The sequence below is a fragment of the Elgaria multicarinata genome, chromosome 2 (assembly GCF_023053635.1).
Source record: "Elgaria multicarinata webbii isolate HBS135686 ecotype San Diego chromosome 2, rElgMul1.1.pri, whole genome shotgun sequence".
Classification (NCBI taxonomy): Eukaryota; Metazoa; Chordata; class Lepidosauria; order Squamata; family Anguidae; genus Elgaria; species Elgaria multicarinata.
In genome coordinates this window covers 83942006-84064930 of record NC_086172.1, presented here as the reverse complement: position 1 = coordinate 84064930, position 122925 = coordinate 83942006, and the positions used below count along the sequence as shown (strand labels likewise).

Sequence of the window (122925 nt, the reverse complement as noted above, 5' to 3'; positions counted from 1 at the left end):
TGAGAGTATGCAAAACTCGAAGTCTTTTCCCCCTCTGAACAGTACTAACAATATTCCCATATTCTCTGTATAATAATTTCTGTGATATCTTTTCTGAAGTTTGGTTCTCCTCCAGAACATAATGAATTATTGCTATTTCTCTAACAATTTGTAATGCTACAGTGTTTGGGAACCAGTGGTAAGCACTGTACCGGGAACGAGCTCTGAGAAGAAATGTAGTGATGCTTCTCCTGAATTTCTGAAGGAAATACAAGCTCCATTTATTCTTACAAGCAATTCATCGTTTAACTGGGTTAATAAAAATTGCTGTATCTTATGGGTGTCTTTTTTCTTTTTCTAGATATATAGTTCTTACAATTTTATTGGTAGGTTAGAAAGACTGCTAGCCATCTCAAATAGAAGGGGCAGGTTTAAATAATATTTTAAGTTGGAAATACAATAACAATCCCTCAATTCTGCTATTAAAAGAATCCCTAGTAAACGACAGTAAATTATAGAAGGTAAATATTTTAAAATGGAAAGGATTTGATTTCATACCCACATTCCAAGAACTGAGGTGCTCCTTAAAAAAAGAAGTTGGCTAAGAATTATAGCAAAATATGTCAAAGGGTGTTCTTTTCTGTCCTGGTTGTAATAGATCCAAGCATTTTGGCCTCTGTACCACCTGTTTTCCATTTTGAATTGAAGCCATTATACTGAGTGGCTGAGACCCTGGCATCAAGCAGTGCAACAGTGTATGTGGGATGAATGGAATGGAGGTTCATCCTCATCATATCCGGGTTAGTATGGCAACTCCTAGTAAAGGATTCATCCAATATAGACATAATTTTATTGGAGCACGTTCAGTAGAAGGAACATCCTGGCACCTGCATCTGAATTGCTGTGGAAAGACACTCATGACTTTGTGCCTCTTAATGTGCTTTATGCTACTGGTAGCGTACATGATAAAAAGTGGTTTATTTTAGAAGACAGAGCTTTTACTGTTGCCGTAAATTCTCCTCATACACAGGATTGGTTTGATGGGCTCATTACTGTAAGCTACAGTCATTTATTTATGCTGAGGAGTGTAGAGGCAGGAAAGTAAAATTACACACACCATTAATACTGATTCCAAGGCTTGTCTAATGTCTTCTATTACTTCCTTTCCTACTCTAATTCTGCTCAGTATTTTCTTTCTCACAGCAGCCAGTGCTGTACAGAGCACTAATAATACAGAAGCCACAATCAGCTAGGCTACCTTTCAGTCATTAGTGCTTTATGAGCTATCTTCTCCCCAAATACCATTAATTTGTAGATAGACCTCAGTCTTAATTTGCATAATATTTAAACATTTTGGATTCTTTAACACTCATCCTCACAATCTGCTACAGAACTATTTCTCACATCCTCTAATTCATTGAGCAGAAAATTCCAAGACAGCTTTCAAAGGTTACTTTCCTTTGGAAGAGAACGTATGGAAGGCGTGAATGGTGTTTTGTATAATAGTAGTCAAGCAGATGTTGCAAATTGAGTGAGCCAGTAAAGGGACAGGCAGTGCATCCTTTCCCTCCAAGGCAAGAGGCTCATCTTTGGAGATTCATACCATTAACAATCTATGCGTGCAATCCTATGCATGTTTAGAAAGGAAAAGAAGACCTCAGACTTCCACCATAGTCTGCCTGAACATGCTTAAGATTGCACCCTACATCCAATTTGTTCCTTTCCCCCAACCTCAACACTGTCCAAACATTCCCTTCTAGCTAGGGTTGCCAACTTTCTTTCTAGCAGGACTCTAATATACCAAGCATTAGTCCCAAAACTTTACCCAGCATGTGGACTATGTGATCGGAAACCCTTTCATTGGTGAATTTTTGCTTCTCACACAGATGTAAAGAGACACATGATCCCTACAGAAAGAACAGGCAGCCCAACTCTCCTTGAAAGACTAACTCTAATCTCCTCCTGGCAGGAAGCTGCCCATCAATGCCCTGTTGTTCACCATAAAATGCCAGCTAGCTCTACAAAAATCTAGAGGTGCAGGTCTCCAAAAGTCTTTAGGGATCCACATAAGGATGGGATACCGAGACCTAGGGTGCTTCCACAATCACTCTTCTTCATTCACAGAATTTTAAGAGGGGTGGTGTTGGTCCAGATTATGTCTTGTTTTCCCATAATTTCTTCAGTCCTTCCATTAAAGAAAAAAAAAGATGGAATAGCTGCGTGATGCCTTCTAACTGGTAGCACTAGGAGCCCTCTATCTGACGTGTCTTAGCGTCTAAGAGACTAAACTATGAATTAGAAACAAGTTCACCCAACTTGGCCTTGTCATGTTGGCTGGGGATGATGAGAATTGTAGTCTTGACACATCTGGAGGGCACCAGATTAGGAAAGTTTGATTATTCGACAGTTTCCAGACTTAATCTCACTCCTGCATTAAGTCATCAAGGGGTTATAAGACAAGCCACAGACCCCATAGTTGCAGAACAGTAATGCATACATTCCTACAGGACTCTTGTAGGAATTATAACATGGTAATGTCTGTGAAACTCTTTGCACGCTCATAAGAATAAATCAGTGAAGAACATCAACTTTGTTTCACGAAGTGTGAATTTATTTTAAGTGCTCAAGGGAGACGTTGAAGGAAAGCCTCATATACCAGGGCTATACATCTTCTTTGCCCCATAGTGGCTGTGAATCGGCGCTGCGTCTGTTATATGACATAGCCATCGATTCGCAGGCACTGCAGGGCTTTTTCCTGAAGTTGAGTGTTAGGAACGTTGGGGATTAACCTAATTTCCCCCTTCAAAGCAAGGTCATCATGGCCCTTCCGCTGTGTGACCTCACTTCAGCATTGAACCAGGGACTTTCCAGGGTGGATGGCGACCATGATTAGTCATTGGAAGCTGGGCAAAGGGCAGGCCTGGTGAGCCGAACAGACGCCAGAAAGCCTGTGCTACCTCCTGCAATTTAGGTTACCTGCCGCCACCCTACAGCAGCAAAACTGAAGGGCATAATGGCAAAGTGGTGGCAACACCACACCATAAAGGCAGGGCCCAACTCACCATACATCTATTGAAAGGAAAAGAAATTCAGAAGCTGTATCTAGTCTTATGCACGCCTACAAACACCACTCTTAACAGTACAGAATGTCTGATCCTGTCCTTGTCTCTTATTCCCCTGTGCAGACTGTTGACACAAGAAGTTGAGAATACCTGCATTTTACTTAAGTCTCTCTTTATGTCCACTTCTTGTTTCCTCTGCGATTTACATTGCCATCTAGCTCGATAGGTTTAATGAAAAGAAATAGCAAAGCACATAAATAATCCGGTACCAAACAGGTTATGAGATATATACACACCCACTGCTAAAGTAAGACATTTTGGGTGCAATCCTATGCATATTAAGACAGAAAAAGTCCTAAAATTCCAAGCATCCCGGATACTGGGAGTTGTAGGACTTTTTCTGTCTTAACATGCATAGGATTGCACCCTTCCTCTGCATGCATTCCTGGGATTCGAGTCTCGGCTAGCGCCTAGAGGTAGTCAAATCTGGTTCCTCACACATACTAGAGAAAGGAGGAAACAAGCTGACTCATCCAAATACAATCGTGTTAAGTGCACGCTCTAAACAACTCTTTCCAAGCCCACCTCCACTAAGTGGCTGAGTTCGGACGACACGCTAATCAATGGTTTTTTCCCATTCTGTTCCTATTACCCCCCTCCGCCGATTAGCGTGACGTCCGAACTCATTAAGTAAGGAGTAGTGCGAACCTACACACGTCTATTCAGAAGTAAATCCTATTGGCAAGTGCGTACAGGATTGCAGCCCAAATAAGCAGAACACGGAGCCTAGATTTGTTATTCATGCTACCAAACTATTCTCTTCTTCCTTCCGGCTGTGTTGCAGAGTGTAAACAAACTTTAAAAACTCACCTTATTCAGGTATGTGTGAGCTAAGGGCAATACAGCCGGACCGACGCATTGCTGGGAGATGTAGTCTTTTCTCGCAAAGGAACTCAGCTGCGAGGGAGCCGCTGCACAACACAACCCAGAATGCTCTGCGAAGAAAGGTGTGAGGAACCGCCCTTTGCCTACCTGAGCGCAGGCTAGGGGTTCCCATGGCAACAGGGAAGGAGGTTATGAAGACTCCTCCCTGTACCCTTAGTAACTGAAAGGGTTAGCTTCGGGCAGGAGGCTACTTCTGGGTAACTGGGGCATGGTTCTTGGATGAAGGTTGGTATTCTTTCCTGTTAATTGAAATACTGTGTATTATGCAGTTTGTTTGGCCCAGTAAATAAGGCACAATCAATTTTTTATTCAGGAAAAAAGGGGTAGGATGTTTTTAATTCACATAAGCTCCAGGGCTGGGGCCTAGATAATAAATAAAGAATTGGGAGCCTCACATTCCTTATAGTTTTCCTTTGAAGTTCCAAAGCAAGAGCTTGGCAATTGAGGTGATACTAGGATTGTTGCCTGTAACAAACGTCAATGTGTTCTCTTTTGCAACACAATTTTAGTGTTATTTTACAGAGTTTTCTCAGCTGGTAATCATTCTTGTACATATTGGAACAGAGCTCAAATCTGTAGTATGAGGATTGGTTAATAGTGTATGAATAATCTTATAATATTCTCCTCTGATGTAAAGTGTGGGAAATGGGTTTTATCCATCCATGTGTTGAGGCAATAATGTTTTCTGTTTAATCTGAGGGTGTTCTTGGGATTGCTAACCAAAGCATAGCCTTCTCTGTCTAAAAGACCTGGGGCCTTAAGTTATTCCTATGCATATTTACTTGGAAGTCATTCCCACCAAATTCATTGGGGCTTACTCCCAAGTAAGACAATGTAGGATTGTAGCCTTCGGTTTACGAAATGGAGCCTGCTTCTAAGTAAATGTGCAGAGCAATCCTATGTACATCGCCCACTGAGTTCAAATTAAGCTTAGGTTGGGTGGCATCTGGGGATTTACAAAGTCAAAAAGATTTAAGTGATGGTGCTTCTAGGTAAGGGTGTTTAGGATCATAGCCTTAAACTTAAGTTTTCTGATTGTAATTGAGAAAAATATAGGTACAATCTATCCAAAGTTTGACACTTTTAACAGCACAATCCTATATAATGTAAATTTCACTGAGCTCACTGGGGCTTACTTACTCCCTGCTAAGTGTTCATAGATTGCAGCCTAAGGCCGTTGAACTCAGTGGGATTTGCTTCTGAATATGCGTGTTTATAATTGTGACATGAACCTTTAATTTCTTGTTGGAATAAATGGGACTTAAAATGCATTGGCCTTTATATTTTGTCATTACTCTTCGTTAGACAATTGTACTACTGCTTCTGAGTTCTAAAGATTCTAAAAATAGAATGTCATTACTAGGCGATCATATTAGATATCTGACATTTTTCATTGAGGCTGTTCTTTAAAAACTGAATTCCAATTTATTAGCTACAAAGTGAAGAATTGGAATGAAGTGGACATGTTTGGAAGGTGATTGATCACTGGGGAAACTACTGGAATTGTGTGGCTTGGTTTCTAGGGCAACAGGTTTCTTTGTAGCTGTTTTTGATGAATGAAACCATGCATAAAAGGAGAAATCTGTTGGTAAGATTCTACCTTGATTTCTTGGGTGCTATGGATTGTCCTGGCAAATTAAAGCTATAAAAATTGAGCTAAAATTATAACGGTTAAGAAGCTATGCATATCTGATATTCCCTGAAATGTATCCCTTTGAGCTTCTCAGGGTGGGTGTGGGGGGGTGGGGTTTAAAAATGTTAATGGGTGCTTCTAGATGGAAGGGTGCTAGTGCTACCAACCAGAAAGCATTGTGCTGCTATTCTATTCTTTTTCCTTACTAGATTTCCTATGGTAAGAAAAAAGATGGAAAAAGTGGTGGGAAAACAAAAGAGATTATGAGAAGATGATGACTTTGTCTGGACCTTCTGTAAAAATTTGTAAATGAGGCAGGGTGATGGTGCAATAAAAGTCTCACACAGAAGCAAAAATTGCCTGTTGATTAGGTAGGCAACCTGCTGCCCTCTAGACGTATTGGACTATAACTCTCATAATCCCTGACTATTGGCTGTGCTGACTGGGATTGATGGTAGATGTACTCCAAAACGCACCAGCTTGCAAAGCCTTGATTGAGATGCTTTAGTGACAGAAAGATTTTTGTAACTTCTGAAAAAATCTGATATTTGTGAAGTCAGTATTCTTAGGTTACAAAGTATTTGGACTATAATCCATAAATCATGTAACACATTTGTATTATGCCCCACCCATACATCTTATTGTGGACTCTAGTTTAAAAATCATTCTAATAAAATATCCACTGAAATCAGACTTAACAAAAGTATATCCTACAACCTCAAATCTATTAAAATCATGACTGTGGCCACCAAAAGCCAACAATAGCAATAGGAATGAGAAAAACAGCTGTAAAGCTGGAGACCAAAAGCAAACAAGAGATAGCAGTACTGGTTGTTCCCAATGCGTTTCGACTTGAGTATTTATCAAGGGAACTGGAGAATATAAAATATTAAATACATGGTAAGTTATATATAAAATACACATCAAAACTCTCATTAATTAACTAATAAAAAGTTTTACTAAACTATCCTAATATTAAAATTCTCTATGAATATGTTCTATAATCAGATAAAAGTGTTCAAAACCTGAGAGATGACATGTACTTAAAAACATATCACATTTAGGATAGTTTAGTAAAAGTTTTTAAACAGTTAATTCATGACCGTTTGGAAATATGTGTATTAAATGTTTTGATGTATATTTTATATATAATTTACCACGTATTTAATATTTTATATTCTCTAGTTTCCTTGATAAAGACTCACATTGAAATATGTTGGGAACACCCAGTACAGCTGTCTCTTGTTTGTTTTTGGTCACCAAAGGCCAGCCATAAGTGATAAGGTCTTGATTTTTTTATTGATTGCAGAAGTTATTTATATATTTTATTTCCAGTATTTATAGGTTGCCCTATAACCAGGTTCTCAGCACAGTTTACAATAAAGTTAGTGCTGCAATCCTATATATACTTAACTTACAACAAGTCCCATTGAATGCAGTGGAGTTTAATTCTGAGTAATCATGCTTAGGATTGTACTATAAAACAGGTTAGAAATTCAAAAGTGGGCCCCCTGAAGCAAAACGTTGCAGTGTGAAGTGCTTCTGCTCAGGGTTTCAGCCGCTTCATTCCATTTCCCCACCACCTAATCAGTTAGTGTTTCTTGCCCATTGAGCATGCTTAATTATCATTGGCCTGTTTTCGGTCCCCCACTTCATTTTGGTGTTTTGGGGGAGCTGGAGTGGACATAGGTGCACCCAGTCCCAGCTACATTAAAATCTTTGGGTTCTCCATTAATTTGTATGTACAGCTCTTGCTTTCATATCTAGGGACAATTAAAAATAGCTTCTTTGTAAACCAAGAAGTGACCCATCCAAACAATGTTATGTTTCCTACACTCCCCTATTCTTTATATATCTGTGTCTCTGCTTCTCTTTAAGCCACTCCATTCTATTCCTTCTCCTGACTGGTTTTTAGTTTTTTCTCCCTTCCATCTCCCAGTTTTCCATGCCACTGAATGCTTATGGGACTGTTTCTGTGTTTCTTCACTTTAGGACATATAAAGCATCTGCAAGCCATGGGTCCTAGGGTTATCAGAAGGGTGTTTAACCCTCGTGTAACCCACATCACCTGGGTTTGCATGACATGACAAGCCACAGTGCACACATGCTGCCACTTGCATATACAAAATGGTGACCATGCACATCATGGTACCCTGCAGGTCATTTTAACCATGGTGGCTTACCGTGATGTTGAAACACCCATGGGCAGTTTTGGGGTTATGCGATGGTTACACCTTGAAGCTTAAAGAATGTATTATAGCACCTACAATAAATCCTGGTGCTAACTCTTTCCTAACATGTACTCAAGCAACGTCATGACTAACCCAACAGCATATTGCCAGCTGAATGTCGCTCTATAAACTCCCAGGCACAGGTGTGTTTCCCAGCCTCCTGCCTGAGATCCTGGAGGTGTTCAGGATTGAACTTGAGACCTCCTGCATTAAAGGCATATGCTCTACCACTGAGCTGTCTTATAGATGCTCTTACATATACTGAGTAACTCTTTTCTCATGACTCTATCAATTTCTCAAGGAGAAACATTATACTAAGAGATGTAGCCTGATCTTGTGGTCTGTTGTGCAAGACAAAAACCAGGTATGAAGCATGAGGAATGTTGTGCTGGTGAAACATTGAGTTTCATCAGTGTATCAAAATCCCCAGAGGACATTGCATGAGTATACCTACTAAGGGCAGGGCAGTTGCTCTGTGTGAGATCTTGCAAAAGTCAGATATGTGGAGGAGTGTGGCATCACTGTGCATTCCTCCTCATGGCAGAACATGGGAACTCCCACCTTGGCATTGTTTGAAGTATGATGACCACAAACTAGCATTATTATTAAATCTAAACGAGATAATTTTTATAAAGCACTTTGCATGTTGGAAGTGCTATATAAATGCTAAATAACTCATACAAAACAAATATTAGGTGCCAGGGCCAATAATTAAAACTGTCTTGCCAGAGCAGAGGTACAGATGCACAATACTTCGGCTCACAATTGGGCACTGCCCTGAGAAAGGAAATCAGAAAATGCAATAGCTGGAAACCCAACGGGGAGTGCATGATTTTTCAGTGTTGTCCCACTTGTAGCACAGTAACTCTGTGCAGGGTGAGGTGGCAGTGTTTGGGGTATCATTAAACTCAGTACCTAGCTACAGTTATCCATGCTCTGATAACCTCTCGTTTGGATTACTGCAATGCGTTATACGTGGGGCTGCCTTTGAAAACGGTCCGGAAGCTTCAGCTGGTACAAAACAGGGCAGCCTGTTTACCAACAGGGACTGGCCGGCGAGATCACATTATGCCAGTCCTTTTACAACTTCATTGGCTGCCAGTCCAGGTCCGGGCCCGATTCAAAGTGCTGGTATTGACATTTAAAGCCCTAAACAGTTTGGGGCCAGGTTATTTGAAGGAACGCCTCCTCCCATATGTACCTGCCCGGACCTTAAGATCATCTACAGGGGCCCTTCTCCGTGAGCCCCTGCCAAAGGAAGTGAGGCAGGTGGCTACTAGAAGGAGGGCTTTCTCCGCTGTGGCACCCCGGTTGTGGAATGAGCTCCCCAGAGAGGTCCGCCTGGCGCCTACACTGTACTGCTTTCGTTGCCAGCTGAAGACCTTTTTATTCTCTCAGTATTTTAACACTTAATTTTAACTTAAATTTAAATTTTACTGTTCTAACTCTGTATTTTAATCTTACATCAATTTAGCTGCGTGGTTTTATCCTGGTTGTGCTTTTTATACTGTATTTTGTAATTGTGCTTTTAACACGTTGATTGTTTTATTATGGTTTTAACTTTTGTGAACCGCCCAGAGAGCTTTGGCTATTGGGCGGTATAAAAATGTAATAAATAAATAATAAATAAATAAATACATTTCTAGGTATTTAGTTATTTTATTTTTACTACCGCGATCTTGCCATTTGTCTTTTCTGTCCCAGGCACCAAAATGTCTTGCCCTGGTTATGTGTGTGATTACTTAGAACAGAGCAGGTAGCTCTTAACACACAAAACACTTTCCTGCTGTTCATCAGTGTAGTTAAGGAACGCTGAATAATTTTCAGTGCATATTTATATGTGATGACAATTTTAATGAGCTAATTATTTTGAATTTAGGACAAGGGAGCCTAGTGATTATTCTAAATTAGTCATATTTAAGTCTCCGAAAGCCTCTCTGTAATCAGAGTTTTACCACAAGTGAGCGTTATCAGGATTGTATGAGTGTCTCACAGTGTGTGTGTATGTTTGTGTGTTATAGTATATGCAAAGCAAAAAAACCCAAACCCACGCATTTTAGAATTTGAATGAATGAAAGAATTCAGCCTGTAGTATTGCTGATAGATTAAGTAATACTAATTATTTCACGTGGTATAGCTGTGCAGGTTTGGTCTTGTCTTTTAGTCTCAGGTTTTTCTTCTATATGACAGCGGATCTCTCCTTGGGTTTGCTTTCTCTTTGGGGTATTTTGTTTTGTTTGGTTTATTGTAGCAGCTCTAGAGCAGCCTTTGCCAGAGTCCAGGATAGCTGGCTGGCTTAGTGCCACAGAGCGGCAGTCCTCACAGCTGCAGAGCTCTTGAGCAACCTGCCTCCCAGCTCTTCACTGAGCAAACTCTTAGCTGATTTTCCACTAACAGGTTGGGTGGGTTTTGTTTTTAAAAGTATCCAGGTTTCATTTTCCCGTCCGTATGCAGGTGGAAAGGTGGGAGGAGCAATGATAGCAGTTGGGAGGTTCTGGCTCTCTCTTGTGCAGGCCTGGAAGATTGTGATTGGGAGTGGGAAAGGGAACAAGTCATTAAAGGAGGACATGGAGTGAACAAAAAAAAAGTAAGGAGAGAAAGATAGTTAACTGGCAAAGCCAGTCTGTTGGACGGCCACGTGATTAATGAGACGTGATAAGGGAGTACACAACAAGGACACCACACACAATGTCTCAGGTTTTGAAGGTGTCTGCCTGAATTTGGAAGTCCAGAAAGGTAACGTTTTTCCCTGTGCTTTTCCAATTTGCAGGATGCTGTTCATGAATAAGCTAAAATGACTGTGAAATTGCTCTCTCTTCTGTCTGTGCCATCTGTGCTCTTGGCTTTCTGTCTTGTCACAGGGAGTGAGCTGGAAAGGACAGCAGCTTTGCAAGGTGAGACTCAAAGAAAAGTGGGTGTCGTAGTATTGGTGTGTGCGTTTATCAGTTGACACAGGCTTGTGGTGCTTAGCAATAAAAGCACACAGCCTGACCCAGTACTTTTCCTTTTCTGTGTCCTTGTTGCTTGACCTGATTTAGACCTCCTGCTTTTGCAGTCCCTGTTGCTCGACCCAGTGGCCTTTCCTCTATATAGTAATAATGGATAATCTCTTTTTAGAAGTTATGTCATTTATTCTGAAGTATCAGTATTTTGTGGGAATATTTGCAACTTTGATCTGGCAAGACTATTTCTGACAGATTGGCATAGTGGTCTTCCCAAGGCCTGCCTTCCTAATTTGAGAATATTTTTCTGTTACTGTGCTTTGGTCAGTGAGGTTTCATGGTGAATTTAATGTGTATCACCTGTTGCCTGATCATAGGAGCTGATCTGCATTGCTATTCCTCTTCACTTCTTCTAGAGACCTCATTTAATACTGTTTGCCACTGATAGACCTTGCCAGCTTGCTGCAGATGTCATAATAGTTCATTGATTCTTCTGGCTGATTTCTATCTTGCAAGGCCTTTCTGTCCTAAGAGTCCATATTTCTCTATCCATGAAGGCCATCTTGCCTCTTCCATAAAGTTTGCTCCAGCATTGCATGGAACTTTAGAAAGTGGGTAAAAGTGTATCAAGCATACTTCTTGCTCAAGTCCTACTCTGGGTTCTACCTGTGCCACCCCCACAGCCAGCTCCACAGCAAGCAGGATCTTTGTGACATAGGCCTAGGGCTGTCTTTTCTGGGTACACAGGATGCAGGAATGCTGTTACATGCTAAAGGTCCAGTTACACTCCCTGTTGGCTAACCAGATCTTAAATTTGTCTGCTAACGTTGTGTTTTTATCTAAGAATGTTGGTTGTTTTCTGTTATTCGTTAATCATATTGCTGTTGAATATCTCGGGCATCTTGTTATACATTTGGAAAAGGAGGAAATATAAATATTTTAAATAAATCAGATGGCCAGCTGTTTTTTCCTGCTCATCAAAATAGGCAGTTATGTCAGGCTAGTATGTATTCCACTATTGTCGTGAAGTACAGGTGGTTTTGCCTGTAGTCTACTGAGTTCAGGAGTAGGCTTCAGTGCAGTGCTGAAGAGGCAAGCAAGAGTGCACATTTCAGTCCGCCATAGATAGGCTATAGGTCCTCATCCTCCAGTCCAGTTGTGCCACACATGCTTGCTGCCTGTGCCACTGTGCCAGTTGTGTCACAGTTGGACACCCATGAACCAAATTCAGTATGTGGTGTGGATTGAAGTACCAGGTCATCTGAAGGTCAAACAAGTACATTCATTCCTATCTTTTTTAAAAAAATATCAAAATAGAATATATATTTTTATAAAATAGCTGTGGTACTTTAGGAGCCAAACAAAGCTACCCCATAGCTCTTATATATGTTTGTTTACAAGATTTTTACTTTGAGTGTTTATTTTCAGTGTGATTTACAATGTGCACGGGTGTGGTAAATGTAGTGACTCTTCGGTTCCTTCCAAAATTAACCTGCTTTCCCCCATGTTTGGGTCACAGAGCTTTGGTACAGGGATAGATTGTTGTTTCATAGCAAATCCCAATGCAGAGATAAGCATGCTAATATCCCATATCTGTACTATTGTGTGGAATTCACCCACTCAGCTGGACCTGATGATGCGGAGCTTTTGCCTATTGCCTTGCTCCGTTTCCCTTAAATGTCAAGATGGAGAGCAACCTGCAGCTCTTATTGAGTGAGTGTTGTGTGCTCTGTTAAACATTCCATATGGAAATAGAGGTCTCTAGACCAATAAAGCAGTTGCTGACATGACATCCTGGGCTTTAAAAATAATTGAACACTGGATTCCTGAATAGGAAGAAGAGTCAAAGACAGAACACAGGAAAGGACTCCAAATTCTCCTTGAGAAGTTGCCTTGCTGTTCTTTTTTTCAAGCTTCCTCTTTGTGCATTTTTGTGTGCTAAACTTGATCCATGAGAGGGCCACCAAATATCTTTCAGACTTTTGCCTGGAACCTAGTGGTAGAACTAGCATGTTTCTTCTCAGTTTAGTTATTAATCACAGCAGGATGATGTGTGGTAAGTGGTATGATACAGGTTGTACATGTAGATGGGGGTTGTTCTAAATTTGCCACAGAGAAGCTACAAAAGCAGTTGTCTGTAGCATCTGGCAAAATGGTGGGGCAAAGTTTACCATGTGTCATCCCCCCCCCCGTGTTATTATTCTTAAAATATCTAATGACAATAGTTTCTCACATTCTAATGTAGACAAAACAGCATAGACTTTAGAAGTATGGCTAAAGATGTTGTGTGTAGTTTATTACTTATATATTCCAATATACTTTTATAATAAAGTGTATATCATACTCATTATGAGGGATTTGAAGGGTGTGGATGAGTTCAAAAGCAAATGATTTGGAAATGTTTGGATGACAGAGCTTTTTGAAAAGGCCACACACTCCTTGCATTTCCTCATTCCAAGTCAGAACAGCAATATCTTATGCTAAATAGCTTGCTGTTGTGTGCATGATTATATAACTGATTATTTTGGGTTAGTGTAGACTTGGGTCCCAAGCCAAATAGAGTCACATGCTACAGTGCTTGCACAATTTATCACATATTTGGGGATTCATGTTTCCACTGGCATTGCACTGTGGATGGAAATGCATGCCCAACCTTAGGGCTGAATGCATGCAGGATTGCACATGTGCATTTAGATGGTCATTCTTATCCATTCTATGTACACAGGTTCCTGATCCAGCAAGAGAACCAGTGTGCATAAGCTGCTTCCAACTTCCTTGCTAGATCAGGGAATTAATGTTAATTTAAGTTTTACCCCACACCGATAAGATGCACATATGTGCACACACACACACACAGAGGCTTAAAATGAGATTTTTGAGAAGTATTTCGCAAGAGTCCTCCTGTCATTTGATGTCATCCCAAACACTTCTAAACCTGTTCTTAACGGGTGCAATTCAGAGAAAATTAAGCATGTTTAGTTGCAATCTGTGTTTGCTGCTATTGCTTTTAATGGGATTTAAGCAAACTTAACCTTCTTAAGCATGAGCAGAATATATTCATGTGCAAAGACTCTTATTTGCTGTGGTGATTGGGTGGAATAAGTACTATTCATAGAAAACTATAATGAATCATGACTCATCTGCTGAATGTACTGGTGAAAATTAATTTTGTTCGTATAAGCAATTGTTATATGACAAATTTCTGTAGTTCTGAAAGACTTTACATATATTTCCCTCTGAGTGAATATAATGTGTTTTATCTGAGTAAGCCTAATTGAAATTTCAACATAAAACAATGCAAAGTACTACATTAATTTTAAGGTTTTTTGGATCCCCACCCCAAAACAGCCTCTCTCTTAAATTACCTCTAGATATCCATGGTGAATAATGTGTACAGTTTTGTACCTGTTGTCCAAGAGAGTACAAGATGTTATGTTGCCTTGGTCTGACCTCTCGAAACAATGGCTCATTTCATTTTCTGTCTCATAGAAATGCGATGTGGCTTATCAAGGAGAATCTAATTTTCCATTCACTCTATTTGGAGATTTTTTAAAAAGTTGCTTTCAGCAATCACAGGCTACTTCTGAAAGGCCTAAACTATCAATACACCCAACCAACAGTGTCCAAAGCAACATATGCTGGGAATGTCAAAGTTATAGGTCAGTTGGAAGCTGAGATAAATCTTATTTCTATTCTGGCTGTGTTTTGTAGAGTATCAGGCAACTTTTGTTTTGTCATTCACTCATTGACAGAAGTGGTTTTTTTTTTAAAGGATATACTCAAATTTCATTTCTGTTTACAAATGCACATTTGAGCACATCCCCCACCCCATAAAATAATGGTCTGCAAGTCTATATGACTCAGAGAAAGCTGGTCCACTGCAGAATCCACAGGTCAGATTAATAGTTAATCCAAACTGACTTGAATCTGCTGCTGATTTTTCCAACATCTCGAACTCATGGGATAGTACCTGAATTGGATAAATGTCACATTGAGTAGCAGTAGCCCACTTATTGTACTACTACATCTGGAAAACTCCTGATTATGTGGCAAATATAGCCCAAGACTGGGTTTTTTCCTACTTTATGCTTGTACTCCCTTATTATACCTCTGCATACAACACATCGTGGTGTTTCCTTTTCTGTTAACCACAGCTGGTAATTTGTAATGCACACACATTCTCTTTAATAACAATGATTCTATTCTGTTAATCTGCTGGGAAGCACATATTGACATGTATCACATGAAGACTTAAATTACTCCAATTTTCACTTGTTTTATCAGAGCATTTATGTACATGCATCTTTCAGGTTACACTGTTGAGGTGGTTCCAGCATAGTACCAAACATTGGGTTAGCATTGCAGGAATAAGCCTTCAAGGAGGCTTGGTGTTCCCTGTGCCCTGTCATGCGGAGTAATTTATTCTCTCCTTAACTCATTTGAACAGTAAATCGTAGTTTACTGTTTGATTTGAACCAGCAATTCTATTGTTTCTTTTGCTCTCCACAGCAGTACTGGAAACCAGGCTCAAATTTTGTTCCCATGATGAAATGCAGGGAAGCACAAACCATAGTTTCCTGATTTGGGCAAAATGGTAAATTGTGGCTTGCCTTAAATGAATCAAGACGGAGGGAATAGCTCTGTGCAAGTTGCCCAAGGCTCATTCTTGTATAACCAGACTATGGTTTGGCATTGCTTCTGAACTAGCTCTAGGTGTGGAAACACAAAAAGAATATTCCTCAAGGCTACTTGTGCTGTGCTTTAATGTTGACTTCACCAGAATTCGTTACAGATTTAAAAGGAAACATTTTGCACAGCAATTACTAATTTCAGCTTATTGTGGCAATTAAATAATGGAGGAAATAATTGATTTTCCCTTCTAGGCTGTTTTGCCTTTTTATTATGTGGAGAAACCAGTTTATCATCTTGCAGTCTCACAAGAATACCCGCTCGCACCTGCAATATATTATTCTAAAGGTAGTAGGTTGATGTTTAGGGTCCAAAAAGTAAGGCTGACCTAAGAGATTTTGCTGTCTGAGATGGACAATATGACATGGGCCCCCACCTCATACAGAAACTGAACAGAGCGGCAATTAAATCTTACTTTGACACTGGTGAGTGTCATGTCTAGCCCTGCTTCCCCTGGGTTGGAAGAAGGTGCTTCAGGTGATCAATCAGAATCAGACTCTGAAGTAGAGGAATCGGTGCCGGAAACAGGCCAGCCTGTACCAGTGGGGGAGAAGGCTCTCATGGGCTCTTCACCAGCTGGGAGTGAACCCTCTCTAGAGCTTATCTCATCAAGGGCAAATAATACACAGTCAGTGGGAAGCCAACATTCTTCCAAGGGAGGTGGGCATTAGGCGATCCTAGAGTACGCTGCAGTCTAAAATGGGCGGAGCTAAAGGAAGGCAAGAGAAAGTCACCGACTCGCATCTCGTCAGAAGCTGCTTCAGAACTTGTCTCTCTGAAGTTAACATGTCTTGGGAAAAGGCTTTCCATTCTTCTTGAAAGGACAATTGTCTAGCTTAGTTTGCATAGTTTTGCCTTGGGGAAAGTTCCTAGAGATTAGACCCTCTTCAGGTGGGCAGAGAAGTTTATTGCTTGAATAAAGTTTTGTGGATTACTTAGCAGGCCTCTTTATTGTCTCCCAAGAAGGCAGGAGGTTTCTAGAAACATGAGGGGTCCAGCATCCTCCACTGCACCTGAGGGAGCAGGCTAGCTTATGGGGTACAGGACACAGCATGTGGCACAGACACTTCTGCCCTCTAACATCTTGCCACTGCTCACTCAACACTTGGTCTGGTGTCTGCTCTTTGTGCACTCTATCAAATGTAGCCATGCAGCAACGACACCAGCATGTGTGACATGAGCAGAGCAGCACTTGTGTTATATCCGTTGAAATGTATGGCTTGGGCTGGCTGCGTCTCTGCCTGCACAGTCAGTCAGGGTCCTTTCTAAATGACACTGCCTATGTTGTATTTCAAAAAGGTGATGAAGCAACATTACCTACCCAAGTCAGGCCAACAACAAGCAATCATTACTGCTGCAGGGATACTTGCTCAAGAGGAAGGGAATGGCCCGGGAAGCTCAGAGGGAACTGCAGCGTGGGACATATCAGTACCCTGCCCCCCCCCCCCCCCAAGCATTCACCACTTAAGGCAGACACCTCATTCTGAAAAACGATAGGGCCAGCCCTTTGAGAGGAAGGGATTTTTGTAGCTTTACTTGTCCTTAGAAGACATCACCCACTTTATTTTAGAATGCAAAGTCTATTCAAAAGCTGTGTTTTTATTGAATGATTTTAATAAATATGTAACTTTTAGAACTGCTAAATTTCTTGTGCTGGCTCTGCTCTTGCGCACAAAGGCCAAGGGGATGAGTAAATGTAACACACCAAAGTGAAACTGTATAGTGGCTGGTTGCTAAATACAATAAACTTGACTTGGACTGTCTCATAATGAAGCCTTATTCCTCCTCTTTTCCCCCTGTAACCTTTCAGTTAAGCTGTCTGAGTAATTAATTGCCTAGGACTTTGATCCTAAGCACAGTTTATTTAGAGGTATGTTTCATAAATCAATAGGATTTGCTTGAAAGTTAAATGGCAGTTTACTACAGCTCTAGCGAATCCCCAAAGTGTCATATATCAGTGGTGCTATGTTGCATTCTTCTGGACCTGGTGTTGAGAGCGTAGTGGCCAAAAGTGTGTTTTATCAGCTTCAGCTGGCCCACCAGCTGCAACCCTATCAGGAGAGGGCAGTTTTCCATGTACTGGTTATATGTCGACTAGACTACTGTAATGCTCTTCACATGGTAGTGAGCTTTAAAATGGCTCCGAAGTGACAATTGGATTAAAATGTAGCCTCTAGGCCACTGGCAGGGCTTGTCAGTTGCATTGTGCCAGCTGCGTTGGGTACCAAATTGTTCCGGGCCCAGGTAAAGCCCTAAACAATCGGGAACCAGTGTTTTTGAAGGACTGCCTATGCCCATATGACTCTAGCTACCATATGTTAAAGTCCATTTTGGAGGCTCTGTTCTCTATCCTGCCATTGCTCAAGGTGAGGTTGGCGGTTACTAGGAACGGGGTCTTCTTATCTATGAACCCACAGTTGTGGAATTCACTTTGTCAGGAGCCAAACCCCACTCTGCTGGTCTTTTAGATATGGGATGAAGCATTAAAAAAAAGTCCACAAGTCCTATTTAGATTGTTTTTAAGTTGGCTTAAAGTGCTGCATTTATTTATTTCATATTTTGTGATGTTTTAATGTGGATTTTTTTCTGGTATTTTTTTTTTTAAAAATACCACTTCCCATTTAAAAATTCTGAAGCAGGTTTTTTTTAACTGTTCTCAACTATCTTGCAAGGATTTTTATTCTGAAAGGTTAGCATATAAATAAATTTGCTTGAGGTTCTCTAGATCAAGGCCATTGTCTTTTCTGCAATGGCTAGGATGCAGTAGGCTTTCTACAGAGTAGAGTATGTGCTCATTAATTGTCTGGATAAGCTCTGTTACTCATCAGATGTGTGGGCTCTACTGTTCAATGTATACATATACTTGGAATTATCCCAACATCATTGGTGGTAAAAGAACAGCTATAATGAAATGTATGATCAAAATATATTGCTTTGGCCTACTGTGTAAAGGAACAGTAAATGTGAGAAAAAGAAATTAAATTATATTAATTAGGAAAGGCCAAAATATGAGCTTCAATGCACTTACCCGCGTGTTGGGCCAAAGTCTTTTTGAAATAAATCTGTATTGTATTGTCGCTAAGAACCTTAGTATACTTCATGACCGTAAAAGTAGTATGAATCTTGGGGTCTAGCTTCTTGCACAATCTGATGTACCCAATGTATATCTGAAAACCATTTACAACATAAAAGGGATAGGTTTCTAGGTATCATGCTTTCAGAAGATAGCAGGAACTAACAATATTTTTTTTATTTCAATACCCCAATCTGCTCTAGTCTGATCTTGGGATATGGAATAGTCAATGCCCTACATATGCATGTGCTTGGACTCTTTGTAGTCTCCTTTTTAAGGAATATATGTGCATGTTATTTGTGCAACATGAAGTGGATGCTTGTGTCATGAAGGCTGAAATATTCAAATCTCTAAAACAGATCCTTTCTCACAGTCCAAGCATGCCTGGATTGTGGTCTGATTCATGGTAATTTAGGCAAAGATAAAGGGAGATCCCTAATTCTAACCTCATTCTACAACTTTATACCTCTTGTCGAACATGTCTTGCAGGTTTTTTTAGTCAATACAAAAACCTGTTTGCCTGAGGTGAAAATGGGATACATACACAAATACATACCAGTAGTGATCTTTCAAACCACTTTCTACTCTTCACAGTTAATTCCATCCTTTTCTTGCAGCTACACCTGTCTCCCTCTCCCCTGGGCTTTTTATAAACCCAGTGAACATTGCAGAAAGTCTAAAATGCAGGGAAAAGGGGATATGTAGCATGTGGTCATGTTCTGAAGGAGGAAGGAGATACTATGGCTCGGGTCCAGGTTATTTGAAAGACCGCATTCTCCCTTATGAGCCTGCCCGTGCTTTGAGATCTTCCGGAGAAGCCCTTCTTTCAGTCCCACCATCTTCACAGGCGCGCTTGGTGGGAACATGGGAGAGGGCCTTCTCGGTGGCTGCTCCAGTGCTCTGGAACTCTCTTCCCGGGGAAGCTAGGCTGGCTCACTCCTTGATGGGCTTTCGGAAGCAGGCTAAAACTTTTTTGTTCCAGCAGGCCTTTGGAGGATAATCTGGCCCTCCATCTACGTTAATGTCTTATAATTTTGTTGTGTATTTTAAACGTTTATGGTTTTATTTATTTATTACATTTTTATACCGCCCAATAGCCGAAGCTCTATTTTGTTCCCCTCCCCCCCATGTATGTTTTAAACTTTGTAAGGCCGCCTTGAGGCCCAGCATTGGGCAAAAGGCGGGATACAAATAATAATAATAATAATAATAATAATAATAATAATAATAATAATCCAGCCACGAAGTGCCCATCCCTCAAGTGATGTAATCCAGTACATTCCATTTAGAAAAGTTCTAAGTCCCTAAATGAATAGAAAACATGCTGAATTTTCCCCTCAGGCAACAGTACAAGAATTTGAGTGATTATCCCAAAAGTACTAACCAAAAACAAAATAACTGATTGAAGGGGGAGTGGCCTGATTGAGCCAATTGTAAATTGACATTTGCTTTGCAATGTGAAATATTTGAGAAAGGATTTTGTGACAAATACCCTGGGTTGTATCTCAGTGTTGCAGTTTGACCTGGGATCCATCTCTCTGTCATCAAGTCTGCGGTTTGCCCTCATCTCTCCTCCCCACCACCCCAAGGTTGGGTGTACGCTCAACAACTCCTTTATGTAAGCAAAAGGAGCAGCACTTCCTCCTGCAACCTCTCCCTGATCAGGTACTGGAGTGTTTGGCCAGCAAAGGTCACATATTTACATACTAGGAGTGGCCCAGCTCAGTCATAGTAATGGCCATGAAATTTGCTTCGTTGGATCTGTGATGGGGTTTGATTGTTTTGCTGCTGTTTTGCTTGTTTTCATTCATTGTTTATGAACAGAAGGATTGGGGGTGGAGTGATGAAATTTAGTTCTGTGTATCAGTTAGGACTATTTTATCGGTGGGTAGAATAATTCAGGCCCTAACTGTGCTGTCAAGAGCAACAAAAGATGCCTAGGAATGGGCTACATTCAGGATTACCTGGATGCAAATCCCAATGAGTTCAGTGGGGCTTACTGTTCCCTAGCAAGTATGTATAGGATTGCAGACTCGGGTACCGTTTTGGTTTATGGGAATTAGCTGGTGCTCCATTATAATCAGCCTTCCTTTCTGTTTGCCTCCGCTGGATATCATAAACATGACTTTAATAACAGCTGTTGGTAAAGCAATTATGCTTTATTTGGAGTATTTTCCTGACAAAGCGTCGCAGTAGTTAGTGGTACTTTAGCTGTGATTAATGTATTAAAGCCAATACCACTGCTGGTAGAACATCAGTCATAATGAGCTCCTGTTCCCTGTGTATATGGCACCAGTACAGAGCACATTTAATCATGGATTATGGCATTAACTTTGGCAGAGTAACATATTTATGCCCGCTGTTATTCAAGTAGAGGTGGTCAAAATTGGTGTGCATCTGTCAAGAAAGCTTCCAGGTGTCTAAATGAACAACGAATGCAAAATATCACTAACGTATATATTACACTAGTGGTGTTTGGTTGCCTATTTGAGGTTTGTTCCTCTTCTCTATTTCTATAGTGCTTGCTTAAGCTCATCTCTTGTGGCAATTTTGTGGCGTCTGTGTATTTGCAGGCATAATAGCAGAAGACCACAGAGTTAATGACATCACTGTGACTTAGATGACCAAATCATGGCTTTATTTAAGGACTATCTGTGGAATAGCCAATTAACCTCTTACTATTTGTCCCTACGGTTGAAGTTAGAATCACACTTTTTACTGGCCCTGTCTATCTGGATGATAAATCTTTGTGTCTCTTCTTTATAACACATCCATTGAAAACTGTCGTACCGTTGGATGGCTCCTGTGGCAATGGAATTGTGTGACTGCTGTTGGAGTTGCTTGTGCTCTGCTTGCTGAAGAAATGTGGTTGAGTTATGGACCATAGGAGTAGTTGCAGTTTAACTGGTGCATTTTATTTCTAACTTATTTTTGTTCATTTCATCAGCCCCTAATTTATCCTGTGTGGATCCGGATCGCTTCTATAATCACACCATTTGGACCCTCCAAGAGTCTGTTAATCATTTGTTCTGCCCTTTGGATTATCAGACCCTCCAGCTCCTTCAGTCCACATCTGACTTTAACATCCAGTGGAGCAAAGACTGTAACCTGCTTAACCTCACCACTTCAGGCCACCTGCATAGCACACTGCAGAACACAACTGCGTACCTCACCTTTGAACACCCAAATGCCAACGATGCAGGCAACTACACTTGCACACTCTACTTGAATGGTCAAAGAAACGCTTCCTTCACTGTTCAGCTGGACATGGCAGGTAAGTGAAAGAAGTAGGGAAACCTTAACACTGAGATTTCCTGTTGGTCTGATCTCAGGAGGCGGAGCACTGATAGTGTTAAAGACATGTCACTTGCATATCTAATTCTGGGTTCATCAGCACAGAACAACTGAAATATCTAACATGAAAGGGCAGAGTTTATTTCCCCCTTTCTCCACATCAGCAAATACTAGTCTCTCACTGAGCACTAGATAGATTTTGGGGATCTAAGACAGTCTAGGTGCTGCATTTTTATCATGCAGTCAGTTGATGTCTGTGATTGGAACTATTATGTTACAGCCCATGTGTGGCTTCTGAAAGTTGATGTCCTGTATTGACACTTCCTAGCTCTTGTGCAAGGTTTTGTAAGGCAAAATGTGTGATGTGATGTCATTGTGTTGAAGATTTCCCTGTCTTACTCCATTGTTTTGGCTGCTGTTGCAAAGGTGGGGGAACTTGGAACATGACGATATTATGCCATGTGGTTTTTTCATACTAAAACTTAACAGAGGAAAGAGAAGGAGGAGATGCAGTATGGCTGTTTTTGGCAGCAAGCATGCATTGGCCACAGCATTTAGTTCTAGCCTATCTGTATGCTGAAGTGTGGGAATTACAGAAGTGGATATCTTTCTGTCTGTGAGAAAATGGCACATACTTACATGGTTGTTTGAGTCCTTTTATTGATTTTATATTGTACCTTGGATGACATATAGAACTGTAAGAACAGATTGCAGTCTAATTGCTGCAATTCAATGCTAATGAAAAACACCCTGAAGAACACTTCACTATTGCAGATTCAACTTAGGAGGTGGGGAAAGACTTTAGATTTTTCTGTAATAATGAGCGATGGAACTTGAAATGTGGACTGAGGTTACTGAAGCTGCTGAGAAGAGTGCCAAGACAAACCTCCTCCATTTTACTCTTGCTTCATGAGAATGAATTATTAAGAATATTTATGCTTGATATCTTATGTGCTTATTGTTTTAAGTTCTCCCCACCCCATGTGTCAGTCACTCTTGCTTCAGAATTACTTTCAGATCAAGTTAGAAAGAAATAGCTGCATTGTTAGAAAAGTTTGTGGGAAAAGGCAGAGTTTATTATTATTTTTGTTTATGAAAGACATAAATAATTGGGAGACATAAACGTGACATCATTTCCACATTATTTTCTGTAGCACATTTAAATTAGAATGAACTGCCTTTATGGAGCACTTCATTATGGTGTAAGAAATATGGATCCACCTGAAATGGCCTGAGGAAGGACAGGCACCATTTTGGCTACAATCTTAGTAAACACCCATACCTGGGAGTATGCCCCATTGAACACAGTGTGTCTTACTTCTGAGGAGACATGCATAAGGTTTTTAAAGCATTTTTTATTTATTAAGATGAGGATGGTTGGTTTCCTTTAAGAAATTGGAAAGGTATCTTGATTTGCCTGGGGATATAGACATTTAAAATAAAAGCAATGATTGGATATGGGTTTATACAGCATTACTGGCTGAAGTGGCAACCCTGACCATTGTACATGTGCTGCAGTGTTCCTCTTACCACTAAGCATGGATTGTTTGAGCCTTCACAGTTTTGTAAGACATTGCCAATGCTTTCCACCTGACCTGAAGTACTTATGGACTGCCTTGACTTCTCAGCAAACACAAGATCTTCACATTTTTAAAAAATGATTACCAGGTTCTCCTTTTAAGAACTTGAGGGCATAGGTGAGGCTTTAAAGGAACCTGGAGAGAGGAAAATTAGAAAACTATCTAAGGCGTATTCCATTGTTTAATGCAGTATGGCCTATCTGCTTCTACAACATACTTCTGGACTTCTGATATTTTTCACAATGGGAAACAAATTCTTTTACATAAAAAGAATCCTGGAAGTGTGCAGAAGCCCCAAATAAATTTAATGTGGATGGATTAGCCTGTGTCAGCATGAAAAATAGATGGGAAAGAGCGCTCTGCTGGACTCTGAACAGGCATTGAGAATAATTAAGGTACGCCCAATAGGACAGTACTTTAAAGTTAATAATTAATGCCAGATCTCATATTTAGCACTGCTACATATAGATGTGCACTCTGACGCACACACACACACACACACACACACACACATATCCTGGATACTTCTTTATTGTGGTGAATTTAATGCTTTCAAGAGAATCTGGACATTGTGTTTTTTTCACTATAATCCCTTTTGAATTTTGCCTTATTTTTTCGAGTCAAACCAAAACTGCAGAATCAGCCTTGTAAGGTGGGGGAATTATACACAAGAATATCCACAGTGAATTCTGTTAATTTCCAATCAGTGGGGAATGGAGGCAGGGCTCATCAGCTAAACCACTGTGCCAAGATAAAGGGGTGGGGGTGGGGGGGTTGTGCTTGAATTCAGCATAACAGAGTCAAGAGTAGCTTGACTTCTGTTGTCTTAGCCAGGTATGAACAATTGGCATAGGATTTGCAGAATGCAAGCTGGAAGTTCAGTGCTCTCATTAAAAATCTCTCTTTTGCCCTTCCAACAGATCTTTGCCGTGTGCTTCCCCAGTTCCTCTCCCCCTCCAGCAATCTTACTTTGGAGCAAGCTTTGGGAAGCCAGTTAACACTGAACTGCACAGTGCAGCTGCCCTACAGTAGGAACTGTGATCTTGACATGCACTGGATGAAAGATGACCAGTGGTTAGACAATGAGACCCATGCTTCTCTTACTCAGTGGTAAGAAGGCTTTTATGTAAAATTGAGATGAAAGCTAAATTGGCTATATTAACAAGAGACAACAGGGAGAAAAATAGACTAAAAATGTCTCTGAATCTCTAAAGATCTTGTGAAAATAATGGCAGACTTTCTAGACAATTAGTCTTTAAGAGGGCTTTGGGAGGCTTTGAATGTCTCTTTCTGAGAGGCAACAAGAGTGGACTTTTGGGGGGAGGGTTGTCTGCATTTGTGTGTGCAGTCTCTCTCGCATACGTATACTCAGAGAAAAAACTCTGAGACAGAGCAGCAAAGCTCCCAACATTTTGTGATTAGCTGCATGCCTGATGGCAACTATTTTGTGGTCACATCCAAAACAGAAAATCCATATGTACCCACTGCTGCCCCTGCCCAAAGGGTTGGCGGTTTTTATTTTAAAAGCAATAGGACATTGCTACTATAATTCCTCAGTAGAAGCACTTTCAAGATATGAGGATTTCCCATGATAACCAATCAACTACAGTTCACTACTTAAAAAGTAGACAAAAGATGATTTGGCAAGGCCCCAAATTTCTACTAGTGTGTGTAAAATCACTTTTGTGGAAGAAAAGGCTACCAAAACTGACATGCTCAAACAGTAATGGTATTGCCAGACCAAAGAATCTTATGAGAGTTTAGATACTGAAATGGGATAGTTTGTTACCCATTCACAGCCTTTCCCTTGTACTTAGCGTTTTGTAAAACCCAAAAGAGACATAGGGCGAAACCCCTTTTAAGTTTCTTCTCAGTCCAGCTGTAATTGATATTCCCAGTCTTTGCTTTTCTTCTAAAATAATAAAATATGGAAGTAAGCTAACCTCAATTTTTCTTGTTCCTCAGGTTCACTGATAATAGAACAGAGATTTTTGTCTCCAGCACATTGGAGGTGAATGTGACTACTGATGAAAACTATGGAGTGTTTGCTTGCTTAGTTAGAAACAGCAGAGCAGTTTTCACACTGCAAAAATCAGGTAATGTGTATGTTGGAGCGGGTTGGCATCCTTTTAAAAGGATAGTCTCTTTAAAAGTCTTCAGATATATTTTTCCAGTCACTGAATGCATTCTACATGGATGAAAATTCCAGTAATATTTCTGAAACAATGGTTGAAGATTGACATAACACTTCTTTAGAGCACTCAGTCTGCTCTGGAAGCACCCACATGGCATTCACTCCAAACATCACTTTCTTTTCCAGAGCTGGACAGAAGTTCCCCATCACTGGCATGAATACATATACTGTTGTCAAGATGCCCCTATTTCAGGCACTATTATATTTCTTTAGTATATAGGCATTCTAAGCTCAGGCCAAACCTGTCCACCAGAGAGTCAAACTAGAAGCAATGCTACATGCTTAGCTGCCACCAAAAATAGTTACATGTCTACTTTCCACATCTTGCTCTGTTACAACTATTTATTTTATTTATTTATTTATTTATTACATTTTTATACCGCCCAATAGCCGAAGCTCTCTGGGCGGTTCACAAAAATAGAACTAATAGAACGTGACATAGATCTCTATATATCCTGACATCATGACATTCTGCCGCCAATGATATGGAGGAAGGGTGAGGAGAAACAGAACATCATGGCATCAGGATATAGGTAAGTTCTGCTAGTTGTTACGGGAGAGAGGGGAGGAGACCCGTGGTTGCCATTTTTGATGGCAGCTCTGTGTTTAAGCATCTCATCTAACTTAGCTCTGGTGAGAAAGATTTCAATAGAGAAGAGATGGTAATTTCACTAGAGTATGAGCCTTCCAAATAGCTGGAGGAAACCTGGTGAGATCCTCTTTGACTCCCCAGAGATGATTAAAATGGGTGAGCAGAAGGTAGATCCCCAGATGTTTTGGACTACAACTCCCAGAAGTCCCTTGCCAACATGGCCAATGGTCAGGAATACTGGGAGTTGGTCCAAAACATCTGGTGATCTACTTTTTGCCTACCCCTGAATAAGAATATTCTTACATGGAACCATCTCATTACCTTGCTTCCTCTGCGAGCAGAAGTAGACAATGTGGAGAACTTCTGGATGTTGCCCAAAAGAGCAGGTCCTTGTCACCTCCTCATGTAATACGACATCATGGTGTTGAATCTCCCCAACCCACTCTGCTACACACTGGCCCAATTTGGACAATAAACAACCCACACTTAAACCAATCATGGGTTTTTCAGGAGTGAGCAAGCATGCCGGCTCCTGCTGTGATAAATAACCCAGTAACATTGCTTCCCTGAGTTATTTAACAGCATGAGTGAACCTGAAATTGTAGGTTATTGGAGGAGGAGCATCCCAGGCTTGTAACTCATGGTTAAACGCACAGTATACCTCATTCCAGCTCATTCACAATAACTCATGGTTTGTTTGGGTTGTTGCAACTTCTGAACCAGGTCATTTTCTTTTATTAGTCATTATCAGGGGAGAGGGGAGGAGGTGATGTGAAGATGCTGCTTTTTCAGCAGCAGCCATGCACTCTGTATCACTAATTCTCTCGTTTGTTCAGATGTTTCCTAGAATGGCACAGGTGAGCATGTGCATGTAAAGGAAACAACTTTCTTAAAGCCAATGTACATGCAAACCCAATGCATTTGATCTGTTGAGGTTGTGAGTTGCGTGGAGTTGCCCAGAGTTTGACCCATAGTGAGTTGATGGGATGACAGCTTCGCTCTTCTCTCAGCTCCTAACTCAGCCTACATTTAGCTATTCATAATATCAAAAGTGTACTGAATAGTGGAAGCTTTGCAATGGCAAAGTCTTCTTTTGGGAAGAATACAGCTTGGAACTTGTATGACTTCAAAATGCAGAAGTGTTGCATGACCCTCTAAAAGGTTTAGGAGCTGGGTATCTCAGCCAGACTTTCCTTCTCTCAGGGGGAAGCAAGACTTAAACTGTTCTCTGAAGAAATCAGACTGTTTTCGCTTTGTTACTCAAGATAACATGCCTAGCCCATGTATGACTGACTGACAATCTATAATTTAACTGCAGAGATTGCTTTAATGCTCTAGCTCTGTCGGTTCTTCCTTTTTAAATTAAGCTACCATGTTTTGTCTTGAAATTCAAGAGACTTCATTGAGCCTGCCTGACCTGGTTGTATTTATCCATAAAAGATGCCTATGATCTAATTGAAGTAAGGCGACTAAAGGCTCTGAGTTAGATTTACCTGGTTTATGGCCATGTAGCAGGAAAGTGAAACTCAGGCCTGACAAGTGAGACGGTGCTGGCTTTAAAGGCTGTTTGCAAAAGCAATCTTGTGATGGCAAAAAATTACCACATGATGGCACCAGTAGACAGTGGAAAATTTCCTGAGCTCTTGTATTAGTCACAGGCTCAAACTATTCTACTCCAAATTAAATGAGTGCTTGGCTCCATCTAGGCGGTGTTTTTTTCTGCTGCCTTTTGATATGCCAAACAGTGAAAATCCTCCATTACTCTGGAAGCTCCTTAGGTTGATGGAGCAATCTAGAGATCGGAACCTCGGTTTACTTAAAAAAACAAAGACAAAATTCTGCAAATGGCCCAATTAAATAGCATCTTCCCAGACCGTTGTGCAAAAAAAAACCCAAAACCAAACCCTACATGAAGGTGCCCATGTGCACACCTGAAGAGACTGCAAAACTGAAGTATGTGAATAATTTTGTTCATGTGCATCTTTAGGCCCAAGGTCTTTGATTTATTTCTGCCTCTGTATCTTACGAATGGGGAGTTTTACGAAGTAGAACAATTTTGTCTCTTAGCTTTTTAGCTTCTGCTCATCCCCTCATCACCATAGTTGCTTGTTATGATAGATACGTTAAGCTCCTGATTACTGCTCTTTGTTCACTAATGACATAAATGCACATTGTTGATGATGATGATAATAGTAATAATAATAATGGTATTGTTTTGAGGTCAAAGAACCCAACTCCTCTTCCTCTTTTCTGTACTCCTGTATTACATACATGATTGTGTTTCATTAATGCTATTTTAAATGCCTTTTCCCATTACAGCCGAGACTGCTGGCCACTTGGGTGCCGTGATAGCTGCACTTGTCATTGTGGCCCTGGTGCTATTAATCGCTGTGATGTATGTGAAGTGCCGTCTGAATGTGCTGCTCTGGTACCGGAACCATTATGGAGAACCTGAGATCAATGGTACAGCTTGGGGTGGAGCGTTGGCTGTCTCTCCTCCTATTGATTCAGTGTTTTAACATTTTGAGAACATGTTGAAGGGAGCAGGGTTGCATGGTAGAATCCTGGCCCTCTAGCCAAGCTGATGGTCTTCTGTAGCTTCCCCAAAGCAGCAAGTGGTCAGGGACTAGCCTTGAAGTGGCATTCTGCCTCTTCTTGATAGAGAAAGGAGATGTGTGTGCAGTTTATTTTATTTCTGTGTTTTTGCATTTTTGTAGTGCAAAAAAAAAAAAGTAGTTTAATTTTATCCACCATTTCATCTGTTTTCATGGGATCTACCTTCACAGTTATTCCAAGCTAAAATCTCAAGGTCAGTCCCACCCCAACTGTGAAATTCTACAAGAAGTAGGCCCTCTTATTCTAGCTGCTCAGCCCTGTTTTTTGTTTTATTTTTAAAAACAGCTAATATATTATTCTAAATTTCTCTTCTTGATACTTTTTCAACAGATGGAAAACTCTATGATGCCTATGTGTCCTATGCTAACTCAACTGATGACAGGAAATTTGCAAACTTCATAGTGAAGCCGCAGCTGGAGAATCGTCATGGATACAAGCTCTTCTTAGATGATAAAGATATTCTGCCCAACTCAGGTAAAGAATTGATCTAACACCTCTCTTAATATTTACCTAGACAGTCAGACTTGCTATTGAATTCAGGCTATGGATTAATAATCAGAAATTAATTACTTGGCTGACTAAGAGGAATCATTGGTTTAACTTGCCCATTCAGCAGTATGTCTGTAATAGGGTAACTTCATTGAATATCAGAGTGACATTTGGTACCCACTTTCAGGATGCTACATTTTATTTTAGAATTCCAGCTCAACCTTTGCACCTATTTTCAAATGGGATGTTGTAAATACAAAACACAAAGCTTCCATTAAAAATCGAATCTACAAGATGAAAGTTGATCTACACCTTCAGGACAGCATTCTGCGTTCCAGGGATGAGCTTACCAGCTCAACACCTGAACCCTTTTTCAAGGCTTCCAGGAAATATATAACATACAACACCATGCTATCTCTCATTGATAACAGAATGCAAGTTGGTGTGCCCATTCAGGTCACAATTGTGCATCTCAACAATGTACCCCAGTTAAACATGTGCACTGATTTTCAAATGCTGTAAACATGCGGTGGGATATCTGAAATGAGGCAGTAGAAAGGTGTCTGCAAAATTTTTCTTAAAATACCTCGTATTGTAAACAGCAGTAACATTAAGGCTGTGTGAAGTAGAAACGGAGTGTTTTAGACAGGCTTTCTGTGTCACAACAAACAATGGATTCCACTTTATCACCAGGGGACTTGGGGGTGCCATCTGCTTACTGACCTTAATGTTTCCACAATCTGTTTTTTCTCATGAATACTCTATCTGCAAGTATTCAAAGTGTGCTGCCTGATATACCACTTGCCTTGCATGACCTCACAGATATGCCTTTTGCAGAAAAGGCGCAAATGAATTGTTCTTTTTGCTGATTTCCTGCCTTTCCCTGTGACTCCCAAGTTATCACACTCTTATTTCTTAGGCTTGGTGATTTATTTATTTTTTACAAACAATTTGTTTGTTCTTACTCCAAAATGCTCAGGGTGTCCCAGACACTCTGCCAACTTATAGGAGAAACCCTGTTTTGGGCTAGCAGTACATCTGGGTTAGAAGTCTTTACACTCTTTGGGGGTTCTATTTTTCAACTGCATTTGCTTAAAAGTCTTTTGCGGGGCGTATGCAGTGCTGGTATACATGGAAATGCAAACAGCTGTGTACAAAATGCAGTTCTTCCATATCAATCTGATTGACACTCTGCTTCCTGTGCATTCTTACATGGGCATACACACAGCAGACTGTACCAGAAGTAGACTGTGGCAATCTGAAAGCATGAACTGATCATGGCAGGAGTGAGAGGGAGAAAGTTCTGCAAATGAGGAGGTACAACCGTGGTTATATGAACAATAGACAGTGCTAGTTAAACAAGAGGACTCCACAGTGCAGTGCAAAATTGGCATTTCTCCGTAATTGTATGGTCTTTTTGAGAGTATACTGAGTAGTGCTATGGAAATGGGATGAACCTAGTAAGCCAGCCACCAGCTGAGATAAATTATATGTATACTTTGCTATATACAGTATATTCAGTAATCAAAACCCCAGTGTATGAATGTACTCTTAATCATAATGTTAAAGTATTCTGACATTTGGTGCCTTGTGGAAGCCACCGGCACCCATTTCATTCAAAGCAAATAGCATCATCTGAGGGATGGTGAAACCCTAAAGAGGCTGGGCTACTGTTACTTCGGTTACTCATGGGCCTGAAATAATGGGATGGTGCTGGGCCTCCTCAAAAAAGAGTCTGTATTTTCCTTCTCTTTTTCAGAACCTTCTGCAGATCTGATTATGAATGTCAGCCGGTGCCGACGCCTCATTGTGGTTCTCTCTAATGCATACTTGGAACAAGATTGGTGCAGCAGTAATTTTAGGTAACTAGGGGTCCAGCAAGCAAGAGAGGCAAGTTCTCTGATTCTCCAAACCATGATCTGTAGGATCTGGAATGGTCTCTGTACGCACCCCCTCTCCCTTCTCCCATTGCCTACATTGCTTAATAGAATACTTTCTCGTTTGTCAAACCACGTTTTCCTGTGACAACTGAAGTAGCAAACTGTGGTCTGAGTGATCTTCCCAATCCCAGATTCAAAAGCATAGATTGATCTTGATTTGCAATCTGGGTTTGGAGGGATTGCTCAAAACAGTATTCTGGTTTCGATCTCATGGAAAACTATGGTTTGTCAAACCTTAAGCGTTATATTAAACTGTGTATGCTGTGTATGCTTATGGAACATTCTTGATCCTCCAAACTATGTAACACCTGGGCTTAATCTACACCAAGCAGGATATTGCATTATAAGCTGTATAAAAGCAGTATATAAAAGGCAGGAGCCACACTACTGCTTTATAGCGGTATTGAACTGCGCTGACAACTCTTGGGGCCCATTGACACATACCATATACCGCTTTCATACCCTTTTCGTAGTGCTATATCCTGCTTGGTGTAGATTAGGCCCTGAATGCTGTGGCTTTTGGGCAGAGCTACTGTACCTCTTATCCAGAGCATCCAAAATCACTCTCATGTATCTCAAAGTGAATCTGAAGTCTGTACGCTTCAAACCAGTTTCTGAAATGTTTGGACATTGCTAAAACCAGTGGAGCTTTAAATTAATACTTTGGATGACCGGATCAGGTGCATGGTCTTTCTTACACTTTGGTTGGGCCATGAAGAAGTGTTCTGTAGAGAAACAAGGTTTGCTTATGGCTCTAAACCAGTTGTCTTGGTTTTGCAGGGAAGGTCTTTGGCGGCTGCTGGAACTGTCCCGGATGCCAATCTTCATTGCCTTTGAGAGCCAGTACCGGGAAATAACACATCCGGCCATTAATTTGCTGAAGCAGCACAAGAGTGCTGTGACCCTGCTGATATGGCGTGCTGGTTCCATGGTAAATTGTGGGATGACAGGCTCGTCGCTTTGGTTCCTTTTCTCAATAGCAAGTACTTAAAGGTTTGCATGAAGCACAGATTTGTAGAGTCGCTTCTCTTCAGAAACGGGCTAAGACCCGTCCCTTTAATTACTTGATCTAGCAACAGCATGTACCAAAGTTCTTCTGCTGGTCCTTGGGGCCAGCGATAAGATGTCCCAGTTCAGACGACAGGCTAAGCCATGGCGCTTCAGCATTTTGAGCTAAACATTATGAATTAGCGTGTTGTGTGAACCATGATTTAGCTTGTCGTGTGAATCATTCCTAACCATGCTGGCTACATAACCATGGTTTAAACACGCTCACTAACCACTTGCTGCAAAAGGGTTAATGGCCTAACTATGGCTTAGCGTGTTGTCTGAACAGGCCCGATATCTCTGGCATGCAAATAGGTTGTAGAAATTTCCCAGTCAATCTGCTCTTCTACCATCTCATGGCCTCCTATTGGTTATTATTTCTTTTACTTACCTATCGGCTAGGGAATCTGGTCAGCTCCAGAGATTTGCCAGTATGTATCTATAATATGGAAATGGTACCTTCATATCAGGAACATATATATTCTGCATGATTGGGGGCTTAGGAGGCCTGGCCACACGCCCAGACATGATGGGCTTGGGTTTGCCCTTGACTTCATCTGGTCCCTGGGCGAAGTGCCAGATGGGAATGGCTTCACTGCACATGGGCTTTTCCCCAGCTGAGCGACAGCTTGCACGCAGCAAAGCTGCACTGACCAAAGCAGCGTGACCGTGCCACATTCTCCCCAGTGGGCGAAGGCACTTAACACGCTGCGTCCCTTCCCAATTGGGAGGATGTATGGCATGCTAAGTAAGGGAAATCTCTCTGGAATCAATGATCAGAGGTAACCGGGGTGAGTGGGTGGGTTCCCCTCCCCAGGAGCTGGGCTTGGGAAAGGATTGGTTGGAGCCCAGAGAGGGAGCCAAAGACTCCACAGAGTGGGTGGGGAACCTTTGCAATTTGGAGGTTCATTGTCCCTGCTTTAGAGGAACATGTCCTGAAAGTAAGCAACCCTGTGTACTCCCAAAACTCTTGCGTGGAGGCCATGAGCAAATGTGAACTGGCCCTAAGCATTGCAGAAAATGTAGATGAGAAAGTAGAGTTCTGTTGTAACAGTTTGGCTTTCAAGAAGCTATTGGAAAGCCACAGGGAGGCACCAGAACGTGAGAAATGAGAATTGGTAGTATAGCCTTCGCTTCACCCAGAGAGAATTTTTAATGCAAGGACTGGACAAAGGGAGGAGGAAGTTATAAACTGGAGAAGATGAAAAAACTTCCCCTAAAGTGGGAATTTACAGGGGAGCATTCTAGCAGTTTAGAGACTTCTGATTTAGAGTTATTTCTGTTTTCAAGTGGGTGATAAAATGGACAGTAACCTGCTTTTGACTCATACTTGCACATTAGGACTACTTTAGCTGTTGCTCTCAAAGTGGGATCCAGACCTCTCTTGGGATGTGCATGCAAGTTCTAGGGAAAGTATTAACACGTTTGCTGCCTCCAGTACAGGCTGAAGTTCTTCAAACCATCTGTATTCATTAGGCAAAAACATGTCTGCTTTTCCCCCCCTCCGTCAGCAATAAGAGGTCTCCTAGCTCAGGAAGGAAAGTGTCTGTATAATGCTTCCTGTGTAGTAATCTTTGATTTGTCTCAGCACCAGATTGTATGATGGGCTGGGTTACAATCCAAGAGGGTCGGGCATTTTTTTTCTTGATGTAAGGATATTAAGTTTGGTAAAGTCTGAACTTGTACTAGTTTCTTCTTCTTCTTGTAACTACACTAGGACTCCATTCTTCCAAATTCGTAATGCTCTTTCCAACATCACTGAGATGTTAGTTTACTGGGAAGTAGCATTATTTCCCCCCACAAAATTGGTGCAAATGAAATGTTGGAGAGCACGTTATTTGAGTTTTGGTTCTCCCATACTTGATCTTTTACCATTGGCCATGCTGGCTGGGACTAATGAGAGTTGTAGTCCAAAATATCTGGAAGGCACCAGGTTGGGCAAGCCTTCATTAGGCAACCTGCATTGTAAATGTCTCTTTAATTTTCCTATGCATGGCCTTTGTATAAAAACTGGCCATTCAGATCTCTCTCTTATGGCCAGGGAGACTGATTACTCTCCTTTGTCTTTCTGATTTATGCAACTGAGGCCACAGGCCCCCCCCCCCACACACTTTGATTTCAAATCCCACAACTGAATTTATCAGGAGGTCAGGTCTTGTGTCCTGTGCAGATGACAGAACCAATCAGCTTTGGGGGTGGTGCAATTTCTGCTTCCTTCAAGCCTACCTACACAAGCAAGAGGAGTCAGGGACAGAGACTGAAAACAGCATAGCTTTATATTCTGGGGCAGGTCATACCTTCCAGAGCAAACTGGGGTGGGGGATGTAGAAAAGTAATTGCAATCAGTCACACCACACTGTGTGATGACTGGGAATTTCAATTAGAATTGGTGGGAGAAGAAACAGTCACAGAACACTGAATAAGAGCAGGGATAGGCCATGAATGCATAACAGGCTCTGCCATTTCAGTATCTAACCTCTCATAAGATTCCACGCTCTGGAAGTGAGATTCAAAAAGCCCATGTAGAATGTTTTAAAATCAGCATGGCACTGCTTGCAGAAAAAGCATTGCCCCCCTCCCCTGCACACACATGTCAAGAGTGTCACAAGATTCTACAGCAGTGGTTCTCAACCTGGGGCACTCCAGATGTGTTGGACTGCATCTCTGCTGGCTGGGGCATTCTGGGAGTTGTAGTCCAACACATCTGGAGCGCCCCAGGTTGAGAAAGGCTGTTCTACACTGTAAAAACAACAACAAAAGGAAGCACTTCTTGATGACTGAACTGGCTTTTCACAGGTATAACAAGTGCTATGAGAATTTAGAGGAACACGGGTCACCCCATTGTAAAAAGTGGATGTGGGAAAAGACATCAGACTGTTTTGCCAAAGAACCATGACAACTTTTAGAACTTTTGTAAACTGCCCAGAGAGCTTCAGCTATTAGGTGGTATAGAAATGAAATAAATAAATAATAAACCTTTAAAACAACAAAACTTACATTAAAAAAGTAAGTAATTATAAGTTGCCTTTTTAGGGCATAGTCCTCACAAGGCTCTTTACATTGACAATCATAAAATATAAGACACATCAAAATAGTCAAACAATTTTAATACATTACTGTTGAAAATGTTCTTTGTGTAAATTTTATAGCTCCCCGCCCCACCACATTGTTTGCCCCCCAGGCATATCTATTGCAGGTAAATTGTAACACTAATGGCATTGTTTAGTGTTCATTCATGTATTCATTTGAAAACAAAATCCAAATTATGTATTCAAATTATTTAGTCCTTGCCTCTTTCATAAACCTACTTGATTTGTGTAACTGATCTCTCTCTCTCTCTCTCTCTCTCTCTCTCTCTCTCTCTCTCTCTCTCTCTCTCTCTCTCTCACACACACACACACACACACACACACACTGATTATCTTGTCAAAGACAACAAGGAAGAAGGGGAAGCATCAGCAGTGCAACAGGGTATAGGAGCCATAGGAAAAGAAAGAAACCATTAAAAGTCACAATAATTATTACATCTTGATCTCTGGTATCCTACAATTGCTTTTGGGATTATAAACCTTCAGAAGACACCAGTTGCACCCCCCTCAATCTTTTTCTGCAGTCATAAAGATTTGGGAGGGGTTTGTGCCCTTAAATAAATAAATTAAATAAGAATGGAAACCGGTGCTGCAATCCTGTATACACTTTCCTGGAAGTTAGTCTACTACTGGGTAGACAGGCATAGAACTGCAGTTCTAGATTCTTAAATTCTGTGCCGTATTGTGAACCCATATAGGGGGCTGCTATATAGGAGAACCCGTGACATTGTTGTGGCTCTCCTATTATGGATTTGCACTGCTGCATCCACAAATTCATGTAATATAATTAGTTGACGTTGGAGAAATGAGTGTATGTTTGAAAAATCGAGCCTCCACTTACTCTGGCAGGCTCTAGTTTTTTCGACAGCTATTTTAGCTCTTCAAAACCCTAAACCTCTTGTTCTGATTTTTCCCTCCCTCTCACCTTTACCTTGGCCAGATGTCATTTCTTTCAACTTAGACCAAAGCTTTTTGCTGGTAATAAGCTTCAAAAGGTAACTGAGAAAGAAGGGTTTTCACAGCAAGAATCCTGCACAACATTATCAAAGGTGGCTTGGAAAGTAAAAACAGATCCCCTTCAGATGAAGTGCTAAAGGGTTTACGTAGTCTTCTCCTCACCCCACCCCCAAAAGAGCATAAAAGAAAGTACGATGGGTAAAAACAGCTTTGACAATGCCTTCTAGAAATAAGTAAATCAAAACCATATGTGCACTAATGTTTCATTTATCCAAATCTCTAAAACAAAAAGGGAGGAACGGAAAACCCGTCACGGCAGCAAACACAACTGTCGTTGCGTTAGAGGTAGCTTATGCTATTGCTACGTCAGTTGTGTAAGCCCAACAGCAGTGGTGGTTATGCCCATTAAGTTTTTAATGAGACTGTTGCTGTTCATATAGAACCATATCAGTCCTGAGCTCTATGTGATCCTTGACTACTTGTTTCTTATTCAGAGATTAAAAATCTGCTGCAACAGCTCTCTCCAGAATAAGTCACTAGAAGAGGAGTTTATACCAAGAGCACTATTTAAGTAATATCCAGTGGAGGATTTCTGTCAGTGCTAAATTCTTTGATTCAATAAATATTACAGGCTGTATTCCGTCGGGATAGAATCTGAGCACAATGTTCCCAGTTTTCAAGAAAGGGGACTTGCAAATTATAGATCGATCAATCTGATGGATATCATAGAAAATTACATGTGAAATACCTCCTGTTTAAGTGTGAAGAATGGGCTATATTGCATGAGATTGTTGGAGAACAAGCTGGCTTTTAAAGCGGGCTGTTCAATACTAGACAGCGATTTTTTTGCTTGGCCATTTAAGTCACGTATGTTAACAGAAATAAGAAGCTGTTTGCAGTTTTGGTTGACTTTAAAATTGCCTGTGCTTCCATCTGTTGAAGCACACATGGGAGAAACTTTATAACACTAACATTGACTGCCGTTTGTTCATTTTTGTATTTATTTATTAATTATATTTTCAAGATGCCCAATAACAGACATTCTCTGGGCAGATTACAAGCAGTTAGAAGTCAGTGGTAAGAAATGTTATACTCAAATTCAAAAGCTAAATCTTCTTTTTCTGGATACCTAACTGTGTTCCTATGTCCACCACTTTTAAGCAGGATTGTATATTGGTTCCTTTCCATTTCAACTTCTTCATAAATAATGGAAACTCTAAATTAAAAGAGAACCACTACTTTCCAGTTATGATCGCCAGGAGAAAGCTATCCAGGGTTTCTGCACTAAGAATACGATCTCATTCCCAGAGAAGAGTAAACAGCTTGTTAGCATCTTTGAGTATGTTTTGCTGTAAGAGCTTCTTAAGTATAAACTTAAATCATTGCCTTCGGCCATAGACCAAGCCACCTCAAATTGTATATTGACAATCAGCCTCTTGAACTTGTGAAAAACGTATTGCTACATTAAATTGTTATTTCCAATTCTATATATTCCAGCTCTACTTAAATTCTGTTTAAATAAAAGAGCAACTAATTGAAATTCTTGGCATGTATATGGAGGTATGTAAGTGTTGCTAATTATAAAACTGTTAAATTTTAATTTCATTCTGCCATTGCTCTTTGGATCTGAGATCAGGGTGGTGGTCTTTCTCCCATTTGGAATGCCATCAGAAGAGCTATTAAGGCATTATTGGAACTCCATCAAATACACTAACCGCATTTCTCAGAACAGAAATGGGAGTTTCAATCCTTAAAGCAAAAGTGCATACTTGTCTGCTTATGTACTGGATTAAACTCTAATAGCTCCCTGAGTCAGGATAACCCAAAATCGGTCATCTTAAAAAGTCAAGGGACAGTTTGTTCAGTTCAAATACTTCATCACAAAAGTTATATATAATATACATACATACACACATGGTTTTTCAGCTGAATATTTTTCTAATAAGAATTGAAACTGATGCAAAATGTGACTTAAAGAAAAGTTTTTGTGACTTCTTTATACAGAATGACTTTTGTTTTTGGTTTCCAGCCCTGAAATTAGTCCATAGCATGTTAATTTTAAGTATAAACATATTAAATCATATCTAGTGGATCATCTAATTTCACTAGTAGGAAGGCTTTCATGTTGCTCAGAATACAGTGTATGCAATTTGTTATTATTGATGGGTGATGCAAAAATAATGTCCCTTTTGCTTCCCATTCTGTTTTATTTGGCGAACGTTCTATGGAAGATGCAATCCATTGTTAAAATGTTCAATATCTGAGGAAACTTGTTCTAAGTTTCCCCATCAGTTTCTGGAAGGATGTTCTCATGGTCAGGCTTTGAAGCAATTGATTACTTGTTAGCAAATTGTATTAACTAGGCCAAAAGCAACCACATATTTTTGGATGCTTCTGCATTTGGACTACAGATTGTGTGATGACGTGATGACTTAATTTCCTGCTGAAGTTTTTATTAATTATGTTTCAATTTTATGAACTCCTGCTGTTTTTATTTAAAGTGTTAATGCTGTATACTTATACAATTGTATTTCTTATAGTCTATGGCCAATACAAAATTGTATGTAGGTAGATCTGTCAAACTTGCTGTTTTCAAGGGAAGCCACACTGTCAGTCATTTAGGCTGGAGTGAAGTAACAACAAAAACAAAGAATGGATCACATACCGGAAGGAATATTGTGCTTCTCTGTATCTAAAATGTTAGTAAAGCATTGCAAGAACTGTCATCTATGCCCCTTTATCTCAAGAGTGCAGGCAGTTCCCTGTACGTATCTCAAAACTACATTTTAATGGCTTTTATATGTCACTTTCTCCTACAGAGGTATATGCTCTGAATATTATTATTACAAATATTTCCCTATAATTTTATGGAATGACTTCCTGTGTGTAACCTATTCAATTTCCCAGGTTTTCACAGAACTTAGGTTTTTTGGGCAATGACCTGGGTTGCAAAGGAATAATATAATCAAGAGGATTGTGTGAGGCTGGGCTTGCATCACAATAAGGTCAGATGGTCAGGAAATAGCAGGCCTGGGAAAGGAATCTGTGGAGGCCCTGCCTAGTCTCCTTCCAGTTTTTGAGCTTCGACTGGATATACTGCCCACATGTTCTCCTTTTTCACCACAGCGATAAAGGCAAAAGCCTTGCTTTAAGGAAACAGTCCAAATTTACAACTGCACTGAAATCCTAGGTTAAAAGAAAGGCAAATGCTGTTGCTTTATTTAGTCACGAAAGCCTTCTATCAGGAGTAATGCCATTTAATACCTCTTAGATTTTGCAGTGTGTTTTATCTCGTAGATGAATCAAAGCTGAATGGCAATACTACTGGTTGAAGTCTGGGTCCCTCTGCAGTAACAGACACTTTATCTCCCCCTGTTCAATCCTTTGGGAGCCAGACATGGTGTCTGCACTCCAGAGGCTGCCTGTGAAAATGCTTTCCCTAAGTCAGAGCTGTTGGGGCCTGCCCACTGATGTATTGCAGAAGGGATTAGCTATGAGCGGCAAGCACGTGACAGAGGGTTGCTCCTTTCTCTTTGTTGCTTCTAGATGCCTTCGTCTGATTTCTGGAAGGAACTGTGCCTCGCCCTTCCACGGAAAGTGTCCTATCCAGGCCTCAGGGGAGACCCCCAAACCCATCTCCAGGAGGACAAGGACCCCATGCTGATCCTCCACAGCAACTACCTGGATTTCCGAGGGGACTCCCACCCTGAAGGAGATGCTGGTAATGACCCCATTTAATTTTAGCTCTGGTGCCGTTTCTTGGAGAAATCTCTGAAGTAAGTCTGGCTGCATAGTCTTCTTCCAACAATAGCATGTCAGTATGGCCCAGGCTGTTGCTGCTTACCCTACTGATACTGCTTTGAGGTTTTAGTTATTTGTTTAAAAGTCATCCCATAGCCAGCCAGAAAGATTCTCAACTAACAAGTTAAAAAAAATCCAAAGAATTCACTTGAAAGAAACATTTTAAAATTGCTAGAATATCAAAAGTATTCCACAGCAGCAGCATTGAATGCTCACCTTTCTAGACATGATGGCTTTCAGCAGTGTTCTAAACCAACTCAGCCAGCTGGACATATGAACTTTTCTGAGCAGAGAGGTCCACAAAAAAGGAACCACCATATGAAAGGCCCTGCTCCTCACCACTATTCCATTCTCCAAAGGTAGTGGTACGGTTTCCTGCCTATGTGTCCAAATGAAATAACACATCTTGGCTGGTGTGTTACAGCTTACTAATTTACCACAGGTTAGCCAGAGCTTAGGTGAGCTTTTCTACAAGATGTAAAAGTGTCCTTGCCTCTACCACTGTCTTCCTGTTTCTACACACTACTGTGAACTCCTACCTGCCTGTATTTGCATAGCTATTTCTCTATTTTTGACTGACTTGGGCTGCAATCCTACACATTCTTAGTTTAGAGTAAGTTCCACTGAACTCGGTGGGACTGACTTTTGAGTAAACATGCATAGGATGAGATCTGACGTTTGATTAAGAGATCTAAGGTTAGTCAGACAATAGTTTTCTGAGAGATGGTTTGAAAGCAGTCACAGCTCATGCTGTGTACACTCATCCTGGTTTCGCCTCTAGTAAATGTGTTTCCTCATTATTTCAAAAAATGTCAAAACTTGTTCAACCAGAGTTGACAGTAGGGGCAAACGAATTAAGTGTGTATACCATGGGCAGTGAAGCCTCCCTAACCACTTTCAACTTTATTAAAAAAATATTGTCTGTCTTCAGCCTAAGCCTTTGTAGCATGGTCAATTCGCAACAATGATTATTATCATTTATTTATTTATTTATTTTATTTACAATTTTTCTATACCGCTCAATATCTAAAAAAAGATTCCAGATCAGGGAACAAAGAAAGAAGATTTAAAAAGTAAATTAAAATTGTTCAATTTAAAATAAAGGACCAGGGGGAAAAAGTGGCTGGTCAGTTGGGGAAGGCTTCTCAAAATACAGTGGTTTTTCAGGAGGTGCCGGAAGCAGCCTAATGTTGGCGCCTGCCTAACCGCCAGGGGCAGGGAGTTCCACAGAGAAGGGGCCACTACACTAAAGGCTCTTCTCCTGGTGGATTCCATTTGGGCCATAGGTCCATGTGGAATCACCAGGAGCATGCCCTCCGATGACGTCAGTGATTGGGCAGGTTGGTAGGGCGTTTCTATGCCACCTTTCACAATATTTATGCCAAGACACCTTTACCTTTCCTTACACAGCAGTGTGCTACGTACCTGGCAGCATCTGGCTGCTCTAGTTGACCACCAGTGTTGGTCTAGCCCCACGCTTACATGCTGCGCCTTCGGTGGCTCCCAAATGGCATAACAGATCCTCATCTTTGGCCAATCTAGGGTGCCACCTGCTTAACTGATCCACCATCAGATGAGCCCCCTTGGGTCCCAATCCAGATGAAACTATCATTGCTATCATGGGAGCGACCAGCACACACACATTGTGTCGCCATGTTTTGAAGCATAATCCAGAAACTTTTACCCATTCGCTCCAAATGTAGAATCGAGAGTAAGGCAATAGTTTTCATGTAGAACAAGCTGCTGCAGCCATGATTTGATTTGTGCATGTGTATGTGCAGCGAGATGATAATTATTTTGTAATTATTGTGGTATGCTTACTGGCAACTAGCGATACTACAGGCTGGCCTATGAATCTTTTAAATAAATTACCAGCTTCCTCTACTATTTATGTGCCGACATACCAAGAGCTCAGCAAAGGAAGGAGTTTTATATGCCAAAGGGCAGTTTTCAATCCTTGAAGCGTGAGACTGGAGCGAGCGCGGTTACTTCTTGCTCTTTCTTCTTGGGCCTATGGGACTGCGGCTGTACGCTGGATCAATGGAAGGGAAGTGCACTTATGGGCATCGGTCCCAGAGGTTTTGAAGCACAAGTCCTGGCAATGGGGATTTGTTAACACAGGCTGCGTTTGCAGAGCAATACATTTTAATTTTAGTAACAGGAGCAAAATAAGTTCAGTGGTCATAAAAGATTTACGAGCAACTGGCAACTGAAAACCCAGCTTGCTTGTACTCTGTGATTTCATTGTCAAGAGAAGAACAGAGAAAATAATGGGTTTGGCTGGGCTTTTCTTTTAGTTGAGACAGCAGCGTTGCCTTGTTTTGCTGAGGGCATGCGTTCAGTGTCATTAATAGGCATTGTTCTTGCCATGCACCTTGTGGGAAGCTTTCCTCATTAGTCTGGCCGCTCTGTACAGTCGCATGCCGGCATGCTCGGAGCTTCTCATTCTCTAAAGGGAATAGTCGCTTAGAAGACATGCCGTTCTCACGAAGAGTACCTAATTTTTTTGATGTTCCCATTCTGGAGGAAGTAATACAGATTAAAAGCGTTTCACCCAATTTGCAAGGGTGTGTTCGGTTTCTCTCCCCACTTTCCCTCCTGAGGTCTTTAAAATGTTGCCTGTTACAGGCATATTTCAGAATCGCTATGCTGTGTATGGAGAAGCCTCTGGCTTCTGTAGCCAGATTTCCTTTTCCTTCTCCCAGCTTTCAAAAGCTGAGCTGTTATGGACAAACTCCCCTCGACATGGTTCAGAATCAGCCAGGAATTTACTAGCTTTGACAGCAAGTATTCAGATATGTTTGTTTCAGTATATTTTGAGTTTTCTGCTACCTGTAATATTCCTGCTTTGTTGGTCCCTGGCTGACAGTTGGCTGGCCACTGTATGAACAGAGTGCTGGACTAGATGGACCCTTGGTCTGATCCAGCATGGCTCTTATGTTCTTTGGTGTATACGCAGGGGTCATGTTGTTGTTGCGTTTCTCTCTGGGAATTTCAGTTTGGCTTCACATCTACCCTTAGCAGCAGCCTTGGTGAAGAACTACCTGGAAATCCAAAACCCACCCCTCAAAATAAACACATCTGGGAACAAGAGAGGGTTTTAGGTCTTGGTGGAGGACAGCCCTACATTTAAAAACTTGCACGAAACAATTCACCAAACAAAAGACTGCTTGGTTGGCTGGTCTGGGTACATACTTCACAGCAATTGTTTCATGCAACAAAATTTTAATAAGAGTGGGATTAATATTATAGAGCTATGTGCCTACTAAGCAGTTGGCTTTTCGTGCCAGGCCTGCGGAATGCTGACTGCGGCAGCTCAGAATTTCATTTATCCCTGCTGAATAAGAACGTCTTGGGGGCTGGGGCGGATGGGAGTGTTTGATTCATAATACTGCCAAGCATTATGAACTGGACATACTTGTATACCAAATGACAATTATGAATAGTAGAAACGTCATTATGTATTTATGCTTCTCAGGTACTGGTTATAAAGAAGCTGGTGCCTCTCAAGAAAGAGATCTTAGGGTTTGCTGAAAATATCTGTGTTGCAGTGGTTTAGGGCCTAGTGTTGGAAAAGAAAGTAAGACATAGGAAAATGATCAGTGGTGAACCTGCAACTTTAATACTGTATGATATTCAAGCCTGCTTGCATTTGCTTTTTTCTTGCAAAACCTGGAAAAAGTTATAAAGATGAGCAACATATAGAACGGAAATATAAAATAGTTTCTGTGGAAGGGGAGGATAAGCAATTAGAGGGTTTGAGCACAATAAGAAAGAGGAATGAGGGGAGATGGCAAAGAGAAATCCAGATAGCCCTTTCCCCCATTAAATGACATGGCGCACCATCCAATGGGAAGCTCTTCTGCACGGGTCCCACTTTAATGAATGAACCAGAGCTATGAATAAGTACGTCAGTGGAGCTTGCACAAGAGAGCTTCCCACGCCTTGCAACTCACGTCTTGCCTCCCAGTCCGTTGTCCTTAATGGTACCCAGCATCCACTACCTAAGTAGGATTACACAGAAATCAGCAGCTGAAATTCTTCATGGCATGGTCAATCGGGATGCCACTGCTTGAGGGCTCCCTGTAAGCATCTGGTTGGCTACAGTCAGAACAAAATGCTGTACTAGATTGGCCAGGGATAGGGAATCTTTGTTGGACTACAACTCTCATCATCCTTATCCATTGCACGAGCTAGCTTGGACTGATGGGAGTTAAGAGTCCAATAAAAGCTGGAGGGCCATGGGTTCCCCAGCCCTGGGATGGGCCTTTGGTCTCATCGAGCACAATTCTTCTTATGGAGAGAAACATAATCATCTGCTATTGTCTGCGTGTAAGGCTGCTGTTCAAAGTATAACTGCAGGGTCCAGTTTTTGTCAACTCTCGGCGAGGAAAAGACAGCAACTGAATTCCCAGTTCCAGGTTTGACTCAGCAGTTCCTTTTAACTTTGAACCCTCCTCCAACATCCTTGGTGTTGAAATACTCAGCCCCCTTACTCTTGTCTACAGCCTGTCAAGGCATGCTGTAATCTAAAACATCCAAACGAAGTTTAAAGCCACCAGCCGAGGACCAAACTACATGAGATGCAGGAGGTCTGTAATTGGTTCTCCTGACATTTCTATTTTTAGTTAAAAGCAGCCATGGGGGCTCTGGCTTTGATTGGAGCAGTGACCCTGAGGGAGGGTTTTTAACCCTTTCGCCCATGCCATTTCCTGAATCTAAATTGTCCCCAGTTGCAGATCTACGGCATCTCATGTAGTTTGCTCATTACATTGGCTTAATAGCTTTCCCTCTCCCCAGGGAAGCCTGGAAACTATAGTGCTGTGAGGAAGGCTAGGGGTCTTTAACAGAATTATTAGCATCCTGGGCAAAGTACAATTTGCAGGATGGTTTGTGGAAAGCTGTGATACTGAAACTAGTATTAAACAAGTTTTAATTATAGATATGTCCCTATTGTAAATATTTTGCAGGGGTTACAATGCTCTCAGTCAATTTAAAACACTGCAACTAGTCTGTGAATGTTCCTTCATTGTTCCCTGCCCCCCCCCCAACTAACTGTTCTCTTCTCCTTCCCATCCTACAGCTACTCGGGGTCCCATTTTCAAAGGCCCACCACCACTTCATATGCTTGGACCTGACGGCCCACCACTTGGTGCAATGGAAGAAGTACAGCTTGGAGAAAACCAAAGAAGTGAGATAGACATCTCTGATTTGGGATCACGTAACTATGGAGCAAGGACAGACTTCTACTGCCTGGTTACAGAAGATGACATATAAGCGATGCTGCAAAACTGACCATTTTTATTCGTATGATATTGCTTGACAAGGATAATCTGTTTGCCTAGTTTCTTCAATCCAAAATAACCAGGTGGGGTGCCACAGGGCTCTCTTCTGGGCTTGGTACTCTCCCAGGTGTTTATCCATGATTTAGATGAAGGGTGGAGGGAATTTTTCCCAAAAATTTGCAGATGATACAACGCTGAGAGGGATTGCTAACACCTCAGGAATAAAATTCAAAATGGCCTTGTAAAAATTTGAAATGCACGAGTATAGGAAGGGGGATAATTGGCTTGACAGTGGTAAGTCTGAGAAGGATCTTAGGGTTGCAGGTGATCACAAGCTGAACGTTAGTAAGTAGTGTGAAGCAAATGCGGAAAAAAAGGCTAATGCAACATTAAGCTCCATTAATAGAAGAATAGTTTCCAAGTCACAAGAAGTCGTAGCTACACTTTATTCCACACTAGTCATACCTTACCCAGAGTACTGTGTCTGGTCTGGGTGCTGCCCTTTAAAAAGATGTAGACAAATTGGAATGGCTCCAGAGGAGGGCACCTAAAATGATCAGGGATATTTGGAAAATATGCTATGAAGAAAGGTTGAAGGAACTGGGTGTCTAGCTTGGAGAAGAGGAGCCTATTGATGGACATGATAGCAATCTTCAGATACCTCAAGGGCTATTAAATAAAAGAGGGTGAAGACTTGTTATCTGCCCCAAAGGCAGAACTAGATTTAATGGGTTTAATTTATAGGTGGCTAGATTATGGTTCAGCCTTAGAAGAAGCTTCATTGTGGAAAGAACTGTTTGACAATGAAACCAATTATCTAGAGTGGTTTGGCTCCCTCACTGGAAGTCTTCAAGCAGAGACTAGACAACCACCTGTTAGGGATGTTGTAGCTCTGGATTTCCTGCACCAACCAGGGAGTTGGACTAGAAGTCCTATGAGGCCCTGGCCAACTCTGGTTCTGTAATCCTTCCTCACTGTGATTGTTACAGGGAATTTCCTCTAATGCTGAGGAATACTTGACTCTATTACAGACTATAGTGCCTTACAGCAATATTTATGTGAATGTTTAGTTTTAAAAACTTCTCAGAATGAAAGGATGTTTTGAGGAAAGATGATGACCTCAAATTAAAGTATGGCAGGGTTCTTAGTTGTTCTTGCACTTGACTGCCATGATGGGACTTATCCCAGCAGTAGATTTGTTGGGCTTCTCAGTTACTGCCCTGCAGTTTCATAAATGAGCATCAATAAGGGGTCGGCACAGAGGTAACCAGAACTACAAAGAAAATAGCAACAATTCTGGGACCCTGTTCTTGGTGTAAAAATGACATGAAGCAGCACCAGTTCAATGGAGGTAACATCAGAATTCAGATGGAAGGGCAATATAATATCCAAATGAAAATGAACATCAATAGACTGTTCCCTTGAGGAATCATTGTTTTCTGAATACACAGTTTAGCTTTGCAGCCTGCTCCTAACCACATTTCTGTGGATGTAAATCTCAGGGTACACACTTGGACATGCAGTGATGTAAATAAGTCCGGGAGTGCAGGCTTAGTATTCACTGTTGCCACTGGGTGCTGAGCTTGGGATGAGCTGAGGGTTTGGGATGTTGATGGAATAGCTAACTAACCCTCAAGAACACCATGGCAACAGAGAGGCTTCGTGATGCAATGACATTGAATGGCTAGGATGGTAGTGCCCGGTCAAATGTTACTTTATGGTCCAGTTAGTATAATAGCAAATGTAACCCCCGTAAACTTATTAGAAAATGTTGGTGCACAAAGGCTTTATTTCAATAGTAGCAGTTCAATAGGCCTTTCATAAGCTGTGTTTAAATGTTGATGTTGTTTGCTGCCTGAGCAAACAACATTTTCCTGCTTGGGGGAAAATGCCATTTTAAGCCAACTGTGCCTATTTCCCTGTCTATTGCCACCAGTTCTGTGGTGTAAGCTGATGATAGTTTACGGGCCATCAGACTTTAGGCCCGAAGAACTGATGCCCTCATGTTAATGACCTATAAGAGGGGAAAACAAGCTTCTGCATCCCAGGGCTGAGTTGTGTCCCAGGCCAGGGCTAGGAGGGAGCTGCAAAGTACCTTGGGAGATGTGTTAAAAATAGCAAGGTTACAATTGACAGTCAAAACTGAGAGCCTCACAATCTTCACACATTTCAAGAGTTCACATATCAATTCATGAATACTTGGTCCATGAAGAAACAACATTTGGCAATGGCGAAAGCAGATGGTGGGCAGGAAGAACCCCAGCTCCTTTCAAAATAATGGTGGGTGGGTGTGCATGTGTTGATCTGGGGTGCTGATCTTGTCAGGATAAGCCAAAGTGAGACAAAAATCGCAAGTGGATCAGTTTATAGTAAATAGATGAGGAAATAAAGCAGACTTTTGATTGGGGCCCAGATAGATGTGTGGCTGTGGCGGAAGTCACCAGCTTCCGTCAGCACAAAGGACGTGTCCTCTCCCCCCTTTTAATTTTTTTTAATTATCTGCATCTCCGCAGCTGTGCAGATACAGATAATAAAAGTAAAAAGAAATGGGAGGAACGGGCAGCCAGAGGGAGGACATGAGGAGAGGGGGCAGGGACTCGGGGCAAACCTCCTCTCCTCCCTCTGGCTGCTCGTTCCTCCCCACATTTCTTTTTACTTTTATTATTTGTATCTGCACAAGCCAACAACTGGTTAAAATATGAAGCAGAGTGCAGGAATAAATGGGACACTTTCATGATGGAGAGCACTACTGAGACCAATACTATTCAACTCATTGAGAAATGACCTGGAGTTGGGGTAAGCAGTAACATGGCCATGCATGGCAATGATACCAACTAATTCTGAATGGTAAAAAATGGTGCAGAGCTGCAAAGAGCTCCTAAGCTATCTTGCCAAGCTGGATGAGTAAGCAATAAAACTGTAAGTTGATTGGCAGTAGATTCAAGACAGACTTCTTCACAGAACACCCATTTAACTTATGGAAAGAGCCTCCCACAAATCCAGTTAGTCATGATTACTTCCAGTTCCATGGATGTCAATGAGTCCACTCTAGGTGGGACTAAATCTGGCTCCAACCTCCTTGGGTTAACAGTAAAGTCTTATCCAAAGCGCAATTTTGTCTATGCTGTTATTGTAATTTAGTATTTACATGCAAAATAATATCTTCTGTTAGCACATGGTTCAACTTGTGGTGATGAGAATATACTTGTTGAACTGCTGCAGTATTTATTTCTACAAAAAAAAAAAAAAAAAAAAAATGACACGCAAGATGGGTGGGCTAGGCCTGGCCTTGTATCAAAATACTTCCTATGTACTATCAAGTCATTTGTAACACCACTACAAGCAATTTAGGTAAAGGTTCTGGCAATGTATTATGATGAACATCTAAGAAGGCATTTGGTTTGCAAAGGACAGAAAAAGAGACAAACACTACCCACCCCAAGCATTGATGGGGCAAGTTGCTGAATGAGAACTTGGTGTTAGTTGGCAGGCAGCAACCCAACATGTATAACCAGAGGACTACAGTAATAAGTAACATACATGTAAGTAGTATTTCCCCTCCCCCAGCAGTAGTTTGGGCATGTCTTGATTTTTGGAGGTGATAATTTTTAAACCAGTTTTTAAGTATATAGTGTAGCTATGCCATTGACACATCTAGAGCAGTACAAAAGAAAAAATAATAGCCATCAATAGAGCCTTTATTTAGTAACACAAAATAGTCTGCTCAGAATTAGAAAATATGCATTGAGTTAAGTACAAAGTTGAGCATGCCTAAACTGGGCAACAGATTCTGCTTTCTAATTATATTTGTTCTTACTCTCTTTGGAGGTGGCGGGGAAGTCATACTTTGTTGACAATCTGAACAAGATCTACTTGGGTAATGCCATGAAGTTAGCATATATAAAGCAAGACAAGGGTCCTCTACTTTTAATAGTTGTATAGAAGAAGACAGAATTTTAGCAGGTGCAACTTGTCATGCAGACATGAGAAAAGGCTGCACATTTTACATCCAATGTGTTCATTTGATGGGGAACAGCGCCAGGCCTCTTAAGAGACAGAGCAGGCTGGCAAATTAGCAGTAGTTTTATCTAAAGTTTGCAATAATCACCAGAGTTGATCTCTAGCTTTTTTCTTTTGCCTTCAAGGAACTGGTGGGAGAGGGAAGGGGTTAACAACTCCATTTCTGGGCACGGATCTCAAGTATACTATGTGTACTGAGTGCACATATACCAGAGCTAGGTCTACATGTTCATCCATTTTAACCATGAAAGTGGAGGAGATGTTTTCCCAATTTTATATATATACATAAACACCTATGAAAACAAGATGATGGTCAGGTGTTTGGGGAATCCAGGGTGATGACATCAAACAGCATCTTGATGCACCATGCAAAGGAAGCCAATATTTTACAAATGCAAGATGCCACCTGATTAAAAATCACCTTCCTTTCTTAAGGCAAGTTCTGCTTTTCAGTTGCATAGTTCTGATTTCCAAGGAAGTATGTAGGTAGCTGAGGCATCAGAACCTCAGAAATAGCGAGCTGTGAGAAGCCATTTTTCAAAAGGGAAAAACATGCATGTACACACAACCTATCTTCAACAGAGCTGGGGCAAAATAAAACAAAAAGCATTCTATATACAGTATATACAGGAGAACCCACCCACCCTTTAGTTGCTGCCCCATGAGACTATATTGCCTTCCCGCTATGTTTGGCCTCGTATCTATGCTGGATCCAAATTTTTAACAATTGCAGTAAGAACATTAGAGAAAAGGGCACAGAGAAGTATTAGTCCCAGCATCCCACTACTGTAGTCAAAGGCCAGTCTAGCAGGGACCTGACCCAAGGCACATTATTAGCATGCCCCCCTTTGATCTGGACAGCTGCCAAGAACTGCTGATTTATGTGAAAGGCAGCATAGATAAGAGATCTATTGGAGTAAGAAATTTTTATCAATGGCTTTTAGCTAGGCAGGGGAAAAGGCTGTTGGGCTGATGTAGCTAAGGCACACATGTTTTCTATAAGTCACAGTGCATATGGTCTATAGTGGGACTAGCAGCAGATCCTGCAGCCCCCAGTTTCTTCATTGGCATAAAAAGATGGCCCAAAGACACCCGCTGTAGCAGTTTTCCTTTGAAATTTAAACAGAATAGTCCACATACATCAAACTTCAAACAAAAGCCCCAAAACACATTTCAACCATACAGGTCTTCTATCAGTGGGAAAAGGATATGTGGATTTAAAAAAAAAATCAAATATTAAAAACAACTTTTTATGCCCCAGATATAGGGAGTTTCTATCAGACCTGAAAAGCAGAACAAAGAAAAATAATTGCCAAATGCCTATTGGTGCTCTACCCCCATTCTTTTGAGCCCAAGGTTTTACTCTAATAATGATTATTTACCCAAAGTTGGCTCTTGTGAATCTTCAAGCTTGTAAGTAAATCGCTATTAATACAGTGCAGGAAGGATTCACACCTGATTGAAAGATAGTTGAACTCTAGGTTAGTTAGTAAATAACTTTCCTCATGTAGAATATCGGCACACAGTAAAGCTTCAGTTTGATAAAAACAACAACCCGTCGCCAAGCATCCTCCTCCTCGTTTGATCGTGCTCTGTGCTTAATACAATATAGCCCACACATTGTGGACTAGTTTGATGGTAGTACTAGCTGTAGGGGATCTTCGTATAGTCAAACCTTCCTGGTGGTGTTCAGGTCTTTCTCAACCAATGGGATGTGCCTGTTCTAATAATCATCCCAAGACTCCGCCTCATACAGCTAGTCTGACTTCCCACCTCACATTTTTGTGCTTCACATAAATACCTGGATACTCTTCCCACCGAAGGACAGGGAGACCCTAAATACAAAAATGATGGTACACTCTTAAGATTCCAGTCACAGGATCACACTAGGTGCTTTCCAGAAGCACCTACATACATGATTTTGAAACCTATGGAGAGCACTCCAGATGAGAGTGGTTGCCAGCTTGATCACTCACTAGACATGGGCTTGCCCAAACAAAGCTGCACATTCAACTGGGATGCACACAGGAGAGTGGTGCATTGCATGTATATTGCCCAGCAGATGACTTGTACTATAGGAACTGACAGCACTTATCAGCCAAGTTGCTGGGCATTTAAAGGCTCCCCTCATCTAACAGGGTGAGCATTGATGCTGTTGATGCCGATAATCTGGCAGAGGAGACAGTCTGGAGTGCAACGGTGAGTCTGTTGGCTGGTACTGCATGCCAGGTATTTTGGACTGAGGCCTCTGTCCTTCCTCTGTAGTCGGATACAGTTCCGTGGGTCAGTCCCAGGCACTTTACATTCATCAAGGCAAACCTCAAATAGACACAAAAGTAAAATTCTGTACCAACCACAGCAAGGTCAGTCAAAGGCCAGGTTCAGAATCTGCCAGTGCTCTTTCCCCATAATTCCTCCCTCCCCTTTAGAGGCTCTGTATCAGCCAAACAGAAAAGGAACCAATCACATCAGGCAGTCCCAAACATTCTGTCTTCAGGATGCCCATTGCTTCTTATGAACTAACAAAACAGAAGAACCTACCACACAACTCCACCGCAGATCTATACTTCAAAGCACTCGGGCCTATCTTTTCATCACTGCAGTGTTAAACACTGTTGGATCCAGATTAAGAATTCATAGATTTGGTTAAATCTATTCTGTCTGTGTTTCATGGATTGTCAAGGATCTTTCATGACATCATCTGCTCATTGATGGGGTTGGATTTTTATTTTATTTTTTACTGATTTGCATTCTACTTGCACTATTTCACTATAGCACTAATGCACATTAGCATTAGCGCTAACACACATTAGTACAAATTCCCTCCAAAAGTGAAAAACCAGTCAACAATTCCACAGAATCTGCATGATATGGAAAGAGACAATCTGATTCAGAATACACAGGTCGGATTCATGGAAATCCGAACTCCTTTGAATCCATTGTAGATTTCTTCAACACCCCTAATCCAGATGTAGTTATAGAGTGGACCCATGGAAATCAATGACACTTAATCATGACTAACTTAAGTCCCATTGGTTTCAATGGGTCTATTCTTAAGCATGCATAAACCTGGCTCTAACACACTGCATTCAACAAATGGATCCAGTACCTTGAGAACCAAGTGGACCTTTTCCTAGTGCCTTATGTGGAGGGTTATATTTACCATGAAAATCTATTTATGCCTCAAAATAAGATATCCTAGTTCTTTTGAAGTTAAAAGCAAACAAATTATTTCTGGGATTCATAGGGGGTGGGAAAGCATGAGCAATAGGAAGGGAGAGAGAAAGAGAAGCATAAAAGCAGCTGGAAGTACCCATGAATGGTACAAGGGCCCTCCTAAGCATTCCTCCAGTATCCTTTACCAGGTCTGGAAGTCATGCTGTGACATCAGTGTCCATGAATTCCAAAGAATCACCGGAGGGGATCCGTGGGCATCCAAGTACACACTGTGAATAAGGAGGAGAGTTTTGTGCTGACTGGAGGAGTCCTGAGAATTTGCCTGAACGCTGACTCACATCTTTTCAGTTAAGATGTTTTTATAAGATAAGATGGCCAGCAGAGGAAGACGACCTTTTAGCAGGCTTGAAAAAGAAACTATAATAAATGCAAAAATAAGGCACATCAGCCAAAGTGGCCGGACATCTATAAAAAGAGAGAGCTGCAAGGAGGGAGTTTCATGAAGAAGAGCTGCAGTCCATAATAGAGCTTCACAAACAAATTTCATGGACAAGAGGTGCGGCTGGACAGTCCATTTTCTGCACGCCCTTTTCTTTACAGGCCAACAAAATCCTCTCTCCGATAGCCCTTCTGTAAAAACAAAGAAAAGAAGGTTTGTCACAGGGACACATGATACCACAGGTGAGCCACTAGTATCCACATAGCTAAGGCCCCATAGCACAGATTCTCAAAAGAGCCAGTGTAGATGCCAAACCCCAGAGGACCATGATCCACAGCAGGGGGCGCACTTCCCCATAACTGAGGTTCCCTGACTATGGACAAGCCCATGTCTAGTGAGTGAAATGTCCCCATGTCTGGTCTAAAATAAAGGCCATGTGTTATGTTCTAATAAGACACTTAAGCATTTCAAATGAGAGGCCCTCAAAATAAGGGGTGTTCATCAGGCCCACTAGAGGTACACATTCTAGGCCAAACATTGCAGGTTATTCATCTATTTGGGTCAGTAGGGTCTCCTTTCCATCCCTGGGCATGGCCAAAATGGTGGCTCCTTTTGTTACTGTGAACAAACACTGGGCACATATGTGTTAGTCCTGAACTGCTAAGCCAGAAACAGCAGATCCCCAGTAAGCATCTCTTGGTAAAGTTGGTACTAGGTTGACCAGATGCAAAAGAGTGTTGGGCTAACAACGATTTGCAAAAGAGGGCCTTTGAACAGGTGCATGTTTTCTTACCCGTGCATGACAGTTGAAATTTCCCTCTTCCAGAAAACTAAGGATTATAGAGATACCCTCCTCTGTAATTGATCATCCTAGGGGAAAAAATACTTCTCCCTATTCTAGGATCAGAAATGCAAATTTCACCTCAGGCATCCCCATAAAGCTGATTGCCTTCCTGGGACGTGGACTTTCAGGAGAACTGGAATAGTGCAAAGATGTGCTGTAGGGTTTTGAAGGGCAATAATGCTTCCTCCTCTGCACTGAGCAGGACATCAATTCTTCACCTACAAACTCACCGAGGAGCAGAGGGAAAAGGGAAGAAGGAACGTACTGTTTTATAATCCCGATGAAGCTTGCTGTACTGCCACATGTTGGCCAGGAGGCTGGAAGCAGCTCTGGAGGACTTCTCACTGTCTGAGCTAGAGAAGGAAAGACAGATATAATAACACATGGCAAGTGTGCAATGGGGCACAAGCACACCCACTCTTGCGTGTGAATTACTAGTGGATTTTATGCCAGGCTATGTCATGTCCACCAATGGCCATCAGAGACCGAGTCTGAAATCCTCTACACATTTTCCTGGGAGTAAATCTCATTGAACTCAATGGGGCTTGCTTCTGAGTAGGCCTGCTGGAATAGATCAGTCTTTATTGCTTTTTTAAATGCTAAAAGACTGTCAAGTTGACTAATATCCTCTGGCAGGCCATTCCACAGTCTGGGAGCAGCAGAAGAGAAGGTCAACAACCTGTCAGCCTAGTTTTGGCTGACTGAAGTAGATTTTTCCCAGAGGACCTGAGTGTGCGGGGCGGATTGTACGGGAGAAGGCGATCCCGCAGGTAGCCTGGACCCAAACCATGTAGGGCTTTAAAGGTAATAACCAACACTTTATACTTAGCCCAGAAACTATAAACTTGTGATGGCAGAAGCAGGAATGCCACCCCACTGCTCTCCCAGAAGGCATGGTGGCCTTCTCAAGGGAGAACAGCATGGTCTGTGATATTGAGAGCCCTTTGAGACCGTGTTTCTCCCAATGTGCGTGAGCGCCAGGCCTTTGGGGAGAGCCTGAGGAATAAGAGGCAGGGGCTCAGCTTCGTTGCCACCACCCAGCTTGAGCCACGGAAGGAAATGATGGGGCTCACCATCCAGACTACCAAAGAAACGTCTTGAAAGTTTGAAAGAAAGCTTTTAGATGAGCTGTGTCCCACATGGAAAGTCTGCAGGTCAGGCTTGCTTTCTTGTCTGAGCATGATGAGGAATCTGCTCCTGCCTCCTCTCCCTACTTTGCCAATGGAACTTGGCCATCAGATTTGCCAGGAACGGATCCAATGATCAGGTTGAGGGGAGGCTACTGTGGGTGGTCAAGGGGCCGTTTCTCCCCCTGGAACTACACACACAAACACACACACACCCTGGCAGGCCACAACCCAGTCCATATCTTATTTAAAACATTTTTCCCTTGGCTCCTAAACTTTGGTGGCAACCCGCTCAGAATGCTACAAGCTGAATTTAACCCTTTTGGTGCCCAGTACCCACTGTGGAGCAACAAAAGGGCCAAATTTGGAAGAGCCTGTGTGGTGTAGTTAAGAGTGTTGCACTGGGACTGGGGAGATCCGTGTTCTAGTCCCCACTCAGCCAAGCAGCTCACTGGGTGACTTTGGGCCAGTCACAGACTCTCAGCCCAGTCTACCTCACAGGGTTGTTGTGAGGATAAAATGGACAGGAGGAGGAACACATGATCCACCTTGGTTCCTTGCAAGAGGAAAAAAGGTGGCATATAAATGTAATAATAAAGGATAAATAAATTCAGCTTGCTAATAAGCTAGGTTTTGTTCTTCTGGCATTCCTCAGCTGCTACAGGCGCCATTTTTTGTTCATTAATTTTTGTTGTTTTAATTTTGGGGGAGGGGTAGCAGCAGGAGCCACTTGCGGCCTGCAGGCCATGTGTTGCCCAGGCCTGGATTAAGTAGTTCTAACAAACTTCACGATCAACCGGTGAGACTGTAGAAATTGTGGGAGGGGGTTGGGAGTGTTTGTGAAGCTTCAGGAGGGACTGGAGGTCAAGCGGCCTAAAACGTGGCTCTCCGTGTGGCATTCTGGGAGTGCAGCTGATGGGTCCTGCAGACGAGGCTGGGAAGGGAAATTCCTGGCTGTTCGCACCTGTCCCTTTTCTTCTTGATGTAGAACAGCTTGCGTAGGCCGTCAAAGTAGACGATGTCACGGGCAGCGATGGGGCTTTCCACCACCAAGTTGTTCAGCACCGCGATAATGTTGACCACCACGTCTGCTGGGGGCCACTTGTCTCCAGGGCTCCCTGGGAGCTTCTCAATCAAATGGCTCACCACCTTGGTCGCTGTCAATCAAAACCAAAACCAGTCAGCAATACAGGTCCCCAAAGGCCAAGCCACAAGCAAAGGGCGTCTCCCCAGCATCTCAGCGTGGAAGAAGTAAGATATTCATTCCATGTGGAGGGCAGCTCCCCCCCACCCCCGCTTTATGCCAAGCCCTGGGTTGGTGGCCTTGGCTGTGCTGGAATAGCACTCACACATCTCATCCTTGTTGCGTGCATTGCGGGACAGGTTGCGGATCAGTCCCGTCAGCGAGCGAAGCTGGTGGTGGTCTGCTGTGCGGACTCTGTCCAGCACCGGGTTCAGGATTCTCTCTTGCTCCAAAGCCACTCTGCTGAGGACACCAGCCCACTGCAAAGGATGGAGAGGAGGAGGAGGAGTCAACAAGAAGATGAGTCAGCAGCCAAGTCAATATAATGTCTGGGGATTCCCGCACTTCCTCTAGTTATTGCTATACACTTGTGTTTGCCAGAAGCCTTGCTGTATGGCAGCTTTCCATATTGATTTATTGCTACAGCACAGCAAGCACAAGATAATTCTTCGGTCAGACAAGAAAAGTGGGTGTGGGGGGAAAGAAGCTTTGGGAACTTGGTCATGGCAGAGTGCAAAACTGGAACTGATATCTGGCTGATCTTTCTCCCATAAAATGCACTTCTAAATCATTTTAAAACTTCCATATGCATATGTTCTCCTATTCTCTACCAATGAGCCCCATAAACTTGTCATCCTCTGCAACAGGAAGTGTAAGCTCTCACTGCACACACTGTTCAATCCCATGCCAGACAAAGCAGGTTGAGTCATGAAAGGAATGTTCCTTTATGAACACCTCCTCTCCACATGATTTTAGAAATGTCTAGGACATGGCAGCAAACTCAATTTGGGGAAATCCTCAGAGCGTCAGTGTACAAGTGAGAAACAGGAAAAGGCCCCCGGTAGCCCCAGGATCGGTGGACCTTCATTGTTTGAGCAGGTCTATGCAATTCCCCTACAATACACCATCAAGGGATAAAAGGGGCTACCAGTGTTGAGAGGTGAGCTCATACCACCAGGTCTAATTCTAGTTTCTTGTTAATCTTCAGAATCTGCTATCTTAAAAAAAACTAAATGGTGGACTGAGGACATCTGTCTTGAGCTTTCCCCACCCTCCAGAACACACCTTAGTTTACACCCCAGGGCAGGTCGGTTGTTTCACGCAGTTCGCCTTACCCTCCGGTCTCCTGCGGTGATGTTCTGAAGCGCCCCAGAGGCTGCCTCTGTGGTGTGCTTGTTTAGCTCACATCTCTGCAGCAGCTTGTTGTAGACTCCTATAATCTGAGGGTTCCAGAGCCACTCCATCCCCTTGGGATCCTTAGAGACCTCTGTGAAAGTCACAATATCTGAGTTCATGTGGAGCTGAGGGGGGGAAAAGAGAGACTATTCAGTGGCCATTCTGGGAGCCTCTGGGGAATCTTGTTCTACCTACCATCACCTCCTTCACAACTCACCCAGACCTCAGTTTAATCATGGCGTCATCATGGCTACAATCCTGTCCAATGGAGCCTGTACCCCAATCGTACATCTACTTCTGGATGGGGTTGCACTCCCCCTGAAGAGCAGGTCCATAGCTTGGGGGTTCTCCTGAAGCCATCTTTGTCACTTGAGGCTCAGTTGGCCTCAGTGACATGGAGTGCCTTCTAACAACTTCAGTTGGTGGCCCAACTATGTCGTATCTGGATAGGGATCACCTGGCTTCAGTTGTGTATGCTCTGGTAACCTCCAAGTTAGATTACTACAATGCATTCTATGTGGGACTGCCTTTGAAGACAATTCAGAAGCTGCAGCTTGTGCAAAATGCAGTGGCCAGAGCAATAACAGGGACTAAAAGCTCTGAACATGTTAGATCAACTCTGGCTCACTTGCACTGGCTGCCTATATGCTTCCAAGCTTGATTCAGGGGGCTGGTTTTTACCTATAAAGCCCTACACGGATTGGGACCACAATACTTAAAAGAGTGCCTCTCCCGAAATGAACCCACCCATAACCTACACTCAGCATCTCAGGCCCTCTTCTGGGTGCCTCCTTTGAAAGAGGCTCGGAAGGTGGCAACAAGAAAGAGGGCTTTCCCAGCGGTGCCCCCCCTCCCCACCACTGTGAAATGATTTCCTCGACGAGGCCCTCCGGGCGCCAACGTTATTGCCTTTTCAGCGCCAGGTTAAGACCGCTTTCCTCAAGCATTTCTGGCAGTATGTGATGACTTCTTAATCAGTCCTGGATATTTTTTTTACGGCTAATTACTCAATGTTTTTTTTAGATATATGTTGTCCTTGTGAATACTGTTTGTTTGCGGGTTTTATGAAAACGGTTTTTAAAGTTTTTTTTATTGTAATTTAATGTTTATGTTTTTAATCTTTATAAACTATTCAGAGAGCCTTGGCTATGAGGCAATATGTAATAACAAATAATAATAATAATAATAATAATAATAATAATAATAATAATAATACCAAAATACATCCACACCAACATCCAGAACGTAGTCACACTTAAAGCATGTTCAATAGTCAGGAAAGTCCTGAATCAGTAAAAGATAGCATGACTTGGCAAAGCCTGTTATGTCCATCTAGAAAAACTGACACGAGCAAGAAAAGAGATCTTATTCACCTCATAATTGCTTAATGTGCCTCCTCTCCCATGTCATTAATTTTCACCAATCAAAGTAGAAACACTGGGATTTGTAACTCCCTAACCAGTGTCTCACACCTTGAAAACCAACTTCCATTCCAGTGCTTTAAACCCTATGAAAAGAGGTGCTGGAGCTTAATTCGTCTGGAAACAACGGTTGCCCCTCCCACTAATCCCTGATGTTGGGGATTCACGCTATGTACTAAGTGCTGGGGGAAATGTACTTTGCACATGCTCAGAGATACAATAACAAACACCTACTGTACATATATATGGGAGCTGAGCCCCAGCATTGAAAACAGGTGCGGTGGCTGAGCCAAGGGAAGCCCTGGGATGCATTAAGCCCTGCAGTCTTCTCAGTCCACCTGCAGACACCCCATGGGCGCAGTTTGCCTTCTCCTCTCAGTGGTTGCCCATCCTAAGAAGCCAGCTCTGCCATGGCCTGCTTTCCATTCCCTCCCATTGTGGCCATTCTTCGCGCCCTCACCTCACGGGCCCTCCTACTCTGAGGGCTGAAGCAGCCCACCAGCTCTCAGTGATTGCCCATTCTAAGAAGCCGCTCTGCCATGGCCTGCTTTCCATTCCCTCCCATTGCGGCCATTCTTCGCGCCCTCACCTCACGGGCCCTCCTACTCTGAGGGCTGAAGCAGCCCACCAGCTCGCTCGTCATGGTCACCCCATCGCTCCTCTTCTGGCCTTCCAGCCGCTGGAGTGAGGAAGGAGGCATCTCATCGTAGAGGCGGTAGGAGAGGTTGCGCAACACACAGACGGCATTCTCTACACTCTGTAGGGACAACATCGCCGGTAGTTTTTAAAAGCAACAATTTACAATGCTTTTTTCCACTGTAAAACATTTCTTTTTCTTTCTTTAGGCAAGCCCTTCAGGACATTTGGGGGGTAATTTTTAGTGAATAACCTGAGTTGTAGTCTAAGATGATGTGCTATATATAGGTTTTAGTAGTGGTTTTTTATGTATTTTGATTTGTATTTGATTCTCCTTGCAGGCTGCTTGAGGCAAAAATTTGGAAGTCTCAAATATAATGTAGAAAAAAATATTTTCCTTTAAAATAAATTTATGTATTTAATTATGCATACTTTATCCTTTCCCAAATTTTTTTTTGCCAAAGGCAGCTTACAGCAAGAATCCACATCGGCTTTTGGATTCAAGATAGACGATATGGGTTGCTTCAATAACTGGAGACATCCACACTGCATTTCTGGCCAAGGACAAGAAAGGATGTAGAAGGAGATTATCAGGAGCTCTCTACTGAGTGGCAACCTAGTATGTCAGGCTGCAATAATGGGACTTACTTGGGAGTAAGTCCCATTAAAGTCAATGAGGTTCTGAATAGACACATCTCAGATTGTGTAAAGAATTATCTGGCAATGTTGCTTTATGTCATTATATTTTTTCTGAGGCTGCTGTAAGTTCTTTTCAACATGGTTTTACCATGAAAAAATTGGCATACAAATAAACTGATGATAATGCATCTTCTCTGGATAAATGATACATGTTTTGCCCTTTCTATAGTATATTAATATTTAAATTAATATGTCTTAAGAAGCAGGTGCTTTTTGTACCATCACCATAAGCACGACAATTGGCACTGAGAATTTCCAGAAAGAGTTAATCTGGGCCAAAATAGGCATTATTTTAAAGAAGTAGTAGCAGCTACATCTTGCTTTTATTTTTAGTCTAGAGTAGGTGTAGTGGCCTGATTCTGTTAGCTACGTCTTTAAAATTTGTTTTGGCCTATGATTAGAACACTGGCCAGAGCCTAGAAACAGCTTCCTCTTTGCCATCACCTGACGAGGACAGATCTAGGAACCGAGGAAGCTGGCTTATATGGAGTCAGACCATGGGTCCATCTAGCCCAATACTGTTAACAATGACTGGCAATAACTCTCTACAGGCAGGATGCTTTCCTAGCCCTACCTGGAGAAACTGGGGATTGAACCTGGGACGTTCTGCATTCAAAGCAGGTGCTTTATCATTGTAGAGGCAAGAAATAAAAGCCGCATCCAGCAATTATGCTTGGGTCTATAATCATAACCACTGGATGCAATCAAAGACTTTGCCTTTGGAGATAGTGGGCAGTACCCAATGGACACAACCACTAATGCAAATTACATTGCTCTAGTCTAGTGTAAGCTACACTAATGCACCATCAAGAGTGTTAGCCCCATTGGATATTGCCCAGTAACCCCCACCCAGCTCAATGTTAGTATCAAGGAGAAAGCTCACCTTGTCCTCTGACTTCCCCACTTCTAGTGAACTGTTAATGTAATTGACCATGGAGTCCACCAACCCGTGGCACTCGCGCATCTTCTGCCGGGTTTGCTGGCTGGCAGAGCTGAGATTCCTACAGGAGAGGAACAAAGGCCTATCATTATACAGGACAGTCTTCTTTACCTGACACCTGCCATCACACCTTGGCCAAGCCCATTGCGATGCCCTCTCAAATGCCAAAAAAGAAAGAAAGCATAATCTCTCAGTGGGAAACAGCATTTCTCAGGCAAATGTTTCTCCCTGACCTGGAAGCTTGTTCTGGACAGGAGAACATCACCTTGCCAGAGTCTCTCTGTAAAGTGGCAGCCAAATTGGATCCATGCAAAGAGAAAGGAATCCTTTCACAACCGGAACTGGACTGTCAGTCAAAATGACCCACTTTGCAATCCAACACAAAGCCCCAGGAGTGTTATTCCCTACTTTCTATCTAAAGTGCTGATTCAATGTGGACAGGAGTGGATTGTGCTGATTAATAGGCTCCTTCTACTCCTTTATTCTGACCTAGATGTGCACCACTTGAGTAGTGCTGACTAAGACAGCATGAATGATGCACTAAAGAAAGGGCTGTGCGTCAATGACTCTTCCAGAACTTTGGTGCCAGTTGACAATATAGGCTACTTTGATGTGCCAGGGAAGCTTTTAAAACACATTGATACCCATATTTCTCCAATATTGCTACACCCAAGAGTCTTCTTCTATGTGTAGCTTTCTTAGATATGTCTCATAAAGAGCCAGTGGCCATGAAACATGCATTTCCCTCAGTTAGCAGACTACCTGAGGAGGCCAGTGGCGTTGTAGAAGATCTCTGCCTCAGAGGCATTTTGCTGGATAATAGCAGCGCTGCCTGAACCAGACAGAGGGGTCAAGATCAGATCCGTGAGCTGCTCCAGGGTGTCACGGGCCAAGCGGTCCTTGAGGTTATCACTGGAAGACAGATTCCAGAGGATGCCTGCAAAACAACGAGACAGGGGAAGTAAGATAACATCAGTGCAAAATTCACTGCTCAACAAGATGGGAAGGGCTCCCTCATGGTGGAACTCACACCATCTATAGGAAGTTTTAAATAATAGGTTTGTCACAATTTAACCCCTAGGTGGCTCCTCTTTCCTATTAAATCACCATCACCACCATCATCATATGTTTTTAACTTTTGTAAACCGCCCAGAGAGCTTCAGCTATGGGGCGGTATATAAATGTAATAATAATAATAATAATAATAATAATAATAATAATAATAATAATAATATGATTGTTGTTGGGTTGGTTTTTTTTAATTAATTTTATTGTATGAAGGGCTTCAAAGTCCTCTCCTCCAACCTCACAATAAACCTGTGGGAGGGGTCACTCACAGTTCAGCTTTACAGACAGGTAACTGATCAGTTCACAGTAACATTTTGACATGTGGCGAAGCCTTGTGCCAGGAAAATGGCGGGGCTGTATGGACCAGTCCTTTGAATGCCCTGACATATCTTGAGATTGTGATTAACCGCATTCTGGATCAAACCACACTTAAAAAGTTATTTTGGAGCACTCACGGGAACAGCTACCACGCAGAAAAGGGGAAATGTGTCATAGTGGCTTTCCCATGACACCAGGCCAACATGGGATGGTTTTCCCAAGACCCCTTAAGTGAGCCTATGGCTGAGCAGGACTGTGAACAAAAGCAGCCCTAATCCCAGAATGACATTTTCTTCCTTGAATTTCTGAATATCATAAGGCCTGTTATTTCCTGATTTCACTGGGACTCCTGTGGTGTCATAAAGGTTACCTTTTCATTTGATTTGTGTATCTATGTGCATGCAGGGCATTTCCCTGAAGCGATCTGCATCATCTCCACAGAGCCATGTCTTTAACCACTGCACTAGCAAGCAAGCAACATTCCACATTTTGCTGTTTAAAGTACAGCTCAAGTGAATTGGAAAATCAGTGTACAGAAGCCAATATAAATCAACCACTTCCCAAACCTCCTTGCAAACCCTGCTCTGCAATTAACCAGTTCCAAAGGGATAACGAGTCCAGTCTGCAAGTGTTCAAATCAGATTTTGAACTATACAAGTACTCGTTCCAATCTGCATTCACAGCTCAAATCCAAAATTGCAGCAATTCCAAAACAAAAAAATACAATGCACTCCCATTCCATGAGGTAGGCATCAGAGGTGGGCCCTTGCTGGGTCAAACTGAGACCTCCTTGTGGTAGTTACACCTCCCTCTAGTCACGTATTCATAAGATTCCCAAGTGCGTAGATAACTACTGGGGGTGGGGGTGGGGGTGGGGGGATAGACTGCCATTTCCTTGTAATGACATTTGAAGATTCCATCTCAGGCCCAGATTACAACCTTAGAAGATTGTGGTAGTGTGCTGTATCCAATATTAGTCCCAGTTCAATTAGATCCATTGAAATGAGTGGGATTTACGTTAGACTAACGTTGGATTCAATCCAGCATATCCAAACCTAAAGTGGATCAACAATAGAGACTTTACATGACCATTCACTATGAGCCAAGTGCAACACAGGCTATAAAGAAGAAGAGTGTTACGATGCATAAGGCACCTTTTACAAACTGGCCTGTATTTGCAGGGACCCTGCTAATTTCAGTGGGGCCTCCAAAGAAGCAAATGAACAGCGTGCTGGGCTGTTGTTATTAACCATCTGAATCAGCCTGACTGAGTAATCGGGCGAGAAGCAGCAGCAGCCCTAGCAGCTCCCTGAGAAACATCTAATCCTGACAGCAGGAAAGACGCAGAGAGACATCAGTTGTGTCAAGGCCATGTAGAAACTTGTATGAATCCAAACCCTGTAAAACCTTGAGCATTACTTGAATGTTTTGCTGCAAAGAATGGAGAGGCTGAATCACATGAACTTGTTGGAGCAAGAGAACCCCGCAGGCTCTGGTATGTGTCAAACTCTTGTCTTCCAGGAACTCATCTGTGCAGGTTTTTAGGCTGAGGGGAGGCACTGCCACTGCAGGGCTGACAAGTTAATGTCTGGTTCTAAGCTTGCTTCGCTTTCACCAGACCAATTTGCTCTCTTCTCTTTTCCTTTATAATCTGTTGTAATCCTTTCCTTTGTAATCCGCCCAGACGATGTTATTCAGTGGATTAGAAATGTAATAAATAAATAAATAAATAAATAAAGATGTTCCTTAGTGACAAATATTTCCAGCTTTTTTGGAGGGGGGAGGAGCTCAACAGATTGCCCTCATTGGCCAACTGGGGGACCCAGTGTGCCCCCCCCCTGCCCACTTCACTAGTGGTGGCAACGCTGCTGCAGCTGCCAACTTCCTCCTCCTCCCCGCTTCGGCTTACTGGGCGCAGACACTAGGTAAGACTACCCAGTAGCCTCCCCTTCACGTTCACGAGCAGCCTTACTCCATGGTGGTAGATTAGGTGCAATAATGGGCAGGAGCTAAGCACTATTCGTTTCCATGCTTCCTACAGCATCACAGCTGTTGTTGCTGCAGTTCCCAGGTAAGCCTCTAAGTAAGTGAGCGGGGGAGGTGGGGGGAAAGGCAGGTGGCAGTGGAAGCGTTGCAGCCATACCACTCAAGTGGCAGTACAGGACTGGCATCGGCCTTACCAGGGGGCGTGGGCCACCCTAAATGCCCCCAGAATCCTGTGAGCTTATGCTGGGCTAGAATTATTCTTGTCAAGTGGCTCAAATTATTTCCCCCCCTTGTGGCATCTGGCAGAAACAACATACACGTTTTCAAAACAGCAGCAAAACATCCATCCCTGCATTTGATATTAAAACTCTGAAGAGCAGGCTGCACCATTTAGGGTACAATCCTATGTATGTTTTAGACAGGAAAAAGTACTACAACTTCCAGAATTCCCCAGCCACACCATGCTATATTAAGACAACTTCTGGCACTGACTATTTCACTCTCGTAGCCCAGAAGCATAGAGTAAGGGCTTCTTTAAATGAGTGGTTTATAGCACACTCATGACTGGCCTCTTACAGAAGTCGTGAGCCTACTGCATGTCTCCTGCTCCTGGAAAACCCGATTCTTCTGAAATGCTTCGGGATTCCTGCCCTGTGCAATTGAAGTTGTGCTACAAAACACCAACTACAGGGTGCTGTCCCCATTCAACTATATGAGCTGGGAAGTTTTAACTTACAGAACACATGGTCCCTGCTCTCCTCCCGTGTAATTCAGCTCATTTCAAATGCAGAAGAGCAGCAGGAAGCAAAGCAACAGGAAGCAAACATGATTTCCCTTTAATCAATTTTTCTAACTTTGCAGAATGTGAAAAATTTGTAACATTTGTTTTATCTGATCTTTCATCAATGTATGTCTTTTGCATGCTTGCTGGAACCATTGGCTGAAACAATAAAAGCTTTATTTTATTGCTGCATTGTAGACCTTCTTTCTGACTAAAAATGCATAAGATTATTCCCTTAGAGAAACAGAATAAGACAGCACGTAACACAAGACACCAACATTCAACTAGGGGAGTTTCTGTCTAAAACTGCAGACAATCCCATTAGGAGAAATGATAGCTTGGTTCTTCTCACAGAGTTGGAGCTACTGGGTCACCCAGTAGATGCAGATTAGGAATCAAGGGGGTCAAGGAACAAGAATTCAGGCTGTGCTTCCAACAGCCAATATTCACTTGCTCATCAAGCAAAACTATCTGCACACACTACATGTGAGGGGTGGTTGCACTAAAACATACATGAGAAAAGGCTATTATGATTCTGGAGGAAGGAAGCTTTTGTGTATACACAGCTCCTAGTATAAAAGGGACTGGACAAATAAAGGGTTGAGAGAAAAGAAATGAAGTGTGTGTGTGTGTGTGTAAGGAAATAGAAAATCCTCTAAGAGGAAGGAAGGGGACATGAGATACAAAGGTTTGGCCTGGATCAGCTGACAGACCCACAGGTGAAAATGCAGGGAGGGGCATAGATTTGGCTATGGGGTGGGGAGTATCCATTTTAAGATGACACATTGGTGGAGAAGATTTTGGTTTATAGGGGAGGAAGGGAAGGGAGCTATTGGATGAGAACTACAGGAGGATTGTCTGATTTAGAAAGAGGGACTTTCAGAAGACTATGAGATACCCCATGTTACAGGGATAAGTGGTATAATAAATCAGTAAACATACCAATGCAATGTTTGTTAGGGATGTCGTCAGCTTACTAATTTGCACATTAAGTGGCTCAGTAGAATATCTTGTACACAGGAGAGGTGAGGAAATAGGCCCATAAAACATTTTACATTTTTGCCAAAGGTGGGAGAAATGGAAAATCATCCTTCCTCCCCGTCCCCGTCCCCATCTACACACACACACACACACACACACACACACACACTCACTCAGCTGCAGGTGAATTGAAAGCTGGCCTGCCTCCTTCCCCCTCCACATGTAGCACCAGCAACTGGTGCCCAGAATGCGTTGTGCCTGGGGGCTGCAATATCTGGGGATTACTTTCTCCATCCTCCAATTGTATTCCGCTAAAACCACTTTCACAGACTCCATCACGCTTGTAATAAGCATTAAAGCTCATTGCATCATAACTCCTGGGCTTCACTTTCCCATTAGCCCTGGAATTAGATTAGAAAATCAGAGCCTGTTGGGCAGGATTAGGAAGGCCCCTTTGTAATAGAAGCTAATGTAATCTCTCCTGTTTCCTGGATCTGTCTATTCAGGGCCCAAGCTCCCTCTATGCAAAGGCAGTTGCAAGCTGCCTAGAGCCATGTCACCCACACCCCCCACAGCTCTTCCCCACCAACTCTATTTCTCTCAGCCCAAGAACTGTGTCTATGGGAACTGGCATCCCCTTCCCCAGCTCACATACATCTCCAAAATCTACCTCCTATTATGCTTTTCTCTACTAAGATTTGCTGGGGCTTCTCTAAGTTCTCTTTTGTTATTGGGCCAGCATTCCAACCTCCGCTTAGGAGAGCATTCAAGGAAGCTGGGAGTGTTGGGGAGTTGCTGGTATTTCATTGATTTTGTCCATTCAGAGGCTAGTAAAAATAAGCCAGTATTTGGAAAATAACACAATGGCTAGTTTGGAAGGAGACCTGGAGGAAAGGAAGGGGGCAGCACAGAGTAAAACTATGGATGAGAATGTGTCTAGTGAGCGGTGCAAAAGCATGCATAGATGCAGGCAATGTGGTCTATGGACCAAAGTAGATGTGAGATGTTTTAGATTTCAACTCCCATTAGGCCCAACCAGCACAGCCAATGATCGGGATTCCTGGCATTTTAGTCCAAAATATCTGGAGCTGGAGAGCACCAGGTTAGGGATGGCTGTTCTTGGCTCGTGTGTGCGTGTGTGTGGTTTGGGGAGGAGGAGGGGCAAGAATGCTATTTCCACATTGGTTAGAATAGCGAGGAGATCTTAGTTCCATCATTCCACCCAAGCTCCCATTTTCTTTCCTTATTTTCTAGGTAGGATAGAGCCTGCTGCCCTCACCCCAAACCCTCTGCCCCACAACCTACCCTATGCAAAGTTCTCTCACCTGTAACATTCTTGCGCAATTCATCATCTTGCTGGCGGACCGTGCGCATCAGCTCAAAGATCCCATTTTCCTCCACCAGCGCCAGCTTGTTGTCAGCATTGTCGTAGATGAGGTTGCGCATGGCCCCAGTGGCATGGCGCTGCACCTCTTGGTTGGGGTTGTTGAAGAGCTTCACTAACTTGGGCACGGCCTGGAGGCTGCGAGCCTGTTGCAAGATGAAGAGCAGGGCACTTGTCAGAGAGAGAGAGAGAGAGAGAGAGAGAGAGAGAGAGAGAGAGCCCTGTGTGGCACTTATGTCGCCCACCTAAGGCAATGTGCCTTTTTCTCAGTCCAGATAACCTCCCCATCTCCAGGTGCAAGAGCCCAGCTCACCAGAAGTGTCAGCATTGATTGATGCCACAATTCTTCAATGAGACACAGCAGTGACTAAATTTGCAAACAAGGTTGGTTCCCCTGAGAGACAGGTTCAGACCCTAGGGCAGGTACATTCCCTGTGCTCATCCCCTTCCACCTCACCTGTTTCTTGGCATCACCGTCACTGTAGCACTTGTGCTGGATGTAAGCAGCTCCAAGCACCTGTAAGTTGGGGTCATTGGCCATCAGGTATTTCACTGCAGAGGGCAGGTCAATGTCATCAAACCTGAAAACCAAGGCCAAGTTAGAAGGCAATATGCAATTTCCTGTCTTCCCTCATTTATACAGAGCTCTACTAAAGACCTGCTGAATTCTGGGCTCAAAAGAAATAATGATCCAAATATATATTAATCAAACGCATTTTGCATAGGTTATCCCGTTGGCAGATTTGAGGTATATAAAGAGGCTTTTTTTTGGGGGGGGAGGTTGTAGTCAATAAATTGTGCACACCCACACCCACACCCACATACATACAAAGCAAAACAAAAAGCGGGAAGGGAGAATTAGAGGAAGAGAAGTTAGGATTTGGCGGGTGGGGACCGAAGACAGCAGATTTGCAAGAAGTGTAGGCGGTCCTGCACAGTAGTAAAGCCCACGACTGCAAATCTTGTTCAGCCTTAATCTGACACCTGAAGTGTTGCTGTTCAATGCTTCCTTTTCTATGCTTTTCTTCCTTGACCATGAGGGCTAGAAACATGATTCATTTTTCAAAACTATGAGACTGGAGTATCTCAGAATGCAAAACTCTGGAATGGACTCTAGGTACTGTGCATCCACAGTGGATGTACAAAATACAAAGAACCAGCACCCAGGGAAACACTTAAAGGAAAAAGAAAGATTACAGACACATATAATTGGTCATCAAAGCCGTACAATCAACACTGACAGAGGCTACCGCCTGAGGTCACTCTGACCTCAGGCGGTAACATACATTCATAGCATCCAAACATGAAGCTTGGGAAACCACAGGACATATAGAGTAGAAGGCCTATTGGCTCCCTTAGAGCACAACCAGCTGTGCTAGGTTGCTTTCTCCCTTCTTTGGTGCTACAGCAAAGCCAGGATTCAGACAGTGAAAACATTTCCCTGCCACACTGAGCAGAATTGAGCAACACAGTATGCTAAAAAGACTGGTGCTCCGCATCCCTAAAGCAGCCTTTCCCAATCTAGAGTCCTCAGTTGTTGTTGGGACTGTATCTCCCACCACCTCCAACCAGCATGGTTAATGGCTGGGATGATGGGAGCTGTAGTCCAACAACCAGGGGATCCCAGTTTGGGAAATGGCATAGGGCTGCTTCTTCCTCTTTCCTCAGGCCAGCTCAGCGGGTAAGAGATCATCCCGCAAGTTCCTCGCAGCACACTCACCCGCCGGAGAAGGACTGCTGATTCATCAGTGTGTTGTGGCCATCGTACATGTCGATGGCACGCAGGTCTTGCAAGTGGTGGTTGGAGTCCACCAAGCTGCGCACAGAGGGGGCGCGAGAACTGCGTTCCATCATTCCTGCATAGGAGTTTCCAACCCCTCCTTGAGAGGCCTGGGTGCCACTGAAGGAGCCGGCGCTAAAGCGGGAGCGGTTGTTGCTCTGGAAGCGCTGCAAGGTGCGCATGGCTGGGGCACGGATGACAGTCCTGTTCTGGGGGGCCTCCAAACCATCCATCCAGTCGACGGGCCCTCTGGGGCAAGCGTTAGAGCCAGCACTCATCTGCCTTTCAAAAGCGTAGGATCTGCTGAAGGCGCCTCCTCCTCCTCCTCCTCCTACACCTCCTCGGGTTTTGTAGAGAGCTGCCTGGGCCAGTGGGTCCAACTGCTCAGAGACGATGCTGTAGTGGTCGTCTGCACCTCCAGGACTGGCTGGCCCGTCCGCCAGGCGCAAGGAGTGCAGGGACATGGTGTCATAGTTCTGACGGGGCCGGTAGTTCCGCTCATGAAATGACCTGGGGCGGGAAGCGGAGCTGGCAGCTTGAGAGAAGGCGTAACTTGTGCCATATGCTGGGCCCTTTGGCCCTGTGCCATTGCTGATGGCGGCCACTCTCTTGTTAGGTCTGAGGTCCACTGCTGAGCGGGAGGACCAGTTCATAGACTTCACGGTGCTGTAACCTTTCTTTTCGATTGGCTGGTACAGCTGTGGGGTCGGGCGGGCAGCAGGAAAGAAAGGAGGCTAGAGTGAAGGCTATTTTCAAAAGTGGATTGTCTATTTTCAAAAGCAGATTGACTTTCCTATCAAATTATTATTATTATTATTATCATCATCATCATCATCATCCCGCCTTTTGCCCAACACTGGGCCTCATTTCCCAAATGACACATTATATCTCTTTCCATGAAACTTTAATTTCATTTTGAAATAAAGTTTTGAAAAATAAAGGCAACAACAAGAAGTACATACATAATATAACAAGATCACTAAAGTCTATCACCAATACGCTTGTGGAACATCTACAGTAAAACAGCCTAAGTAGGAGCTCAATATCTAATGAAAGAATGAAACTACAAGTTATACAGCATATAAAAGCCGCCTATGTTATTTTAGGTATATGAGGCAGAAAAAACATGTCACTGCCCCAACAACACCTATAAGATCAGCTAAGGTCTTTTTGCACCACCTATTTTGCAGTCATTGATGAGCACCATCCACAGGTCACATTCTGCTCTTCATAAATCTGTGCTCCACTGTGCCAAACCTTTAGAACGGACATCACTGGCCCTGGTGCCTTCCCTGGGATAAACCAGGATGTCTTATGTTATTGACATGATCACTTCAAGACTGCATCATACTATGGGGGCCAGTTTGATGATTGCAGGGAGAACATAAAAGGAAGTCAAATTTCCTTATCACTGGTAATGAACAACCACACTAACCACAATATCAACATGTAACCCAGTTTCAGTAGCAACCAACAGGTGGCAGAGACAGGCAGCGATGTTTCCGTACTTACAGGGCCTTTGTGATCTGTGCCATTGGTTTGGGATCTGGAGCTGAACGATGGCTGCAAAGTGCTGTATTGGCCATTGGAGGAGCTTCCACCTGGAGCAGGAAATGGAGAGACAGGACCATGAATGTACTTCATTAGGAATGTGACGTTGGGCAAACAACTCAACCGTTGCGGTAGCAGGGCAGCAACTAGCTGAACGAAGCTGATTAAACTTGGGGCTCATCTACACCAAGCAGGATATTCCACTACGAAAGTGGTATGAAAGAGGTATATAAAAGGCAGGAGTCACACTACTGCTTTATAGTTGTATTGAAGTGCACTGCAGGATCTACATTACTGCTTTATAGTGGTACGGAAGTGCACTGACAACTGTTGGGGCCCATGACACATCTACACCAAGCAGGATATAACACTATGAAAGTGGTGTGAAAGCGGTATATGGTAAGTGTCATGGGCCCCAACAGTTGACAGTGCACTTCAGTATTGCTTATAAAGCAGTAGTGTGGCTCCTGCCTTTTATATACCACTTTCATAGTGGAATATCCTGCTTGGTATAGATGATTCCTTGGAAGGAGAAGTAGCATTTGCATGAGAACATTAGACTTCACCCCTCAAATGCCAGGGAAAGAGGCCATGGGTACTGTAGCTGTGACCGGCTTCAGTCTCCACCTTAATCATAGCAAAAGTCTTGACTTTAATTATCCTGATGCTATGGTTCTAAAATGGCATCCAGTTTATATTGCCACGTTCTTGGTTGATGTAGCCCAGCATTGTCTCCTAAGGCTGGTAACAGCTCTCCACCCTAGGCCTGCAAGGTCAGACCTTGTCATTGCAGATGTCAGGGACTGAGCCCAGGGCATAAAACATGTGTAACCATTAGTAAGGAATCTGGATGAGACACCAGGACTTAAGTCAAACATGGAAGCCCTTCTTTTGACAAAACTTAAGAATTTATTAGTAACAACTTAACCATTAACACCCTGTGAGTCCCTGAGTTATCTCAACTCCTAAACAGCTGTTTAACTGTTCCCGTAAGGTCCTGCGCGTTGCCCGGGTAAACTTCTTATGCCGCTCCTGAAATGTTGTTCACTGTGGCAGGTTGCCCAATTCCCTGCTCCTTACAGCCATTCTGTCCAATGTTGCCTTCTCTTTCTTATCTTCCCCAAATCCCCCCCCCAAACCTTCCTCCTTTCCTTTTTCTTCCTCCTCCTTTTCCCTCCCCTTCTCTCTCTCCCCGCTCCTCTTTCCAACCACTCCCAACTGCCGCTCCTTCCGTCACCATGACAATCCATGTCACACATGTAACTCCTACCTTTCAACACAGAGGCTGGGTCCCTTGAAATTAAAGTGGTGCTCTGGGGGTGAGGCTATAAAAGAATTGCCTTGCTTGATAATCTCACCAGAGATCCATCTTGTCCAGCAATGTTTTTCTACTCATAGCCAGACAGATGCCACTGGAAACTTGTAAGCAGGACATAAAGCAATGGCCAAGCTGCTTGTACACCACCACCTCTTATCCATCAGGGTATAGTGCCTCTGTATGTGGGAGTTTCATTTAGCTATTGTGACTACCCATGAGATGCAATTTAGACCAAGCAGAATAGATCCCATGACCTGTATGCTGAAAGGCTGCATCTGCTGTCTGGGAAGGTAGAATGTAGACCTGCAGTCACAGTCATGAACCTCGCAGCTGCCCAAGGAATCCAGAGAAGCAAAAGCCACAGCACCTCTGATCCTATGAGTCCTACACCAGATAGGGACTAGGCTTACTCAGGGTTTTATCTGTCTTCAGAACTTCCTAAGTGATGACACATCTTTAATCCTAGACATTTTGGCTGGGAAAATGGCTGCTTATGTCTCTGGATTGCCTTAACTTTCTTTCTCACCTACCTAGACCTTTGCAAAGGGATGTTACATTTACCTGTTTGTTCTCTTGACTGCCTTTTGGACTGTGTCCATAATTCACTTAACCACTCTCCCTGGGCACCACCTTCAAAGACCTTTCACCTATGGATCTTAGTCCGACATCCCTTCGTCCTAATTCCTGGTGTGGGCGACATTCTAGTAGCTGTTCAGAAATGGGGAAAAGGCCCTGTGCACTTGCTCAGGGGCACTTTGGCCTGTAATTACTCCATACTGTTTCAGGGTTGAGCCCAGGCACTGAAAACGGATCCCAGCGATGAGCCCTGACAGAAATTACATCCTAGCACCACTTCAGCTATAAGTTTTAAGAACTGCTGAGTTGCACAGTCCTGTTTATTGCTTAACAGGTTCCTGGATATGCACATTCCTGTTAATTCCATCTAAAATTACACTGGCCTCCTTTTCACTCCACTGCATGACACTGTTAACTCAGTTTGCTATCCATTATAGCCCTTAAATGCTTGTTGGTATTGTTACTGCTGTGTCAATTATCCTATAGCTATCGGGGGTCTCTGACCTGGACCTAATTTTTAAAGCTATCCCTCATTGCCCTTGCAATGTCCTAATTTCCACCATATGTTACTAGTCATTTGGATTTGCCTGCAACCATGCCTTATGGCTCCTAGAGGCCATTGTGGCACCTGCCAAAACAATAGCAAAAAGCTTGCAAGCATTTCAAAGTACCCTATCCTTTTTGGAGAGTAAATTATCACTGTAGAATGTCCTTTGTTTTAAAGCATACTTGCTTCCCTCAAAGTGACTGCCTAGCTTGCACTCTTTAAACACTCCTCCTCAACACTTTTGAACTTGTCAGTCCTTCCAAAGGCACCTTCATCCCGCACAAAGACTCAAAGCTTTCTGTAAGGAACGAGAAAGCATAATAACTGCTTTGCTGGCTCAGATCAAAGGGTTGTCTAGTTGAGTCTGACATTCTGCCTCCAAGATGGGCCAACCGGCGGTGTCTGACAAACCCATGGGACGAAAACACCTGGAGATAATCTGTTGTTGTTTGTTCCCAATGCCTACCACTCCCATAGATATATACTGCCCTCTCTCCAAAAACCCACAGATGCTTAATTTTGCTGTCATGGGTAACAGCAGCTAACAAAAATGATCTAGGTTTGGGCTCATCACATCTCATGGTAATGATTAATTCCAGAATTTAGTTAAACATTGAGTGAAGTACTTCTCCCCACTCCTGAACGAACTATGAATCCATTTCACTGGGCCACTTACAGTATAATTCTATGCATGCTTACTCAGAATTAAATCCTACTGTGTTCACTAGGACTTACTCCTAAGTAAAAGTAGATAGGATTGCAATCTAACAGTGTAATCCTATGCATGTTTAGACAGAAAAAAGTCATACAACTCCCAGCATCCTTCAGTCAGATGGCTGGGGAATGCTGAGTGTTGTGGGACTCCCCGCCCCCCACGTCTAAACATGTATAGGACTGCATCATCAATGTCCTATTATTTTGGGAGAGGGCGGAAAAATTCTCGCTGTACTTTCTTCACTTGTTCATGATTTTATAGACCTTTAGCTTTTCTCGCCTTAGTTGTCTTCCCCTCCACCACTAAACTATGTATTACTTCATTTAATTTTGGGGGGATTCTTGATTTCCCCACTTGTATCTCTCACGTAACAATGCTTTCTCTTTGCTTGACCCTCATTTAGAGGCTCTGTCCTCCATTTTAAATTCATAAGGTTGAGAAGTATGAATTATCCTCCATTCTATACTAGCGCATTTGGCTCTTCCTTTTACCCTCATCCATTTATTTATGATGGTTTTTCGATGCTCTTTTAATCAGATTGTAATATCCTGGCAGTTCACATTCCACCTACGCATGAATTCCTGGATAATGTCCCAGAACACACTGTGTTAGGATCTGGCATGGTGCCTTGTGGGTAATGGCACCTCCATTTGCTTTTTGAGAAAACACTGGAAATGGCTACATATTCTAAAAAGATTATCTATTCCTCCATCATGTTTAAAAGTTATAATTGTGATAATTATTAAAGGTGCCCTTGTTCAGATGTGGAAAAATGACGCAGGAAAAGTGATTCTATTATATTTGCTCTTGATAGAATGTGGAGGCAGAATATCAATCGCCTTCCCAACCCACTGTCCTCTAGATATTTTGAACTACAACTTCCATCAGCCCCAGCCTCTGTTTAAAAATGCTGGGAAATGTAGTCCAAAACATTTGGAGGGTAGTTTGGAGAAGTCTGCTCCAGATGAACATCACAATTACTTTATGGAGGTGGAATATGCATGATTCCTGGGAACCATCATCCATTTTGCAAATCAGGCTTTCTATCCTTCACAGACTGTTCAGATGATATGTTGAGCCATGGTGGTTAAGCATTTTGAGCTAAACATTATGGCTTAGCATGCCATGTGAACCATTCCTAATCATGGTAGTTACATAACCACGGTTTAAACATGCTTACTAACCATTTGCTGCAAAAGGGTCAGCAGCCTACCCATGGCTTAGCGTGTTGTCTGAACTGGTCTGCTGTCAATTCCAATTCTTTCAGCTGCTTCACAGACAATTTCCTACACAGGGAGATTGCTTTTGTGCGTGTACAATGAAATGAACATCAGTTGCCTGACATGATTGTGTACATATGTACACATGACTTTCCTCCACAGAAACTGTGCCTCTGTGTGGAAATTGTTTTTGTGTGAGAAGTGGTCTCTTGTTCTCCATACACAAGATTTGGGTTTGTGCTGGATGTTCTCCCAGCTACTGCAATACTCCTGTACTGTGGTGCCTGTATGGTGCTTACACACAGACCCTGCTCACAATCTATACTAAGGGTGTGAGAAATAGGAAGACCAGCATATTAGCAGTATTGACTGGGTCATTTGCATGGCTAGACTGGCTCCCTTCTTGATGGGCTTTTTGATGGGAACATGTTTGTTCCAGCAGGCCTTTGGCAAGTAATTTGGTCTCCATCTATGTTAATGACTTATAATTTTGTTGTGTATTTTAAACCTTTTTTTTCCATTTCTTTTCCTTGGTTTTACAATGTATGTTTTAAACTTTGTAAGACCGCCTTGAGGCCCAGTATTGGGCAAAAGGCGTGATACAAATAAATATAATAATAATAATAATAATAATAATAATAATAATAATAATTCTGCAACGCTGTTGCAAGAAACCTCCAAAGCAAAGAAACTTGCATGCTCCCCCCACCCCTACCCAGAGGCATCCCACACTCGTAGTCCACAACTTAAGCGCCAAAGTGTGGTGGGAAGCTGTTGTAGAGCTGTCCTCCCACTTTCCTATCTGGAAGATGCTTGGTTTTTTTCCCTGCTAGTTGCACAGATTATGACAAATGCACATACGAGAAAATCTCACAGATGGACTTACTACGGAAAGTGAATAGGCGTCAGCTCCTGTGCTGCCTCCCCATTAACCTTCTCCATTCCTTCTTTCCCAGGCATCCTTTCCCTTTGTACAAATATTGGAATACTTTTAAAATGGTTTCTTAACAAAGGCCCTATTTAGAGAGCTGTAACCTGGCACAATTCCTAGAGAACTGAAGGGAGGAGACCGGCTATCAGTGCAGCCAGGACGCTACTGAGTGATTGCATTTCAGAAGCTGCAGCGTCATCGGTGGGGACTGGAGCCAAAAACCTAGCAAAGCAAGCCGAACGTCTTGGTGGGCTCAGATGTATTCCAGGTATTTATGTGTTATCCCAGTTCCACGCAACTGCTTTTGTGACTGTGGGGAGCTAGGTGCCATGGATTCCCATTTGTGAGTCTGTAGAAGAAACCATTTCATTTAGAAGCAGTGTAAAACAAGCTCTACTGCTTAACCTGAATGAACAAAACATTCTGCTGACTGATGTTTGAACTAGACCAAGACACAAATCTTAGTCCTTGTGCTTGAGTTTACACTGGCAGTTTACTGAGTGATGCTGTAATATGTGGAAACTGCTATGAGAGGTGGCTCTAACACTGAAGACTTTAACATCCACAGAGACAGCATCTTTCGTTCTTTTCTTTTCTTTTTAAAAAGAAGCATCATATTGGAAAACAGCTGGATCCTAAGACATGTTGCACCAGTACTTTTAAGTGCATGGCATAGCATAGCACATGCCTACTAGCTAGGCATACTAATGCAGTCTCATAAGATATCATGCTACACTGGCACTGCAGATAGATATGCTAGTGCACAAGCTTAGCAGTTAAATATCACTTAATGCTTAAAAATCCCACCATGGTAGCTTCAAACGCCCAGGAAGAACCTATACAAATGGTCATTGTATACAGCTCCAGAACAAGGAGTAACTACTCTCATTATCACTACCAAGAATCATAATTTACCTTTGGGTTAACCCTTTTGTCCTCTTCCCGAGTGTATGTAACTTTATCATCTTCCATTTATCTCTTTGTACACTTTCTTCATTTCCTCCCTGCCCCTTTTAGAATTTCAGCTATAAGATCCTTGGGATAGGAATCTCACATTTTCTTCATGTTACTCTGCAAAGTGTTATGTAGACTGATAGCTTATATTATATACGTAGATACATACATCTACATAAATACATATATGTTTGACTTGTCAAGGCAAAAATAATCTTGATATAGATTACAATACTATCCATGCTTTCTGGAAAATCAGAGGGTCATACTTCTGTGCATATGTGCTTTGGATCTTGCTGCATACGTTTCTCATATGGAGTAGCACATCTACAAAATTCAAGGGAACAGAAAGTGAGGGAACAATATTGTGGAGGGAATACAGTCAATGAGTTTGAAACAAAAATTATGCAAGAGCAAATATGGGTTGGATTCAATGCCATCCACCAGTAGAACAGAAGCTGGTGGTGGAATGGATGTCCCGTCTTCCCTGCGGCCCTCTGCATGTGCCTCAAATCGGCTCAAGGAGTTGGGGGATTCCCCAGAGAAGATTTGGGTGATGCATTCGGGGGGGGGGGGGGGGCTGCAGGAGGGAGGAGAAGAAGGGAAAGTCCCACTGTGTGAACGGAGTCTGCTTGCGTTACACTGGATTTAGCCCAATGTAAAAAATCAATTTAGAGCCATACTTGTACAAATCACGATAAATTATAGCATGCAGATGAAACCAAAGCAAAGCAGTTGCCACAGGAGTAAAAAGCCAACAGATTGCGCAGACTAACCTGATGTGTCCATGTTACGCCTATGAAACCACTGCTTAGAAACCTATGACCTCAGCACTAAAAGTATGTGTGAACTTTCCTAAGGGGACACTGCAATAAAGTTGAGGCAATCACATGCCAGAGCTAGAGTAAAATGCAAGTATGGTGAGCTACAAACCTGGTGCTACAGTAAAATGCAAGTGTGGGGAGCACATAACTCTCCTCGTACCAGAAGATTAGGAAACCGGTTCTGTTTTAAATGCTTTCAATACAATAAACTAAACAAGATAAGCTTTATAGAGGATGTTTGGAGAACAGAGTAAAAATTCCCCCCATTATACTGGACAGCTACATGTGCTGTTATCAAATATGACCCGAAATGAAAAGAACAAACATTTAGGTGCTGTTTGCTAAATATATCTAGTGGCAGATGAAATTTATTTTCCAACAAAAGAGGAGATACAAACCAGGCTCAAAACTGCAAATGAAACTGCAGATCTCTCTGAATCTCTCATTAATATCTCCAGATGGAGATATGGATTTCCTTTCTGTGACTGTGTTTGTTCCCCACTTACTTATGAATCCAAGTGAATTGTTTGGAGGCCATTTCAATAGGCCAGCTTCAATGGTCTTCTACTAAAAATCACTCCCAAAAAAGTTGGATCCAGACTTAGCCATATATTGACTAATTTAAGTCCGATTGATTTCAATTGTCTACTCTGAAGTATGTCTGAGTCCGGATTCAACCCACATGTTACAACGCTGTCAATTATTAAAGCCAGACCACCCATTCGGTCAGAGTATGATGTCACATAACCCAGACATTGCTTCTTTTCGCTATTGTGTGGATGCAAAATGTTCTACTAGATGTTGCCTTTAATCTCCAAACTAATGCTTGGAACATCCATGATTGGAAAAATAACACAATGTGGGCCAGATTGCACAATCAAGTAGCCCATGGTGGGATGTGGTGCAGGCAGGCAGGCTTGTTGTGTCCTCTGAACTTGGTGAGGGTGGGTTGTTGGTGTGGTAAACAAACCATCCACAATCCTAAAAGTGCCCACAGGCTCTGGGTAGTTTAACCAAACCAACAACTCACCCTCACTGGGTTCACCTGACACAACAGCTGCAGTGATCGTGCAAACCCACTCATTGAATCAACCCCCTTTACATTAATCCTAGTTTGTTATTCTTGCATCTCACTCTTCCTTCAAGCAACTCTGGGAAGCATACTTGGAGGTCATCGATCCTGGCATCAATACTGTGGGATAGGTTAAAAAGATCATGATTTGTTCAAGGCCATTCATAATGGCTGAGCAGAATCTGGGCCCAAGTCAAACTCTGCCACACTGATATCTGCCCTCCCCTCGCTTTGTGAGCATGTGCAGAGGGTGGGAAAATAAGTTATGTAAGCAAATATTCCACCTACATGCTCTTGCGCAATTCACTTTATGGTCAGTTAGGGCAGGCTGAGTGTCATTTCAATATGTTAAGGATTGTGCCACCAAGAATTTATCATGAAAGGGAAGCATCAGGTATTCCAAGACTCTTTCATGGGTCCATTCTGTAAAACTTTAACCTGGTAAGTAAGAAGCAACATGAGATGACAGTAGATAAACACTGCCCTATGGAATACAATTTCCTAGATAATCCTGTGGGATAGCTGGAAGAGGAAAGGGTGTTGCACATGTCATTGGATTCACTGATGTGCAAGGATGAAGAAGTAGGGGCTGTTTGTGTGGATCCCACAGGATGTGATGAAGAAGAATCTACCAGACATTCCACTCCATCAGTTTCCAGTAGATTTCTTGTATCTTCTGGAATCAGATGTTATCTTCAGGCTTCTGGACTTCACATTATGGAATCATGTCCTAGGCAGAATAGCACAGCTTTCCCCAAACCAGCGCCCTCCAGATGGGTTGGACTACAATTCCCATCATCCTCAACCAACACTGCAATCAGTCATGCTGGCTGGGCATAGTGGGAGTTGCAGTCCAACCCATCTGAAGGGCGCCAGGTTGGGGAAGGCTGGTATAGCAGCTGCTTTCACAACCTTTATCTCCAAATATGCAATTTTCTTAGGGCATTAATAGTACATATGAATTACAACAACAATCTTAGAATATTCTGTCACTGCCATATATGAGCCTTTACTGTGGGGAACGTCAGTCATTCTTCCCTGTTTCTATTGTGGTAAGCAAGCTGAGTTCTATGAAGGGCTGATATGGAGGTGCTGGAGATACCTTCTGCATTGTTGTGATGGAATTCATGTAGCCATAACAGGTGGAAAGCCTGCTTATCAGTAAGTACACGTTGTCATGTAAATGATAACATCAGGGGCAAAGTATCATTTACAAAGCCCTCAGAGTGAGTTTTGCACTTCACCTCATTCTTGCTAGTACTAAGTGGTGCATCTAGCTGCCCACATACACCAAGAGAGCATATCCCAACATAAGAACTGCTCTGCTGGATGAGACCAAGGGTCCATCTAGTCCAGCATTCTGTTCACACAGTGGCTGACCAGTTTCCCACAGGAAACCCACAATTAGGACTGGAGTGCAACAGAACCTTCCCACCCATGTTCCCCAGCAACTGGTGTACATAGGCTTACTGCATCTACTACTGGAGGTAGCATATAGCCTTCAGGACTAATAGCCATCGATAGCCTTTCCTTCATGAATTTGTCCAATTCTTTTATTTATTTATTTATTTATTTATTGCACTTATATACCGCTCCCATAGCCAGGGCTCTCTGGGCGGTTTACAGAAATTCTAAAATTAAGATTAAAACGAGTATACAAAATTTAAAATTCTAAAACACAGAACATACACATATAAAGCATTAAAAACCGTTAAAAAAACACCAAAAAAAACAAAAACAAACGAACAAAAAGAGAGCTTCAGCTATTGGGCAGTATAAAAATGTAATAAATAAAATAAATAAATAAATAAAAAAGCCATCCAAAGTAGTGGCCATCATTACATCTTATGGAAGTGTGTTCCATACTTTCACTATGTGCTGTGTGAAGAAGTACTTCCTTTCATTTCTCTCGAATGTCTCAGCAATCAACTTCATGGGATGACCCTGGATTCCAGTAAAAGAGAGGGAGAAAAATGTCTCCCTATCCACCTCCATTAGGTATCCCCTTACTAGCCTTTTTCCTAAGCTAAACAGTCCCAGATATTGTAACCTTTCCTCATAGACCAGGCCAATGTGGAATGTATATTCCCCTCAGAGCCAGTTCATAGAGGTCTCCTGCTCATTTTTAGAACTCAAGTGAGTAGCAACTAGGTGTGTGTGGATGGGACTCCCAGCTATAATCTAGTAAAGCAGGGCTGGGGAATCGGTGGCCCTCCAGATGTTGCACTGCAACACCCATCATCCCTCACCACTGGTTATACTGGCTGGTGCTGATTAGTCCAATGACATCTGAAGGACCACACATTCTCCACCTGTGTAGTAAACCATACAGAAGAGCAGATCTCATCCAAACAAGCATCTCGCAGCCACTGAAGTCTCCCCGACCTGTGAGCTTACGGCATCCATTGGATGACAGCTACCAACTGTAGCTTTTCTATGGCTTTCACATACCATGAATAGAAAGAGGGTGCTAAGTTTTGAATGTAATGCAATGGAAGCATTATATTGGAGTAGTAAATCCTTTACAGATCATTGAGCATATTTGCAATTCTGTTTATTACACCATACAAATAACGTGAATAGTTCTGGGTCAGATCTGATATTCCCCCTGAGGATTCTGGAACTGTTTGCGTATTCCTTCTTTATTCTTTCTTTCCCACCCACATCCACCCCACCAACGCATCAGTGTTCACTGCGAGCTAAGTACTGCCAAGGAATACCTCTGTGGTGCAGAGCATGCAGACTCAGAAGCTGAAAGGAGGTGGGGACTCTGTCCTCTCCGGCTCAAAGATCACCCCCACAATATCAACTTAGAAAAAAGCAGTACTCTTTTGTTGGTAGGATCCAGCAGGATATAAGGAATTCCATGGGGAAATTATAAACTCCATCCATAACCCTTCAGGCTTGTTGGGGCCAAGTCCCGTGACATTTGATTCAAACTCAAGTAGACTAGGGAAGGCATTGCAAAAATTTCTGCAAAATCCCAGTTCTGACCCCAAATCAGCTCACACAAAGACCACACACTAAAGTGAAGACAGGAGGAGCACTTTTTGAGCAGGGGAGCCAATTTGGAAACACCCTTCCTGCATTCAGTCCAAAATTACCTCTCTTATCAAGGGTCACACTGCCAAACAAGCTGCTCGTGATGCTATCAGTGATGTCGCCAAAACCGAAATAAGCTTCAGTTCCCCATAGCAGCATTGCACTGTTTGTCTTTTTAAAAAAAGATCCTTTCTTTTTAAATTAATACATGGAAGAATTAATGGATAAATGTACACGTGGCACTTTCATTTTTTTGTAAGGGTAGACAGTCTACCTAAGACTGGGAGAACAGAGACAAAGACTGACAGCCAAGAGGCAAAGTGCCCACCAGACCTTTCAGTTGCAAAGCCAGGAGGAAGTTGGCCTCAAACTGCAGCTGAGCAAAGTTATCTTGTAGCCTGCACAGGATATTCAACAGCTCATTTGGCTAGTGGCTCTGATGTCAGTGGGGTGGTGCATCTGCTCTGGGTTTCGGTCAGAACCAGTCAGAACTCTAGAGGACTACTCCATTGTAGTGGAGTAAAAATCAATCATTCTGGGTAAAGTATTCCTGATTTAACAAAGATAAATAAATGCCGTTAGAGTGGCCATTGCAGAGCAAAGAAACTTCAAAGGGAGGAAAAGTGCAAGAGACTGCTGAGTTAGAATAGAACCTGTTGATTAAGTCTATCACTAGAGGCTTGAATTGGGATAAAGGATTTTTTATCACACTACCTATGTTAATTGGCTTATCTATTGCCAGGATATTTGTGTTATCAGCTGTAACTGTTTTGTGAATTGCTACTGTTAGTTCCTTCTCCCTCATCATTTACCATTCTCCCACCATGTGTACAATATATAAACACTCCATGCATCTCATGTGAGCTATAGTTCAAGAAAGCTTATGCCAGAATAAATGTGTTCATCTTTAAGGTACCACAAGACTGTTATTTTTGCTGCAATATACTAACACTGCCACTCCTTTGGAAAACACTTACTTCTCAGTAATGCTTTGGATTGGGATGCAAAAGTGCAACATAATTAATACGTTAATAGCATTAGCAAATCATAGCACTACTAAGAAGTACAAGTTAGCCAAGGCCATTTTCCTTGTCACCAGGGAGTCACTCATAGGGAGGCCCAGTATTGGGTAAAAGGCAGGATACAAATAATAAAATAATAATAAGAAGAAGACGAGGAAGAGGAAGAAGTAGTCATCAGTCCTGGGTTAATCTCATGATCTAAACCATACTTCATGGAAGATCTGAACCAGCACATCACTGATCTTGTTCTGATTACAGTTGTTAAATCAGAAAGCAGGTTGAAAAGTTAACAGAGGCTGCTATGGCCACTTTCTCTGGCCATAATGCACATTAAATTACTGTGCAAACTGAAATGTCAGATGTTAGGAAGAGGCATATAAGTGATCTCAAAGTATTTTAAGATTGCAGGGATAGGTGGGTGGAATCATGGTAGCAGAGATTGCAAAATGACCAACACATTTACCACCATACTCGGGCTCATTTCGAGGTGAATTTTAACACACAAGTAGACTCATCAGTTTTCACGAATCTGACACTAAATTCTGGACACACTGGGGAGCCAAACCTAAGAAAAAAGACAAATCTGACCAGCTCTTCACCTCTATCCAAACCCTGATCTGTGCATTCAAATAATAAAGCCAGGGAAGTTTAAATAAACAGAGCTAAAACCTGATATGCAAGGTAAAGTGTAAGCTTGAAAGCCAAAATAAAACAAAAATTAAGCTTGGGGCAGAAAAACTTAGGTTTGTGTGGGAGGAAACGAATGCGCTAATATGGTGCCTTTGCTGTTACAGAGCCCTGCAATAAACCAAGCTCTGAGTATGACACAGCTACTGTAACAACTGCTCCAACCATATGCTGTTTCCACTCTCTGCTACCCACACAAAAGTTCCAGAGAGGAACAGGTTGCCATTGCTATGCTGGCTGCTCCACACAGCCTTCTCACTGCAAGGATGTTGCGTACACACATATAAAGGAACTTGCCTAGAAGACTCTGACCTGATTCATGAATGAATGGGAAATGCAGAATGTCACAGTGTGCTAAGTGTTTTGCGAGCTGCCCATGTCTTTGTGGGTGATCCAAATTTGCAATAGAACCACACGCACAAGGAATATATGTGCAGCATTTACTAACAACACACCAGAGTTTTCAAGATTGAACAGAAATAAGCATGAATAAAACTGAAGGATTTTTCCAAGCCTAACCTCCAACATCAGAGGGTTCAGAGCTTTGTCATACTTGGACTCTGGTTTATTACAGAATTTTATAACAGGAATTGTGCACTGCTCTTGGAGGATCAGGGTCGAACCATGATGACATTGGCAACTCAGGTATGAAGTTGAAGGTACCCCACTTAATGATATCACCCCATATTCACCACAGTGGCTTCTTCTTCCTTTGGATTGCCTGCTGGTAGTGCTCTCCATGACATTTGGTCTCTCTCTCTCTCTCTCTCTCTCTCTCTCTCTCTCTCTCTCTCTCTGTGTGTGTGTGTGTCTATAATAATACTTCATGTTTGTAAAGCACTTTCAATGTTCAAAACGCTTCACATATATTATTTAGTTGTAGTCCTTCCAACAACCCTGTAAGGTAAGTCACTATTATTATGCCCATCCAATTTTGCAGATGAGGCATTCAAGGCTGAAAGCATGTGGCTTGCCTAATGCCACCTAGGTGAATTCATAGTAGTGATGCTATCTGGACTGAAGACTTCCTGCTTTATAGCTCAGTCTCTTAGCCATTTTGTTATACCAGCTTTTGTGTGTGTGCGCATGCGCAAGAACTGGGCTCCATTCCAGGTGTTCTCTGGAATTTGGGAATATATGCAGCCACAGCCAGGTAAACAGTTTTAAGTTTTAGTTCAGTCCTCATTCTCCTGTCTTACTGGTCTTACAGATACTACACCTTGTAGCTTACCTGCTTAGTCTAACAGCCCAAGGCAGTGCTGAGATGCAGTGACAGAAGTCAGGGGAAACCTACAACCTCGTACAACTTCCTGAACACAGAACGTAGACTGTTAGGAGAACTGAGATATACACAGAGGAAATATAAATCATGCTATACCTGCCTCTAGCTACTCCAGACAGACATAGTTATTTCTATAAGCATTCTGGCACCTACAATGGTGTATAGCTCCACTTATCTCTCTTCCTTCTCCTCCTGCTTCTTTTTTATCATGTATGGAGAAGGGAGCACCAGACTACAAAGGAAGAATGAATTACACACGGTTGCTGTTGCACCTCCGTCTTGGCCTGGAATACATCCAAGCAATGCTCCTCCTAGTTTCTCCACTTTAAAGAATGCTCTCATCATGTGGCTGACTTTCCTAGTAAACAGCATTTTGGCATTCACCTGATGTACCCTCTTACCAACTGCAATGTCTTGCCACTGGAGTCCAGCAGGATTGTAGTTTAACTCCTCAACCCGTGAGAAGCTCAAGCCAGAAAAGACCCTCATGGGTGGAAAGAACAACACAACAGTAATGTAGGTGGGTCACTGCCACTTGCTTTCACCTATACAGATCACAATCACAGATAGGCACTATTTTCCCCACCCCATCCCTAGTTTAAATCAGTAACATTTGGTGAATTATATTATAGCCTGTTCCAAAACTACCAATAGAAAGATGATTGCTACTATGAGGAAAGTGGGGGTGTCATTTGTTCAGGTTATGAAATGGGCCATTCATATATTATTTCCCAGAATGCAACGGAGGGAAGCAACAGCAGATTACAGGAACGTCTGTAGGAACAAGAGGAAAGGAAAAACTCTAGTGATTTACCAGAGAAGGAACAATTGCAAGAGAAGAAGGATCAACCTCAAGATTGAATGGCAAAATATTTTGGTGCCTGAAGCAAAAAATCCACACACCCCTTCTGAGATATCATTTTATAAGATTTACTCCATATCCAGTGTTGTATGAGTGCAATTGTTGATGTAGCTGAAACAGTACCACACACACACACGAGAGAGTTTATCCGTAAGCCTAGGAAGTTTTGCTGAACTACCCCACCCCCACCCAAAAATTAAGAAAAAAAAAACACCCCTAAGCATGCAGTCTTCTGTATGTTTAGACAGAACAGGCCCTGTAAGTCCCTGGGGGAGGGGGGAAATGCTGGAAGTTGTAGGACTTTTTTCTATCTAAACATGCAGAGGATTGCACCCTAAGGGGGGGGGAACCCCAAAAAACTCAATGAGGACCAACCATGCTCAGCAGCCACAGAATGCTAACTGACTGTTGGAGGAAAAAAACAGAAACCAAATGGGAGTGGGGGAATGGAGCATTGCTGAGAGGACATGGCTGACTGAAATATTTCATACTGCAATGTTTTGTTGCAGTTCTCACTTGCCATATACAAAAATGATGCCACATTTTTGCCATTTAATGGAGCCCAGTACCTGAGGCGCTGCTTCATTCTGCCAGCCGTAGAATGAAAGGCTGGTAAGACCAGCCTTGGTAAGGCTAGCTTAGAAGGAAAGAAATCAAAGAGCTCGGAGTACTTGATGTTGTTGCAGAGAAAGCAGTAAGGGAAAGACAGGCAATATATTCTGCGTGGAGAGCCTTAGATGTAACGCCCAGAGCTTTAGCCAAGTGAATATGGAAGGCAAGCGGGAGTCAGCCAGTGCATGGGCTTAGGGCCTTTCTGCATGACCCCTGGGAGCGTGCCACAGGCGCAGCTTAGCCACTGCACCAGACTCCTGTAAGTGACTTCAATGACAATAGCGTGGTATTTGATCCATGCGTAACAGGATATTTGCTATTTGTATAGCACCCTCAACATACAAAGCACTTTACAGAGTAAAATAAGCAAAAAAAGAAAAAGAAAAAAGACAGCACATTTCCCAGGTAATTTTTAAACTAAATGTCAACAGAAGGCAGGGGATAGACAGGGAGATCAGGAAGTTATTGTGTAGGGGACAGTTGTCAGGTGCCATGCAGAAGACGGAGCAGGCTTGTTCTCTGTTGCTCCAGAGGGCAGAACTGGAAATGCCAAGGAAGCAGTTTACAGCTAAACAGTAGGAGAACCCTCTTAACAGTAACAGCTGTTGGACAGTGCAACCGTGGAACAGGCTGCCTTGGGAAGAGGTGGGCTCTCCGTCGCTGGAAGAATTTAACAAAAGCTGGATGAACAATCCATCAGGGGTGCTGCAGCTGGAGCTTGCATTGTGGACACTGTATTAATCAGAAGGGTGGAGATGACTTCCAGTTTCCCTCCCCATTCTAAATTCCATCATCCTAACTTTTGAACTAGCCCCTCTAGCAGGGCGTTAGAATAGCCATTTGATCTGCGATTGTGCTTAACTTCACATCAAAAAGCTTGGTCCCATTATCAAGCTGCTCTTAATTTCTTTATTAGTATTGCACTTATATCCTGCCACTTTTTGCTCTCGCAAGGAACCCAAAGCAGCTTACATGGCCCTCCTCCTCCTCCTCTCCATTTTATCCTCACAACAACCCTGTGAGGTAGATTAGGCTGCAAGTCAGGGACTGGCCCAAAGTGAGTTTCATGGCCAAGTGGGGTCTAGAACCCAGATCTCCCAGTCCAACATTGGGAGAATTCTGTGCTCCTGTTTGTCCCATTTTGTAACTAACCAAAGATAAGTACTTTCAGATGCCATTGATTTCAATGAGAGAATTAAGCACATAATTCAGTCTTGCCCCTTGAAATCCACCAGATTTCAAATTGGCTGGAATGTTCCCTTAAAAACAAAAGAAAAGTCTGGCTATATGTGGACTTCTGTAGAATAACTGACCTCCCCACAAGCATTTTATTTACAAACCCAATAATAAAGCTAATACTAAAGCAAAAGCTTCATAAAAAGGAATGGCTTTAATGTGAAAAAAATAATGCTTGCCATGCATCAGAGGCATTCCTCTGAGTGCTTCCTCAGAGGGAAGCTTGGAAGGTAGCGACAAGGGAGAGGGCCTTCTCAGTGGCAGCCCCCTGATTATGCAATGCTTTCCCTACTGAGGTCTGCCTGGTGTCAACACTGTCATCTTTTCAGCACCAAATCAAGACTGTCCTCTACTCCCAGGCATTTGATGGCCTATGATGTCAGTTGTTTTTATCAGGTCCGGAATCATATTGTAAGTGTTTTAGGGTGCAGGCCTATTGTTTACATACTCGATGCTCCTAAACTTCTGAACCCAGCGGTTTACGAGATCTAGTGCAGAACAGGAGGAGTGACTCTACGTTTTTGCTCTGCATTTTTGCTTTTTTACCATCTACCTGGGGCACTTCAGAGGGGGAGAGAAGAAGGTTGGAGAGCTTGTATCCTGGCATAACCCCCTCTCTGAGATTGAGTTCCTGACCTCAGAGAGGTACTTTCTGCACTGGTTGGGGGGGTGGGGGTGGAGTGCAGATTCCCTCCTCTGAAGTCAGAGCACATGGATCTGGGAATCCAAAGTACCCTATGCCCTCCCAGACGCTGTCTAGGGGACATAGGATTGCTTTCTTAGTTTTTTAAGTCCTTCTAAATGTTGTATGTTAGAGATTTTATTATATGTTTTTATGATATTGTATTGCGGTGTCTCTTTTTGTGAACTATCCACAGAGCTTTGGCTATTGGGCAGTATAGAAATGAAATGAAATAAATAAATGTAATAACATTAAAAAAAAATCTGGCTAGGTGTGTCCACTTCCTTTGCACAAGGTGTGCATGCACACCACTCCGGCACACTAACCACTATACCACACTGGCACTTTGAGGCTGGTACAAGTGCTAATAGAAATGTGAGCTGTACAGTTGTTTCAAACTCACACACACACACACACAAGCCTCTTTCTCCACATGTCTATGACTATGTACTGCCCAGTATTCTGTATTGCAGAATTTTGGATTTATGAGTCTGAGCTTTTAATTGTTGAAGGTTTATATATCTTGTCATGATGCTCTTTCTTTTAACGTATGGCTTGGATTCTTATTTTTTAAAATTTTAAGCTTTGAGTTATTCTTAGATATAGTAAGTTAGTCTACATGGTATATAAACTAATTAAATAAACAAATAACAAAAAGAAAAACCCCAAAGTTGTTGATCCTTGGAGTGCTACCAAATTCTCCTTGCAACCATTTCCTCATTCCAATCCCATTCTCTACAATGTTTGAATCATTATCCAACCTTCCCTTCCTAGCAGATTCTGATATCAAAGAGGCGAGAGTCTCAGAGATTTCTACCTCACAATATCTGACCTGGGCCGGATCTACACTACTGCTTTAAAACGCTTTATAACAGTTTTATAGCGCTTCAAAGCAGTTAAAGCGCTTTATAACTGTTATAAAGCGCTTTAAAGCAGTAGTGTAGATCCTGCCCAGGAGAAAGAATTGGTTACAGACTCTGGAGTCATATAGTCATAAAAAGGAGAAAACGAGTTTTTCCTTTCTTTTCCAGGATTTGATTGAAAAACACTGCAAAAAGAAAAAGGCTGATCAGACAAGAGGCAATCTTCTTTCTTTCTTTTTTGAAAAGAAAAGTGCCTTAGAATAAGGATCCCTCTGACCAGGGCGAGGCTCGGCTGTCGGAGGAAAGGAAGCATGAGGCTAAGCGAGCAGGCAAGGAAAAGGATCATGGCAGGAGACCAAGCACAATCTCTCCTCAAAGCAATTTTTTAAACCGGCTTTCAAGTTTACAATGGCATGACGATCTGAAGATTCCTGAAAAAAGGGCGAGGTGGCAAAAATGCAAGGGTTCCTTAATAACATTTACATGTTCTACAGCTCCAGAATTGTGCTCGGTTATGAGCAGCCACAGGCATATGTGACTAATACCACTGTGAATAACAAGGCTGCCATGTTTGATACTAGTGCAAGGTCAGGAAAGTACCATTCCCATGCCCGTATGCTCCTCCTGGGCCTATTTTGCTCATTATTATTTACTAGGTTGTTGCCTGTGAAATTTCGCAGGCATGGCTGGGGATAGTGGGGCAGCAGGAAGCTCATTATTGTCATCCTCTCATTACTGTCATTCTTGGGCCTACCCCACCCACATCCCCTGCAGCAGCTTCTCCCCCACTTCTCCCCACGGCCTCCTCCCCTGGCTCCATCACGGCTGCCGCCACTGACACCATCTGGTTGGTATTCTCTTAGGTAAGTTCAATGTGGCCCCCCCCTAAAGGGATTAAACTGGCTCTGCGGGCTGCCGCCGCCACCACCATCATGAAGACTTTCCAAGACTGACAGTAGAGGAGATGGGGAGGGGGAAGGCGGAATTCCTTAACCCTGGCTCCAATTTCTCTGCGTTACGACACCCCAACTCCATCACTGCTGGGAAGAAGGAACAAAAGCAAAACACTTCATTCTTTCCCTTCCCCACCCCCAACAGGAATTCAATTCAAGAATTCTCTTGAATTGAGGGACTGGGAAACTTTGCATCTTTGACACACTGCCTATACCACCCACCAGCGGGGTAGTGGTAAATTCTGAAGTGCAGGAACTCACAATGGCAGTCCCCAGAACCATGCCCCCAAGGAGAGTCCAAAAATGCATGCAGCTGTGTGGATCCATCTCTCTCTATGGGTCAATTCTCACCATCTCAGCAAGGGAAATAACCCACAGCAGCTTATTTCCCCCACCATGCATGCCGGTCACATGCTGGCCAGAGTTCGCTCCTTTCCATAATTACCCTCACTGGCCCAGGCTTGCCATGTTTGTCTGAACCCAGGAGGCATGGCTTGTTTGGGAAGAGCAACAACCCTCAAATGACCCAACAACAGCCCCTGGCAAGCTGTGCCAGCGAGGGTAATTAGGGAAAACTGGCCAGCACACGACTGGCACATGCAGCAGGGTTAACAAGCCACAATGGCTTGTTAACCACATCACGATCGTGCAGATTGCTCACGAGGGAAGCAGTGGCTGATGATCTCAGCTAAAAACCTTTCTCTTTCCTAAAGCTTTTAAAACTTGATGTTGTTTGGACTTTATACTGTTAGTTTTACCCTACCCTGTGCCTGTTTGCATTTTCTTCCCCTCCTTATTGTTTTACCATGATTTAATTAGAATGTAAGCCTAAGCGGCAGGGTCTTGCTATTTACTGTTTTACTGTTTTACTCTGTACAGCACCATGTACATTGATGGTGCTATATAAATAAATAAATAAATAAATAAATAAATAAATAATAATAATTGTCCATGCCCATTAAAAACGTATGCCTCTTCAGCCTTGTGAGAGCCCTGGCTCCACTCTGCCACTGATCCTCCAATCCCCAGTCAGTTCCCAGCACTTGATACACCCTGAATCCAATCACCTGTCCATCCCTTGAGGCCACTGCCTCAGGCTGAGAAAGGGGTGGGATGAGATGCAATCAGACCTACTTTTACAAATCCGGACCTGCACCTTGTTTTCCCAAGCGGTTGTTGTCGTTATAAATTAATTAATATTATCATTAATTATTATCATGCAATGCTTCAGAATTCCAGTCTGCAAAATTACCTACGTCTCATTCAGCTTCATGGGATCCATGTAACTGGGTAGACACCTGCAGTCTTGCAGCATATGCCTAATCATGTTTAGTCAGAATGGGACTTACTTCCAAGTAAGCAAGCTTATAATGACAGCCTGCTTCTCTTTGCTATACGAAGTAAAACACTGTTAAGAGTCATCCAAGCAACGAAAGGTGAGCCTTTGTTCTGAGAAGCTTCAGCATAATCCATAAGTACTATGAAATATTATTGTTGGCCTGAACTGACTCTCTACCTCTGATGACAACTGAAGACACACTGGTTTGCCCAGGCGTTTCCTTAACTGCTTGCATTGTCAGCTACCTCTGGTGATTTTAATGGGACTTACTGTTTTAATGATTGCTTTTGCAGTATATTATCATGATTTTATCTTGTAAACCACTTTAGGATTATTATTTTTAATAAAATGAAAAGTGGTTTACAAATCCTCTGAAATAAATAAATAAATAAATAAAAGAAAGCTGACCCTACTGAATTTCTGTGCTTTCCTGCATCTGATAAAAACGCAGAGCTCCCTGTCATTTCCAGAGCATAGTCTAAAGGCACATGATGCAGCAGCAGCCTTGTTGAAGTTAACCCAAGTTCAACCCAGGAGAAGCAACTCATGCCTGGGAATACTATGAATGCCACATTAAGTTCCGTCTAAAAGAGAGAGGATGTAAATGTAATAACATGAACACCTATTTAAGTCCAGATAAAGCTGATATAGGAAGGGGATGAGGTAGATTATTCAGGAGGGCCTTAGCAGAATAACACGTTGGCTCCAAATTAAAGTGCCTTGTCTGCTCTACGAATTCATGGATGATCAAAATTTCAACCCAGTTTAAGCTCAAAATGCAGTTTAAGGGTTTGCATGGAGACATGCACTTGGATGGGATTGTGAGCAGGAACAGGGGCCTCCTAGTCCCAGCATTCTCTTGTCAAGACGACAGACCATGGGACAGGACAGACATACCAGGCCAGGGTGTGCGATTAGACTCTATAATTAGAATCAGGCTGATAGATTAAAGGGAGGATGTAGCCACAAAGAAAGTGAGCTCCAGGTGTGCCCAAGAGCTCCCTACCCTCTGGTGATGAACCATTAATCTCAGTGCAGTTCAAAGGATATATACAGAAACACAATCCAGTGCTGTGGATCCGACCACCCATCTGAGAGACATTAATCACATTAGCTGTCATTGGGCCTCTGATTCCAGGAATATTATTATTCCCACTCTGCAAGCTGAGAAATAACCCTGTTCAGACAACATGCTAAGCCATAGTTAGGCCGCTAGCCCTTTTGTAGCAAATGGTTAGTGTATGTGTTTAAACCCTGGCTATGTAGCTACTATGGTTAGGAATGGTTCACACAACACACTAAGCCATATTGTTTAGCTCAAAATGCTTAACCACCACCATGGCTTAGCATGTTATCTAAACAGGGTCAATAAGAAATAAGAGACTTGAACTAGGTCATGCTGGGGAAGCCATGGGGACAGCACAAAGGCAAACCAAGGTCTTAATAATTGAACACTTCCCCTGTAAAAGAATAATAAAGGTTAAAGATCAATGAATGGCTTCATTGACTTAAACTATTGGATCCATCATGTGGATGTGCTTTGATTTTACTCCCATCAGCCCTAATCAGCACAACCAACAGTGAGGGATGATAGGAGTTGCAGTCCAACAACATTTGGAAGGCCACATGTTTCCCATCCCTGGTCTAGGCAGATGCATTATATACTAAGAAAATAATAATAATAATAATAATAATAATAATAATAATAATAATAATATGATTATTGATTAATGAAGAATCCTTTCCATATATTTAAACCCATAGGTGCAAATGAGGCAGTATATCGAGGATTTTCAGGAAGAGGCACCTAAACTAGGGACCAGGTTCTCAAGAGAATTCCTGTCATTATTGTGCAGCCAGTACCCTGAGGAGGAAATAGCCAGACTCCCTAAGCCGGTATTTGTACAGTACTGGAACTCTGCCCTGGCTTTGGTGACAAGGGCGTATCCATGATTGGAATACTTTTAATCTGATAGGTGGCTATAAATTACAAGCCACCTCTCCTAATCTCTGAATGACATAGGTCTCCAAATATAGAGGTGAAAAACATGCAGTAGGAATGCAACCAAGATACACCTGACTTACATGTTAAAAAAGAACCCACTTGTTTCCTCTGGAACAGATAACTTTTTCAGGTGTGACGGAGCAGAACCTAGTAATTAGCTGCAGCATAATTGTGACTGGCGCTATCTAGAAAACTGAGAGCGTTTCAAGACTATAATTCTGCTGAAGAAAATTGCCATCTTTTATTCTCCCTGCAGAGGCTCTGTCTTTTATGGATGTCTGATTGTCAGCCATTAAACAGATGCAACTCTCCTCAGAGCAGTGGTGCTGTGTTGGTGAATACTGCACCTGTTGAATTTTTGCCTGCCAGTTGACTGTGAAAGTCACAAAGTCTCAAAGTCTCAGTCAGCAAAGGAAAAGTGCCAATATTACTGTTGAAGGATGTTTGCTACATTAATGAGAAGGAAGCTCTCTCTTCCAATTAACTGACCTGGTTTGTACATCATGGCTAATTCCTGGGTTGTTTAATAATTGGTTGTGTGGGAGTGAGTGCACTGTTTGCATTGTTTCATGAAAAAGCATTTCAATTGTCCAAAAAACCAAGGCTCCCTCATCCTAAAGCTGGGACATGATTGTCCAAGCTAGGACTATCATGATAGTCCAAGCTAGATAGTCCACTGCTGCTGCCTGGAGCAATGGCGCACTGTCAGGGGCAGCAGAGCAGCCGGAGGACTGTTCCCACTGCGTCTGGATCCCTACTCAATGGCCCCCTCAATTCAGCGCTTCTGCTTAAGACATTAGGGTGTCCCTGGGCACACCCCTTGTGAACGCCTATGCATTTAGCCATCATCCTCAGTACTGACTGGATTAGATCTTTTTAGTCTCTGGCACCAAAGTAAACCTTCAAAAAGGTCTGAGCCACCTTTCCAAAGAGAAAAGTGTCCTGGTGTGTTTCTATATGGAAGGATCCCATGACCACCAATCAAAAGTCATCATGCAGCTATGTTGTATTTCCCTCCTTAATGGATTTTCTATAGTAAGAACAAGAAAAATGATGAACAAAGCAGTGGGAAAATGGAGAGGCTACAAATGGAAAATGACAACTGTCTCAACCTCCTGTAAAATTCTGTGAATGAGGCAGGGAGGTTGCACAATAAAAGCCTCGTCTGGAAGAGGCCTCAGTAACAGAGGCTTGTTATTGCCCCCAAAACTGTTGGCAACAGCTTCACTTTCTGTCTGGGACACACCACCATAGTTGGAGTACACCCATAACACTTACAGTGCAATCATCCAATAGATGCCTACACAGAAGTAACTCCCATTGAGTTCAATGATGTTCATTTCCAGATAAGTAGGAATAGGAGAGGTGCCAAGTCAGCCACCTCCGGCATCGCATATTCCTGGAAGCAGTATTTGAATCAGCATAGCTGAGCTAACTCCTCCACAGTCACCTTCTCTCTCTGTGCCACATTAAACAGTCCATTTGAGTAGGAGACAAAAGTTAGGAGACTTCAAGAACTGGGTGTAGTGTAGAGCTGATGTGTGTGATTTCCGAGCTAGGAGGCCTCACAGTTTACATCTCACCTCACCCATGAACTCACTGTGTGGCCTTTGGCAAGCCATTGGTGTCCCCCCACCCTCCCCAGCCAAATGGGGAAAGGAATACCAATTTACCTTACAAGGGTGCTGAAAAGCAGCCTTCCCCAACCTGATCCTCTTCAGATGTTTTGGAGGACAACCCCCAGAATTGCTGACCCTTCATTGGCCCTACTGGCTGAGGGGAGTTGAAGACCCAAACATCTGGAGGACACCAGTCTGGAGAAGGCTGTTGTAACGTTTTATCAGATGGTGGGGGGACTGTTAACTACTATTATTGTTAACAATACTCATACACGCAATAATCCAAGGACCTCTTTCCAAGGTTCTCTGTCCCTGTGCAATTCCACCTGTGCCACAGGGGCATTGCTGGACTCGTCGAAGTAAATGCCCCCTTTTACACCCTTTGTCCTGGAAGGCAGCCACGGTCCCTCCACGCACTTCCTCAATACACACGCGCGCACACACACTTGCCTACCTTTCAGCTCTGCGCAGTCAAACATCGCCGCTCCGTTGGTCCTGGGGCCCGAGTGGCTCTTCTGCAGCATCCTCATGCGGACTTGCTCCTGCACCCGGGCACTCTTGAGCAGCTCGCTCTCCTGCGATTCCCTGTTCTTCCTGTCCAGCTGGTGGTCCGAAGGCAGCGCCAAGGAGCACACCCCATCCTCCGGCTGCAGAGCCGACAAGAAGAAGTTATTTTCCTGCATGGTAGCGGCAGCTGGGCAAGGTTCAAGGGTACATTCACACAGCCTGGTGGCTCTTCCTCGGGTTGGCCCTGCCACGCACGGAGGAGGCCTCGTCTGGACCAGGGCGCAATTAAGTTCCTCGGGGGCTTCTCTCAGCCGCCCCTTCAGCTCCTCCAGCGCCCTCTTTTCTGAGGCCAAATGGCGCGTGCTTCTGCACAGGTGAGTCCAGGTGCGGGCCTGCTGGGCCTTCCCTCTGCCTCAGTTAGTCAAACAGAGTTTCCCCATTCAGGGTGCGCACACCCAGACGCCCTCCTCCTAACCCACGCCATCCTCCAAGCGTCGCTTGGTTTCCTGGACAGGACTCTCCCTCCCTCGCACCACTAGTAACACTCACTACACCTACGTGGTTACACCCCTCTCTCCTTAGCAACTGACATCAGCACGGAGGCAGGCGTTAAGGCCCAACAGCTAGTTCCACCTTAAGCAGGTGAGGCGTTTTGCAAGCAGTGACTTTTAAGGTAGCATTCCAAAGATGCATACGAGCAAAGGACCGGCCTGGCCCTGCCCTGCCCTGCCCTGCCCTTCGTCAGCTGCTGCGTAAACTAGCCAAAGCGGTTATGGGTGCGGCGCAGCCTCCAGGGCTAGAAGAGGCTGCGTGCGGTGCCATTCCCCCTTCCGACTCTTCCCCTGTTTGTAAGCAGAGCTGAATTGTGCAGAAATTCTGCTCTCTCGCATCGTCCGGCTAGCTGAGCGGCTGCCCTGACTTTCTATCCCGTGCTGAGCTCCGCGTAAACAAAGAGCTGGAGGGAATAGAAGATAGCGAGAAGACGCGAGCAGCACCCTCAGCCCAACCCAGCTTTGTTCCCTCCCAGCTTGGGAAAGACCAACAGTGCAGAGTATACATTCCAACTACTACGCGGTCATGGACGCCGAAGCAAGCAGGGCTGGCGCTCGACCAGGCGCAGGGCAAAGTCCACGAGGTCTCGCTCCCTTCTCCTCGCCCAGAGGCCCAGCAGAAGGAGGCGCCTCAGAGGGCCGTACTAACAAAATAGTAGTCAGGCACAGTAGAAGGGCTCGTGGCAAACGGAAAGGCTGAGGTTGGAGAGGAGGGTGGCCCTGACAGCCTGTTGTCCTTTCATTAGCGGCAGCCATTTTCTTCTCCAAATATGTATCTGATGGGTGAGGTTAAAAATGCATACACGACCGGCTGGCGGCCGCGGCGGCTCTGCCAGAAGGACTTTTGTTAAAGGGCTTCCTCTCGCACCGGATCTACACTACTGCTTTAAAGCGCTTTATAACAGTTTTGACAACTGTATATGGAGTGTGTCCTGAGCCCCAACAGTTGTCAAAACTGTTATAAAGCGCTTTAAAGCAGTAGTGTAGATCCTGCTGTCACGTAGATCACAGTGTCACAGTTGCCCACCAAAACATAGAATGGAAGATTGATAAAGGGCGAAGTGCTCTTTTGGCTGGTGCACCACACTTTGAAAAGTGTAGTGTCCACTAATAGTTATTTATTGCATTATTTCTATATCACCTTTCTGGAACCAACCAACGTGGTTTAAGAAACAAAAATATGCGGCACTTGCTCAGTCTCGGAAGAACGTTGGGAGAAGCAGGTGGAGGGAGAGAGAGATTAACTCCTCCATCTGGCCTTCCATTAACTGCATCCTGGGCAGAATCTTAAAACTGTACAGTGTACATACACTGCTCTCCTTACTCTTCTATTGTCACACCATTTGCCAAATTTCAATAGCGCCTTAACACTAACTCATTACGCCCTCTTCCATCACCACTAGCACCCAGCCAATTATAGTCCCATGATGGGGTCTTGAGTTGCTGCTACTTATCCATATATTCCCAAGCTGATTAGACTCTGTGCTTACACTGTCCTGCTGTAACTTGATGGGATTCTTTGGCTACTACTGGACCTGGGTGTGTGTATGTGTGTGAGTTTGTAAACATTCGTATAGCATAAGACTCTTCATGTTCGCCCCCCTGGTGGTTTAATGGAATGACTATTAAAATGCCTACAGACCATAACCATGCTCACAAGGGAACTTCCCATCCGTTCGACAAAACTGCTGCACCCTAAAATAGAAAATAAAAAGGCTTCTCTATACAGTCTCCTAGATTCACTACATTCACTTGGCAGTAAACAGCATGTGCCAGTTAAGAACAAATGGGCCTAAGAAGAGCCCATACATTTGCTCTATAAATGTATGTCTGCCATCCCTTCAAAGTTGTTGCTCTCTTTTTGATTACATTATACACAGTCACTTGCACATATTTGCATAGCTAGGAACAGTCAAAAGATCTTCCCTGACCCAAGATATGTCAACAAAAGCTTTTGAATAACTGAACTTGCTGTATTACTAAACTAGGCTTGGTTTTTCCAGCCTTTAAAGTATATGGTAGAGGTGGAGAACCTCGTTCAGCCTGAGGGCAAAATGTCAATTTTGGGGAAGCCCTCGGGGGCACATTCCAGTGGAGGGAGGCTGAAGGCAAAAGGGGGAGGGGGCAAAGGTTAAAGCAGTGAGGCCAAAAATACAACCCCTTTTGCGGCAAATGCCAGCATATTGTATATGAATGCTCTTACTGCTGGTAACTAAGCTTTAGGAGAGGCATTTAGAATGAGGGGAAACTGCACAAAAGCCGGGCAACAATCTGTGGTTTAGGGGAAAGGGGGCACAGGCATCTGGAAAACCCCAGAGGGCTGGATCTGGGCTGTAGGCCTGAGATTCCCCACACCTTGGGTATGGCCTAGAAGATGCACCACTCAGCAATGTGTCTACAGTTTTGTACATGAATGTTTGGACATGATGCTAATACAAATGCTAACAATAAAATCTGACTAGCAGTTAATAGAACCAAACCCTCCACTCTCCTTTCGCACAGTACTAAGACGGCTTATTCATCTTTAAGGGAAGCAGCATATTCTTCTTGTAAATATACCTGCCTGAGGCTTGCAAAGGACAATAATCAAGACACACGACGTTCTATAAGACGTTTTTCCCTTGGGTGGTCTCCTGTAGCCAAATAATAATTAACTAGAGTTTGCGAAGCACTGTCAGATGTCCAGATGAAAGACTCTCTGGATGTGCGCAGCGTTAATCATACTAATAGCCAGGCCCAGCCCTGCTTAGCTTTTTAAATTCTGCACAGTGCAGCACAGCACAATGCTGAGCATCCAATTATTAAACCCTCTGTGACTAAATATGAGTAATACTCCTGGTTGAAGGAAGCACTCCTAAATTAAGGAGACCTCATTAAGAAAGGTGTCCCTCTGCTAACTAGTAGGAAACTGAGGCATGCAACACAGAAGCAGGGCAAAGCTTACTACTCAGCATTTCCCAGTGCTGTGCTCAAGCCGAATTGGCCCTTGGCCCTCCTGTATGCCTACACAATTACAGTAGTTGTGTAGGCATACAAGAGTCCCTCATTCATTTTAATCAATAACAATGCCCTAAATAGGAGAACAGGGGCAGAGGCAAGAATGGATATTTTTATTCTTCCTTAAATTGTTTTATCAGGAAAATTATTCATGCTATAAATTTGAAATTCCTGGCAGATGCTGGATTATTTGGGAAGTAGTGTTCAACATAACATACTGCATTCTATCCTGTAACATCTAGAGGCCAAATGTCCCCACCCCCCACGACAGAAGATGTGTTTGCTGACTAAGGATAAGAGATTCCCAGGAGGTCATTTGCTCATGATTCATCTTTGGTGGGGATTGGTGGTGTGGGAGGTAGCTTCTGATAAGAGGTCGTCCAGTGGTGACCATGCACAAGCATGCCTTGCAATAATGGATTCAGCTCAGACTCTAGCCTTTGGGACAACGTCTCTGATTCATCGTAGGTTCATTCCAGACAAAGTTTGCTTTGGGTGTTGTGTGTGCTGATTCAGTGTTTCTTACATATATGAGCCACACAAGATTGCGACAACCTCATTCCTTAGCTGAAATGGAAGAGCAGGTTCTTGCAGGGTCAGTGCAGGTGGCACTATCCAAAAGAGAGACCTTTCCTTGTTTCACTTTTCTTCACCCTTCCAGCTTAAGGGTGAAGAAATGTAATAAATAAATAAATAAATAAATAAATGCTACAGCAATAAAGAAGCCACCAGGAAAGCTGCTATCATGACAATATCCCCACACTACCTTCTGTTTACTTTAGGTGGTGAGGAGAACTGCCCCAAATTCAGGCAGCAAATTTCAGGCAGAAAAAGGCAGAAAATCCTTTTTTCTATTCCCCTGCCACCACCTACACTGATGTCTCCTTGTTCTTTTGTCCAGCAGGAAGCATGCTGTGGGGAGGGGGAGTAGGCAAGGGAAGATAGTCATAGAGGTGAGACTGGCGTTTTCCTTCCCGCATTAATATGCTGTCAGCAGCCTTGGAAGGGATGTCCCTGCAAGGTGGCCTATAAATAATGAAATGAATAAAAAGAAAATGTAACAATAACATGGTTCACATGACACAGTGGGTTATTGTGGGTGCACGTTGGGCATGTGCAGCTGCCATTTTGAAAATGCAGCCCCCAATCAGGGGTTCACTGTGGGTTATTCAAGGATTGTTTTTAAAAAAACCACACACCCTCAATTACTAGTAGGATTATGCGAGTGTTGTTTAACCCTTGAATAACCCATGATGGCCCGGCTTTGAGACTAAGGGTGTGTGGAGGCAATCCGTACTCAGTACCCTGGACACAGAGGAAATACAAGGGTAACATTGTGCAAATAATTTTGTGTGCAAAGTCTTTATTTGTATGTCCTTATTTTTATATATTGAACCCCTTGACATTAGAGAAAGTGAGCTTGCCAGACTTCCAATACAACATAAAACCAATCAGAGTATGCCTATGCAGGTTGTTTTCTTGTAATCTATCACTGAACAGTGCACAAGAAGCCAATGTGGTCTGTAGCCTGCTGCTGCCCACTTCTTGATTGCAGTGCCAAACCAGAAGTGGCAGAAAACATGCCTCTCTCCTGTAATAACTATGGTGAGGGCATAGAGGAAGAGCAACTGATTTGGTTTGTGCCACCTGCGTGCCACTGATCTTGTTAGTCCATTTGGATTAGCAGTATGCAGCATGCAGATAAGCACAGGCCCTTTGTTGGTTATGGGACCGTCACATCTAAAACTCACAAACCCCTTCATTTGAGGGTGCCCTTAGAACCTCATCAGCAAGAGACAATCTTCCCACAATTAATCTGCACAAATGCTTCACAGATATTTTTCTTCCTGAAGAGATAGTAGTAAAGACGACCAGATAAATTCATGTAGTGCAGTGTTTCTCAGATGTATTTTGTTCAATCTTGGAGTTTCCTCCACTCATGTATCAGTTCAGCATTAGCCACCTCATTAATTTCTTCTGCAAATGGTAGTTTCTGACTTGGTGTTACCATGGCTACTCCACAGCCCCATCACAACTGTCCCCCCACTTTTTCCTTTGGCAAAACACAGCCAAAGTTACTTGTGTTCATGGAAGCTTCATGTGTTGTATTGCATGACAGAGCTTTATTTTAGAAAAAGATAAAAGGTCTGAGCCCACAATCCCAAGAACAGGTAGCAGGTATATATGGGAAATGCTTGAAAACTAAATATGCAATAGTGTCTAAAAAACCAATCTGAGCTGACTTCATCAGTCATAGAGTTTGAAGGGACCCATGAAGATCATCAAGTCCAGGGGTGGGCAAATTGTGGCCCTCCAGAAGTTTTGACCTAAAACTCCCATCATCCCTCACCATTGGCTATGCTGGCTAGGGCTGATGTGAATTGTTGGCCAAAACATCTGGAGTATTCAGGGATGCTGTAGCAGTAACGGTCTTGCATCGGCAGGGGATGGACTCAGTGTTCTTTGAGGTCCCGGTCTGTAATTTCCAGAAATGACTCTTTTAGATGTGTCCATGCATGCATGGCTATGTATACCCACCTACCATAAAAGGCTGAATTCTGTGTGGTAAAGGTAGGTGCGAATCCACTTTTCACGTTAGTCTGCTCTTGCTCTTTTCTGCCAAAAGCAGATCTTTGCAAAGCTTATTATCTCACCTTTCATCAGTCTTATACAGGGGCAAGGTAGCCCAGGACAGCCAGTTAATCCCAGGACATTGGGACACACAGTCAGACCCTCCACATAAAAGTGCCCATGCTGCCATAAGTCAACGGCAGCTCCTGGAAATCTGCCTGCCTGCCTTTCCACCTGCTGTGGTTTAAGTTCTCTTTCAGCTCATATTTCTCACAGTCAGCCACAAAAGCATTGAAACCTACTCTTGCAATCCGTTCAATAAACTTTTGTCCCCACCCAAGCACTAAAGCAGCCTTGTTATGAATGGGAAACACAAGAAGGGGAAGCGTGAGAGCTAGAGCTACTTCTAGTGAAAAGCTGTGAACAATCATCGGCAGAGATTACTTCGCGCATGAATGCAGCAACATTCTAACAGATGGTAACTGAAGCTACAGATGGGAGACATTTTGAATCAATATTATGAATGTTGTGGACTGGTTGCTAATAATTCTGATAGCACTTTTAACATGTAACGTGCTTTGTAATTCATATCAAGTTCATGTTCACAAGGGAGCAGGGGGACAAGGCAGAGCATAACCACAGAAGGTTGTGCACCTACTCTCTGCTTGGGACACATGGTGGTTTGGGATAGTAGGAAGTGGACTATTAGATGAGCACATGCAGCTACCTTATATCGAGGATGGCATGTGGTCTATCTCAGGAAGAAGTCTGTTCCCACCCCTCTAACTGAAAATAACATAGACTGTCTGGCTTTTTCTGCATGCAAAACATGTATTTAATACATAAGAACCCTTCTGTAGCAAACCAAGGATCCATCTAGTCCAGGGGTAGGGAAGTTGTGCCCATCCAGATATTGTTGGACTACAACTCCCATCAGCCCCAACCATTTGCCATGCAGGTTCCCCACCTCTGTTCTAATCCAATGCCCTATTTTAAATATTAGCCATCCCAGTGCTTGTGGGAAATCCTCAAAGCCCCAGGGCCAGTGTCTGCAGTAGGCATGGTTGAGCATCTGCCAATGCCCCACACCACAGCAGAGCCCACTGCAAATAGCCCCCTGGATGTGCTCCTCCTCTTCACCATTGTAACCTACTCGCTCTGCCATCTACCACTCGCTCTGGCCCCAACAACAGTGGTGGTGAGAAGGAGGAGCAGAAGGTGCTACTGCCTACTTGCTCCTTGGCTTTCTGTGTGTCAAGCGAGCAAGTTGTAGCAGTGATAAGAAAGACCATGTTTGTTCCCAGCATCATATTGAGAGTCCTATTGCAACTTGGTATCATAGCTGGCTAATAGTATTTGATAGGCTTATCCTCCATCAATTTGTCTAATCCGAAATAAGTTATAGTGGTCAGAAATTTATTAGATTGTAAGCCTATGCGGCAGGGTCTTGCTATTTACTGTGTTATCTGTACAGCACCATGTACATTGATGGTGCTATATAAATAAATAATAATAATAATAATAAAGAAAGCAAAAAGATGTGGATTCTCTTCCCTCTGCAGCTATAGACATACAATTATAACCACTGAATCCAGGCTGCCCAATCTTATGTCTTGCTGCATCAGCAAACCATTGTAGGACCACACATTACAAGGCCTAAACGGCCATAGCTTTGACCAACAACCTAGACATTGACTCAGAAGAGGGTACTGTCACAACCCCAGCCCTGAGTAGTAATAGATACTGATGCAGAAGACATGGAGAGCACACCTGTTCCCAGGGGACCCAAACATAAATCTGTGTTGTATCAAAGAAGCTGACCCATCAGACATCTGAACTACAGAAGATCCTTTCTGCTGAATATATCATAGACTGTACCTGGGATTGCCAGGATAAATAACCTGTAAGCAGTATGTTCCTTAAAACCAGTTCCCTGAGAACATGAGCAGGAGGTTGCTATTGTACTCATACCTTGCTTGTAGACCTCCCAATGGCATCTGGTTGTGCATTGTGGGAACTGAATGCTGGACTAGATAGGTTTGATCCATCATGGCTCTTTTCTTATATTCTTACATGATCCCAGGCCAACTGATTCCATCTCTTTGATCTAGTTTCTCCTTGTGGAGGTCTTGGCAGCTACAACCAGCTCTCTGTTGCATCCTGTCAGCTGCCATGTGCCTCCTGTCAGTCTCCAAGGGTTTTATCTCCCACTAACCCACAACCTTTGACCAGCTGATGGCCCAGTACCACTAGAAGGAGCCTCATTTCACTCTGGTGCACCAGTAGCACTCTGTGCTATCAGTAGTCTCCTTACTCCGAACACGGCAAAATGATACTGCTTGTGCTGCTTCAGCTACTACCATCATCATACACTTAGTAAGTGAGGAATTATGGTTCTGTAGGATCAAGTTGCCTGGCAAGTTAATGTAGCACAATCTCATCTACTATCTCATATGCAACTGTAATGAGTGAACCATAATCTCTCCATCAGGTGTGTAAATTAAAGGAATGCTGTTGACCCATCTCTGCAAGCCACAATTAGATCTGCAGATGAAAGTTGTCAGATACTGGGAGAGAGTTATTATTGTTGTTAATTCCCCATGATCCTGCTCCATACACTTTACTCACCTATAACTTCCAGCCTATCTATTTCTTCTATTCACCCATCACTCTGATTATCGCTGCTTCATTTCCTCATAAACAATGTACACTGACTATCCAACCACTTCAAATCCTTCCACAGAAGGATTTTCATCAAACCTTCGTTACACATTGATTTCTTCTGTCATAAGCTCTTCGGAGCATGAATCTTAACAACCTTGCCCAGTTAATCAGCATCATACTCTGCTATTGACATCTACGAAAGATACTATTAAGGACATGCCTTTGACTGGATTCACCTCAGGACTGGCTCAAGGCATGGACGTGAGACAAAGATGTACCTTTCTGAGACCCATGGTTCCCAGAGTAATATGATGAGGTCAGGGTCTGTGCTTTGGGGACTATGATAAATAGACAAAAACATGTAACTGGATGTAATGATGTCAGCCTGAGTTTTATGGGTGGCCTCCAGGAGGAGCAGCAGGAAGAGAAACTTCAACTATTGCTTCTAAGGAAGATGTTTACAAGCTCCACATTCATCAGAAAGCTAAAGGCAGCTCTTTGTGCTGAGTCCCACTCACAGGAACACAACACCTCATCATATTTAAGGTCTCTCCATGTCTTGAGAAAACTGGGAAGGAAAAGGAACATAGGAAGCTGTCTTATGCTGAGTCAGACCATTGGTCCATCTAGCCCAGTATTGTTAACACTGACTGGCAGCAGCTCTCCAGGGTTTCAGGCAGGAGTCTCCCCCTGCCCCCCCCCAGCCCTACTTGGAGATGCCGTGGATTGAACCTGGGACTTTCTGTGTGCAAAGTAGGTGCTCTATACTGAGCTGAATTCTGCAAGTCCAAATAGTCCAAATAATTCTGTAATTTCATCCTAGTTGCCACTAATTCAACTCCCATCACCCAGCCAATGCAGTCCTAGGTAAAGCTGGCTGTGGATGCTGGGAGGGCACCAAGTCAAACAAGGCTAGGTTAACTAGTTGCTAAGGCTGTTTCTACACAAGGCATTTATCATGCACTCATTCTTACTCATGGAAGTTTGCAGTCCCTTTTCACAATGCTGACATATCGTAGCACCATCTACTGGCTGCATAAATGAAACATATGGAACTTGCTCACCAAAGGAAATGGGGGGGAAAGGGGGAAGTATGCCACGTGCTGGGCTTGACGAATCCAAGGCTGGAGTTAAAATCGCAGGAAGAAACATTAACAATCTCAGATATGCAGATGACACCACTTTGATGGCTGAAAGCGAGGAGGAGCTGAGGAGCCTTATGACAAAGGTGAAAGAAGAAAGTGCAAAAGCTGGGTTGCAGTTAAACCTCAAAAAAACCAAGATTATGGCAACCAGCTTGATTGATAACTGGCAAATAGAGGGAGAAAACGTGGAGGCAGTGACAGACTTTGTATTTCTAGGCGCAAAGATTACTGCAGACGCTGACTGCAGCCAGGAAATCAGAAGACGTTTACTTCTTGGGAGGAGAGCAATGACAAATTTTGATAAAATAGTTAAGAGCAGAGACACCACACTGACAACAAAGGTCCGCATAGTTAAAGCAATGGTATTCCCCATAGTAACCTATGGCTGCAAGAGCTGGACCATAAGGAAAGCTGAGCGAAGGAAGATAGATGCTTTTGAACTGTGGTGTTGGAGGAAAATTCTGAGAGTGCCTTGGACTGCAAGAAGATCAAACCAGTCCATACTCCAGGAAATAAAGCCAGACTGCTCACTTGAGGGAATGGTATTAAAGGCAAAACTGAAGTACTTTGGCCACATAATGAGAAGACAGGATACCCTGGAGAAGAGGCTGATGCTAGGGAAAGTGGAAGGCAAAAGGAAGAGGGGCCGACCAAGGGCAAGATAGATGGATGATATTCTGGAGGTGACAGACTTGACCTTGGGGGAGCTGGGGGTGGCGACAGCCGACAGAAAGCTCTGGCGTGGGCTGGTCCATGAAGTCACAAAGAGTCGGAAACGACTGAACGAATAAACAACAAAACATGTACTATGCTGATTGTAATGCTAGAAGACACCGGAAGATGAAGCCCCGGTAAGGGATTTTTGCTTCAAATGTAGAGAAGCCCTAAAAGTGTATTACTGTTCAGCAACTGCTGCTTTCACAGGATACAAAATAACCAAATCCCTACCCCCACCCCTCCATTGCTATAACAGAGCTGCTCAGATATTTTGAGGCATGAGGGAATAACTGAGTGAAGCAGACAGGAAGGATAGGCCTGGGTGCCAAATGATGCGTAGAAACTTCCTATGCAGTGAAGATGCCTCCAGAAAGAATGTTACTTCCCTTTGCTTAAACTGGCTGGCATTCCTTATTCTTTTTTTATTATTATTATTATAGTTTCACAATGCAGTTGACAACCCATTCCCCCACACATGTGATTCTCCACATGCTGGATTATCCTTGGAGAGAAAAGTGCTGTTATTATTATCCAGATGAATCCCTACATAAATGCCAACAGCTGCGTTCTTCCTTGAGCAGCTAGTCAATCCTCAAGGAAAGTATTGACTTAGAGTTGCTTCTGGGATACCATTTCAAGAAGCAGTGGCCCCTGAAAAGCTTGAATAGCACAAGGATGCCCTCCTACTGCAACATTTCTTGAACTCTGTTGTACTGAGAGACACTCTATGCTGATTTGCTTGCCCTTTGTTGTTGACTACATATTCCTACATTAGCATGGCCCTATTTGGAACTGCTCGAATGCCTTATAAATGAAAAGCCAACTCCTTCAACATGCCAATCAGTGGTAGCACCTTGGCTGATAAATATCTCCGTGATATGGATAATACAGAATCTAACAATGCCTACCCACTACCTACACATTGCCTTTCCTTTCTCCGGTGTGTTTACAGCTCCATCGGAGTGCAGAAGGAGATGAGTTCCTATTCAGTGTTTGGAGATGGATTCCTATTCCATCTTTGCTATGGAAACAGCCTTCTACTTTTTCCAATTGTGCCATGGTGTTCTTGAGGATCACCTGATTGCATATTGTGGACCACTGGTGATGCCAAGACCAAATGTGCATTTTACACAAAGCAACCTGCTTCTGTTGATTTATTGCTACTGTGATCAGCACCCCTGCTTTCAAATCCCTTTCATTGAGCAGGGCCTGAAACCAGCCAGGGCAGTAGCCAGAAATAGAAAGAGACTTAATGGAATTCAGAAAAGAATCAAAGAGTAAGGAAACCTTGGCTGCATTCAGTGAGCAAGCAGGCACAAAGCTTGGGCTCATGTCCTTTTTGCTGGTTTCCCAAACGCAGCTGGTTGGTCACAGTGTGAACAGAATACTGGGTGAGATGGACACTACGTCTGATCCGGTATGGTTCTTCTTATGTGCCTGCCTCGACTGAAGCACAGAATGGATCCACATCCACATCACCATTGGAGCCACCAGCCTCCACTGGTTCCAAAGAGTGGGTGCCACCACTTTGTGCATTGTATTGATTAGAAAGGGCAAGAAATAGATTTAGTATAGGGCTGTGCACGGACCCCCCGATCTGCTCCGGACCCCGATCCGCAACTTCTGGATTGGGTCCGCTCCACTCCGCATTGATCCGCCTATGGTCCGCTCTGCTTCGCTTCGCTGTGGAGCTCCGGATCTGAATCGGAGTTCCGTTCCCCCCATAGACTTGCATTGAAATCCAAATACCTATAACTTTTTTCCTGTTAATGTTAGAAACATCAAAATCGCCACCATGAGAGCTTATCTATGTATCCACCTTCATGCCCAGTTGGAAGGAAATCTGAGCCTCCACTGATTTGTGGGGAATTTTTGAAAATCCTATACCCCATTTTCAGAAATGGGATTTACTCTGATATTTTTACAGATACAAACTTGAAAGTGGGCACTCTAACAGATGCCATCTAGATCCACATTCATGGTAAGTTTCAAGCAAATCTGAGCATGCCCTGATTTTTGGCGATTTTTTTTCGTTTTAAGCATCACCCCCTAACACCCAGTCACACCCCTTTCTAGAACTCTACCAGTTTTCACATTAGAAACCTCAAAATTACCATCATGAGAGCTTATCCATGTATCCACCTTCATGCCCAGTTGTAAGTCAATCTGAGCCTCCACTGATTTTTGGGGAATTTTTGAAAATCCTACACGCCATTTTCATAAATGGGATTTACTCTGACATCTTTCCATACCTGCCCATAAGGATCCATTGCAAAGCGCGTGCCCATAGCAATCAATAATAGCACAGAATTCTCCATAGAGAAACCATAGGGCTCAATTGCAAAGCGCTTGCCCATAGCAATCAATAGGACAGATGATTTGAGGCAATAAAGGTTTTTTTCTCAATAAGGATCTTCATCTCAGGTGAAACACTTTAAAAATGTACACACACACCAAGAAATCTTAAACAGGGTGAGCACGCAATGCAGCTGCCTTTTATCACAAGGAAGGATACCCTGAGTCAAAGCAAGACACGCACAAACCATCCCTGTGGGGCAGGCACAGAGGAGGACAGGCAGCATGCCCCTGTAGCACTGGGAGCAAGCATGCCAGAGGCTTGTGGGGTTGAACCACAAAGCCCATCATCTAGTACATCTCCCAGGCACCAGGAGGGCAGAGAGGCAGGCAGAGATGTATGACTATGCCATAGATTTGTAAACCGCCCAGAGAGCTTCAGCTATTGGGCGGTATAGAAACGAAATAGATAGATAGATAGATAGATAGATAGATAGATAGATAGATAGATAGATAGATAGATAGATCTATTGATCTATGGGGAAGTAAGTCCCAGCAGATACCCCACAACAACAGCACCCAGGTGGAGGCGGGAAGGCAGGCATGCAGCAGACATTTCTGGGAGCACAAGTAAGTGAGCCAAGGATTGCTTCAAACCGTCCCTGTGAGGCGGGAACAGCACAGAGAGATGCCTTTTCTCTTGCATCTCATAATTAATAGGGGGCTAGGAGGATAAGAGTAAAGCTTTGTGATCCTTGCTTCAGAGTTGATTGACTGCACTGTGATCACAGCCATTATTAAACAACAACAACAATAATGTTAATAATAGCAGTACTAATATTAATAATATTATTAATATTAATCACAACAACAATAAGAAGTTGAACCACAATGAAAGCCTGCCTGACTTCACTGAAGAGGGAAATCCAGGAGAGCTTGGGCTATGGGGTGGTATATAAATTTAATAAATAAATAAATAAACACAGGAGGGGTGGAATTAAAAGCAGCGGTGTTGCTGAATCACAACAACAAGAAGATTTTTTTTTTAAAAAAGGCTATGTCTCTCTTTTACCAGTAAGAGGAAAGTGGATGTGCCCAAGGGGAGGGGGAACTGTTATGCCAATTTGACTGCTCCTGTCTAGGTACCAATCTTTGAGAAGCTGCATCACACTTCAACTCGTGGTGTTCCTTGGCTTCTCCAATGGCTAACCTTTGGAGGGTTCTGACAACCCTCCAAAGGCAGGAGTGTCCACTGGGCACATCCACATGCCCTCTGAACATCATCCCCTTGCACCACAACTATTCAGTTGTTCACCAAGGTTAGGGTGGGTAGCAGTGCTGTGTTTCCTATCTGTTATTTATTTACTTGGCCATTTCTTTTAGATCTTCTATGATCACCTGATTTTTAATAGTTAATGGTATGTTCAGTTTGCTTGTATGTAAAATTTTTATTTGCTGGAATGGTCTATTGACCGCAATAAACTGTTGTTGTTGAACTTAGTATATGATTTAAGGTTGTGTTTGTGTGTTTGGTGGGGCTGCTGTTTCAAAAAACACTGGAAAAAGTCAGTTCAGACAAAGAAAAGAAAGTTACCCAGTATCCGAAGTTACTAAGTATCCCGTTTTGCTTATTACTCCCCTCCAACATTAGGATTGGAGGATGCTTCATCAGGTGATCACGAATGGGAGTTGAATCTGCCTCTCATTCCTTCAAAAAAACCTTACCCCCTCCCACTTTTAGCCATTCTAAACAAATTAATAGCAAGCAAACCACAGGATGAAATAGTCTGAACATCTCCACAAATTACCTCCAACCACCACTCTTTAAGCACAGTAAGTTTCAGGGATGTGGGTTTCAAAACAAAAAAGTTATACGCTAATCTTTTCCGCAATGCAATCCTATGGGGAAAAATATCCAAAATGGTGGGCGGAGCGCTCCACGAAAAGCAGATCAATTAGCTTGTGGTCGCTTCTCTTCGCTACGCTTTGCTAACCCCCCGACTCACTTCTCCTCCACCTATAACGGAGGCGAAGCCCCCGACTGGCTCTCGCTTCTAAGAACTGAAGAGAAGCAGATCACAGCCCTAATTTAGTACCCATTAATTATTCAAGAGACACACATTTGTGCTTGTGGAAGGGAGGGGGGAATTTGGCTTGACATTTAAAGTCAGGGACTAGTCTCTCCTTTTAAAAGGAATGGAGGAATTCTGTGTTCTGGTGACCACTCTTGTCTAGTCCTCACTGTGTTCAAAAGAGTCATCCTCAGTGTTCCAGCTGAACAAAAACAAAACACCATGTGCTGGGAGAAAAAAACTTGATATTTTCCAGGAAAAGGGTAAGTTTGCAGGTTTAAGCAGAAAGTATGCAACACATTTCTCTCTCTCTCTCTCTCTCTCTCTCTCTCTCTCATCCTGCTCCAACCCTTACAAGGGCCGGGAGTGTGCGACTCCCATCCCAGCCTCCCCCTCAGGAGAGGGTGTTGACGTGAGTTCGCTTGGAAGAGAAAAACCGCAACAGCGCAAGTCTACACTTGACTTGTGTTGCTTGCTGCTCCTGCTGCCGCCAGTGCTGAGATTCGTTAGCATCCCAGGTGCCTTAATAATCTGGCAATAACTAGATTCCTCCTTAGGGGAGACTAAGGGCCAAAACAGATGTGCGTATATTTGGTAAACACACACTCATTGGTTTGGCTAAAAGGAAGGGGTGAGAGTAATTAAGTACGGAGTGTAGGGGGGGATGGGAATTCAATCCAACCCTTTTCTGCATTACCTGTGTGGAAGACTCTATCCTCACCCCCAGTCAGCTCAATGCATTTCTGGTATTGGAGCCAGCCTGGGGTCATGGGGAGAGTGGAAGTTAAAGCGATGGATCATGGGGAGATAAGGTGGGGGGGGGACACACAAGTTTTGCTCCCATCCCCTGCACACACACCATTCCTTATAGCCAAACTGGCAAGCGCATGCTTAGCATCATGTGTCTGGTTTGGCCCCAATTCAAGTCGGAGGCTCCTCCCAGCTCATGTATCCTGCAAAGCTCCATGGTTTTACAGTGTCAGCCCCTTTTTGGTAGGGTGACCATATGAAAAGGAGGACAGGGATCCTGTATCTTTAAAAATTGCATAGAAAAGGGAATTGTCAGCAGGTGTCATTTGTATGCATGCAGCACCTGGTGAAATTCCCTCTTCACCTCAACAGTTAAAGCTGCAGGAGACCTGCCCTGTTGACCAGATACAAAATTTTATGGATTTTTTTCTTCCAGCACCCATGCTTTTCTTTGCAGGAAGCTTGCGGTATGTAGGCCAAGTGCTGTGAATCCCTAAACCATTCTCCTCTTGTGTGGCTTGGAGGCAGCTGTAGATATATCTTAATAAAACATGCAGCATTGACTTAAGATGCCAAGTATGCTCTGGGAATGTACCCTCCAGTGGGAAATATGGCCAAGTCTGGCAATGGCTAAGATTCTCATGTGCAAGTTAAGTCTTGTGTACAAGGCCTGTGGCTGGCCACACCCAGCCACAGAGTCTGGGAACCTTCCTCCAGCCATCCTGCTATATAAGGAAACTCATAGCTGCAATACATCAGGTGGGTGCCTAGGAAGCATCTAACTTTATCCTTAGTGGTGTAAGGGTTCTTCCAAGCACATGGGTCGTAGTGCTAATAAAACATTGATTTTTCCTCAGTACAGAAGTGCAGTTGAGTTTCCACACTACTGTGAGATTTGGAGCATCATCAGATGGGGGAAATCACGTTTCCCTACCATCGTTTTGCCTCCTGCTTCTATCCCACTATAGGGACAAGCAGCTTCCTCTTTCTTCACACAAGGAAGAAAGAGGAAGCAAGCAACCACCACATGGCCCATTTTTATCGCACTGCTTCTCCTGCACACAGCAGGAAATGGCGGCATCTTTTGTCACAGCCAAAGGAATCAGATTTTCCGGGACTTTTTTTGTGACAGAAAAACAAGCTGAAGGAGCAGGAGGTGTGTGGGAGGCGGACGGCATCGTGAAAAGGACCCACAAAAATCCAGGAGTGGCCAGTAGTGAGCATGCGATAAAACGCTCGTCTGATGAAAGGGATAGTGCCTTTTGTATGTGTATATTCCACTACATTCTGTCCTCACCAGTACTCTTAACGCAACACAACCTTCTGCAACCTTGTGCCCTCCAGAAGTGTTAGGGTGTAACTCCCATCATGCCCATGCTGCTTGGGGATGAAGGGAGTTGTAGTCCTTATCATTACTCTTCCATGATTTGAGTGGGTAGTGACTTTACAGACAGCTGAACATAACCCAGCTCAGCACATGTTCACTATACCCTTTGTAGTGGGTGCTATTTTTATTGTCCTTTTTTTCTAAATCTATCTTTTAAGTAGTGCTAAAGCGCTATGATAAAAAATGGCACTCGCCGCAAAGGTTATACAGAATGTGTGCTGAGCTATGATAGATTCCCTTACCTGGCAGGTCACTGCCCGCATCAAAAACACACCTCTTATAAAGAACAGTATCCACACTGTGTTACTATTCCATCTTTCTCAAAAGCATTGGACTTCCTCTAGTAAGAAAAAAGACAGAAGTCTTTGACCAGGGAGGACCTAAGACATTTTTTCTGCCTGAGGCTGAGAATGAGATGGCACCCTATCCTATTCCACATAGAGAAGCTGAATGAACCGGCAGTTCAATATTTCAACACTGATGATGGGGCCTTGTCCTCCATCACACTTGAAGGCCACAGGCTAGCTTAGAGGGTGCAGGGGAAACGGTGTGGTTCAGCGCTCTTTCCTCAAATTCCTTGCTGCCTAATGGCAGTGCCATCCCTGGACGTAGCACTTGGAAAATACAAGAGGGTTACAAATCGATGCCAACACTGTGTGGACCTCTTGTGAAATGTAAGTGAATAAGCCACGGCGATTCCACAATAAATTCTCACCTGGAAGCAGCCTAAACCTTTTGCTACTACTGTAGGGCTTGTAGCCTCACACTACCTCCTTTAACGACACTCGTTTAGTACTGCCCCCCCCCCCCGGTGATTTTGTCTGTACCTCATCTTTAAATAGATAATTTAACTCTAATATAATTTATTAGAGTTATTAACTCTAATATAACTCTAATTATTAACTCTAATATATTAGACTCTATTTATTATTATTATTATTAATATATTATTAATTATATTATTAATAATTATTAACTCTAATATAATTTATTCATGCTATCTTAAGAACTCTCCAAAGTAGAAAGAAAACACTCCCATGCCTTGCCCGAAATGCAAAGAAAACCATTTTGACCATGCAGTCATCCCCTCAACGCAGACGGGGGAAAGCTACTGTGTGAACTAAGCAGGAAAAACTGCCAGGGGAGCAGTAGCACACTCTGGATGGGACTGCAGAGTAAGGTCATGCCCAAAGGAGACCTAAAAATGGGGTTGCGAGGCTACAGTCCCTTGTCCGCTAATGGAAGATTCCATCAACCACTGTAGCAAATGTCAAAATGAATGAATAAGACGTGAACATTTCAGCATGCAGCTTACAGCAGTACTTCCACACCATCACGGAACCTCATGAATGTACACCATAGCCGCCATGCCCACTTGCTTTGGGCAATGTTTATTCTGCAAGTAGGGAGGCTGAGACTTAGGCCTAACCCACAACAGCCATTTATCCTGGGGTCAACTTGAGGTCGTCCCTGTGCGTCCAAATGATGCACAACTGATCCCAGGGTCAACCAGGGACGACCTCTCAGGTGTCCCGGGATAAATGGTACTGCACTCATCTGGATTTTTCCCGCGGTCCCGGGACAACCCCGAGATCCGTGTTGCAGTGCTCCACTCGCTCCTGGGTCCTCCCTCCTCCCTGTGAGTAGTGGGGCTCACCAAACGGGCATGGAGCTCTGCAGGGGGAGTCCGTGCCCATCGGGGGGGAGGGGGGAGCATTTTCACCTTCCCAAGGATTTTCTTTTTTAAAAAACTTACTTCTGGCGCAGGATCGCGCCCGTGCAATTGTGCAAAATCTCCTCTCTTAAGAAAAACAAAACACCACCACGCCAGAATGTCCCCCTTCAGTTCTGGGATGATGCGCTGGTGTTTGGACCCTGGCAGATGATCCCAGAAGTGGTAAAGCCCGAGATCCTCCCCCCCATGAGTCCCAGAAGGCCTCAAGGTGTAGATGAGGACTTAGATTAACTCCTGCTGCACCTGTCTCTTTAAGGTTGCATCTGCAGCAAATGCAACCTTAAAGAAACAGTGCAGGGAGGATTTTGGTAGAGGCGACTTCTGATGAAATTTGCTTCTGATTTAAATCTCCTCCCATCGTTCTCCCCAGACCAGCTAGTCCTGCTCTGCTATCTATTGGCACAGTCTGCCATTTAAAAAAGGCACAATATCCAACATGTAAGCTGGGGATATTGGTCTTCTCTACATTAAGAAAAAATCCCATATCCTTATCAGGTTTTCTTCTTGCAGGTTTTCTTTCTTCTACACTTTTTGGCAGTTTCCTCTGTGGGGAAGTTCTATATGTTCCATTTATACAGCTAGAAGATGGTGCTGTAACATTACAACAATATTCTACTATCCCATTTATTACTGCATTTTCAGCGAGTTAAATCATGGTGGAATAAAGCTAAAAACAGCAGGAGAGGCACCAGAGGAGGATGACATCCTGAAAAGGAGCCACAAACTTCAGTAAGCAACTGATCTTGTTCGTACTACATAAGCTCAGTGTGAAGGAGCCCATGTGTACCAGGCATCATCTCTGCAAACTCATATTCCCAAGTCTGTGCTTATGGAGGTAATAAGGATGTGTGGGTAGCACAGAGGCCTTGCTGAGAAGCACTGAAAGGTAGGAGGGTTGTTTTACTCCTCTCATGTCTGCTGATTATCTTCTGAAAATGCCAGTCCCCGGGTATTTCTCTCCATGTTACACCAAGTCTTGGTCCCTGGTTGGCAGCTGGTTGGCCATTGTGTGAACAGAGTGCTGGACTAGGTGGACCCTTGGTCTGATCCAGCATGGCACTTCTTATCTTCTTATATTCCTTTGTTCCCCATATCCAATCTATAGTCAAGTCATATTAAGTCTCCCTCCCAAAATTGCAAAAATCTGGCTTTTCCTCTCTGTCCTCTTGGCAAAAACTCTGGTCGACTCATGCAGACTTTTTTTTAAGGGTAAAAGAACCCTCTCAACCACCCTACTCTTCCATCCGTCCCATTGTTCATCTTTCTCTCGCTCTCAACACAAAAAAGAGCAACCAGAATTCTTGTTTGGCTCCAAAGTTTATCAGGATGGATGACAGGGCTAAGGGGAAAACCACTGTTGCAGGGCTGTTAAAGAGACAGAAGATGTTCTTCAGGTGACAATGTAGGGCCTATCACGGGGCGGGGGCGGCGGCGGCATTTGGCTTGGGCCTCATAATCACGGAGGTCCTCAAATTTAGACTTGACATTATCTCCAAATGAAGTTAGACATACAAAGAGATAAACTGACAGGATTGAAAGAAGATGTTCATCGTACATCTTCAACTTGTGTCCTATTACTGACTGTGGTGCACTGAAATTATTATTATTATTATTATTATTATTATTATTATTATTATTATTATTATTACTGTATAAATCCTGTAATTATCTTGTGAATAGCACAATTATATTGTAGGATATTGCTGTCTGTGGTGGAACATTTAAAACAAAATTCAGTCTATAGCTAATGAGTGACATAGAATTTGCCCAGAAAAAAAAGCTAGAAAAGGACTTGTTAAATAAAGGAAAGAACACTTATTAGAAATAATTGGATTGTGTGTGCGTGCATGTGTGTTAAAAGCATTAATTTGTTAAATAGAAACGTTTAAAATATACCATAGTTTTTGTAACCCTGTTTTGGCATTTCTTCATATATTTTTTAATATACCAAGAGCATAAAAAAAAATGGAAGTGGCTCAGGCCTTTCTCAGCCTCGGAGAGAGTCTGTCTTCCAGACTAGGCTTTTAGCCTGCAAGTACCCTGCTTTAAACATGGGATGTTATGGGGTGGGGGTGGATGGGGGGTCTGGATGTTATCCTGGTCTCCCATTTGTGACCTTCCTGGTTTTCTCACCACATCTTCCACCCTTTTTCCTACCTGAAAAAATCTGTCAGGGGTGGGGTGGGGGGAGGGAGGAAAAAGTGTACAATGCCTTTTGATTTGTAGTGCTAGGAGTTGCATGTCTGGAAACACCTTGTATTATAAAACAGCAGACTCTAAACAACACAATCTAAAAAAGTATAGTTGTCTGTCAGCACTATAGCACGAAGACCGTGAAACCTGATAGCACAAAAAAATTCCTCAATTTCCCCAACTAATATGAAATGGATCCTGAAGCCATCTCTTCCCTCCAGTCCAGTGGCAGGTTCAAGACCTTGTCCACTCAAGGTGTCATCTCATGAAACCTTCTGCTAGTAGGGTCAGAATGCAGTTTTGATGGGATCAATGCAATTTCCCCTAATAATGTTTTAAATAGTTGGAGAAGGTCAATGCTGCTCATTGAAGGGCAGTATAATCTGGGCATAATCTGAAGTTATGAAAACACACTTAGAGGGACCAGAGAAAACTGAGTTGAGAAGGAAAGACATGTGTCATGGTGGGGCACACATGCATGAATGGAGGCACTGGGAAGCCCCAGAACTGTCACCGCATGAGGTTAAATAGGCCAATTACAGACCTTTTTACTTTACAGTTCAAAGTTGTGGTGAATTTATAGTACTCATAAGAGCAATGCCTTTTCTGCCCTGGCAAGAAGAGTGTGGAGAAGAATGCAGATTTTTCAGTCAAGACTGTGGTTGGGTGAGTTTTCTTTCCAGTACAATCCTGTTTATATTGCACCCTAACAAAGCACCTCAGGATGAGTTTCTCTGCCATAACTGCAGTTATCTCTTGATAATCTGCACAGGTGAAACTGCTGTCATGAATAATTATCTCATCATGTCAAGCTTTCACCTAACACAGAGAGACAAATTGTTAGGTGATAACACTGGTCAGGGCCAGGTTTGAGGAAGCCCTCAGGAAGATGTCCTCTGCCCCTACCCCTCTGCATCACCCTGGTGGCTCACCCAAAGTAAACTTACCAGGAGTGGATGGGAAGTGGGGACAGATGGGAACAGGTGGTAGCAGTTGTTCTGGAATTTGGCAGCATCTGCAGCATACTGTTTAGACGAGCCATCTCCCACAGTGTTAGACAGCAGACCTGAGGCCATGAGGTGTTTGGTCAAGTCCCTGGCCTAGCCCTTGTTTGCATGCTGGAGGTTTCAGATTACAATGACCATCATCCCTGACTATTGGCCATGCTAGCTGAGGCTATTGGGAGTTGCAATCCAAAACAACTGGAACATAGAAGGTTAGGGAAGGCTATTTTCATAGAATCCTAGAATCCTAGAATAGCAGAGTTGGAAGGGGCCTACAAGGCCATCGAGTCCAACCCCCTGCTCAATGCAGGAATCTACCCTAAGGCATCCCTGACAGATGGTTGCCCAGCTGCCTCTTGAATGTCTCTAGTGTGGGAGAGCCCACAACCTCCCTAGGTAACTGATTCCATTGTCGTACTGCTCTAACAGTTGGTAAGTTTTTCCTGATGTCCAGCCGGAATCTGGCTTCCTTTTAAACCAAAGCTCTTGTTTTATGTCTATTGGGACTCTTCCCTTCTGGGAGCATTATTTACTGACTTTGTATTTCTGGGCGCAAAGATTACTGCAGACACTGACTGCAGCCAGGAAATCAGAAGACGTTTACTTCTTGGGAGGAGAGCAGAGCAGAGACACCACACTGACAACAAAGGTCCGCATAGTTAAAGCAATGGTATTCCCCATAGTAACCTATGGCTGCGAGAGCTGGACCATAAGGAAAGCTGAGCGAAGGAAGATAGATGCTTTTGGACTGTGGTGTTGGAGGAAAATTCTGAGAGTGCCTTGGACTGCAAGAAGATCAAACCAGTCCATACTCCAGGAAATAAAGCCAGACTGCTCACTCGAGGGAATGGTATTAAAGGCAAAACTGAAGTACTTTGGCCACATAATGAGAAGACAGGATACCCTGGAGAAGAGGCTGATGCTAGGGAAAGTGGAAGGCAAAAGGAAGAGGGGCCGACCAAGGGCAAGATGGATGGATGATATTCTGGAGGTGACAGACTTGACCTTGGGGGAGCTAGGGCTGGCGACAGCCGACAGAAAGCTCTGGCGTGGGCTGGTCCATGAAGTCACAAAGAGTCGGAAGCGACTGAACGAATAAACAACAACAAAATATTAGGGTTACCACTGAATGATGTTCAAAATAGAAGACAATGCCAAGGACAACAGGTCTGGGGATTGAATGGGTTATGAAGTGTGTGGATATGCAAATTAGATGTGTTAAATTAGTATGCCTCATTTGTGTGCTATCTAAGAGGTATTTTTGTTTCTGTAATGTGGAGGCTGTGACAAGCAAGATGAACTGGAAATATCTGTTTCCCTCTTCTTTACTGTTTCCTTTGTTTGTCAATAAGGTCAGAGATTTTATCTCAAAGGCCAGAACAATGCAAAAGATTGCTTTTTACCAATTTCTCCACAACTATAAGGATTAGAGAGGTAGTTCCTTTTTAAAATTAAAGATTAGATTTTGGGCCAGGTGATAAAGTACCAGAACACCAGATGGAAAAACTGGTTTTTGGATAATCACTAGATTTCTGGGCATTAAGGCTCTGCCACAGCCTTTATCTTCAGTGTCCCAGGCTATTTTGCCCCAAAATAGAGGATGTCACAGGATGCTGGACATATATCGAGCTTCTTTATATGAACGATTTATTGCACACTCATGATTGGCCACTCACGGAAGATTGTGAGTCATTTATATGATGTTGTGAATGACCAGGGCATCTCTACCATATCCTTTAGAAATTCCACTATGAAAGAACCACTTTTAAAGTGTTAATAGCTAGGGAAAAGCAGGATCTTCTGCTACTAGATGGAGCTGTCCCAATGGAAGTGAACAGAGGGGAAGTATTCAGCTCAAAGCATGTGGTTGCTCCTTTCCATCTATGTAATACACCCCATAACAATCGCACCAAAAAAGCAGGAAGCACAAATGCCCCAGGTAAGCAACGTGGTTCCCCTTAACGTAAAGACACTTATCATTGCAACAAAAGAAGGGGCAGGGACTTTTCTCCCAGGCCTTGTGGAAAGGCTCTCAGTGGGACTGATAAATAATATCTATACTTTGTATAAGTCCCCATACCTTCGTTACCTTGGTAGAGATGGAACTTGATTCCCCCCCTTCTGCTGATATCCCCAGATTTGCAATTGTCCTGGGGAGGGGTTTGGCCAGCAGGGCTGGGATTCCAAGTTGCAAGGTGTGGAAAGAACACACAGAATGAATAAATCCTTCAAACCCACACCTACCAACATAGCCGCTGGCACATGCAAATTACAGAATACGTAACAGTAAACAAGTTTGAGGAGCACCAACTTGTCGTGAAACCTTTTTGGCTTAATGAATATTTGCCAGTCTGTTCCTGAGCATAAGCTGTATCTGTCACTGTCACTCATCACCAGGAGTTCCCTCGCTTCTTTGACCAATGCCCACACCCTCCATACTTGCTACATCCCTTTGGTCTCTTCTTTCTGCTCCTATTCCTTAGCCTTGATAGTAATTATTTTATTCATCCGCACAACAGCTCTATGAAATGCATTGTTCATATTCCTACTTTATAGATGGGAAATTGAGGCCAAGAAAGAATTGGTTGCCCAGGTCTGCAGAGAGAGTGTGATGTTCAACAGTGCTCTGAACCTACCCTATTTCTGTGACTCCTGCCACTACCACCATTCTGCTGTGGCAAAGCAGAGTGTGTTTACACTGTTACTCTCCCTTTCATTTTCAAATGAAAATTCTAACTCCTTGGCCCAGATTTTAAAGCATTTCCACCTATATAAATTATCTGTCAGAGTAAGTGGTGTTACTCATGTCAAAAATGTCTTGCCAGACTGAATAAAGGGTTTATAATAATAAGTGGAACATTTTTACTAGAATGTAGGAATATCTTTATGCTCCACAGTTATCTTATTGTTAATTTATACAACATTTGCAAGTGTATATAAACTACATTTCTGTTTTCATCTCAAACAGATTCTCAAAATCTCCTCTGTGGCCTATTATTAAGAACATAAGAACTCACTTGTTGGATCAAACCATAGATCCAGCTAGCCTGCTTCTAATACCTTTTATGGATGGACAGATTTGTTAGTTTCATTCTTGCAGAGATCATCAGGTTGTCAGAGTTAAGCTTGTTCTGAGCCACTTCCGTGTAAGTTTGCAAACTTTTTGTTTGGAAATCCACACTTTCTAATGCACATTTCCCCCAAATATACATGCTTCTGCACACATCTTTCAAATATATGCATTTCCAAGAATTTCTCCATTGATGTAATGCAGATTTGTTTGCACTTTTCTTTAAAGTATGCATTTTGTATGCAGTTCCTCTAATATATACATTTTTGTGTGCATTTTTCCCTGACGATGCATCAACAAGATTGAAAGGGTGGTGAATTTTGGATGGGAGGCAGTCTCTTATTGGCTCATGAGGTGCAAATTTGGTGAATTTGCATAAAAATCTCAAGGGAACAAATTTCTTGCCCATTCCTAACATCCACTTATGGGGAACACACAAGCAAGGCATGACCATGGCGGCAAACCATGTTGTTTGCCCCCAGCACTTAGAGGCATATGGCATCTGCACTAGAAGTCCACTAAGGCAGCCTTCACCAACCTAACATCCTCAAGATGTGTTGGACTGCAACTCCCATGGCTATTGGCCATGCTGGCTGGAAATGATGGGAATTGCAGTTCAACACATCTCAAGGACATCAGGTTGGGGAAGGCTTGAGTACTAGCCACTGGTAGAACTACCTTCCTCCATGGTGTTCTCTGATCCATTTAAAAAGCCATCGAAACTAGGGGTCATTCCCACATTTCATAGCTGTGAATTTCATACATTAATTATACATTGTATGGAGAGACGTTATCTCATTTGACAGGAGAGGAATTGTGACTGGGAAACTGAGACTTGCATGCAGCCACCCATTGCATTTATGGCTGATGTGGGATCGTTTAATACAGGTTCACGTACGTCACTGCCAGAACACACAACCTCTTAACAGGATCACAGGATCTTTGAGAACATGAAATCCCCTTGCTCCTAGTGGAATGAAGCTCTCCTTGAGCCTGCATAAATAGATGAGCCATCTATTTATGCAGAAAATCACAATAATAGATCTCAAGCCTTTCTCTATATTTTTTTTCAGGAGCCAAAGATGTCTTCTGCCTGCTAACAACTTGTAAGGCAGCCATGAGTTGTGTGCAGCCTGATTCCTGGTGTTTTTACTCAGAAATAGATCCCATGGAGTTCAACGTGGCTTTCTCCCAGGTAAATGTGCTTCAGACTGCAGCCCTAGTGGCATTTCCCAAACAGGCTTCTACATTCCCCCATGGGAACACAAATTGAACTGCTACACTTCTTACTAGAGGCAGCGTCAAAAGGTATTACACACTGCAGCCCAGCACTTGCTTATAGTATGCCAACACTAGCTGCATTAACTTCTCCTTATCAACCTCTCCTAGACTGAAAGAAAGCAAGGGGAGAGAGGGATTGAGAGAGGGAGAGAGAGACAGAGAGAGAGGGAGGGAGAGGGAGACCTACACTGCTTGGCATCCTGGACCGTTTGTTCCCCTGTAGCATCCTTTCAGTCATGATGGAGGCAATTTCCCACGTGCCTTGGCCCAGGGCTGTTGAGGTCCCACAGGCTGACGACTGGGCAGATATTTCCTTCTTCAAGCAGCCTGGACAATTAAACTCTCACTGTTGAGTAACTGTCAGTGCTACAATGGGCTGGGCTCAGCTGGGCTGGGCTGGGAGCTAAAAGCTAGTCCCACCCACTGATGTTACCCAACCGGTTCATTTTCATTCATTGTTGATTAAAAAAAAACAGGCAAAAGTTTATAAAAGCCGCTAAGACAAGTTTGTACTCTCTAGGCCCAGGGAAGGAGCTCATCTTGCAGAGCAGCAGCAACAGCAGCTGGCTCCTAGGTGAGCCTTGGCTACCGTGTGGGCTCCTGCTAGCCAAACCAG

General features: G+C 43.1%; 2 protein-coding genes across 4 annotated transcripts; one reads left to right on the top strand and one right to left on the bottom strand.

Annotated features, from left to right (window-relative positions):
* Positions 1–10337: 10337 nt before the first annotated feature.
* Positions 10338–48630, top strand: SIGIRR (single Ig and TIR domain containing). Of its 2 annotated transcripts, none has more exons than XM_063117059.1 (10): positions 10338–10586; positions 21502–21828; positions 24349–24538; positions 25394–25524; positions 28534–28677; positions 29161–29304; positions 31079–31181; positions 32040–32190; positions 39899–40073; positions 45237–48630. In XM_063117059.1, the coding sequence occupies exons 1-10, from the start codon at positions 10496–10498 to the stop codon at positions 45428–45430; spliced, it is 1650 nt and encodes a 549-aa protein (XP_062973129.1). In that variant the 5' UTR covers positions 10338–10495; the 3' UTR covers positions 45431–48630. The 2 variants fall into 2 exon arrangements, with proteins under 2 accessions (XP_062973129.1, XP_062973128.1); XM_063117058.1 differs by lacking the exon at positions 10338–10586 and adding an exon at positions 10622–10744.
* A 505-nt stretch (positions 48631–49135) lies between these two features.
* PKP3 (plakophilin 3) lies at positions 49136–122671 on the bottom strand. 2 transcript variants are annotated; one of them, XM_063117056.1, is made up of 14 exons: positions 122497–122671; positions 95825–96017; positions 70971–71059; positions 69399–70156; positions 68136–68259; positions 67620–67824; positions 61923–62097; positions 61104–61221; positions 59475–59642; positions 57404–57589; positions 56395–56548; positions 56010–56202; positions 54184–54271; positions 49136–53265 (listed from the first exon to the last, which is right to left on the bottom strand). In XM_063117056.1, exons 1-14 carry the CDS (start codon positions 122545–122547, stop codon positions 53230–53232), a joined length of 2538 nt encoding a protein of 845 aa, XP_062973126.1. In that variant the 5' UTR covers positions 122548–122671; the 3' UTR covers positions 49136–53229. The 2 variants fall into 2 exon arrangements, with proteins under 2 accessions (XP_062973126.1, XP_062973127.1); XM_063117057.1 differs by lacking the exon at positions 122497–122671 and having other exon boundaries at positions 95825–96558.
* Between the last annotated feature and the right edge of the window lie 254 nt (positions 122672–122925).

Coding starts and splice junctions, on each gene's coding strand:
- SIGIRR (XM_063117058.1), top strand. CDS start 10,645: ATGACTGTGAAATTGCTCTCTCTTCTGTCTGTGCCATCTGTGCTCTTG. Junction 29,305..31,078: donor AGATATTCTGCCCAACTCAG/GTAAAGAATTGA, acceptor TCTCTTTTTCAG/AACCTTCTGCAGATCTGATT. Junction 32,191..39,898: donor TATGGCGTGCTGGTTCCATG/GTAAATTGTGGG, acceptor TGTTGCTTCTAG/ATGCCTTCGTCTGATTTCTG.
- PKP3 (XM_063117056.1), bottom strand. CDS start 122,547: ATGACTGAAAGGATGCTACAGGGGAACAAACGGTCCAGGATGCCAAGC. Junction 70,157..70,970: donor GCACAGATCACAAAGGCCCT/GTAAGTACGGAA, acceptor CCGACCCCACAG/CTGTACCAGCCAATCGAAAA. Junction 53,266..54,183: donor TTCATCGGGATTATAAAACA/GTACGTTCCTTC, acceptor TTGTTTTTACAG/AAGGGCTATCGGAGAGAGGA.